Raw genomic sequence first — 102,629 nt, forward strand, 5'->3', positions numbered from 1 at the left:
CAACTGATGTACTTGTTGCATCAAAGAGTACAGAACAGTACTCTACTCTCAGCCAGTCTTGTCTCATTGTTCCAAGGTTACCACAGCGAGCAGGATGCAGTTCATGGCCTGACCTGATGGTAGAGCGGAGAATGGGAAGTGGGGACCTGACAAGAGCTGAGATGATAGAGCTGGATAAAGAAGGACGCGGTCTCTTGACATGTCTTCACCACAAAATTTCAAATGCTATTAGATTATTAATGATAATCTTAAACTATAATTTATTTTATTATTAAGTTTATTTATTTTATTTAGCCTTGTTGTGCAAGTTCTCTGGAGCTTGTGCAGAGGCAGCAGCTTTTGCCAGAGGGGAACTGGAATCCCCTGGTTGGGCCTGGGTTCTCCTGAGGTTTTTTTTCTCGATTAGAGTTTTGGGTTCCTCGCCACCGTTTGCATACTGTTTTTGCACTATCTGCCTGACCGGGGGGGCTGCTTTAGAATCTTAAAGTTTTACTTAATTAATATTGCATATAGGAATTTATTATCTGTTATATTTGACCTGTGCTTCTCTCTCCTTTATCCTAAATGTGTGCTCTCACTGAGCGTGTGTGTGTGTGCGTACTTGTCTGTGTACGTACGTGTGTGTGTGTGTGTGTGTGTGTGTGTGTGTGTGTGTCTGTGTGTGTGTGTGTGTGTGTGTGTGTGTGTGTGTGGGTATTTTTCTATGTTCGTTCGTGTGTGTGTGTGTGTGTGTTGTGTGTGTGTGCGTGTGCGTGCGCATCCGTGTGTGTGTGTGTGTCTCTGTGTCTGTGTGTGTTGGTGCGTGTGCGTGTTGTGTGTGTGGAGTGTTTTGTGTGTGGGTATGTCTGTCTTCTGTGTTTTCAACCGTTTCTTGTTTTTGCAGGTACAACTTTGATTGTTTTGCTTGTAGTCAATGTGTCTCATGTGCAGCTGCTTTGTAACAATGAAAATTGTAAAAGCGCTATATAAATAAAGTTGAGTTGAGTTGAGTTGAGTTGAGTTGAGTTGAGTTGAGTTGAGTTGAGTTGGTTTACTGTTTATTCACCACAAAGTGTGTAACTTGCTTATATAGATGTGCTCAAATTTGTTGGTACCCTTACAGCTCATTGAAATAATGCTTCATTCCTCCTGAAGAGTGATGAAATTAAAAGCTATTGTATCATGTATACTTGCATGCCTTTGGTATGTCATAGAATAAAGCAAAGAAGCTGTGGAAAGAGATGGATTATTGCTTATTCTACAAAGATATTCTAAAATGGCCTGGACACATTTGTTGGTACCCCTTAGAAAAGATAATACATAACTGGATTATAGTGATATTTCAAACTAATTAGTTTCTTTAATTAGTATCACACATGTATCCAATCTTGTGATCAGCCTATTTAAATGGAGAAAAGTAGTCACTGTGGTGTTTGGTATCATTGTGTGCACCACACTGAACATGGACCAGAGAACGCAAAGGATAGAGTTGTCTGAGGAGCTCAAAAAGAAAATAATAGACAAGCATGGTAAAGGTAAAGGCTACAAGACCATCTCCAAGCAGCTCGATGTTCCTGTGACAACAGTTGCAAATATTATTAAGAAGTTTAAGGTCCATGGAATTGTAGCCAACCTCCCTGGGCGCGGCCGCAAGAGGAAAATCGACCCCAGATTGAACAGAAGGATAGTGCGAATGGTAGAAAAAGAACCAAGGATAACTGCCAAAGAGATACAAGCTGAACTCCAAGGTGAAGGTACGTCAGTTTCTGATCGCACCATCCGTCGCTTTTTGAGCAAAAGTGGGCTCCATGGAAGAAGACCCAGGAGGACTCCACTTTTGAAAGAGAAACATAAAAAAGCCAGACTTTAGAATTTTCTAAAATTCATATTGACAAGCCACAATCCTTCTGGGAGAATGTCTTTTGGACAGATGAGTCAAAACTGGAGATTTTTGGCAAGTCACATCAGCTTTATGTTCACAGACGAAAAAAATCAAGCTTTCAAAGAAGTGAACACCATACCTACAGTGAAACATGGAGGAGGCTCGGTTATGTTTTGGGGGTGCTCTGCTGCATCTGGCACAGGGTGCCTTGAATCTGTGCAGGGCACAACGAAATCTCAAGACTATCAAGGCATTCTGGAGCGAAACGTACTGCCCAGTGTCAGAAAGCTCTGTCTCAGTCGCAGGTCATGGGTCCTCCAACAGGATTATGACCCAAAACACACTAAAATCACCCATGAATGGATAAGAACAAAACATTGGACTATTCTGAAGTGGCTTTCTATGAGTCCTGATCTGAATCCTATCGAACATCTATGGAAAGAGCTGAAACTTGTAGTCTGAAGAAGGCACCCATCAAACCTGAGACAGCTGGAGCAGTTTGCTCAGGAAGAGTGGGCCAAACTACCTGTTAACTGGTGCAGAAGTCTCATTGAGAGCTATGAAAACGTTTGCTTGCAGTGATTGCCTCTAAAGGTTGTGCAACAAAATATTAGCTTAGGGGTCCCATCATTTTTGTCCATTACATTTTCATTTGTTTTATTATTTACAATATTATGTTGAATAAAAAATCAAAAGCAAAGTCTGATTTCTATTAAACATTGAACAAACAATGGTGGATGCCAATTACTTTTGTCAGTTTCAAGTTATTTCAGAGAAAATTGTCCATTCTTCGTTTTTTGTGGAGTACGTCTGTATAATGTGTTGTATCAACCACAAACAGTATTAATGTTTTTATTTCAAAGTAATACACATAATCCACAAAATCACTTATGTGGTAAAGCCCATACTGATATAAGTTATATTTTTCAATTTAAATTGGTCACAAATAAAGAAAATAAAAAGTAACAAGTAAATATGCACTTACATTCGCACAATAAAACCGTAAATTAAAAACAAGATAATTAAGTAATGATCAACGAAATGCTTTATTTAATATAAAGTTATCTGCAGACATGAAATTTAACAATAGGTAGTTTCCCCAATAGATTTTTATTATTTTTGTTAGAAGTTATAGTGGTAACACAATTTTTACTAAAAAAAAAAAACACGAGGGCTGTCACATTTATCAGATTTTATGACAATATTATCTCTATCTATTAAAAGGTTTTATTCAAATAAATAAAAACCGCTATCTGTCAACCGCTATCCTTCATCTTTAATTTTGTTTGTTTTTTATATTTTTTATGCACTATTATGGAAGGGAACTCATTTCAGTAATTATACGCAATACCCACAAGTATTTGTTAACAAGTAACCGGAAAAGCTACATAATAAATAAAATGGCAAACCAAACGATAAAAAAATATCTCTGCTATCCCGGTCTGTTGTGATGTGCAGCTCTGCACTGCAGTTTAATAGTTTCATCAACACCAACTGCAAGTAAGAGGAAAATGATGTCAGTAAAATAAGTTGCATGTCAGCAGCACCCACACTTGTAATACACACGCTGGACCTTCTGTTCTGTAACTACAGACATTATGTAAACATGCGACAAAAACCTGAATTTTCCAGCTGAATCGGACTCTACAGCTCCTGGACATAGTGAGAATACCGATGCATTACGTATGTGGTGAATTTTGTTAATTTGTAGCCCCAAAATCTTCTGTACACTGTCAAAAACAAAGATTCCTTAAAATGTTTATTCTCGAGCTTTAGGGTTCTATAAAGTAAAGTTCTTCAAACAACAAAAGTGTAAGAAAGAAATGGTTAACCCTTGTGTGGTGTTTGGGTCTATGGGAACATGGGTCCCATAGTCCCAAACACCACACCCAAATTGAGTGAATATAAATTCATTTTTCAATATAAAATGAATATTTGTTTTGGGGTGAACTATTCCTTTATATACATGAGAGGCTGTTTGATAAGCGTTTGAACGCTCCACCTAACATTGCCTTTTTAAGTTTGGGCATAAACATTCATTGCTTTGTGCTCTTCCCATCTCCTTTGTGTAAATGCAGGCTTTTGTGTACATTCCCTACTAATAAAAGTTTGTTTTCAAGAGGCTGAGTGAGGTTTAAAGAGAGAGAGAGAGATTGTGCTCTGAAGAGAGTCATTGGGAGATCTCAGGGAGCTGTTCTGCTTAACTTCCCCTGGTCAAAAGCGCCTCAGTGTGGGTATCCAGACCGGCAAATCAGCCTGTGCCCACTGTTTACTGTGCCGGTCAAAAGGGCCACCGGAGCTTGAACAAAGGGGGGTCTGTTCCTATTGTCCTACTCCAGAATGACAGCCCTCTGTTGGTCCAAAAAGAGAACTGGGCTCTGGCTCCCACATATAGGGACAATTTTAACCGAAACCACGTCTGTCTTTTAGAGTCCCCAAATCAGATGCTGCCTCAGTGTAAACACACACAGCCATTCAGTGATTCTATCTGAGGAAGCGGAAAGCACTGTTTACATGGTACGGGCTTTTAACACTGATCGAGTCATAAACGGATACTCGGAGCAGGCCAACATACTGCGGACCGGATGGATTAACCAAAGTTTATTGTCACTGCAAATCAAAGGGGGCGAGGACATTCCCAAATGAGAAATGAACGCAATATGACGCTAGGAACGGCTTTCTCTCCATCCATCTTTCCCAAAACCAAAAGCAGCTGGAACTTGAGGGCTGCTGTTTCACATCTGGGACTGCGCCGTTCCCCCTGCGCCGAATCCACTTTAATGAGTACCTGACACCTGCGCTCCAGGCAAAGCTGTTTACGGAAATGATATCTCTGTTCTGCGGATACGCTGTGTTTTTGGCACATGGCTATTAACTGTACAGCGCATCTGGAGGTTAGCTGTGACAGGGTGCGCGAATAAAGAGCTCAGGTGATCTTCAGAAGCGCCACATTAAACTGGAGTGTTTAAGAGGTGCTGAGCCATAAGGGGCAGGTGGGATTGGCCTCACACGACAGCTGTCTGCCATCTGAGTCCAAACATCTGGTAATTTATTTGCATAGCCATAGGAAAGCTAAATCGCAAATGGAATTCAGCGCAGTCGCTCAGTTGTTTCTGTTGGACGCAAACTAAACAATTAGATCGAATAGAAAGCAAATGGAGACTTCGTAAATCTCATGTTCTGATTTTTCTTCTTAGAAGAAACCAAGTCATCTTGGTTATTAAAACAATAAGGCAACCTATAATCACAAGCCCTTTTTAGAGTTGCCCGTCTTTTTACAGTGTATCAGTGTCTCCATTGTCTGGTTTTGATACCAAAGTCATGCAATTAAAAGTCTGTTTATTCTATTTACTTTGCATTTGTTAATCTTGCTGTATGTAAAAACTGTATCATTTGATCTATTTTGTTCTCCCAAGGATTTTTTAAGAGAAACATCTGACACGAAGATAGTAACATTACTCAATACTTTAGGTATTCTGAGCTATAAAAGCAACCTGTGTACACAGAATCACCTCTGTGTTACAGGAGCTTACATCTGTAGAGTAACATCAAACTGCTTTCCAGAGGTTCCGATCTTTATCTAAACCCTCAGGCAAGATCTCCAGCACTACAGTTAATAACAACAGTAGCCTATAATTAACTCTCACTGACATATTGCAATATCGTTCATACATACACTGAAAGAGAGAGAGAGAGAGAGCGAGAGAGACGCGCGTCAGAACAACATGTTGTCTCTGCCGCAGGTGCATTTCTGAAAACGGGCATCCGCGAAACGCATTGGACAGAGACGGAGATAACCCGACGCCTTTCCCGTTATCAGTCCGTTCGTGCGCTTTGTTCGCGGGTTTACGCATTTGCCCCTTTGCTCCTCCCTGCGCGCGGCGCCTCCTCAAGTTTGCTATCCAAACTGGAAACACGCATCAGACTCCGTGCGTCTCTGCAGGTTGAGCGCTCCAGAAAAACGCTCCAGAAACGCACAGGTTACAAGTGCGTTTATGAATGCGCTCGTCTCTTTTAAAGAGAGGTAAAATGAGGTAACCAAATAACTCATACCGACTGTAACCGTTTGAATCAACGCATCATCAATTTGGATTGACTCCCTTATTTTTGTGAACGTTTAACGCTGAACAAAAGTCATGGTTTCGTTACTGGATTTAAGCGGTCTCGTGCTGTTGCTGGTGTGGGGATACTGCGTCCTGGCTGAAACGGTCTTCACAAACTTTACTTTGGATAACGAGGTGCACTCGAGTTTCATCCACCGGCGCTTGAAGAGCCAGGAGCGCCGGGAGATGCAGCGCGAGATCCTGTCAATCCTCGGGTTACCGCACCGGCCGCGGCCGCACCTCCACGGCAAGCACAACGCCGCGCCGATGTTCATGCTGGATCTGTACAATGCCATGTCCACTGAGGGAGACGAGGAGGGCTATTCGTACCCGTACAAGCCCGTTTTCACCACTCAGGGACCGCCAATCGCCACCCTACAGGATAACAACTTCCTAAACGACGCGGACATGGTGATGAGTTTTGTTAATCTAGGTAAGACGGTTACTGATAGGATGCCAATCTTTGGTGTGTGTCAAAAAAAATTCAACGCAGTCAAAACATGTTGACCAGTAACATACCCAGCCTTTTCATGTCGTGGCATTGACAGGAAAGATCTGACACAGAAATGAGATAATAACAGGGTTGAGTGACTAATAACAGGCCAAAGAATGGAGATATTCCCCACTCGAGTCCTAGATATTTTATTTGTTCCTGAGCCAAATAACATGCATAGTTGTCCGCTCCGTTGTTTGTTTGATTTTCGTAGGCCACTTATCTGCCCAAGCCGTAACCTTGGAGAGGTTTCAAGCTCTTAATGCTGATGAACACAAACCTACATTTGCATTGTGTGTTTTTGGCCCAGTGATAATAAGCGCTGTTACATTCCCAAGCGTCTGCTGTCTCAGGGCCAGGTGTGTCCTCCACTGATGTTCAGGTGTTCAGGGTTGGCTGTCTGTGAGCTCAACAGGCTCTTTATCTTCAGTTTCTTTCCTTGGCAGTAATGATATAAGCTGACAGAGGCAGAAGTGTTTTGCTAAGTGCAAAGTACGTCTCATGACGTTTGCTCAACTGCTGCGCAAGGATTGTCTCACACAAAATGCATTTTTGCATTTATTTTAAAGCATTTGAAAAATTGCAAGGTATAGCCAAAATAACAGCTATTTGTTATCCACCTCCAACATTTTCCCCACCCATCTGTAGGGTCATCTTCGTGACTGGTTTCTTGGTGTAGCTGGATGTTTTATAAGCACCTGGCACCAGTCTTATCAAAGATTAGTTTTCCATTAAAAAGTCATCAACTGCGCATAAGCACAATATTGCCTTGAAATTTGTGATTTACGCCGTGATAAAGAGCAATCATGTTGTTAAGGGTGTGATTTGTGTCACTGTTTATTGGCAAAATGGGTCTATGGGTAGATGTGATAGTTCAGCTATGATCTGAATTCTTTAAGGTACAAAAGCCATGTTAGATAAGAGAGATGTCATTGGACAGAGTATACACGCTAGTTATAGCTTATTGGTTGATTTATGCATGAATGTAAACAGATATTATATGTTGGGGGCTTCCAAATGTAAAATGTAAGATTGTGTAATGGTGATTGATTATTTATGTGTAAGTTGAGGGGATATGTTTCCCTTATTGTCTATGGTGGGTACAGCCATATGGTAATTTTTATGGACGTCAAGGCAACAGTATACTAGGGTGTAAAGGTGACCAAAGGACAACTTGGATAGAAAAAATGGTCAAACTTGCATCGTAAGGATTTGAAATTAAAGTGATAGTTCACCCAAAAATGAAAATTCTGTCATCATTTACACACCTTCTTGTCATTTCAAACCTGTATGACTTACTTTCATCCGCAGAACACAAAAGAAGATATTTTGAAGAATGTTGTTAACCAGCACCCATTCACTTGCATTGGTTTTGTGTCCATACAATAGAAGTGAATGGGGGCCAGCGCTGTTCGGTTACCAACTTTCTTCAAAATATCTTATGTGTTCTGAAGAAGAAACAAAGTCATACAGGTTTAAAATAAGTGAGTAAATCAAAACCAAATTGTCACTATCCCTTTAAGAAAGAAGGCGTTTGGTTAAAGGGTTAATTCATGCATAAATAAAATTCTGTCACCATTTACTCACTCTCATGTCATTCCAAACCTGTATGACTTTCTTTCTTCTGCATAACACGAAAGAAGATATTTTTGATGTTTGTAACCAAACAACGTTGACCCCCATTGTCTTCCATTGTATATGAACACAAAAACAGTGAGACATTTCTCTATATATCTTTTGTTTTCCACAGAAGAAAGTTACAATAAAGGCGAATAAATAATGCCTTTTTTTGTTTTTGGATAAACTACAATAAAATACATTAAAAAAAACCTAAGCTACAGATCCACAGAGGTGCTTTTACATGGCTGAAACGGCAGGTGCCGACTGAAAACGCAGGTTGCGGGTGCTTGAACAGCGAAAGGCACGTTGGTTACTATGATACGCTGAGCGTAAAAAAAACGCTGAGCACTGGCGCAAAGCCTGCGGAAAAGAACGCCAGCTGCTGGTGTTTTAAAAAAAACGTGGCTCGGTGGACACAGCCCCTTACAATTCACTATTAATTCTTAAAACTAATGTTTATGTGTGTGTTTTGTGCAGTGTTGTGTGTAACTACTTACTAAGCAATTAGTTACTGTAATTTAATTACTTCTCGAGTAAAATAAGGGATTCATGTATCTTTCTTACATTTATATACTTTTGTCAGTTAATAAGAATAATTTATGTAGTTATTTATTATTTATTTGAATGAATTAAATAAGCCGTTTCATGTCTATCCTTGAATCAATTCAAATCTATGTTGATGTACATTTACATTTATGCATTTGGCAGACGCTTTATCCAAAGCGACTTACTTTGCATTATCCTATACATTTGTTTCTAAGTATGTGCAATCCCCTGGGATCAAACCCACGACCTTGGCTACAGGAAAGCTGTAGGTGTAGGATATAGAAAGTAATTAGTAATAAGTAATTAAATACTTTTTGTAGAGAGTAATTTGTACAGTAATCTAATTACACTATTGAATATACAATTAGTAACTAGTAATTAATTAATTTTTCAGAGTAACTTACCCAACACTGGTTGTTTGTGTATGACAACCTCAAGGGAAGTGACAGTGTTTCTTATTCTGAAATGTGTAATTATCCAGAGGACTGCTGCATTGTGCCTATTTTGAACAAGCTCGCAAACAGACTTGCAAAATCTCTCTCTCTCTCTCTCTCTCTCTCTCTCTCTCTCTCTCTCTCTCTCTCTCTCTCTCTCTCTCTCCTCTCTCTCTCTCTCTCTCTCTCTCTCTCTCTCTCTCTCTCTCTCTCTCTCTCTCTCTCTCTCTCTCTCTCTCTCTCTCTCTCTGCTTAGCTTTCTTTCTTACCTGAGGAGAGACACAAGCTTTCAATCAAACAACCTGCCATCGCCTGCTCTATTTAACCAAACCCAAACATCTGCTTTGACTGCGACAGCACACCTTTTATATTAAACACAATGTTAACAGAGACTTTCCCTGCGGCGTTTTACAGAAGGAATGTGCAGATATGTGTTCACCTCATTTTCACAAAGGCAGTTTATATTGAATTAAGAGGAATATTCGCTTTTTTTCCTGAATCTGTGATCCATAAACCTGGCAGTCAATTATAACAAATATGTTTCACATAAGCAAGAGGGAAAACATGGGAAAACAAAAGAATTCATAGAAATTCTCTCAATGTTTACTGATACTGATAAGTTTTTTTTCCATACAATTTCTTAAAATTTTAAATTATTTTCTTAATGGTTACTTAAAGAAATGCATTATTTAAAAGTAACTCTAAGGGCCCTATTTTAACGATCTAAGTGCATGGTCTAAAGCGAAAGGGGCAAGTGCACATAGGGCGTGTCCGAATCCACTTTTACTGGTTTAACGACAGGATAAATGGTCTGCGCGCCAGGCGCATGGTCTAAAAGGGTAGTCCCTATTCTCTTAATGAGTCATGGGTGTGTTTTGGGCAAAACATGCAGTAAACCAATCAGAGTCTTATCTTATTCCCTCTAAGAGCCAGTTGTGCTCGCGCCATGGTGGATTCACTATTTACACAGCAGAATTCGGAAGAGCAAAGACTGGACACTTCTCCAGAAAGGAAACGTCTGCTCATGTGAGAGGTATTTTTATGTCCACAATAATAATCTTTTACATTGTAATCCATTTATTTTCTAATATTTGGCATTATTTTGTGCTGCTGCACATCATTCTGTGTGTAAAGCCTGATTTTTACTTCTGCGTTGGACCTACGCCGTAATCTACGCAGAGACCGCAAGCACTGTGATTGGTCTGCTTTACTTTGCCGCTATCACTGCTAAATGCTTGACACACAACGAACCGCTTCTTCTTCGGCTCTAGCCTTAGTTACACAAGCAACACGCCTGTGCGCTGATAGCACACATACATCTGGTTTACGTCTATTTGATGTCTGCATTTACATCTGCAAGACATCTACAATACATCATTTGCTCATCTGCAATACGTCTCGGAGATGTCTGCTGTCAGACGTCATATAGACATCTAGAAGATGTCTGTAAGATGTTTATGATTTAGAATGGATGTACAACAGCTCTTTCTAAGATGTTTAGCAGATGCTTTTAAGCAGCAGATCTCCAGATCTTTAGCAGACGTATTACAGACATTGAGACGTCTCCGAGACGTATTGCAGATGAGCAAACTATGTATTTAAGATGTCTTGCAGATGTAAATGCAGACGTCAAATAGACGTAAACCAGATGGATTGTGCTATCTGGGTGGAGACTGACGCCTAGTGGCCATTGCCTGTCGACACGGACAATGACGCACAAGTATAAATGAAAACCGGCGGGCTGCTTATGGTGTAGACTGTAGAGGCTACGGCGTAGGTCCGATGCAGAAGTAAAAAAAACAGGCTTAATAAGTAGAGTGTACGCGTGCTGTGCACCCGCCTATAGGCGCATAATATTATTAACGCGCTCTTTAAATAGCTAAAAGATATTGCTCCGTTGACTTTAGACCAGGTTTCAGTCAGTCAATCAGAATAGCAATGCCCTAACGATGCACTTGAACATACCTCGTTTTCAGACTTGCAAGCCCATGGGCGCACAAATGGCCGCACATATGGCCGCACAAATGGCCGCAAATGCATTTGCTATTTAAACAACGTGGCGCAGGACGTGAAAATGAAAACTGCGTTGGGCTGAAACTAGAAAAAAACACTTGCGTCGCTCCTGGCGCTGCATTACGCAGAGTGTATGATAGGGCCCTAAATCTCGCTAACTTAAAGGAATTTTCTTCAATTTAGGAAAAAAGGGCGCAAGCTGTTTGGATGCATCTCGCTCATGAGTTTATATCAGATTATCCATGTCATAGCTTGGCTAAAACAAATGCTTGGCTGAGGGATGATCAATGTGGGAGAATTGAAGCTTTGTGAGTTCAATGCAATAACTTGTGATGCTGTCAGCTTTATTGAATCTTTGGTTGAATTTAATTATTCATCCGGTGCCATTTTGGAAAAAAGAGTCAGAATTGTAAACAGATGCGACTTGTCCCGCACATTCTTGAAGAGCAGGAGGTGTCAATGACTGTGCCTGAAAGATATAAGCAAGTAAATATTTAGCCGTTAGCATGATTTAGCATAACTTTTTCACCCTCATGTCATTTCAAACCTGTATGACTTTCTTTCTTCTGCAGAACACAAAATAAGATATTTTGAAGAATGTTGGTGACCAAACCACATTGACCCCCATTGACTTCCACTTTATGGGCACAAAACCACCGAAACATTTCTCAAAATATCTTCTTTTGTGCTCCACAGAAGAAAGAGTCATATACAGATTTTAAATGACATAAGGGTGAATAAATAATGACAGAATATTTGTTTTTGGGTGAACACAGTCTGTCTTAAGCAGCTCGCAAATGATGGAGAGAAAGTGCTCTTGCACCCTCCATCTAATGTTCATTAGTTCCCTTTCTTTCTCAATGAAGCTGGGTGGCATTCGCTCCTTCTAAAATATTATGACAACAGTCATGGGTCTGATTACACAGATACGTCTTGAAAGCGCAGTGGGGAGGTCTGGTGAAGAACGGGCTCTAAAGAAGCTTTGTTTGGCACGGTTGGACCCTCTCAGTTGCTACAAATGTTTCATAAGCATGAAACACAATTTACGACCGAAATGTGGGTTTCCCGCTGCTTTAACACTAGAACTCCCGGAAATCTATCACTACGAGAATGGCCATAGCGGTCATTTTGACTGCTCATATTAGACTGTACTGAATGTCATTTTTGCCATGCAATATTTACATTCAAAGCTTCTATTGAGATTATAGAATGAAGCTTTGAATGTCTGTTGTCATATATTATAATGTTATCACACTAAAAAACGTCAAAATCCTCAACCACATCCCCAAGTGCCTAGTGAACTCAGACGGGCAAACATAATATGATTGTTTAAAATAAAATAAACAATTGATATGTTTCATTTTTGTATATAATTTTGCCAAAGCTAAGAGACCGCACCCGAAGGTGTGTGTCTCGCTTTGTGTCCGGTGTTCTGTTTTAGGACACCGGCAAGCAGAAGAGCAAAGTTTTTTCACTGCAATGAAAATGTTGTTTTTGAAAGTCTAAACGGCAACAAATATGGATTGATGCAGAATACTTTGTTAGATAAAATCATGTTGTGAATTTTAGAAATTATAATATCTAACCTTTTTTTCTCTATATTTGGATCACACCAATCGCACCCACCACTGGAATCAAAATGTATGAATAAATTGATGTGTTTTGTTAGGATAGGTAATAATAAACATCATTCTTACGAATGTAAAAATGTATTATTTCATCGTCAATCACAGAACTTATTAGGTAGCCTGCTAATTACAGATATTCGAAGTAGATACATTTTAGAATATAATAAGTAATAAAATATTACAATATGCATTTCATCGCATTGTAAATACCTTCATAGACATGTATGGACATATGACAAACTTAGCAAGATCAAAAACTGTTATAAAGAATATTCGCTAACCTGCGGGAAAACAAACTGATTCAGAAAGCTGTATTTCATTTTTGCTGACATTTTGAGGGTAAGCTACATTTTAGCTTAGCAATAACATAAAAAATTGCCAGATAATAAGTTGCTAGGCAACAGTGGCCAATCTTCAATGGCGGGAAAGAGCGCTGAAATTATACAATGTCTGTAATGCATAGTCAATTTGACCGCCATGGCAGTTCGAGGTAGAAATACTCAGAACTCTTTTGTGGTTAGTAATTTAATAAAGCAACAATGTAAGAACAAAATATAGGCCCACATATATTTAAGAAAAGTCAGGGTACTGTAGTTATATGTGTTTTATTTCAACAAAGTTGTTACATTGCAAATTTTAAAAACAGTCAAAATGACTCCCTTGGTAGTTCTAGTGTTAAGAGTATGGATCTTTTCCCGTGTTGAATTTAATTGGATTTCAGGTCCAGCAGAGGTGTGACTCACCCAAACTTTGTTTGAACAATTAAGGCAAATGCTTTGTACTTGGGTAGTTTTATAGAGACAGCTGTGTCTGAGGTATGCAACTTAAACGTTTCAGAGTAATGTTTTCGTCCAGCGTTGTGTCAGTTGAATGTTTATAAGAGTGTCTGCACTTTGTTAGGTCTATTGTTAACAGAGATGTTTCCAAGCAGTGTAGAGTAAGTGGGTGCGTCTCTGATTTCTTTGGACCCCAGGGCATGGGACATTTTGTCTCTGAGTCACCCAAGTTAAAAGCCCAGCTGTGTAAATGGCTTACGGCATGTATGTAAAATGTACATGTAACACGGAGCACGCAACATGAGTCAGTGTGGCGGAGGGTGTGTGAACCCTCCAGGGACATAGAACATGCGTGTGTGAAATATTGAGATAGGGCTGTTTCAGACTTTCATCTACTATCAGCTCGGTTAGAAGCCTCTTACCATATTTGGAACATCAGGTTCCTCTTCAATTGTACTGACAGGTACGCCCACCTTACTTGCGTATACATTTGGGCGGTCTTAGTCAAATCATACCATGAACTGACGTGGATTTGTGGGGGTGTGGTTACACGATGCGTTTCAGGCAGGTCTGGGTGAGCATTCTCTTTTAGATAGAATGCATCTTTTGTTCCCACACTTTCATTTTTGCAATTGTTCGTGTCCAATACATGCATGGTCAACTTATAACACACCAAAGAAACAGAAAAACACGTATTTGCGTTATATGACCCCTTTAAAAAAAGTGATTTAGAATTAGCTAGGGTTTTGTATGATGGCTATTCCACATCTTGTGATCACATACAATCATTAAATGCAGGTTAGATCTTTAACTGAGCCCATCAGACTACTCATTCCTTTAAATCACAGTTACATTTCTGAGTGATGTGTCCACATCGAAACATGTCAGGACACATGCAGGCATGTCTGATAGGGAGAACTATAATTCTGGTCACTGCAACATTCTCTCTTTTACCTCCAAGGTTTCCTTTTCTCTTTTCACCTTATGTTAAAGCTGGGTAGCACTATTGAGAGGTAATGATGACATCATCACAGGCAATAGTAGTGCAGGTGAGAGAGGATTTGAGGTGTTGACAGGGCTGTGATTGAAATATAGGAGAGAGCGAAAAATAGACCTGCTCATTTTATTATGTTTTGATCTACTTCACTCTGTACTAGTGATGCACTGAAATGCAAATTGTGGGCTGAAACCGATACCAAAAATTTAGGATGCACACGGCCAAAAACCGATACCGAAAGCTAAAATTACTTTAAAAAACTTTTTGAAGTAGTTTTTATTTAATTGTATTATTACACACACTAAAACCACAAAAATGAAGGAGAACATAATATAAAACAATACAAAATATCTTGTTTTCCTTGGTCATTGCAACACAATCAAATTTAACATTGTTATCAATCATCTAAACATTGTAGTTGTAGAATTATTCTAGAATTATTATATGCATAACAGTAGTCAAGTTATAGTCAAACTCAGCAGCTCTTGCTAATACAAGAAGTTTATATATGATGCACAGAGGGGCAGTGAGTCTGTTCATGTAAACAGGCTTAAAATGAGCTTCAGTGATATCAGCACCTGCCGGATGATGGTCCACGTGAGCTACATCCTCAGTTACTGACAGATCGTTCCACTGATCATTCACGTATGAAGAGTTTGTTGCGTTTAAACACGCACGAGTCAATGCTCGTGATCTCCGACAATAAAGAAACAAAGCCAGTCACGCGGTGTCGCTCATCACATGTCATTTTCTGTCCACTGGTTTTGAGCTGTTCTTGTTATATTTATGAGTTATTATTAGAGTGAGCGCGAGCACTGAAGGGAGAGACACGGGCACCGGATATTTCTCTATGTACTCTATTCTACTCTACTCCATTCGATTCTACTCTACTCTATAGTACTCTATTCTACTCTGTTCTATTCCACTCTGCTCAACTCTGCTGTACTATATTATACTGTGTTCTTTTGTACCCTTTTCTATTCCACTCTATTTTGTTTTGTTCTGCTGTACTCTATTAGACTCCATTTTATTCTACTATATTCTATTCTACTCTACTACTCTATTCTAATCTAATCTATTCCACTCTATTATACTGTACGCTGCTCTACTCTATTATATTCTACTTTGTTCTATTTCACTAACAACTTTATTCTACTGTTCTATTAGATTAAGTTTTAGTCTGTTCTTATTGTATTTCATTCTATTCTATTTTTCTCTATTCTGTTGTATTATAGTCTACTCTGTTTGACTATTCTCTTCCATTTTATTCTACTCTTTTTCACTTTATTGTACTTTATTCTGCTCTATTCTATTCTGCTTTATTCTACTCTACTCTACTGTACTCTATTCTATTGTATTTTACTGTGTTCTGTTCTATTCTGCTGTATTATGTTCTACTCTATTCTGTTCCATTCTACTGTACTCTATTCTATTGTATTTTACTGTGTTCTGTTCTATTCTGCTGTATTATGTTCTACTCTATTCTGTTCCATTCTACTGTACTCTATTCTATTGTATTTTACTGTATTCTGTTCTATTCTGCTGTATTATGTTCTACTCTATTCTGTTCCATTCTACTGTACTCTATTCTATTGTATTTTACTGTATTCTGTTCTATTCTGCTGTATTATGTTCTACTCTATTCTGTTCCATTCTACTGTACTCTATTCTATTGTATTTTACTGTATTCTGTTCTATTCTGCTGTATTATGTTCTACTCTATTCTGTTCCATTCTACTGTACTCTATTCTATTGTATTTTACTGTGTTCTGTTCTATTCTGCTGTATTATGTTCTACTCTATTCTGTTCCATTCTACTGTACTCTATTCTATTGTATTTTACTGTGTTCTGTTCTATTCTGCTGTATTATGTTCTACTCTATTCTGTTCCATTCTACTGTACTCTATTCTATTGTATTTTACTGTGTTCTGTTCTATTCTGCTGTATTATGTTCTACTCTATTCTGTTCCATTCTACTGTACTCTATTCTATTGTATTTTACTGTGTTCTGTTCTATTCTGCTGTATTATGTTCTACTCTATTCTGTTCCATTCTACTGTACTCTATTCTATTGTATTTTACTGTGTTCTGTTCTATTCTGCTGTATTATGTTCTACTCTATTCTGTTCCATTCTACTGTACTCTATTCTATTGTATTTTACTGTGTTCTGTTCTATTCTGCTGTATTATGTTCTACTCTATTCTGTTCCATTCTACTGTACTCTATTCTATTGTATTTTACTGTATTCTGTTCTATTCTGCTGTATTATGTTCTACTCTATTCTGTTCCATTCTACTGTACTCTATTCTATTGTATTTTACTGTATTCTGTTCTATTCTGCTGTATTATGTTCTACTCTATTCTGTTCCATTCTACTGTACTCTATTCTATTGTATTTTACTGTATTCTGTTCTATTCTGCTGTATTATGTTCTACTCTATTCTGTTCCATTCTACTGTACTCTATTCTATTGTATTTTACTGTATTCTGTTCTATTCTGCTGTATTATGTTCTACTCTATTCTGTTCCATTCTACTGTACTCTATTCTATTGTATTTTACTGTATTCTGTTCTATTCTGCTGTATTATGTTCTACTCTATTCTGTTCCATTCTACTGTACTCTATTCTATTGTATTTTACTGTATTCTGTTCTATTCTGCTGTATTATGTTCTACTCTATTCTGTTCCATTCTACTGTACTCTATTCTATTGTATTTTACTGTATTCTGTTCTATTCTGCTGTATTATGTTCTACTCTATTCTGTTCCATTCTATTGTACTCTATTCTATTGTATTTTACTGCATTCTGTTCTATTCTGCTGTATTATGTTCTACTCTATTCTGTTCCATTCTACTGTACTCTATTCTATTGTATTTTACTGTATTCTGTTCTATTCTGCTGTATTATGTTCTACTCTATTCTGTTCCATTCTACTGTACTCTATACTATTGTATTTTACTGTGTTTTGTTCTATTCTGCTGTATTATGTTCTACTCTATTCTGTTCCATTCTACTGTACTCTGTTCTATTCTATTTTACTGTTTTCTGTTCTATTCTGCTGGACTATGTTCTACTCTATTCTTGTCATGAATGGTGAGGGAACAAGGACACAGTACAGAGGACCCAGACGCAGACAGCGGATAAGGGGTTAACAAGACATTTAATAAAATATAAATACAAAACAAAGACCCACGTGGGGGTAACAAAACAAAACAGGGGAATCTCCAACAGGACAGGACTAAGACTAAATACACCTAACAAGACTAAGATAAACATAACATGACATGACATGAACTACAAATGACTACACTAGACTAGACTAACACAGAACAGGCACTCACCAGACAAACGACAATGAACCAGCACGAGACAGAAGACACAAGGGCATAATAAAGGGGAAAAATCAAGAGGGGACAGGTGCAGGACATGAACTAATTAACAAACAATAACGAGACGAAAGGGCGGGAACAGAGACGCCACACCGGAGAGTGGAAGACCATGAGGGACAAAACGTCACTCTCCACATAAAACAAGAGGTTCTATCATGGTTCTGCCACTAGGTCAAGAGAAGCAAGACAAGGTGGGGCAGAACCATGACAATTCTACTCTGTTACAAAATATTGTATTAGAAATATTGTATTTGTACAAAATACAAAATGTTGCTCTTATATTTATTCCAGTTTATACTCTACTTCATTTCATTCTACTCTATTCTATTCTACTCTACTCTACTGCAGACGCTTTTTGCCCAGGAGACTTACAAATGAGCCAAACAAAGGAAGCAATCAGTGCAACAGAAGGGCAATAATGCATAAGTGGTATAAAACTGGTCTCGGTTAGCGTAACACAGTACGCAAAGCTATATAAATACACACATGCATTTATTTTAATTCTGTGTTGTTTTACTCTACTCTGTTCTTTATTCCACTGTACTCCACCTACTCTATTGTATTTTACACAACTTTTACTTTGTTAGTTTACTTAATACTCCAGGGTAAATGCCACACAAATACAGAATTGTTGTGACAGCCAAGGGTGCTCCTAGGGTGAGTGGATATCCGGTGCTTAGCGCAGAGACATCCACATATGTGTTCGAATATACATTTCGTGTCTAAAACGTGTGGAACATGTGAGCCATGCAACTTTCTCTTTTTCCAAAGTGCCTAGGAGCTTGGGCTGTCGCGGTGTCTGCCGTTGCTAAGCAACCATGAGTCGCGCTCGCCGTGAAGACGGGAAGGTTTCGACAAAGGATAAATGGATTTTCAGCAGCTCCACGCCTGGAAATGTATGTGTTATGGCCATGCTTGTGTGCACCTGCCGTGCATCTACATTTAAAATAACGAACGTTTGCGCTCAAAAGACACGTAATGTAAAGGACCCCTTAGTGATTCGTACATGCCATTGGCAATAAAACATTCAGGGCTTCAGCGCCCATAGCCCAACCCTGGTGACAGCTCATATTCGGGACTTGATTTGTTGCTACATACAAGTGCATTAGACTCTTCCTTATTACGTACATCTACGGGAGCATCATAACAAAAACGGGACCTTATAATGGTTCCTGTTGTTCAATTGGTTGCGTTAAAAGTGCAAAGGTTATAGATTCAAATCCTAGGGAACACATGGTAAAATGTACTTTAAATACATTTAAAATGACTTTGGATAAGGACATCTGCCACAAGCATACAAGTAAATAGAAATAGAGCTTCTCACATGAAGCGTGCTAGACTTGACTCATAATTGATTTTAGTAGAATTTGATGTGGGTAAAACAGTCCATATTTTATAAAGCTCAAGTTTGTATTAGTTCTTACTAGCCCATTCCTGATAACCTTTTCATGGTTTATGTCTGTAATCAAAGGGAGCACTTGGGTATTGATGTACTGTACTTATGTAAGCAAACAATGTAAATAATGATTTGACTTTGGTATGATATGTCTTGAAATCCATTCTAGGTAGGTAGCACATTGGGATTTGAAAATAGCTAGACCCAGGGCTGTACGTTAACTTTTTTTTGCATATATTACTGGTGCTACAGAGGTTTAAAGTTTTGTAGCACAGGCCAAACAGTTGTACCACAAGTATAAGTAAAAACACAAGTGCAGGTCATCACATAAATGGACAGGTAACTGAAAAAGGACATTATCGTTATACAAACGGATAAATTAGGGCCATATCATTTTTGGTTTTTCCCTTTTAAATTTTTCGGAGTTCTGTATTTTCAATGCTTTACTATACAGTAGTTAATACATTTGTCCATAAAAATACTGAAGTATACTATAGTATTTACTACATTAAACTACAGTCAAATTATTGTGTACTGTAGTATATTTGAACCTTACTGTAGTAAATATTAATGTGTACTATAGTGTTTACTACAGTTTATGAACTTACTACAAGTAAATATTTTTTCATCTGGTTGAAATTAAGCTGACTTTTATTTTGACGGGTTGTCGCGAGGACGCTTGAGTTCAGTGTGTTTGACGGTAGCTTTACTCAAACAGTGAAACACTCGTAAAAAAACTTGGAACAGCTCTGTGGATGAAGTTCACGTGTTCATGTCGTTGTATAGTGAGACGCAGCCAAATCCAAGAGTTTCACGCTTGTAACATGTTAAAAGTGTGCAACTCATTCACTCATAGACACGCAGAACAAGCAAAGGACATATTTAAATAGTAGAATTCCGCTTTCGTGATTCCTTCCATGTTTTCCCACATCGCACAGATCATAGGGCTCTAGATTAATGGACTTGATGCAGCCGGAAATCAAGTTTTAATTGCAAAAACTAAATAAAAACGAAAATAAATACTGGTGCGCCATCAGTTAACCTCACACACGAACAAGCACAAGTAATGTCTAATGTCTGCCAAACCGTATCGCACGCGTGCTACACTATTAAATTTATTCTCAGCACAGACCGATTTTTTTCGTAGCATGTGTGACATACAGTATATGTCGCACTGTACAGCCCTGGCTAGACCTGAGTTTGTTTTGCCTCCAAAGTAGAGCATTTTAACAATTTTAAAACAAGCATTTAGGTAGTTGTCTTGATAGTCTAATGGGAATCTATAACAAATTAGTTTACCACCAGTCTAAGAATAAGATGGAATAGGGTGAAATGAGTTTGACCTGACCCGACCCGTGCCGTTAGTTCACCCAACCGCGCTCTGGGTGCCAAGAGCCTCGCGGAGCGAGGAAATGACCTGTCTGCTACATGCCACGAAAAAGAAACTTCATTACCCCATCAATTTTTTATGGGTCTGTTTTGCGTCTCTCAGGCTCACTAATGCGTTATCGAGAGCATTAGTCACAGCTGGCTCTCATGCGATCCTCTGGCTGGCATGCGAGTGGAATCTGTGATAGATAGATAAAGGGAGATGTAAGAAAGACACGTTTTAGATCTTAAGCTTCTAATGGATCCCTGCTCTTGTAATAAGTCACATTTACATCTGTAAGAATGGGGTCTTAAAATAAAACAGCTCCTGGCATCAGAAGCCACACATCTGAACATGGAAAATTAAGGTGAATGTTTAATACTTAGCAGATGCTTAGAGGAAAAGGATAGATGAGGCTATGAGAAAAAAACACACGCATTTAAAGGAATTCCCAAATATGAAAATGGTCATCTTTGTTTTTTTTCGTTCTGGCAAATCACACAATGTAGTCAACTATCACACAAAACCGGGCAGAAAGACCTTTGGTTTGTCGTTATTTGCTGAAAGTCTGGTCTTTCTTTAATTTTGTTGAGTTGAATGCCAATCACTATCCACAATGTATTGAGCAGCCTGGAGATTTTGCAAGATAACAGTTTACTTTTATTTGGATGCACTGTCCCTTTAACCTTTTGTTTTGAGTCTGCAAGTACTGCCTCCTGAGGTTTGGTGAATCAGAAGTGTGACTGTGTGTGTTTGGATGTGTCCTTATTTCTGTGAGCCCCTCATCTGAGCATTAAACTCTCATGAGTCGCACTACAACAATAGGTAATCCTCATGGAAGTTACCTTTTACTACACACACACACGCACACAAGTCTCTGGAGAGATCATTTCTGGCAGTCAGGTTGTAATGTTTTATAGTGCAAGTTAGGTCAGGTATTAAGTGGCTTTGTGGGAGAACTATGGCGCAATAGGTCAATTTGTTAAGATTAGCAATGTTTTGTTATGAAATGCCGTGTGACACAACTTTTGATTGAGAATCACAAGCAGATACCCCTTACTGTGTTTTGCAGTGTTTGATAGATATATCCTGGATAAATAAAAATAAATTGGAAATGTACTGTTAATTATTTAACATCTATGACCTGCAAAAAAATGGTGGGTATTACTTTTTCTGCAGAACACAAACAATATTTTGAAGAACATTGATAACCAAAACAATTGGCCCCCCATTAACTTCCATGGTTTGTCATATCCACTGTATATGACTCTTTCTTCTGTGGAACACAAAAGAAGATATTTTGAGAAATGTTTTAGTGGTTTTGTGTCAATGCAGTGGAACTAAGTGGGGGTTTGGTGACCAACATTCCTCAAATGTCTTCTTTTGTGTTCTGCAGTAGAAAGTCATACACGTTTGGACTGACATGAGAATGTGTAAATTATGAAGCAAATTCAATTTTATGTAACTATCCCTTTATGGCCCTGTTTGGACTTGGTTGTTGTTTAGTTGTTGAATCATTTATTGTTTGTGAGAGATGTGGGTGTGGGCATAAGTGGTTCGCAGGTTTAAGTGCACCACACAGTCAATGTTCAGGGTGGAGGAGTTAAGTATTTAAAAGGCTTAGTTTATCCATCAAATTAAAAATCAGCATCATTTACTCACACTTATCATTCATAACAGCGGGTTAAAAACAGGGAAATAGTTATGAAAAACAAATCAATTTGAATATTTTACTGACAACCGAACCTGTTATTAATTTAATTAGCAAAGTCTCAATTTTACTCTGAAAGGACCATTGTGTGATTTTTAGCAGCATCTAGCGGTGAGATTGTGAATTGCAATCAACGGCTCACTTCACCCCTCCCTTTCGAAGCACTATGGCGGCTGACACAGAACTAAGATGTCGTCACATTTTCGCTTCTTTGCCGAAGGAGATAACGTATTTACAAAACACGCTCTGTAGAGCAGTTTGTCCATTTAGGGCTACTGTAGAAACAACATGGTGAATTACATGTAAGGTGACCCGCTGTGTATGTAGATAGAAATAGCTCCTTCTAAGGTAATAAAAACATAACGCTTCATTATGTAAGGTCTTTATACCCCTCTGAACTCATGCATATTATATTGCATTTCTGTCAATAGATCCTCCAAAAAAGTACACACGGCATCTTTAATGTTGCTCTTCAAAAGCTAATGGTAGGTAAAATTGTGGGACATGTTTTGTGTTTTATGCCTGTAAATGCCTTAATGATGTAACTGCTGTTGTTAAATGGTAAAACATTAAGAAGGGTTTCTAAACAGATACTTCCTGACCCTTTCTTTTGCTTTCAGCATGTTTATCCCTTTCTTCTTTTGCCTATTTTTTCTTCATCCCTGCTTTCGTCTCTGGCTCTGTGGAAGGGCCTTTCTAACATTCTTGCTCTCAGCAGGCTGCCCCTGGGACGCTGCCAGAGGTTAATACAGATGTTTCTGCGCATCTGCAGGCCAAAGCAGCTGTGTGAGGAACTTTATCTGCTCAAAATCCAAACACACACACACGCATACCCCCCACATCTTTCAGTCTGAACAAAACACACACATACACAGGTTAGTTTCACTATATAATAAGGACATCTCATAGTTTTGAAACTGCTGGTCTATAGTCTACACAAGTCAGTTCTATTGGAAGGAGAACTTGTATTTACTGGTTATTGATGTGACTGATGAAGTCTTGCTAATAAACAATAGCAAGTGAATGGAAAAAGATTACCTTATATTAGAGAGAACAAAACGTCCCCGTCGGCATGCTTGGCACAGAATGAAAAAGACTTGAATTTGTATCCTCTTGTTGAGTTTGTAGTTTCTTTGCCTTGACATGTTGTCTTGTGAAACTGTAACTTGTCTGCCTACCTGTTGGAGATCACGATTACTAAAGCTAGTCCCAAGATTGAGCTTGCTTGCTTTCTTTCTGATAAAAAGACATTTTTAAGGAGGTCTTAACCCGCTTGTTCTCTCACTCACCCCTGTGCCGCTCCAGAGCATTGACATTGTGTAACACATTGTTACAGAGCAGCAGTCCACAGGTCTCACTGTGTGCTGGGAAATATCAGACAAAGTGCAACAGTTGTTTTCTTTAGTCCAATCAACACAATAAACCGCAGGAGGAAGAGAGAAGAATGTGAAGGACAACAGAGAGGAATACGATTGGATCCATCTCAGTTGTGAGCACTTTTGTTAATTCTGTAAATAGCTTCAGTGTGGTTAAGCAAATACAGAGATTTCGGTCGAGTCAGAGCTAGTGCAGGTACACTAGGAAACAAAATATAGTGCACTAAAATACACTTTATAGTGTAGGGATAGTTCACACAAAAATGAAAAATTTGTCATCATTTACTTCTGCAGAGCACAAAAGAAGATGTTTTAATGAATATTAGTAACCGAACAACAGCGGTTTTGAATGGGTGAATGGGTACCGTTATTTGGTTACCAACGTTCTTCAAAATATCTTCTTTTGCATTCTGAAGAAGAAAGTCGTACAGGTTAGGGCTGTCACGATTAATTAATAATCGTCTCATCGCGATTGTTTGACCTCATCGAGATGGTTTCAGATCATCGCAATTATCGCACATCTCTATAGAAGACACTAGGGGGAGCTGTAGTGCATCTGCATATTTTATTGTACATATTGTAACTAAAGCATGGTAATACTTGTAAAATGTACCACCACAACACAATCACTTAAAAAAAACTAAAGCGTATACCATCAAAATAACCTGTAGTACAATTTAATATTATTTCAGTGTGAAAACCAGTCTAGCAAAATCTCATTAACATAGAAGTAAACTTTTATTGCAGTCTTGCGAGTGAGAAAAAAACAGACTAGAAGCTTTTCTATGACTGATAACATTTTAATGACGGCTTCAATTCACTCCTGATCAATTTACTTCATTTACAAGTATTTGGTGGTTGTATTATTGACAGGCAAAGGCCTACACCTTAAGTATGATGACCAAATTCTTTAAAGAACATAGTCTTTATATTCAGAACAATATGGTCGTTTCAAAGCTGAATAAAAAATGTATGAGAATTAAAAGTCAAAGCTCTAAAACAGACAATTAATCGTCATAATCGCAATGATTTATTAGACAATTAATCGTCAGCCAAATTTCATAATCGTGACAGCCCTAGAACAGGTTTAAAATGACAGTTAAGTAAAGATTTTCTGAAGTTTACTAAGATTGCATTTTTATATATCAAGTACAAAATTAGTGTCTACTTTTACGTGTATTTTAGTGCACTCTTTTACCTCGGAAGAAACAGGAAACATTTAGAGAGGAGAATAATCTTGTAATTGATGCACTTAGTTTACATTTACTTGCATGAGGTGAGAATCAATATGACAGAAAACAGAAACTGTGAGTCTTTAAAGGATTAAAAGATTTAAAAGATTAGAAGGGGGTGGGATAAGTTGTGCCACGTGTTGTCTTCTATGCAAGACTTTATTGTGGAACACTGGAAACGAAACAAAAATCAGTTAAAGGTGTACTCTGTCATTTTACTGAGATAGAATGAGTAGAATTCGATAGGTCTTAAAGGGACAGTTCACCCAAAAATCTAAATTGTGTCATCATTTACTCACCCTCAGGTTGTTTCGAACCTGTATAAATTACTTTGTTCTGATGAACACAAAGAAAAATATTCGTTAGAATGTTAGCAATTTTCAGTTCTGGGACATCATCCGCTACCATAGTAGAATTTTTAAAAAATATTTATTTTGTTCTGTTAAACACAAAATGAGATATTTTAAAGAATTTAGGAAAACAGTTCTGGGGCACCTTTGACTACCATTAAATTTTTGTAGTCAAAGATGGTAGTCAATGATTTCCCAGAACTGAAAATTGCTAACATTCCAAATATCTTTCTCTGTGTTCATCAGAACAAAGTAATTTATACAGGTATGAAATTACATGAGGGTGAGTAAATGATGACACAATTTTCATTTTTGGGTGAACTATCCCTTTAACTCTCATCCCCTCATGAGCCAACACGCTCACATGTCTAGATGATTTTAAAGACAGTTTATAATTACTATTTCTGTCTATGAGTAATTTTCAAATATTTTAAATATTCGTCTTTTAATGGTTAAAAAATTACAGAGCGCACCCCTAAAAACGGCATAATTGTCTTTTGGATTCAATTCAATTCTCAAGTATTAGTTCACTATAAAATGAAAAATTGCTGTTATTTACTCACCCTCAAGCCATCCAAGATTTATTTGATCAGTAAAGACGATTTGTAGCTAAAAACTGTAGTTCCTTTTTGATTCATAAAATGCAAGTGCTCATGTTCTGCTCATTTTAAGTAACAAAATCTTTTACAGCATTATAACCGGTATAATATATCCTTATAATCATAGATAAACAATCTATAATATCTATATCTGTATAGATATCATAGATAAGTTTGCCATATTTGGAGTCTGAATCCATATATTTGTGCGTATTTATATTGTATTATACTTTGTATACAGAAACGCATCGCAGGCCTTGAGCCAAATGAAAACCCATTAGAGCCGAGCAATAACTGCAAACAGGCTTCGTTTATGAGGACCTGAAACGTGTGTCAAATTAGCATGGAAAATGAATATGGCCAATATTACATCAGTTTATTTAGGAAACGCTTAAACCACAGGCTGGCTTCAAGCTAAACAGAATTGTTTCATTAATTCACTAAGAGTTTCTGGATTTAATTTAACAAAATAAACAACAGCGCAACACTACAATTGAAACAGAGCTCTTGCCCAAGTGGATGGCTTCTATGATGCCGTGGAGTATTCTGGATGAATGTGTGCGTGAGAGGGGTTTTTGAGTGCCGTATGTTGCCACACAAATCGTTGCTTATTTGTTTTGTGTGTGTGGATGACCAACAAAAGAGTTGGGGCTACTTTGGTACCATAACCATATCCTACTATAGCAGTCAATGGGGGGCAAAATCTGTCTGGTTATAAGCATTCTTCCAAATATCTTTCTCTGTGTTCATCAGAACAAGAAATTTATACAGATTTGGAACAACCCGAAGGTGAGTAAATGATGACAGAATTTAGATTTTTGGGTGAAGTATCCCCTTAAAAGGTGATAAGAATGCTATGTGAACAATAAGGTATATTTCCAAAATGAACGGTTGCAAGAGGGAAAAACATAAATGCGACCAAAGATAGTGTCTAGTGTCAAGGGCGTGATGGCCGTGAGTAAAAAGACAATAACGGAGAGAAGCTGAGATAGAGATGAAAAGAAAGATTTCGGGTGTCCTGCTGTGCAGAGGAAGAACACAGGTTGGGGTGGCAGGTGTGAAGGCAGCAGACAGACAAGCGTGCTAATCTGCCGTGTCACTGCGGCCTTTCCTCTCATGCCACCTCAGAGGTGTTAACCTACTGATACATGTCATGTTGACAAGCCCCAGTTCTGCCCTGCCTGCTCCATATCCCACAATGCATTGTTACAAGTAAACAAAGCCTTTATCAAAAATCCCTCAATTCTCACTATTATGTAAATACTTCTGTGTACAATGATTTTTGGATACCAGTACACACTTGAAACCCCCACCTGCTTCATATTTCAAAATACTTTGTTACAAGCAAGCTAGATTTGAGATATCAGATATCATGGGTGGTCAGGAGGATGTTGGCGAGCCGTTCATGTGGAGTTTGTAAGCAATGAGGAGTGACCTCATCTCTGCAGTTCTTCAGTGTGTGTAACAAAAGCAGCTGCGTAATTTAAACGTGAGCACTCTGCTCGTAATCCCACATTTAAACAGTGTGTGTGTGTGTGTGTGTGTGTGTGTGTGTGTGTGTGTGTGTGTGTGTGTGTGTCTGTGTGTCGAGGAAGTGCTCGGCTTCAGTGCTTTTTTTTAACTAAGGCCAACACATGTGTGACATCGAAATCTGCTGCCAAATAGCGGTTTGGTTATGTGCCCTTTAAAACATCTTATTATGGATTAAAAGGCTTGGACAGGAAATGTATCTCATACTTTTTAGAGAAAAAACAATGTAGTGACAGTAATTCTAATCATAACAATAAGGTGAATGCGAGTGTATTCATAAAATATAAAGATGAGGCGTAAATAATGTGTGTTTTCATTTGTCTGTGTGTTGGTGGTGTGTTTCCTATTAGAGGTCACATTGATCTCATAACGGCTTTGTGTACACGTCACGCGCACACACGCACGCACGCACATGCACACACACACGCTGAACTGGTGGGTTTTGGTCTTGCTGTTTTGATGTGGTACAGCGGAGGAAGTAGATGTTGATTTCTGTAGTAATGAAGTGCAGCACATTACAAGAAAATTTAATTTGTGACTTGAAATGAAAGTTTAGTCATTATTTGCTTACTCTTGTGTTGTTAAAACCCCTCATGGCTTTCTGTTCGACAGAACCAAAATGGAGATTTTAAAAAATAGTGTTGTTTTGGCTTTTCTGGCTACAATGGAAGTGGATTTTGACCCTCTTTTCAAGCTTCAAAAGGCTTAAGTGTTATAAAATAACTTGACGCAACTCATGCAGTATATTCCAAGTGTCCTAAAAGTATACAAATGGGTATAAAACAAATTAGGGCTGTTAAACGATTAATCATGATTAATCGCATCCGGAATAAAAGTTTGTGTTTACATAATATATGTCTGTGTAGTGTGCATATTCATTTTTCATTCATAAAAATGTACACATGGATGTATATATAAAAATATGTATATCAAATTAATTGCATTTCATTTAATTATATAAATATGTACATATTTCCTAAATACATGTGTGTGTATGCTTTTGTATATACAAAATTAAAGCCACAATATGGAATATTTGGACCGCTAGATGGTGCACTTTCGAAACAACAACAAAAGGCGACGCTAAATGACGTTATGTAGGAGAGTGGAATTATGGGACATGTCATTTTCACCATCCAGAGGCGTGTGAAGATCGCCCATCATGTTCACGGACGAGGTAATGAATTAATTTTATTTTATGTCATTGTAATGAATTAGCTTGCAAGAAACGTGGAATGTAATGCTACGTTAGCCCGCAACTGATATTGGACTTTGTCCATTGATTTGGTAGCGTAATGCTACACAGTTTTGCCTGTTTAAAACAGTCATACAGTCGTCGTTTAAAAAATAAATTTGAACGAACCCACAGCATTTACAAGTAACGTTATTGGCTACATATTTTTGTGCGACATGTACTGTATTTCATAGGGTAACTGCATTCATAACTATTCAAATAATCTGTACATGAGTATTTCGTGTACAATAACATTTTCTTAACATTTTCTCTCTGTCGAGTCCAAGTTGGTCGCGAAGCTCTCTCCATTTAGAAAACGCCACGCCAATATTAATCCTTGTTTTATTTCTTCATTTGTCCATAAGCCTGCTTGCCTCGTTTGGCCTACGTTTACACTTTTTTGGGTTTCCTTTACTCGCCAAAGAGTAATCATGATCCATAATAACAGAACAACAGATGCTGCGTCCCAGATGCTGTGTAACCACTTCCGCATTTGCGTGTTGCCGTAGTTTCTTCAACCGGAAACTGAGGGTAGTGCAGAGCACCGGATATTAAGTCACTGATATGCAACAAATACAAGGGAGACAAGGGACGGACCATTATTTTAATTAGGAATTTCTCTGGATTTGCACATTCTTGGGAACATTTAGGATAATGTAAGTACACAACTCCATGAAATATATCACACTGTGCAAGTGATGTCACGAAACGGGGTGTGACACAGGGATACAAAGAACGGAGGACCCAGGCGCAGACAGCGGGTAAGGGGTTAACAAGATTTAATAAATAATAACAGAGACAAAACAAAAACCCACGATGGGGTAAAACAAGAACAAGGGTATTCACAAAACCAGGTAAGGGGAAACACGAAATACCTGGACACCCTACAAAGTTACATATAACATTTACATTGGGATACGAATAACTAACTAGACTAACAGAGACTAAAGACACGAACTCACCACACAGTCACAGACAAACGACAATGATCCAATACAAGACAGAGAACACAGGGGCATTAAATAAGGGGACAAATCAAGAGGGAACAGGTGTGGGGCATTAAATCATTACAAGCAATGAGGCAACGAAAGGGCGGGAACAGAGACAGGACCGGAGAGAGTATGGCAAGCCAAAAGGGCCAAAACGCCTCTCTCCACATGAAACAAGAGGTTCTGCCATGGCTCTGCCACAAGATCAAGAAATGCAAGACAAGAAAGGGCAGAACCATGACAAGTAATTTTTGGATATTTCATAACAAAATTCTTCCATATTGTGGCTTTAATATGCACAGCACACTGACATACACTGAACAAAATTATAAACACAACACTTTTGTATTTGCCCCCATTTTTCATGAGCTGAACTCAAAGATCTAAGACTTTTTCTATGTACACAAAAGGCCTATTTCTCTGAAATATTGTTCACAAATCTGTCTAAATCTGTGTTAGTGAGCACTTCTCCTTTGCCGAGATAATCCATCCACCTCACAGGTCACCTTTTCGGTAGCATAGCAACGCAGTTTAAACTAATTGCTGAATGCGCTTGCCAGCAGTGTGTCTGCAGCACCTGGCTGCTTTAAAGCTAAACATCGACCTCCTTACCTTAGTTTTCACAATTTCCTGACACAAAATTATTTAAGGAAAGCATGGGTGAGACTGATACAGTGAGATGAAGTGCATTCTTTTAAAATAACATGCGGGAGTACTTTTGTGTGCAGTATACGTTTGAAACGGAGGCTGTTTATCTCTTCAACTTGCTGAAATGTTCATATAAATACATTTCCCATCCAAATCCACATTCTGAATAATAAATACATGTATTTCCCAACCTACCACAGTCTTGTTTTCTCTTACTGGTCATATTTCATAAAATTACCTGTTGATTTTACATTTTAAAGGAGTATGAGTCATATGCAATCTTTATGGAAATTAAACATCAATGGTTTTATTATAGTGCTGATGGAGTATACGGTTATAGCCTATTTGTAGTAAAGCCATGGTTATTTTTTGTGTGAGTAGTATTGCTTATGTGCGTTGTTATTCCAGTCCTTAAAATAGCTGCTGCATGATAACTGCCGAAAAGAAATGTAATGATATTAAACAATCTTAGGAGAGTAATGCGACGACAGCTTGACTACATTAAATATCAATGAATTTTAGGCGTATTTGTGAATTACATGCATTAACTTAAAGAGTATGAAAAATTACACACAACAGTGATACAAATATTGAATAGAAATAAAACAAATGCTCATTCTCACACTGCAGCATTGTGATCCCTAATTTAGAGCACTGACTGACACAGTGTGGTGAAATAATCACGTATGTTTACCTGCCACTGTTTTCTCAGATTGGCTTTATTGCATTAAAACTTAAAATTCGTTTGTAAAAATCTGTTCACAGTAATCATCAGAATATCTCTTCTCCTGTTTCTGAACATGTCTGGGTTTTGAAATCATTCAAAATCTCATTATAAGATGCATTTAGTCAATTAGGCGATTGCAGCCTATTGAAATAAACGTAACCGGAAGAATCGACACACTGCTTCGACGGGCACTTCCTGTGTTCAATTCCGATGTGATAAAGGTCCCTTGTTTAACAGCCCTAAAACAAAGAGGCGGTCACTATCCGCTGCCATAGTAAAAAAACACACGCACAAAACAATACTTCAGAAGAACAGAAATAGCCTAAAGGTGTTTGAACAATAAGAGGGTGAGTAAATAATAATTCATCTTTCATCTTTGAGTGCACTAACCTAAAAAAAAGCATCAATCTTTTTAATATTATCGTACATAGTGTTTGTTATACAGTTGCCGCAAAACACTTTGTCATGTGATAAACTACACCTGCATTTAATCTGTTGGGAACGTTTGTAAACCTGAAGGTTAATTTGCCTTTTACATTTTAACATACATACTGTAATCTAATCTTAAAACAAGATCAATTGATTTAAAAATAAAATTGGTACGATTTTAATATTACTTTTTTCTTTTCTTGCATCATTGGTTTCTGTCTTAGACATAAGTCTCACAAAAAGTTGTATATCACTGCTTAAAACATGTAAGCTTTAATGTTGGCTAAAATGTAAGCAGGCTTTAAAAATGAAAATGAAATTCATTGATGATTTCAATTAAAACGCTAGTAACAGTTCTGCAACAAGGCAGAGGTCCAGGTTATTTGTGTACAGACGTCACTTACTTTTATGTTTTGGAGTTATGTTTTCTATAAAAATAACATTTTGTGAACTATTAAATGATGTCATCAGGTCTCGTGTATATTTGGCATCGATTTTGCCATTTGACAACTTTGACATTGCGACTTCAATATTACTGACATTATACAAAGACTAATGAAATTATTTATAAATGTTTGCTGTGTTAAACTCAACTTAATGTTATAAGTATGCAGCATATGTGTTCAATCCACAGGTTCTGTGGCGTATAAATCATTGCCTCCAACATAAAGAGCATTTGGGCTCGGAGTGTGTTTCTGAAATACTGCAGGGTGAAACAAGGCATGTGTGGATTGGGCTACAGCGGTAAAGCAGTGAACAGTAAATACAGGTGGGGAGTTGGACAGGTCTGAGCCCATATAAATGCCCTCTTACTGTCTCTTTATCTTCATCTGTAATGTTTATTTAACACAGGTAGGGCAACCACGCCGCCCGCCGCTTAATTGTTTCCTCCCAGAGGAAGTCATAAATGTGCCCGCTTAGGTTAAACTACACCAAGCCCTGCAGCTAATCACTGCCATATACTGTATATGAACTGAGAGTCAAAGAGAGAAAGAGAGAGTGAGGAAGAAAGAGAAGATGGAAATAAGCTAATGATAAGACACCGTAGGTGACTATTCACAGAGAAGTGAGGAGATTGTTCAGACTCTTCTGGTCCCCATCCAGAAACAACATTAGGAAGTTTCAAAGACGTTTCATATCCAGATGTCTTGTCTAGGGAAATATGAACCTGTTTTGTCCAACCCACAAAAATAGACATAGAAATCAGTTTATCCCAGACTGAAGAGAATGTAAGCTAGATGATACTTCACCCAAACATGACATTTTCATAAATTATTCACCTTCATGCAACCTGTGTGCAGTCAAAACCTTTTGTAACAAAAATATATGGGAATATACTGGAAAACAATGCAATATATTAAAGGGGTGATATGGCACGGCTAAAATGAATTTTATCGTTTGTTTTAGATGTGATGCAATGTGTGTACACCATTTAAGGTTTAAAAACGCTGTATTTTCCACATAACGTGCATGTTTGTATCTCCTCTTTGCCCCGCCTCTCTGAAACGCACAGATTTTTTACAAAGCTCATCGCTGTGAAAAGCGAGGTGTGCTATGATTGGCCAGTTAACCAGTGTGTAGTGATTGGTCGAATACTGCAAGTGTGTGACGGAAATGTAACGCCTCTTACCATATTTGGAACATCAGGTTCCTCTTCAATTGTACTGACAGGTACGCCCACCTTACTTGCGTATACATTTGGGCGGTCTTAGTCCAATCATACCACGAACTGCCGTAGATTTGTGGGGGTGTGGTTACACGAGGTGTTTCAGGCAGGTCTGGGTGAGCATTCGCTTTTAGATAGAATGCATCTTTTGTTCCCACACTTTCATTTTGCAATTTTACGTGTCTAATACATGCATGGGCAACTTATAACACACCAAAGACACAGAAAAACACGTACAGTATTAGCGTCATATGACCCCTTTAAATACATTCCATATGTTCCATGTAACCAAGTGCTTATATTTTTCAATATATGTAAAGCGCAATAAAACCTTGAAGGCAGTTTAGCTGGGATATGACACCAACTAAAACATATCAACTGTTTTTTAAGGCAGAGATCTTTTTTGCACAAACTGATGCACTACAAAAAGGGAGACATATATGAAAGAACATAAGGAGGACTAATAAGAAGCTGCCTCACAGCTGCACAACACAGTCGATAAAGTTCCCTTTAATGTGGAAGTCATGACGGACAGGCCAAGCTCAGAGAGGGAGGGAGGGAGGGGACGTCTGCCCTCATCTGTGTCCCCAGTGAAAGTGCACCTGCACTGGGCCACGGGCTCCGAGTTCACCAGTGATTTGGGGTTTCAAGGAGTTTATGGATGACCGACACACGCTTAATTGTGTCATCACTTCTGGCTGCTATGAGCATTGAGATCTTATTTATTGGTAACAGGGTGGAACAGAACAACTGCTGCGATTATCCAGTGCGTGCGTGTCCAAGCTTGCAGATGTTTCCTAGAGTAGATTTGTCATGATGTATCATATCTGTAGCCACGTGCGCTGTGTTTGTGGACATGTGTGTGTGTGTGATCTCATTTATAATGAGGAAAAAATGGCTTGACACACAATGATACTCCTCTGGTCTTGCTCGACTGATGCTATTGATGAGCAGGTGGCTGTTTTTCGAAAAAGATCACCAACACTGTTAAAAACGGTAATATTCCAGCAGCTGGGCCGGCAGAAAAATACCATAAAATACATTTTATAAAAAGTGAAATTACATGTTTTTTACATATTTGTAAAACTTGTAGTTATGTAATTTCACATTGTTTTGACGTATATCAAAAATATGTGAACATTTTGTTAAATAAAACAAAATTACAGTAAAATTACAGTTTTTACAGTGTAGATCCATGTTCATATGGGTTCTCTTCCAGTTTTATGCAGCTCAGCCACTAGATATCGATGTCCCATACTGTTTCTATAAATGTGACAAAACTACAGGACGCATTCAACATATTGTTTATTTAATAAAATGAACGCACAACAAAATTAATCAAATCGTTTATTTAATACAATTATTATACTATAATGTAATCAAATAAATTAATATTAACACACATAGTTATATTATTAGACACTAGCCTGACCGATAAACAAACATAGACCGGCAGTCCAATGAAACGGTCTATACCGCCATCTCTGTTTGTAAAGTTGTACTTTACGTACTTATCTTCATGCGAAATGACGTCAGACTGATATTTCTCGTAAGGCTGACCAAACTTAATCTGACCTGATTTATAAATTGTTATTATAAGTGTACCCTTGAGAATCAGGGTAAGGAAAGGTGACAGTTTTTAACACTGATCTTTTATGTACTTTTTTATATTTGTATTTATGATTTTTGTTTATTTTAATGTCACAGATTGCAGCTTTCAAAACGAATAACAAAATCATTGACCACACATTTTTTGGATGCTTTCCATTCTCAGAAATGTACAAACAGCATTGCGTTACATATGAAATATCAAACCAGTTGTTTACAAAATTATGGAATATTTTTCTTGAGCTATGTGGATATATAAATGTATAAAATGTATGAATACATTTTTACCCTAAAATTGAAAAAAAGGGTAACCACAGATGTCGTGGTGACAACCATGACAACAACAGATGACAACCATTAGACAACCACAAAGTGGCCAAATATTTTTGTGACGTTTTACTTAAAAATCTTTCTTAAAAATCCATTAAATTAAATTAAAAAAAATCTAACACCGACTTGAAAAATGTGGCCTAATATAAGTTTGCCCTGGTTGATGGTCACTGTACTGTATGTGTGCGTGCAGCAGTGGTTTTCACCGTGTTCTGGTGTATATTATCATGAGTGAACCAGTGCGTGTGTGTGTGTGTTTGCCTTGCAGTGTCTTTTTAAGCACATTCCTGGAGGTATGTTTTAATGGTGTAAGGGTGAGGCAATGACAGCTTGGTGCACGTCATCCATTAAAATCTGCACAGAAATGGAAAAGCACTTAGAGCGGATTGTTTGATCTTCCCCTGGCGGAGAGACACAGACCGTCTTAAGGACAGAGAGAGAGAGAGAGAGAGAGAGAGAGAGAGAGAGAAACAGGAAGAGTGAGACCGTGTATGAAAAAGAAGAGAGTGAGTTGTAAAAGTCGAGCTTTGATTCAGAATTGAAAGTATGTGGTCAATGGAGGCCAATGTTGTTGGCTTACCAACATTCTCCAAAATGTCTTCTTTTGTGTTCTGCAGAAGAAAGAAAGCCATACATGTTTGAAATGACAAGAGAGTGAGTAAATGATGACAGAATTTTCATTTTAACCATCGTTGCAATTGTTGATCTGGGGGTTTCTGTTAGAGCTGTCGCTCTGTGCCAAGCGGGCACAGGTGGCCATGGTGGTACGTCTGACCTGCGAGGGGGCACCCAGGGGGTTCAATGCAAGGGCAGCTCTGAATGAGAACGGTGTGTAAACAATTCCTCCTCTGAGAAGAGCGGGACAATGAGACACGGAATGCCCCTGCTAATCGTCACTGCTGGGTAACCGGATCTGTGCGCGTTTTCTCTCTCTCTCTCTCTCTCTCTACATCTCTCTCTTTCACCTTACTGCACACTGGAGTCTTTGTGCTGCCATTCTAAGAGAGGTATGAAAGGAGGATGAGGAGAGATGGTGGCAGATGGAGAGACAGGGCAGAGGGTACAGAGGGAAAACAAAATGATGAAGGGGTCAGATGGAGGGAGAGAGAAGGATGAGAGGATGGAGTGAGAAGAAAGGTCTCATAGAGTGACTGACAGAAGTAATATGCCAAATACGAATTATATATAATGCAACTAATGAAATAAATAGGATTATCAAATTTTAAAGAATTAGTTCAGCCAATAATTCATTTTAATCCATGATTTACTTACCCTAATGTCATCCTACACTATGTGTATATTACTTTCTTTCTTCAGATGGATATAGGTTGAGTAATTTTGAAAGAAGTCCTGGCTCTTTCTGGCTTGGTAATGGCATTGGAGAGTGCCCGAACAATATTGTGAACGTATTTATCGTATTCTATGGATCACGTTAGACATAGAATATCTATGAAAACTACACGCGTAATAGCGACACACAGGTATCTCAACTGATTCTGAGATGAGATCCACCCGTCATTATAGGTGTAGTTTTCTCATCTATACATGTTCAGAGCCTCGACCTATCTTGGTATATATGCTTACAACATTAATCGTGTTTACTCAAAAAATGTCAGAAAACAGGGAAAGCCGACATCCTTCAAAATTACTCAAACACCTAGGTTGACATGAAGGTGAGTAAATTATGAATTATTTTGGGTGAAGTATTCCTTTAAAAGGGTAAGATAATATATGTCATGGCATAAAACGAACATAAAATATATATAAAGATGGGTCATATGTCATGTTAAAGATTTCGATTTGTGCATATGCTGTAAAATTATTATGTTTTGCTTTGGCAAAATTATGTTTGGGCAAAATATCAGTTGGTGTTTAAAAGGTAACTAGAACATCCATAAAAACAACAATCGTAATGGTTTATCTTAAATGTTATCTTCAAATGTAAATACAGTTATAATACTGTATACAATGGTAAAAGTCCTAGCAATCATTATGATGTAAAAAATTAATATCGCCACTTTTAATAGGAATCCACCTTAAAGCAATACATTTAAAAAACATTCCTCAAGTATAGTTTCCATATATTTTCTGACATATCGCTTAAGACTTACTGATATAAAATTATAATTAAACTTTACTTGGAGTTGTACACAATTGTACTTGTACACAATGCACTTTTCTTAATATTAAGCCTAAAATGTGTTTTAATGTCACTTTTATAAAGGATTGCATTTTTTTTTTAAAGAGCAGGTTTAAAGGTTTTTGTAAGTGTCCTAATGTTGTATTAGAGTCCCCAACGACATGTTCAAATGTATCAAAGGTAAAAAAACGGTGCTATTTTCTTAAAATATGCATTTAGTATCTATCCATTTCTCAAAGATCCCTAAACGATTCCTCCGAAGCTGTTCAAATTTTCCGCTTCTCTAAGCTCCTCCCTACCGCGAGTCCAGTATGCTCCGATTGGCCAACTGGCCCAATCAGTTGTGATTGGTCTTTCTTCATACACTGCGTGTCAGAAACAAAACGCCCATTACCACAGTTCTTATCTCAGGAAGGTAACAAAGACGCTGTAAGTGTATAAAAATGGCATCAGTATTACCATATCACAAGTACTCCATCTATCTTCATAAACCATTCAGACTATTGTTTCCTATTGATCTTTATTCGTCATAGCTGTGGGAGAACAACAACGGCTCTATCCAAAAGTTGATCATTACTTTGATTATACAGAGAGGAGTAACTGAGCAAGTTAGCGAGAGCTTCCAAAGATAATGCACACACCTTTACATAATAAAATGATATAGTGCGGCAGTCCGTTTTTAAAATAATGACAAGCAAACCGTTTTGTTTGAAGGGGATCGTGACCACAGCTAAACTTTGCACACTTGACAAAACCATAATGTGAGACACGTTAGCAAAGTGCTACCGTGACTAAATGATAAAATGATACAGTTTGTACAATACTACGACATGTAGAACGACAACAGTCTACAATAACCGCCACATTATTAGGTAAGAGTTGGATTATTAAAACTGTAACACTGTTATACGTTGTTTACCTGGAAACCTACAGCTGTACTACATATACAACACGGATTAGCACAATTACTTTATATTGTAAACCCTCAATTTAACATGTACACATAACGTATTTATCATACTTACAGGTTGTGGTTCTGAGACGCTTGTTGGTCCAAATAAAGTTGGTATTGACTTATCTTTCAGGGTCAAGCAGCTGGCAAATCCTGCGTTGAACTCACCAAAATTTGAGAAGCAGTCGTCGGTAAAATGACGAGCACATAACACAAGGTTGGAATTGTACTGCAGTGGTATCGTGGAAAAAAAATTAGCCACTGATCCTTCACATCGTCATCCTTTGGCAGCGAAAACAAAGTACATTTTCACTCACAGCACAAAACACAGCGTCCTCTCGACATGTTGTATACGCAATACTACCTGAAGTGCTAGTGGGCAGGTCAGAGTGTTCCTGTTTCGCGGGAAGGCGGGGATTGTGCTGATGCGTTACACTGTGACGTATCGATGTTACACTCAAAAGATTTGAAAGCCTAACGATTTGTTTGGGCGGTTCGGAGTGGACTCCTTACTTTGGAAGCCAATATCTTAATTTATCATGGTCTTTTTGGATTAACGACTTTGCAGATCGTTAAAATTGAAGGAAAACTACGTTACACACTGCAATGCCGGCACTTTTATGAGATTCATGAAACCTGCTCTTTAATAATATCCGTCTTCAAATTCAAGATATTCAAAGTGTACTTGAAGTAAACTTGCAATAGTTTAGCACAATCAAATGTACTTAAGTGTATCTTCAGTTGGACCTCAGCACATCGTCTGCACAATTAAAGTGCATAACGTACCAAATCAATTGCTCCAATTTAGCAGACTTGCTAAGTGTACAAATGTAGTATACCAAAAGTACAATCGCAGGATATTTTTATTAAGTACATGAATATGTAAATGGGTTTACAGTATACATGAAAAAATATATATTTTAAATACATTTTAGTACATTTATTTTTCACCATAGGTCATGTTAGTTATTTTACATGAAATATCTTTCACCTTCTTGTCATTTCAGTGCTTCTATGCTATTATTTTGAACATCATTCAGAAATTGGTGACTATATGAGAAGCTTAGAAAGCATCTATAAATGTAATGTTATAGACTAATATAAGTCATTTGATTTGAGAGCATAGAAATAAACCATCTTTAGTGTTGTTTTTATTGATGTTCTAGTTACCTTTAAACACAAACTGACATTTTGCTTTTACTATGAGCTGTCATTGTAGGACCAAATATAAGGTATGTGAAGTGTTCTACTAAATAAACAGCATATCCTTTTGTTTGGGTGAACTGCCTTTTAGGACATTTGTCTTTACTTTTGTCTGATAATTCAGTTGTGTTGAGTTGCCACTCGATTTCAATGTAATATTGGAAGTTATTTTGACAGTTGAGTCCTTTATTAACAGATGCCAGAACAGGTATGAGGATTACAGCTGCTCTCTCTGGCTCTGATGTACAGACTGAAGAGTCAACAAGGCCTGTATTGTCTGTGTGTCTGTGTAGCACTGTCACGCTGTGATAAAAGACCCAACAAGAGCCAAAACAAAGTAAGGAGAGAGAGAGAGAATCTCAGTCCTCGACTAGGCTTATCTATCTTTGAAAAGTGAAAGACAGATCACAACATATGCCTGCCGACAACCTCACCTTCCAGTTTAAAACTGATCAGGGATTACTGTTTCATTTTGTCTTCTCTTAATTTGATGAAACTAATGACATCATCACGCACAACCTCTAAAAACAGCTCTGAATCTAAATAATAAAATCAAAAACTATTCACGATATGTAGAATAAAAAGCCTGCAGCGGATGAAATGTATACATTGAATGCATTGTAATTCATTTAGGAAAAAATGTAAAAAGATGAAACCCAAAGTAAGAAAGGCGAAATTCACCTTCAACATAAAGATTCTGTCATTATTTACTCACCCTGTTCTCATTTTAAACCTGTGTGATTTTCTTTCTTCTGCAAAACACAAAAGAAGATATTTTGGAAAATGTTGGTCACCAAAAACCGTTGGTCCCCATTGACTTCAGTCGTATGGACACAAAACCAATGCAAATCAATGGGGACCAACAGTTTTCTGTTGCCAACATTTTTCAAAATATCTTCTTTTGTGTAGAAGAAAGAAAGAAAGAAAGTCATACATGTTTGAAATGACACGAGGGTGTGTAAATAATGACAGAATTGGCATTTTGAATGTGAACTATCCCTTTAAAGCTTGACAGAGGTTAGTATGATTTCATCCGGCATGTGCATTCTACAAAATCTATATGTCTGTGTTCCACAAAAGGAAATACAGTAAATAATTTCCTGGAATGGCATTAGCTGACCGATCTTTCATTGTGCAATGAACTATTTCAAATGTTTCCTGGCTACTAAAAATACTCCAGGTTCAATGTCAGAATGTGTCTCGTTGTTCATGCTGATAGAATGTAAACAGGATTTGATGGGACACAGGCAGTGAGCGTTACCTTCTGCCTCACAGACTCCATACCACAGCAGTGGAGGGAAAGATAGTGGAAAAGAAAATAAGAACGAGGGAATAGCTTGAGAAAAATGGCCACATAAAGCTGTCTGCGGCGCTGTGTCTCAATCGGAGGCTCTTGAGAGATTAAACATCTGTGTAGACCTGTGCTCTGTGTTCACGCATGGCTATTCTTAGCGCACATGAAGGTGATGTTTAAATTAACTTGTTAAATGTTAAATGCAATTAAATGTTACATGTCACAATCTTTCCTTGCTTTGCTGTGGAAATATTTGGTAAACTCTGATATGAAACACTGCTCTCCCACAGTTGAACACGATAAGGAGTTTTTGCCTGTGCGTCGCCATCACAGAGAATTCCGATTTGACCTCTCCAAGATTCCGGAGGGCGAGGCGGTGACGGCTGCGGAGTTCAGGATCTACAAAGATTTCATTGCAGAACGCTTCGACAACGAGACTTTCCGCATAAGCGTCTATCAGGTGTTGGAAGAACATTCAGACAGGTACACCTGCTCTTAAATCAGTGCCTAAAGTCACCATGAAATAAAATAAAATATTGTTTTTTATGGAATATTGCAGTTTTATTATAAAGGATTTTTGGCGCAAGAATGAGATTGGCCAGGCTTCAACGTCATCCTCATGTCATTCCAAACCTGTGTATGATTTTCTTTCTTCTGTCATTCATTCTTTAAATGATTTTAACACAAAAGAAGATATTTTGAAGAATGTTGGTAACCGAACAACATTGACCCCCATTATATGGACACAAAACATTTCTCAACATTTCTTCTTTTGTGTTCCACAGAAGTAAGAGTCATATACAGGTTATGTACAACATCATGGTGAATAAATGACATATATTTTGTATATTTAGCTGAATAACTTTAATTGAAAAATATTCACATTATCAGTTTATAAAGGAATACAATCTGTGCTGCAGAATTCAACAGAAAACTGTTTTCTTATTATTCATATAATTAGCTTTAACATAGAGTTTCATCAATATTTATTTGTATAGGAAATGTTTATATTGACCAAAAGTTTTTGCCTGGCTGATATTGGACTATCATGGTCCAATCGGCTTTTTCCAACAGGAGTGCCCTCAACTCCATGTGCTTCAAAATCAGGGCAGGAAATGTGGAAAATCCTCATATTCTGTGTTGGCCTGTACCATAGCTCACTATTTTTTAAGGGGGCTGTTTAGGGAAACATGACTTCCTTGCCTGAGGTTGGATCCTCAAGGAAAATCCTGTCCTCTTGAGGGTTGTAATGCTCTCAAACCCTCGCTTTGTAAACGCTGAACACTTTTGATTTGTGTTTCCTTTCCCTCACACACACAGTGCTCACTCTATCCGACGGTCCCAATGCAAACTTTGCTGTACTCTGTGGTTTCCATCTGAAAGAATCGGTTGTGAATCCGCTGGGTTCCCTTCACCAACCTTCGGAACCTTCTAGAATATCAGCCTGACCCCAGCTGTGAATTGGGTTCAGGAACATCTAGCTTATGTGATGCACGACCTCACCTGAAGACCTTGTGCTTCCAGAGACAAACAGACAAAAATAAAGGAATAAATGGAATGGCTGGTATGAGCAGAACAGGTGTTTTAATGACAATTATTTCACTGGTATTAGTCAATACAAATACCAGTGAAATTTCTTGTTAAAGGAATGGTTCACACAAAAATGAGAATTCTTGCATCATTTATTTACCATCATGTCAATTCAAACCTGTATGACTTTCTTTCTTCTGCAGAAAACAAAAGAAGATATTTTGAAGAATGCTGGTAAACAAACAATATTGACCCCCGTTGACTTTCATTGTATGGACACAAAACAGATTTCTCAAACTATCTTCTTTTGTGTTCTGAAGAAGAACATATCGCTGCTGTCCTTCTAAAATCATGTATCATTTTGTTATTTTTATCATGAATCATTATTATGAGTCACTTTGACTTTTGTCTCGCTTGTTTACCTATAGACAAATTCAGTCTGTTTACGTTAATTCCTCATTTTGTGAAAATCAGGTGTGAGCCCTTATTAAAACAGCATTCACAAAAGTGGTTAAACCGCCAGTCAAACAGCACATGTTAAATAGAATTATTCACATTTTCTAACTTTTGGTATCAAATTATTAGTATTTTGACATGCCTAGGTGAGATAAACACACATGACCTCTTGTGAAACCCCATGTGCTCCAATGGTTTCGGTCAATTTACACTCCCTCTCTCTCTCTCTCTCCCTACAGTGCGTTTTGTTAAATTCTGTCTTTCATTGACTTTTTTTTAACACTCTCTTCCGATCTTGCTGCACATTCCTCAGTTTGATTTAGTGCAGGGCAGCAGCACAGTGAGATCAACAGCCGTTTATAAAGCCATTATTGTCAATTAGAGAAATGAACTGCTCCCCGGGGCCTCACCATCTGGAGCGAGCGCTCTTTCTTTTCTCTCCCATTTCTCAGCTTATTTCATTCACTCTTTTTCTTTCTGTCCTTATCTATTAGCTTCTCTGTCTTTCATTTCAAGCGTGTGGGTTGTGTATTTTTTGCATCCGTATTACGCATAAATTTGTGTGTTTACTGTCATTTTTTTGCTGGGGTGAAATAATAAGGTTTTGAATTTTTAGTCAAATGCGCTTTTGAAAGTTGTAAAAAATTGAACGGATCCAAGAAAGTCTTTCAACCCAAAAACCTGATAGGGAGTTGGGACACTATCGTCCTATGCTTGTGACCAACATCTCCTTTCTCTCCATCAGGGACTCCGATCTGTTCCTGCTGGACTCGCGGGTGATCTGGGCGGCAGAAGAGGGTTGGCTGGTTTTTGACATTACAGCCACCAGTAACCACTGGGTTCTGAATCCAGGCAGAAATCTTGGCCTTCAGCTAGCTCTAGAATGTTTGGACGGTAAGTGGATGAACACTGCAGATCAGAAAACACACACCATGTTGCATCACAGACTGTAAGCGACTGTGAGTCCACATCGTTCTGTTCAGTAAATGTTTGCAGTCTATCTGAAGGGTGATTTATTTCGGTACATATGAAAAGCCGTTTATAGAAAAACATACAGTCCAAATTTCTTATTAGGATTTTTTTCGTCCCGAATCATATCATCTGCATAACTTTCTTGATTTTCTTGTAATATTTCATATCTTTTTTCTCATTTCTAACATGGGCTATGTTAACATATTTACAATATGGTTGTATTTGTTTACATTATAGTTAATGCATTAGCTAACATGAACAAAACTTCAGCATTTATTCATCTTAGTTTCACTCATTTTAGCATTTACTAATACATTTTAAAATCAAAAGTTGTATCTGTCACGGTCCTGCCCTCTTGTTTCTGAATTTCTAGTCGTGTGGCAGGATCGGGACAGAGCCCTTAGGTTTTATGTGAGAAAGCCATGAGTTGTTTATGTTTTTACATCTCATGTGCTTTCTCGTGTCTTGTCATTGGCCCCGCCCCTCTCGTTTCATGTATTGCTTCCCTGCCGTGTCTTATGTTCTCACCTGCCCCTCGTTAATTATCCTTTGTTTGTTTCTCCATAAAAGATCCTCATGTTTCATTGTCCTGTGCTCGTGGATTGTATGTATGCGTTTGATGTGCTGTGCTTCGTGTTCTTGTTTCCCGAGTTCCTGCCTTGTCTTGCTTTGTCTTGCCCGTGTTTTGTTTTCAGTTTTTTCATATATATTAGTCGCGTCCTCGTTACCCCCTTGTGGGTGTTTTGTTTCTGTTTTTTGTTTAAATAAAATCTTGTGTTAACCCCTTCAATCCCGCCTGCCTGCAATTGGGTTCTTCTCCGCCACGCAAACCGTGACAGTATCTGTTAACAGTAGGCAATGCAATTGAATTGACATTAACAAAGAATAATAAAAGCTACAAACCTATATTGCTCATTGTTAGTTCGTGTTAGCTAATGCACTTAGGTTAACAAATCCAATCTTATTGTGAAGTGTTGCAACTAAAACATTAAAAATATATTTAATCAATAAAAATAATATGGCTTTACCCTAAAAGTATAGTAAAACAAAAAATATGATAATTTAAAATAATATATTTAATTATAACCTCATATTTTTTCACATTTATTTCAGAACTGGTAGTGTTTTGTACTGTAGTACGCACACAGGTAGGTGTGTGTGCAGGACGTAACAGGTTTTCGTGTTAGTATGAAAACAGATGCAGTGTATTATGGGCTATTATAAACAGTTGCACACTTGTCGAGACACGCTTGCTGGATGCTTGCCTTGTCGCCGTAGGCAACCGACTTTACATTAGCTCAAAGACAGTGATAGCATTCCTCCCTCTTTGTAAAGAACACACTTACACAAACACATAAAAGCTGTCTCAGCCTGTGTGTGTAGGCGAAAATACTCCAGAATTACACAAAGAAAGAAGCAGATGTGAGTGAAGGAATGAAGGAAGTTCTGAAATGTGTTCCTGAGATGACAGAAACATAAACTTGCTAAACATACAATGGCGATTGTGCTCTGACAAAAGAAATATTACTCTGCTAAACAGTCCTGTTGAATTATATTTAGGAGTGTTTTGACAATCTCTTAAAAGACTTGATTTGATGAAACACAAATAATCTGCCTTGTGGTACAAAGGGGAGAAATGTTTTTCAGGGGACCCATAAAACTTCCATAAAGCACTTTGACTCTCTTCCTCTTGTGGGATTGGGCAGCGGTTCCACAAACAATTTCAATGTTTTCCTTAACGTTCAGCTGTATGAAAGAAAAGAAATTGTTTAATTTTTGAAAGTTTGTGGCATAAATAATTGCAAATGTCGTTTGTGTTTAACATTGTTCCTTGACGCAAACATCTCTCTGTCTCCCCCTGCAGGCCAAAGCGTGAATCCATGGGTGGCTGGACTGGTGGGTCGTAGCGGCCCCCAGAGCAAACAACCCTTCATGGTGGCCTTCTTCAAAGCGACGGAGGTCCACATCCGCAGCATCCGCTCCGCGCAGGGCGGCAACAAGCAGCGCAATCCTAACCGCTCTAAAACCGCCAAAGGCCAAGAGGCACTACGTGTAGCCAACATCGCAGGTGTGTGCGTGTGCTTTGTGTTATTAATGTTCTGATGTCATAGGCGGTAAAGACAAAAGGAGAAAGACACAAAATTAACAGAAATAAAATTGAGATTTGAAATAAAAAAATACGGTACCAAAGCATGGTACAACCATCTCCAAAACTCAATATCATTTTCATCGGTATCAATATCATCAGTATTTTCATTAGTGATGTTATCAGATTGCCTTTTTGAATATTATCAGATAGCCCTGTTTTGTATTTTGAATAACATAACTATACATGAATTTTCATTGAATGTTCCTTTAAGACAGTGGAGTTGCCATTACTTGGATGAAATGTGTGCGAGTCATTGTGTGTCTGTTCATGTGTTTTCTATTACTGCCTAATTCACTGCAGGTTCATTTGGAAAGGAAAAGCATTACAGTGTTAAATGGATATTAAATCAGTCTGGTTTTATGCATCGCATTGGTATGAAGGTCACAGGGACACCCGGCGGGTTCAGTGACCTATTCCTTGTGTTTCTCTTGCTGCTCGGCATTATACAACAATCCTCTCTCTCTCTCTCTCTCTCTCTCTCTCTCTCTCTCTCTCCAGAGAACAGCAGTGCCGATCAGAAGCAGGCCTGTAAGAAACACGAGCTGTATGTTAGCTTTCGGGACCTTGGATGGCAGGTGTGATGTTCCTTATCCCTTAACCTTCGGTTCTCTCTGTAGATGCTGTGTCAGTTCTCTTAAATATGAAAATTCTGCCATTATTTACTTGCCCTTTTGTCATTTCAAACCTGTATGACTTTCTTTCTCCTGCAGAACACAGAAGCTATTTTGAAGACTGTTCAAAAACTGTTGGTACCCATTGGCTTTGTGTCCATACAATAGAAGTGAATGGGTACCAGAGGTTCTTGGTTACCAGTATTCTTGAAAATATCTTCTTTTGTGCTCTGCAGAAGCCAGAAAGTCATACAGATTTGAAATAACATGAGGATGATGATAAAATAATTTTTATTTTTGGGTTAACTATCCCTTTAAAACAATGTAAACCAAACTTGATGGCTGGCATGTGCAATAGGCAGTGTACTCATGCCTCGGGTTACGTCAAGCAGATCAAGATTTCTAGAATAAACAAAATATATTTAATATTACTCATTTGCTTTTATTGCTTATTGCCTTGTGGTAGACCATCTGGGTCAAGTTGGAAGATCAGTGACCGCAATGTTCCACAACATCAGGAACACAGTTTGACCACCTTAAAGGGATATTTCAGAGGCAAAACAAAATGTCCCCATGTTTTACTCACCCTCAAGGCATCCTTACTGAATATGACATTCTTCTTGAAGAATAATGCAGTCGGAGTTATAATACCACGTATCATTTTACTTCCAAGCGATAGAATGGGAGTGAATGGGCGTCGACTTTTTGAAGCTCCAAAAAGTGCATCCATCGATCAAAGAACGGCTGTTTTTCCGGCATATGACGGTGACGAAAGCTCCCGCACAGAGGAGACGGTATCCTGTTTTAACAAAACAAAAAAGGCCGCGTTCGTCACCGGAACTTACGGTGCATCATTTGCCGGAAAAACAAGCCCCAGGTTCACACGCAGCAGAGGGATAACGGAAGCTAGACATTAACGTTAATAGCGCTCTCAATATGGATATTTCTCTTAAACAAACGCATCGATTCGCTTCAGAAGACCTGTGTTAAGACCATGGAGCCGTGTCGAGCAGTTCTTTGATCGATTGATGCACTTTTTAGAGCTTCAAAAAATTTCCCCCCATTCACGTCCATTTTACCGCTTGGAAGTAAAATGATACGTGGTATTATAACTCCGACTGCATTATTCTTCAAGAAGAAAGTCATATTCAGTCAGGATGCTTGAGGGTGAGTAAAACATGGGGACATTTTTTATTTTGCCTCTGAAATATACCTTTTAAATGCTATGAGCTGTTTTTCCAGTCGCATTCTTAAACCTTCTCCTCCACTTCCCTCCCAGCAGTCTACTTCATCCCCCTCTCAGTGTTTACAGCTCAAACTCTTTTACGAAGCTCCGGCTTGGCTTCGGTAAACTCGGCTGCATTACCTCAGAGCGTGAGCAGAGATAGGAGAGCGTAGTTTCTGTTTACACATCCATAGTCTTGCCACCTGCAGCATATCTGTGTCTCCTACTGGATCACAGCACATAAACACTCGCTCAGAACAGCTGCCGAGGTCTCCGAGACCCTGGCCGTACCACAAAGGTTTATATTCGACCCCGATTCCCTTTTGAATCATAACTTTTTACACATACTTGAACAGGATCACGTTTTTTCGTGATCTTCGCGCACGGTCGGAGTGATCTGCGAGATGGGTCAAACGTGCAGAGCGCATCATGAAAATGAAAACCATCTGGTTGGGCTAGTGACAATGGATGTCGATTTCCAGCTGTATTGTTTTGACAAGCTAACAGATTTTCGCTGTGTCTCTCTCTCACAGGATTGGATTATAGCTCCTGAAGGTTACGCCGCATATTACTGTATGGGTGAATGTGCCTTTCCACTTAACTCCTACATGAATGCCACGAATCACGCTATTGTACAGACGCTGGTAAGCCTGCCAACACAGCATGACATTTATACTATACATTTGTCCAAAGTTATTACTTTGGTTGATTGCATCACCTCTCACATGAACCTATTTAGTGGCGAAAGTTAAATATTGTGCCTTTAAATAAAACATGACGTGCATAAAATAATTGAGTTATAAGACATTTTTGTGACTTTCAACTCTTATGATCGCATTTTCACAGGTTCATTTCATCAACCCTGAGACAGTTCCAAAACCCTGCTGTGCTCCCACACAACTCCACGCCATCTCCGTCCTGTATTTTGATGACAGCTCCAACGTCATCCTGAAGAAATACCGCAACATGGTGGTCAGAGCGTGCGGCTGCCACTAGAGTCCTGTCATGCACACAACACACAGACATACTCGGTTTCTCCCCCAAACAACAAATACATGACAAACACTGTCCCACATCTGACTGCTCCTCAAAGCATTCGATCTCAGGCAACGGGCCAATTCCAGGACTCTTTACAATGGACAATAGTTTTGGCTCTTTGAAATGTGCAAAATTGTGTAATTTGTTAATAATAGTTCATAATTGATCGTTACAAAACATGGATGAATATGACAGACAAGATTGAATAAACACAATCTTGTAATAGATCAAGAAATCAACGTTAGCAATACAAATATGCAATGTAATAAATAACTTGTTTTGCGGCATTTACGATTTAAATACTTTTGTCATAGTCACCTATTATTACATGATTTATTTGTGGAAGAATTTATTTAATTGTCTGTTACATTCATCCATGGCTAAATAATAATAATAGTAGTAATCTCTCTTTTACACACACATGCATACACAAATGTATGCACACATATACATGCTCACATGTACACACGTTTATATGATACTTGTGCTTCCTACTGTGTAAATAGTTTTTCAATGAAAGAAACAAAAAAAAGTGTATTTATTTTTTTCTGGTTTTCCAACATGGAGTCAAAAAAAACAATCGTCTTTGTGGCTTTCTGTTTAATGTGTCTGGTTCTTTCTTTGTTGACAGCGTGCGTGTGTGTGTGTATAGACCACTTTGCAAGATGTAAACACTGGTCCAGAAGCACTTCTGTTTTTTAGTTATTTTATTTTTAAATCGTACATATGTAAATATATGTGTATTACAGTGGTATACATTATAAACCCATCCCTACATTCCATCTAAAAAAAACTGGCTGGTCAGTCAATGTGCAAAGTGAACCAGACTTTATGCCGATGCCGAGATGAAAGTTCAGAATGAACAACTTTGGTGTTTGAAAATAATAGGTAAAGATTGGTCGAGGCCTCTTCTATCTTTCTCATCTTTCCTGGTTCCTTTCTTGCAAAGTTCTTATTTTTTTTTGTTGAAGGCACACAAAGGCATTTGTTAAGAGCATGTTTGGTGGAGGTAATAATTCCAAACTCTGATAATGTGCTTCTGCAGGCCATCCAAGAGGAATGCTAATAAAATTTCTGCCATAAAAACGTATCCAGTCAAGTAAGATCCTGTAACATTAACTAACTGAATAATAGAAAACAGGAATTTTCCTTCATCCAATGGGACTTTTATTTAAAGAACAATATATAATCTCATCAGGATAAAAGGATTATTTGAGAATATATTATTTCTAAACAGGAATTCGATTATCATTCCTTTTTGACACGGACTGTGATTATGGTCCTCGTCTTTTTCCTTCCCGCTCTCTCAAGTCAACTAGCAGGTGGTGTACAAATGCTTGGAAAAAATCAAGTGATAAAATAACAAACAAAACTATAATGGTTAGTCTCTGAACACTTAACATAATTTATAAGTAAACAGGGAGGAAGTGAGAACTTAAGTGTGGCATTTGCGTGCAGGATGTTTTTGTGCTGATCACAAATGTCTGTCTGTAGGCAGCTCATCTGGCCTCAGTTTGTGTCTCTCACTGATCAACACACGCTTGTGTACCAGACAACAGACCGTTCACATGTGTTCTGTAAAACAGAAAAAAAAATGCTACAGTAAAAACCTGATAGCTGGTTCATATAGCCTATCAGACATATGGCGAAACTATATAAATCAATATATGTTAGAATATAATATTAATTTTACATTAAAATATATAGCTCATTTTTATTGCAAGTAAAACACTAGTATTTTCAATAAAACTGTAAATGATGTAATATTATAATGTATTTTATTATATATTCTACAACTTTATCAGACTTTCGGGCAAGATTTCATCAAGCAAACATCAAAGTCGGCTTTTCTAACAGTTGTTTACCTGTATTTTGTAACTTTATATTTTGTTTAGTTCATGTTGTCTATTGCTTTGCATTACCCTCATTCATTAAGGGCCTGCCAGTGTTGGGTAAGTTACTCTGAATAAGTAATTAATTACTAGTTACTAATTATATATTCAATAGTGTAATTAGATTACTGCACAAATTCCTCTCTCCAAAAAGTATTTACTTACTTCTTACTTTCTATATTGTCACGGTTGAGGAGTGGAAGAATCCAAGTGCAGGCAACAGCGGTGAAGGGGTTAACACAATAATCTATTTATTAAAATGCAAAGCAAAAACCCACGATGGGGGAAAAAGATTGGAATGTAATAAAATATAAACATGAAACAAAAGACTTCCCGCGATGGGGCAAAACAAGAAAAGAGAATAACTAGACTTGTTACTCAAAAGATAAAGACAAGACTAAACTATGACACGACATCCAAACCTGGCAAAAATCCAACAAGGTATGTAACTTACACAAGACAGGGTAGCAGGTAAACAAGACACGTGCTTGAATGCAAGCAATAGCACAGGAATCACAAGTAGCACAGGAATCACAAGTAGCACAGGAATCGCAAGAAGTACAGGAATCGCAAGAAGCACAGGAATCGCAAGAAGCACAGGAATCACAAGAAGCACAGGAATCGCAAGAAGTACAGGAATCGCAAGAAGCACAGGAATCGCAAGAAGCACAGGAATCACAAGAAGCACAGGAATCACAAGAAGCACAGGAATCACAAGAAGCACAGGAATCACAAGAAGCACAAGAAGCACAGGTACAGGGTACACAGTACATACAACGCAAGAGCACAGGACAATGAAACACGAGGGCATTTTAAAGGGTGACAAACAAGGGGAGATAAGGAGGGGCAGGTGAAGAACATAAGACACGGCAGGGAAGCAATACAGGAAACGAGAGGGGTGGGGCCAATGACAAGACACGAGAAAACACATGGAGTGTCAAAAGATAAACACCCCATGGCTTTCTCACACTAAACCAAAGGCTTTATCACGACTCTGCCACAAGACCAAGAAAACCATGACAAGATAAAGCAGAGTCGTGACATATATCCTACATCAACCTTGATTAGTTGGGTGCTTCAATGTCGGACATGAAACGGCTTATTTAATTCATTCAAATAAATAATAAATAACTACATAAATTATTCTTATTAACTGCAAATTATTACAAAGTATTACAAATGTGAGAAGGATATATTAAAGCATACATTTTTTATTTCGACTTATCATGTTCATGTAATTTCCACTGTATATATACTGAATATATTACACAGTATTTAGTTCAATTACATCAGAAGTAACTGTACTTAAATTACAGAAAAAACAAGAGTAATTCCTTACTTTACTTTTTCAAGGGGAAAGTAACTAATTACTTAGTAAAGTTACAGCCAACACTGGTGCCTGCCCTCACAAAACATGAGAACACTTGTAGTTCATTTTATTAAGTATGCAGTAAGTACTAATACTTGTAAGTGTAATACTTAGGATTAAACTGGCCCACTTTTATTTTTTAAAAAGTGTACTTTTAAGTATATTTTAATTTAACCATAGTAAACTTTGAGTACAGATCTAGTTAACAACTACATTTTATTTGTACTGCAACTACCTATACTACAAATAAACCTATAGGTATACAGATCAAGTTCAATATCAACACATTTTTTTTGTTTGTCAAAGTGCATTTTCAGTAAACTACCAGTTTAGTAGCTTTTACTCTTAAGCATACTTGTTTTCTTCAACTGAATTTAATATATAATTCGTATGGTTAACTGTTTAATGTTGTTTAATTTATGTATATTAAATTGTTACTATAAAAACTTGAACATGTAAGTTTATAAGACAGTATGTAATAGTGACTAAAAAGTATGTATCACGATTCACACTAATTATACATGTCTAAATCGATTCTGAAATCGCAAAGGTTTCGATTCTGTGTTTTATGCACAGCTCTTCCGTGAACTATACGGCTCTTTAATATCTTTAGTTGTGTCCCAAATGACATACTGTACACTATGCACTCAACCATGTAGTGTATGAATTTTAAATGTGTAGTATCGTCCCATATGGAATACTAAACGGTATATCGGTTTCCCAAACGAGCGCAAATGACATCAATCTCAATGCATAATGCGTGTGAATAAAAATTAATTTGTACTTTGTACATTTAATGTACTGTAGTTTTCATGTGTTTTGCCCAGCATTACTTTAGTCATCATCAGATGGGCATTCTAAGCCATTTTGTAGTATAGTGTGAGTAGTCGTTCACATTGAAAATTCTCAAAAAAGAAGTGAGCGAACAGGAGTGAAATCTGAACGGCTCAATTTCTCACATGCTTGCAGGGAAAGGCTCATCAAAATAAACTTACTGGGTTCTTATTTTTCACGTTTTCTGGGTTGCTAGATGCACTGGGGGCCTGATTATAGCAGTTAAACACAGAAAAATTCGGATTTTCATCCGATGACTCCTTTAAGGCTAAAATACACTACAAGACTTTTGCTCAGATTTTGCCCAGATTATCAATCTTTTGCAGAAAGTCTGTGCCAGTCTGTAGATTTGATCAATTGCTCAGATCACAGGATTCTCAGCCAGATTTTCCCCTCCTGAGAATCTTTAAAAAATCTTATCCATGGCTTCGATCAGGTCCGAAGTTCGGTCCAGATTATCACGTAATGTGAGGCATTCACAGATCAAATCCCGACCAGCTCCGAGAACATTCGGGGCTGCCCCGATCGTATCAAACATGTTTGATATTTAGGATTTCAAATCGGGGTGATGACGTTGGTACTTTTACAACAACCAATGAGAGACAAGACTGCAAGATGACGGCGTGACTGACAGAACTGACAGAACAGCTTGTTGAAATGTGGCAACATAACAAATACCTGTATAATGTGTCCTTAAAGTTGTCGCTTCGCAATGTCCATTGTGTTCTGTATTTTACATAGTTAACAGGAGCTGATGCTTCCTCACACAACTTTATTTAACCAGAAACAAAACATCCCTGCATGACCACCAGTTGACATAACGCCATATACCACTAGATGTACCCATGTCATCACATTATTTACATTTGCTTTCTGGTGAAATCACGTGATACGCGCATCCTCTGGTATTATAATCTTAAAATGATCTTGTAGTGTGTGATGTGATAGAAATGTCAAATATTTTGTTCGAGCATGGTTAAGATTTTAAATAAGAGAATCTGCAAAAAGTCTGCAAGTGTGTGATGTCTAGTTTTTAAAAAATCTGTTCAGATTTTAAAAGTTTTGTAGTGTATTCCAGCCATTATGTGTAACTCGTTCTTTTTCTGTATCCCATAACAGGAGTTTCTGCCCAAGAGCGCCCTCCGGCGTTCAGAATGTTGCGGCATTTAACCGTAATTCATTGAGAAACTGAGCATTAGAATTGCACCATATATTGTCCCAACCCTACTTAAAAGTCAACCTAACTACAAGCCAAGTACCCTTAGAACATGTCCTTATACTTTTAAGAGTATCTTGGTCAAAAGATCGCGTACAAGGATAGGCAAAATATACTTAAATCCTTCTGTCAGGATAAGACAAGTATACTTAAGTGTCATTTTAAGTAGGCTATATGAAGTACATTATAAGTAAACTGAAAGTATATTTTCTTTTTTTGTTGTTTAAAATAAGTAGGCTTTCCTAAAAGTACACTTGAATAATGTTTTGTAGGGGTACTATTGTATCACCTAGTATTATGGTGGTTATCATTATTTTAAAGTACAAAACCTTGTAGTCTGGTAAATAAACAATACAAAAAATATATTTTACACTATGGCAATAATAAATAAAGCATTATGAGAGAGAGAGGGGAGGAGAGAGAGCAGCAGAATGTATGATTAAGATAAAGACATACATACACAATGATGGTGTGATCTTAATTAAGACAACCTCTTTCTCCCTCTCACGGTCTCTCATCAAACATCCTGTTTATTGCATAAACTGTTCTAGATTAGCACTAGCTCTATGCCACCCGCAGACCTCCAAATGCAGACCATGTGTATGCGTGCGCAGGGTCATAGGGCGCGCACCCCACTTTTCTCTCTTTCAGAGGCCAAGGGCGCAGGCTTGGCTCTGAACCCCTGCCCTTGAGGATTCTTCTTTCACTGCCATCTCTCTTCACATAGTTTTCCAGTCACAAGCCCCCTGGTTCCTCTTCTGCTCTCTGCAACATGGGTCAGAGGTTAATGGGGTGGTAATGTGGGACTAAAGGGGGAAACTTCTATGCCGTCACCCCACCCTTTGTCAACTCTTAAAACCCTGCAGACCCTCAAATGCTGTCATCTTTCACAGAGCCTAACATGGACTTCCGCTTGCTGTAATTTTGTTTTATGACCTCTTCTTCTACAAAGCCATGGGTCTCCTGTGCTTTCACAAAACTGATGAGGAGAACAAGAAATGGTGAGTATTTACTTTCACCTAGCTCCAACAGTAATCCTTGACCTTGGCTAGACCTGAGAAAGATGTCTCACACACTTACTCATGTGGCCAAACCTGATTCAAGAAAAGATAACAGTACATACTGTTTGTATCAGTTATTGCCTATGTAAAACCTGCTGCCACATTGCTACTCTGGCTGTTTAGTGTATGTTCTGGGCAACTGCCTAGGTGTCAGGGTTGCCAGATATGCATAACCAAACACACCTATAACTAGCCTAATAACCTCAGCCCAAATTTCAAAGTATATATTAATTGTACTTGAATTCACTCCGTTTTCTTTAATAACAGATATTAAACAAAATCTATCAACTTTTAACCCGCTGAACAAAAAACTGCCACGGTAAAACCGAGGACCTGGCAACCCTGTTTTCTAACTGCCTCAAAAAAACAACATTACGTATTTATTGGCATGTCATTCATAAAAAGTGTCATTAACACATTTCATTTGCTTTATCATCCAGATGAGGTAAAATATCACTTAAAAAAAACGTCCTGTACTCAAGAAGGCATGCGATTTTAGGTTGCATTCATGTTTGTTGCAAAACATTAATTTGTTCTAATCCCTAACTCACACATACAAAACACTCTAAAACTAGGTGCTGCCTTCTAAACATCCAACAAGTGGACTAAAAGCACTCAAAGTTTTTCCCCTTTTAACAAGACCCACTTCTCAGATTTTGGACAGAATAATGATGCTCTCTACTGGTCAACATGGCTCACTTCATGCAGTTTTACATGTCCATGTTCTTGCACGTAACTTGAAATTGAAAATTCTGTCATCATTTACTAACTGAAAACTTCTATTGTATGGAGCTCCTGCAGTCACGTGACCTATTCTGTGTACACCGCCATCCTGGCAGGCAAAGACAGCCGGGAGCGAATATGAAATGAATGGCACCAGCATGAGTTTCAAGGCAACAGAGTTCACTTGGGTGCACTTTAATTCAAAAGACATAGACCTGTAGCAAAACTTGTTCCTTCACAGCGTCATCAAGCAACGCCATTGTTGTTGTTTTGATTGTGCGCCCTCTAGCGGCGGTTTTTACAAACTGTAGCTTTAACCTGCTTTGTCGTAATTGGAAGGGTAAGTCAACTGTGTTGTTAGCTAACGTAATCGACCCTAGCTGTCCTTGTTTGTAGGTAGCCAGCATAGCTATATCACTGATCTTGGGTAAACATTCCCAAAAAAACTAAATAACCCTCCATTGAAGCCATGGGTGTTGGTCAGACACGATGGGGTTGTGTTAGGAGCCCACTGCGATTGCACAGCTGGACTAGGCGAGTGCTGCTCTCATGTGTCTTGTTTAGGATTTGGCAGCATAACGACAGGAAGAGGTGATAGCGGTGACGTGTTGGTTAGCACGTTTTCATGCAGTTAACCATTTAATCGTCTATCGGGGATTCAGGATCCATAGGAATATGATCAAATGATTTTCCCTTTGCTTTCCCCGGCCTGTTCCAGCATCCTGGCGCACAGCAACTGTCCACCATGTTAAAATAGTATGATTTGTAAAGTCTATACAGCCTGCTTTTAAATTATTGTTTGACCACTGAAAAGTTACCAATGCTACAGCTGCTCTAGCGCTCTCCTGAATGCCCAAAACACTCAAAAAATCCAAAATATTTTCTTGATCTGCCATTGTGGGTGTCGCCCATTTGAAATTTTGTCATAAAATGCAGTATTTTACACATGCAATGGCGAATCGCTGCGAAACTTGGAATGGTTCAACAATGTCATGTTCTGAGAGGACCTGTAAAGTTATAGGCCAGCGCAAGTGATGTTGCCTTTAACCAACAGGACAAGAATCATTTTTATATATCTGTGATTACATCATTAAGTTGAAGTACCTAATTATTTAATTTCCAATATGATGATTTTCTATTTAAATTTGCTGAAGATTTAAGGGGATTATGTATAAAAAGAGCTTAATGGTCCAAAAATGGAGAGGGCATTATATCAGTGACATACCAGTATCAGTATTTTCTAAATCCTTAGAGCAAAGCCAATAATCAATCTCAGATTGGCTCGATAAAGAACTCTTAGTCTCCATGTAAGATATTTGTAATGGAAAAGTTTAGAGGCTTGTGCAACTAGTCAGTATTATTCCTCTGGGTGTGTTGCTCCCTGGTTTATTATGACCAAGTCTGTGCCACATTCACAACACCATGTATTTTATATTTATATTGTGGCAAAATACCATATTGTGCATAATAACCTCACAATGAACATCCTCTGTTCTGCACCAGTCGAGAGAGATATGAAATATGAGAGAATTCTACAGTGTAAAGCGTGTGTCTTTGATTTTTCATATCTTTGATGTGTATTCATTTTTTACAAATTAATAATTATTTTTAATATTTATTATTAATTAACAGACTTATATTAAAGCCAAAGAAGGTCTCTTCAGCATTATGTTTACAGCAATTAGAGTAATTAGAGTTAACACCTTGCCAAAATCACAGCATTAATTAGTGGTATTCTCCACCCGAGATAAAATCTGAATGCTAAATGTAATAGGCGAACAGCTTAAAGGTCTCCTCAGACGAGCACTTTCAACAAGTTGGTATGATTTATTAGGGTCTTCATGAAATGTCTGGAACATATTTTGCTTAAAAACGCTCAACGGCTGTGTAAACAAAACCCTTCTTGCCTCGTCAAAAACAGCTATGCTCACAGCAACCCGTTTTGGTGCATGTCTCTTTAACTGATAATGAGTTACAGCAAACCCCACCCCCCTTCTGTCCGGCGTGTCAACACAACACACGTGTAGTACTGCCATGGCAATGGTTTAGCTAAATGATATTTCCTGAATTCCTCTGCGGTTAGTTTCGTCTTAAACGTCTCAAATCATTCGTTCGGAGACCAAAACATAAGTCACAGCAAACAGCTTATGCGCTTACGTTGTGCGTGTATGCTTACTTAACATCCACGGAATCCACTGCAGATCTCAGCGGAATTACATGGATTTTAGCGCTTGTCATTGACAAGTTATAACGTGAGAGCTAGTTTGCTGTGACAGATTTTTCAGCCTAAGCACGAATGATTTGAGACGTTTAAAACGAAACTAACCGCAGTGTTCGCCCCTGTTCTTTAGCAAAACAAACAGCTTGCCGCAGCTAAACATATTAACGCACATAATGTATTAACATTCATACAGCTAAACTCCAAGTGTCCATCTGCACTTATATACAGTAAGTTTAACACTGGCTTTGAATGTTCTATTTAGCCCGTGACTGACTTAGCTCCCTTCGCTATCGTATGCTAACGTTATCCTCCTATATATACGGTACATGTACGTCAATTCAGACTGTTGATAAATATGACTTACATCGGCAGCTTTGTCTCGTTCAGTTGGTCTCGATCCCTCTTGAGGAACAACTTTGAAGCTAATCCTGCTTGTACTGTCCCAGATTGAAAAAGCACTCTGGTTTGAAGTGATTCGCGCAAACAAGCAGGTTTTTACTTATGGTTTCTGATGGATATCCACTAAAAATAAAATAAATCCACTCCTGTCTCTTCCTAGGTTTGGACTCTGTGCAGCAACTACATTGCATGTTGTCCACGAACTTTAGCCATGGCGTCACGTACACCGCTGTCGCTTGTGAAAACAACAATGGCGGAGCGCGGTGCGTGGAATTGTGTAGATTAAGGGGCGGTAATATTATAATAAAATCCGCTTTGGACGTCACAATCGGAGCTATATCCGAACGGCTCGATTTCTCACATGCTTGCAGGGAAAGGCACACCAAAACAAACTTACTGGGTTCTTATTTTTCGCGTTTTCTGGGTTGCTAGATGCAAGAGTAGGAGACTTTTATAAACAAGCTAAAAGCAACTTTCATTAAAGTTTAAAGACTGATTCTTAAGTTCTGAGCTAAGTGTTGTGAATTAAGGACTACAATGATTTAAAGCATCGTGACACACCCTTTTTCAGCTACAGTCTACCTCACTGTCGTTTTTAATAATGCAATTTAAATGGGCGTGAATGCTGTGAGAAGAAGAGTGGGGGAGTGGGCGGGGCACAAGAGAAAGCGATCTGATTCCATATCTTAAAATATATATGTGACCCTGGATCACAAAACCAGTCTTAAGTAGCACGGGAACATTTTTAGTAAAAGACAAAAATACATTGTGTGGGTCAAAATTATTGATTTTTCTTTTATGCCAAAAATCATTAGGATATTAAGTAAAGATCATGTTCCATGAAGATATTTTGTAAATTTCCTACCTTAAATATATAAAAACTTTATTTTTGTGAGTGGATGGTATGCCACAGTGCCCCTGATTAACAACTTCAAAGGCAATTTTCTCAATATTTTGATTTTTTTGCGCTCTCAGATTCCAGAGTTTTAAACGGTTGTATCTCAGCCAGATATTGTCCTATTCTAACAACTCATATATCTATAGAAAGTTTATTTACTCAGCTTTCAGATTATGTAAAAATCTCAATATCGAAAAATTGACCCATAAGACTGGTTTTGTTGTCCAGGGTCACATATTAGTCATCATTACACGAATTACATTTACATTTAGAACGAATCATACGTTCAAGCCACAGCGGTATTACAGAAACCACTGAATGTAATATAATGAGTATTTATTTTTAACAAAATGCAAGTATAACTGTTCTAGTTCAAATATGACAGTTACCCGCATTTGAAGAGATGGAAAAGCACTCCTGACGCAGACTGACTTCATGAGCATGTCCAAAAGTCCACTTGTCTCCATTTCTAAAAGCTTTCCAGAGTTTGCTACTGTTCAGGTGTTCTGCCAATTTATGATACCCTGTCAAATTTTGCAACCTCCATATAAAACCGGACTAACCCCTCCCCCAACCCAACCCTTACACCCAAGTTACCCCTCCCCCAATCCAATCACAACACGAGGGTAGCAAAATTCTATGGGTAGCATAAAATAGGCCCTTTTCACAATGACGTCACTTAACTTCCGCCTTTTCGCAAAGCAGTGTATCATAACATCTGTCTTGCAGCAAGAAGAAGAAGAAGAATAAGAACTTCCGTTTTGCCGTCGCGCTGGAATTTAACAACAGTGAGAAAAAAAACTAGTAAGTACTTATCCTAGCACCTTCGCTAACACAAAAAGAAAACAAAACACTTACCTTCATAATCAAACAGGTACTGTTCAATGAAGAATTTGTATCCTTTCTCTAGCTTTGATCTTGTCGTTAGCGAAAATTTGTCTGCAAGACGTTGTACATCATCTAGACGTATTTGTGGCAGATGTGCAAGCCACTTGGTAAACTCCATTCTGAGGCGCTAGCGGAAGTAACTTCTTCTTCTTGAGTTTTACTGGCGGTTGGCAAACCAGCTTATAGGTGCATCACCGCCACCTTATGAACTGGAGTGCTAGCGGAAGTAACGATACACTGCTTCGCGGCAGAACGGAAGATGCGTGACGTCATGTGAAAAGGGCGTATTGACAGAACACCGGCATTAAAACCACAATATGGAATATTTAGACTGCTAGATGGCGCACTTTCGAAACAACAACAAAAGGCGACGCTAAATGACGTTATATAGGAGAGTGGAATTATGGGACATGTCGTTTTCACCATCCAGAGGCGATCGGAGATCGCCCATCATGTTCACGGACGGGGTAATGAATGAATTTTATTTTATGTCATCGTAATGAATTCGCTTGCAAGAAACGTGGAATGTAATGCTACGTTAGCCCGCGACTGATGTTGGACTTTGTCAATTGATTTGGTAGCATAATGCTACTACTTATGTCTTACAAGTAAGGCTACTGGCTACATATTTTGTGCGACATATACTGTATTTCATATAGGGTAACTGCATTCATAACTATTCAAATAATCTGTGTATGAGTATTTCGTGTACAATAAAAAAATTGCTTACCTGTCAATTAAAACACATGCGAGAGCGGAGTCTCTGTCAAGTCCAAGTCGGTCGCGAGGCTCTCTCCATTTAGAAAACGCCACGCCGATATTAATCCTTGTTTTATTTCTTCGTTTGGCCTACGTTTACACTTTTTTGGGTTTCCTTTACTCGCCAAAGAGTAACGTTAATCGTGATCCATAATAACAGAACAACAGATGCTGCATCCCAGATGCTGTATAACCACTTCCGCACGGAAACTGAGGGTAGTGCGGAACACCGGATATTAAGTCACTTATATATTTTAAATAGGAATTTCTCTGGATTTGTACATTCTTGGGAACATTTGGGATAATGAAAGTACACAACTGCATGAAATATATCACACTGTGCAAGTGATTTTTGGATATTTCATAACAAAATTATTCCATATTGTGGATTTAAGCCGAGCAGACACTACGGGACTGTGAGACAACATGAATTGCTATGGCGCTTACACTACACAACAAAGTTCCTTCTCATCTGTCGTCGTCTTGTCATAATTGCGCGCATACTACACAACACACCGCTGACGAGGTGCACACACCACAAAACATTCGGTGAAGAGGCGGTCCCAACCATCAGCGAAAATACGTTTCTAAGATTGTAATGGAGACATGTGTTGCACTGCATCAAGCCATGAAAGAAAAGTATTTAACGGTAGGCTGTGCTGAACACAGCACATTTTTAAAAAACAAGTGAAAATGTACACAATTAAAAAAAAATATATATACTAATACTGATAGTTCTACATTTAGAAGTGGTTTACTATGTAAAACATTACTGTGTAAAAAGTATAGTTGTACAATAAAAGACTGTAACGATTTTTATTACCCTGCTGTTTGTGTCTACATAATCGTAACCCTTGCCTTTAAATAGTGCTCTCTCTCTCTTTGTTAGACGCCAAAAACTGAAGCTGAATGGCAGCAAATTGCCAGAGATTTTGAAGAGAGGTGGCAGTTTCCACACTGCATTGGCGCGCTAGATGGTAAACATATTCAAATCCAGCCTCCTGCAAAGAGTGGTAGTCTCTTCCACAACTACAAAGGAAGGTCCTCTGTAGTGATGATGGCAGTTGTGGATGCCAACTACTAATTTATTTACGCAAATGTTGGTGCCCAGGGCAGGGTGTCTGATGCTGGCCTGTTTGCGCACTCTGACCTTTGTAAAGTGATGGACGAGGGTCTTCTACAGTTACCTCCTCTGATGCCTTGTATGAATGTAGGGGATGAGGCATATCCACTAAGAACTGACCTAATGAAACCATTTCCATATAGAGACTTGGATCATGATCAGAACTTGTTTTTTCAGAATTGCGAGATTTAAACTTTTTTTTATTTAGTGATGGAAACAAGTTTCCATGAAACACAATGCATTCAGTGAAAATGTTTAAACGGGATGATTTGTTAAGATTTTTTATTTTGTTTATAGATATTTTTTTCATTTAGTACTGCCCTTCACATTAAGCATGTATAACCACATGTTTCCCCGAAGACAAAATATGTACATTTTGCCTCCAATTCAAATAAGTTTACACACCCCAGCTCTTAATGCATTGTGCTGCCCTTTTGAGCATCAGCATTTTTCTTTTTTCTAAGATTCTCTGCTTTTTTGCTTTAAGATATATTGTGGAAAACTGATGTTGTTTAAAATAATATGCAGAGGAAAACCAAGTCCAAGATTTAAACAAAAAAACTTATGAAATTAGAATTGCATGAAAAACTAACAATTGCGAGCTTTCGCAATTTTTACATTTTTATAGTGAGTTTATTTTTATGCAATTCTGACTTTATAACAATTCAGATTTTTTTTTCTCAAGCTCACAATTCTGAGAAAAAAAGTCAGTGTTTTTTCTCTCATTGGACTGACAGATGCAGTTGTAAGTGTATATCTCTCACAATTCTAAGAAAATAAATCAGATTTGTGAGTTATAAACTCGCAATTGTGAGAAAAAGTCAGAACTGTGAGATAAAAGAACTAAAAAGGTTGCAATTACCTAAACAAATAACATAAACAAGGGACTCGCAAAACATGAAAACAGTCGTTAATCATTCAGGTAACCACAGACATTAAAGATTCAAGGGTATGTACATTTTTTTATGTGGCAATTTGTATAAATTCGCTCAGTTTGTGTTATGGAGTATATGTAAACTTCTATTGCGTGAAATAGCTTATTCAGAACAGTACTAAATCAAATTAATATGCAATTTCTATGAACCCAGATCCCTCTTATTTTGTTAAAATTATTCAAATTTTGCATATTCTGCAAGGGGCATGAAAACGAGCAGAACTGTAGTTTGGCATGCTTTTGCAGAGTGTCAGAGTCAGAGAATCACCGATTGCTGTTTACATTAAAGGGGTCATATGGCCCCTGCATGTATTGGACACGTACATTTGCAAAAATGAAAGTGTGGGAACAAAATATGCATTCTATCTAAAAGCGAATGCTCACCCAGACCTGCCTGAAACGCCTCGTGTAACCACACCCCCACAAATCTACGTCAGACCGCCCAAATGTATACGCAAGTAAGGTGGGTGTACCCGTCAGTACAATTGCTTTGCAACCTGATGTTCCAAATATGGTAAGAGGCGTTACATTTTTGTCACACGCTTGCAGTATTCAACCAATCACTACGCACTAGTTAACTGGCCAATCATAGCACACCTCGCTTTTCAGAGCAATGAGCTTTGTAAAAAATCCGCGCGTTTCAGAGAGGCGGGGCAAAGTGGAGATACAAACATGCACGGTATGTGGAAAATACAGCATTTTTTAACCTTAAATCATGTATACACATTACATCACATCTAAAACAAAAGATAATATTAGTTTTAGTCATGTCATATGACCCCTTTAATTGCCCGTTACAGTTAATATAAAGTTTAAATGAAATAAATGGCATTAAAATTCCAAGTAATCACTTTGGTAATCTAAAATACTTTTCGGATGGAACTGTAATTTGATTACCACCATTTAAAAAGTAACTATAATGAAATACAGTTACTCAAATTTTGATTTAAATATGTAACTAAGTTACATGTATTTCGTTACTCCCCAGCCCTGGTTATACAGTATCTAAGATGGCATGAAGGCAAGTAAATTGTGGGTTAATTTTCATTCTGAGATGAAATTTTCTTACATATTTAAATATTTGCATCCACTAACCTGACACAATTCGGCAAATCTTCAAGTCGCTTATTGTGTGATGACAGGTTTGATTCTAGACCTATGACTGTGAATACCATTAGCTGTTTTATGTTCAAAAGGCTTTATCCATCCATAAAAACAGACATTTTAATTTACAAGATGGTCTCAAACCACTTATTCATTGGCCTGTAGTTACCCAGCACTTAAAAAAATTCAAACAGCACTGGTCTGTAATATACCAAAGAAATTAATTCAGATTGTTGATAAAATATTAATATTGCTAAACTAACATTCCAGATTTATTTGGAGTTATTACAATGACCATCTCTGAATTTGTTTCGTCAAACAATGACAAACTTAATCACTGCTAGACCAGTATTAGCAAATGGCTGAAGAAGATCGCAGGGATCTTCTGGTCTGAACAGTTTCTTGAGGATGAATTTCGATCTCTTTACGACACTTCTTCCTGTGAGTAACAAGACATCCTGAGGGGTGAAGTTTCTCTCCTGTATGAAATCTGTGATGCTGTTTTAATTGGCTAGCTGTAGTAAAGGCTTTTCCACACTCAAAACACATATGAGATGTCACACCTGTGTGTGTTTTCTTGTGTTCTTTAGAGGAGGAGAGTGCATTAGTTATACCTGCATGAGTTTTCATGTGCTTCTTCAGGTAACGTACAGAAATGAATGTTTTACTGCACTGTTCACACTGAAATGGTCTCAGTCCAGAATGACACAGAAGATGAGATTTCAGATTATCTGCCCACACAAAACTCTTTCCACACTGATCACATCTGTAAGGCCTTTCTCCAGTGTGAATTCTCATGTGCTTAGTAAGGAGACATTTACGTGCAAAGCTCTTTTCACACTGATCACATTTGTAAGGCTTTTCTCCAGTGTGACTTCTCATGTGATCGTTCAAGTGGGATTTCTGTGAAAAGGCCTTTTCACACTGGTCACATCTGTAAGGCTTTACTCCAGTGTGACATCTCATGTGCACATCAAGAGTGGATTTCAGTGTAAAGGTCTTTCCACACTGGTCACACCTGTACGGCTTTTCTCCGGTGTGAATTCTCATGTGCTCGTCCAAGTGGGATTTCTGTCCAAAACTCTTTCCACACTGATCACATCTGTAAGGCTGTTCTCCAGTGTGACTTCTCATGTGCTTACTGAGGAGACATTTACGTGCAAAGCTCTTTTCACACTGATCACATCTGTAAGGCTGTTCTCCAGTGTGACTTCTCATGTGCTTGGTAACATGCCATTTACGTGTAAAGGTCTTTCCACACTGGTCACATTTGTAAGGCTTTTCTCCAGTGTGACTTCTCATGTGATCTTTCAAGTGGGATTTCTGTGAAAAGGCCTTTTCACACTGGTCACATCTGTAAGGCTTTACTCCAGTGTGACATCTCATGTGCACATCAAGAGTGGATTTCAGTGTAAAGGTCTTTTCACACTGGTCACATCTGTACGGCTTTTCTCCGGTGTGAATTCTCATGTGCTCGTCCAAGTGGGATTTACAATTGAAGGTCTTTCCACACTGGTCACATCTGTAAGGCTTTACCCCAGTGTGACTTCTCATATGCGCTTTAAGAATGTTTTTACATAAAAAGGTCTTTCCACATGGAGTACAAACGTACGGCTTTCCTTCTGTGTGACGTCTGATGTGCTTGTTTAAATTATATTTACGAGTGAAGATATCTCCGCACTGAGGGCATGTAAGGGAATCTTTGGCTGTTTCTCTTTGAGATTGTTTTAATGAGAAATCATTCTCCGTCTTCAAGCAGCTTTGAGATTCTTCTTCAGTTATAAAATGATGAGGTTTCTCCTCCATGTCATTCGGTTCTGTAATTTCCACTTTCACCTTCATCAGGTCTAAAATGAACAGAAAAAAATCATTATGATTAATATGACATAGTAAAAATGAAGGACTTCTAAATAGGAACACTAGGAAATAAAAACTTGAATATTCGTTGAATTTAACAAAAATGTAAACAAATGCAAAACCCGTGCATTTGGAATTTTAGGTGCATCAAGAAACGCGTAAGACATGATGATGACGTAACTGAAGTGGTTTGTTAGTTAGCCGATCCTTTAATAATAATAATAATAATAATTCATTACATTTATATATAGCGCTTTCCTGCCTGGGCACTCAAAGCGCTTTACATGGAAGGGGGAATTCTCCTCAACCACCACCAATGTGCAACATCCACCTGGATGATGCGACGGCAGCCATATTGTGCCAGAACGCCCACCACACACCAGCTTATTGGTGGAGAAGAGACAGTTTTTTAACCAAGCCAATTGGTATACATGGGGATGATTAGGAGGCCATGATGTTTAGAGGCAAATGGGCAAATTTGGCCAGGATACCGGGATTACACCCCTACTCTTAATCGAAGGACATCCTGGGATTTTTAATGACCACAGAGAGTCAGGACCTCGGTTTAACGTCTCATCCGAAGGACAGACACACTGGTCTCTGTCCAAAGCTGTCACGTCACGTGACAAAAGAACGAACGACTCAAACCCGAAGACTCGGAAGGTGAACTAATCAATTCTCTTTCCGGCTCTGACTGCATTGGTAAAGCGTACAGGTCTGTCACGTGATGAACGAACGACTCAAACCTGAAGACTCGGAAGGTGAACTAATCAATTCTCTTTCCGGCTCTGATTGCATTGGTAAAGCGTACAGGGCTGTCACGTGATGAACGAACGACTCAAACCCGAAGACTCGGAAGGTGAACTAATCAATTCTCTTTCCGGCTCTGACTGCATTGGTTTAGCTTACGAAGCTGTCACGTCGTGAACGAACGAGTCAAACCCGAGGACTTGTCAGACAAGAGGTGTGGTGAGCTAATCATAGACTAAAGACCCAGGTAAACAATGAATTAATCTTTTCTGTTTCTTATAGCATTATAGTTTTGTGTTGTTTGTAATGTGATCAACGTTTGCATAAGTAGTAGATGTGTTAGGAAAGTAACATGTAACATTTTAATTATATTTTGCTAAAATGAACGAAATGAACGATATGACTCGAAAAAAGATTTGTTCATTTTGCTGAACGAGACTCAAAGGTCCGAGTCAGTAAAATGATCCGAACTTCCCATCACTAGTTAGTAGCATGTAGCTTAACAATAAAACAGTCTTGAAAACATGAAAAGGTCCACACGACAAACTTGGGAAGCTCAATATGGCTAAATATGAATAAAATATATAGTAATTTAAATGTATTATTAGTACTCAACATACAATATTTGTATCTCATCCACCTCACATTACCCATTTTACTGTGGGCCTTTTACTATGTGTCAAATACTCGATTTACATCCGAGTGCTAGTATCCGAATCCTAGTGCACTGATAACAGAACTTTTTAGAACTAAAGCACAAACACGTCACTCGCTGCCTTGGAAAGACTGAGGTATGACTTGCTATGAAAAACTTTTTTGTTACTCTTGGTACCCTCCAGCTCCAGCTGTTAACCATCTAAATTAAAGCCAGAGGTTACATGCTATTTCATGCATTCTGACTTCTTTACACTGTTAAACGTGCTGGCTTCTCAAGCTTAACATGAATTGAACGTTTGACGTAGTATTTCTGTGCTCGATTCACTCGGCCAGGGTTCGTACAGATTTAGGAAAAAACATTTCAAACATGGATTCCCATTTCGTAACAAGGGTTCTTAGTACCTTATTGGACAATTTTCCCAGAAAAGCACGCCCACGCGTCATCCAGCGAGCAAATGAGCTTGTGATGAATTTTATATAAACGGTGGATATACACTGGATTTGGAGATCATTGAAACTGATAGATGGCGCGGCCCAGCGTTAAAAGATGCCGGACATGAACCACACTAAGTCAAACTAAGTCATATGTCTGTGTTTTGTTGGCAATCAGCGTGTACGTGCCAGAGCATGTGAGCGGAGAGAATGAAATATAATCGGAGTGTGGAGTGGGTTTTTATCATTTTTTTATTCCGCTCCGATACCGCTCACACCACGAGTCTAGGGCATGCACAAATCCATCCAGAATTCACCTGTGCCTTCAACAATTAACAAAACTGTCAGAGCCGTAACGTGCTGCAGATGCTTGTGGTGTAAACGAGGGGTAAGGCTTCGGTTGAAAACTGCAGGTGTTAGGCATGCAGAGGAATTTTTAATTTGAGCGAGCGTGGAGCGATTTCATCGGAGCGGGATGAAATTGTAGGTGAGCGGGGAGTGGAGCGGTCTGGTGCGGTGGAAGCAAACACCCACATGAGCGGGGAGCGGAAATTCTCACTGCTCAGTTCTGCTCACATGCTCTGGTACGTGCATAATACACAACCTTATATATACCTCAATCAACAATTATGCAGGGGTAATGCGACGATGTATTGTGTGCTCGTGCTGTAGTTCCACCCCCCTGCATGCCTCCAAGAGCTCAACTTTTTCCAGAAATAATCGTAAACCTATATCTGTCTTTTATAAATTTGATCAAACTAAATACAGACGTGCTCAAATTTGTTGGTACCCCTCCACAAAAAACTAGGAATGCACAATTTTCTCTGAAATAACTTGAAACTGACAGAAGTAACTGGCATCCACCATTGTTTATTCCATATTTAATAGAAATCAGACTTTGCTTTTGATTTTTTATTCAACATAATATTGTAAATAATAAAACAAATGAACATGTCATGGACAAAAATGATGGGATCCCTAACCTAATATTTTGTTGCACAACCTTTAGAGGCAATCACACATTCTGTAGTGCTCAATGAGACTTCTGCACCAGTTAACAGGTAGTTTGGCCCACTCTTCCTGAGCAAACTGTTCCAGCTGTCTCAGGTTTGATGGGTGCCTTCAGAATACAAGTTTCAGCTCTTTCCATAGATGTTCGATAGGATTCAGATCAGGACTCATAGAAGGCCACTTCAGAATAGTCCAATGTTTTGTTCTTATCCATTCATGGGTGATTTTAGTGTGTTTTGGGTCATTATCCTGTTGGAGGACCCAGGACCTGCGACTGAGACAGAGCTTTCTGACACTGCAGTGTTTCCCATTCATTGACGAGACTATGGCGGCCCACTATAATCTACTTTGTTCCGCCACAGTCTTAAAATGAGCTGAATTTTTTTTCTTATAACATAAATATTTCTTTGAATTTCATTGAATTCTGCACCGTTGATTCATTGCTGTGCCATTGTTCACAGCTAGACGAAATGCTTTCTACACAACGGAGCTGTACGAATCACACGCACCCATGACATTTATAATGAAGATCTCTCGGCGTTATATCCTCCAATATCCTTTTTTAGCACCAAAAGCACTCCGTTAAACCCTTTCCACATCGCTCCGATCGTGCTTCAAGCTAGAGACGCTCAGGCCCTAGCCCGGCCCATGTCTGACAGCTTATCAGGATTCTCAACCCGAGTCCAACTAAAGCTTGTCGTGTTTTTTGTACCTCCACATTACACAGGCTGTTTGCAGCAATTAAAATAGTTCAGTTTTGTTTTTAATGGCAAATTATTCAAATTTCGTTTCGTTTCTTTATTAAGTTAATTTAGAAAAATGTTTGGAGTATTTTTATTTGTGGCTCAGCCAGGTGCAGAACACATTGTCTGATAGCTATCTGTGCTGGAGCGCGGATTTGAATTAATGATGTGAATTATACTGTTGAAACTGCTGCAACCATTAAAATAGTTTAGTTTTGTTTTTAATGGCAAATTATTTATATTTCGTTTCATTTCGTTATTAAGTTAATTTAGAAGAATGTTTGGGGTGTTTTTATGTGGCTCAAGTGCAGAACACATAGTTTGATTGCCAACTTCGCTGGAGCACGAATTTGAATTAATAATGTGAATGACACCGTTTAAATTGTTAAAATAGTTTAGAATAAATAAATAGTTAAAAAGTATTAAAATAGTTTAATTTTTAATGGTAAATTATATTTCGTTTCTTTATTAGGTTTGTTTAGAAAAATGTTTTGGTATTTTGTTTGTTGCTCAGGCACAGAACTAGGGTTGGGAATCGTTTCAATTTTATCGATTCCAATTCTGATTCTGCTTATCGATTTCGATTCTTATCGATTCCCAGTTTCGATTCCACAGTTGAAGTAAAACATTCAGATTTCAACCTTAATAAAGTCACTTAATTTTGCTCTTAAAATGCGACTGAATAATAACTGGCTAAATACCCTGATTTTGGGGTTTATTTAGTTCAGAGGTGGGAAGTAACAAAGTACATTTACTTGAGAACTGTACTTAAGTACACTTTTTGAGTATTTGCACTTAAGTATTATTTTTTCTGTTTAATTTTTACTGTACTTCACTACATTTGAATGACAAATATCTCACTTTTCATGGCACAAAAAAATTTCCCCTCATAAATAGTCAATGCAAAGCACCTCATAAATACTGATTTGTATATTAATCAGACTGACATCCAATCCGCTTGTTAAGCCTGACCTCACACACCATAATGGACGTATACCATTTCCGGGTCCAACCTCTATCAGATGCCATACATTTTTTTTTACAAAAAATTATGTAAAACTGACGAAAACCCCCGATCCCATCCTTTATCTCCGCAACGAAATCACAAATGGCCACACATGAGATTCACTACGATTTACAAATTAATAATTGTTATAATTATTATTAATAATAATTAGGCTATTATAAATAGATTAAAGCCAAAGAAGGTCTCTGCAGCATTTAAATGTTTACAGCATTTAGACTGATCACCTCATTAAAATCACATCATTAATTAGTGGTGTCCTTCACCTGATATAAAGTTTGAAGACATAATTGTAAAAGACGAATGTTTCTTCATTCCGGTTTTGTTCCGGTTTATTTACACTGTGTTCGGCAGTTATCGTATTTGATGCTGTCCCTATTCAGTCAGATCATCTCCTCCTCATGCACTCATATTGTGATGGTGAGACAGCGCTGATTAAATATTTAGATTGAATTTTTTTCTCAGATTTGAGTTGATTTTACGAGGCGGCGCATGAAACAATTATCACTCAAAACAAGCGCAAATAACTCTGCAGATTTAATCTTCGTGATAATGTGGATCTAATGGATATGAGGTCAAATTAAATGTGTGTGAGGCATTAATGCTTATAATCATTTTTTATCAATCTTAGTTTCTGCAATCTAAGTTCACTAACTCACCATTTGTGTCACCCCTTGTCTCCAGAATGTGCGTAAGCATGGGTCCGAGTTTGCGTGCAGGTGCGCAAATTTTTCAGGCAAGTTAGTTTTTATAAATCCCATCTTTTGCGTGGGAAGTGGCGTACGCCTCTTTCAGGGCATGTTTTGTGCGTACGCGACGGTTATAAATGAGACCCCAGGTGTGTTAATTATGGAGACAGTCACAACATTTTGGGAGATGGCTAATGAGTTCAGTTGTGTATACTTGTGTATACCCATATCTGAATTAGTTATTATAAGCAAAAGATGTAATAACATTTTTATCCGATTAATCAAAAAAATAATTGTCCAACTAATCGATTATCAAAATAATCGTTAGTTGCAGCCCTATATATTTGTAATATTTTTGCGCATATATACTGTATACTTCTATATATAGAAGTGGTGTTCTACTGTATTTGAATGTTATAACGAAATGTTAACTTATGAAAATATAATTTCAGATACGGTGGAACAGCAGTTCTATATACTACTGCTGCGTGCCACAATTTACAGCATCTGCTAAATTTAACTATTTTCTCATTTTTCCATTTCTCTCTGCTTTAGGTCTCCCCAACCGTAAACTGCCTAGGATTCTTCCTCTGAAATGCCGAAGTCACGCACGCATATATAGCCCACTGAACCGTGCCGAGCCAGGCGCACGTGGAAACAAAACTGTAACCATTCCAGACTGTGCTTAGAACAGTTCAGCCCAATGGTGGAAAAGCGCTCGTAAAGCTTGTTTTAGAATTTAAATATTATTGTTATTTAAGTATGAACTGTGAATGCAGCTTTACAGCAGATTTAATAGCCCTAGTTCCGAATCTATTATTATAATGTCATTACTGGTTCAACAATAATTGAAGTAGGGCTGCACGATTATGACAAAAATCATAATTGTCGATTATTCCCCTGCAACTGTCTGGTTGTTGTTAAGGCCACGCCTACATATTCATGATAGGCTGCTGATTTGCTACTGCTTCTAATGTGCAACAAACCTGCTGACATGCACAGAAAATAAGCATGAATGGACAGTTGTAATCGCGGCTTTTAACGATTACATAATCGTTGGACCTGTAATCGTAATCTCGACTAGTTTTTCGATTAATTGTGCAGCCCTAAATTGAAGTTACCTGGATTTATTAAATCAGCTTCATCTGTCTGTTCTTCTGTTTCAGTGATTTCTGTTTTCAGCTCCATTTTGCAGTCCAGCAGATTCACTGATGGTTTCTCCTCTTCATTACAGACAGAAACCAGAAGCTCTGGAGATGTTTCATCAGTGATGACACAGAGAGAGAAAACAGATACATCCTGGAAATAACGTCACAACAAGCAAAGAATTAAATTCATGCGTATATACATTTAAACTAGTATGAAGGCAAATGTTACATTCACATGTATCATAATGTGTGATAAATATTCTAGAACATAATTTTCTCTTGTGTAGTTTCCGATAACAAAGTTGAAACGAGTTGAATGTTGGTTGAACTCCTTCATAGAAAAACACTTGCAAACACCCTCAAACACACTTATTCCATCCACAGTATGACAACGTCTGATCTTTACTATCTACCGCAACAAAAAATGTATATCACATATGACGATCATGAAATGAAAGTTTAACCTGTACAAACCTTTCTGTTCAGTTCGTCTCTCTCGCTGAGCTTTGCCTCCAATAACGCCACCTCTTTCTTCAGCTGAGAGATTTCTGTCATTAAATCATCAATATCCAGCATGGACAGATCCGTTCCTACTGATTTACAGCACATCACATCTACCTGTGTCCTCATGACGGACATCTGAACACAAAATAAACAATAAACTAAATATTATGATTTAACACGAGAGAAGCTTCGTTAAACCAAGAAAAAGGTGACCATAGAATAAATATTTATTATATAATTATATAATAATTATATAATAAATAGAGAACTTAATGCGTCAAGTAAAAACTCTGCAAGATATAGCAAGCAAGAAAGCAAAACACAAACATTAATAAAAAAGATTATTAAAACTACATCTTCGTAAACGACACAAAACTGCAATAGGTGCTGGCTACTGTCGAAGGGGCGACTCAAAAGCGGAAATACGTCACCTTCACGCGAAGCCCGAGCGGATATACGTCACCTAATTCTGACCTCAACCCGGAAGTAATTTATGAAACGGCGCTGTTTTAATGTATATAAATACTTGTAATGTTTTAATGCTACAAAATTATTGTTTAAATGTTATTAAATACCTTTAATGTTACTAAATCCAGACATTGCTTCCAGGTTTGTATTTAGAAAGTAAACATTATACTAGTTAGCAGTGAACAATAAATGAAACATCAAATAAATTCATTTTTATAAAAATGTGAACACAAATAATTTATGAATTTTATATTTAAAGCAAAATAACATAGAAAACAACCACAGTAAAATGTTGAATAATTTCCACAAATTAAGTTTTACTTGTTTTGAGTAAAATACACAAACTATATTTACAAAACACATCAACTGCAAGTAACAGTAAATAACAATCAACGAACGTTCTTCTCATTCTTCTTCCTTTAATGGCGGGTCGCAACCAACATGTTTAGGTGTATATCGCCACCTACGGTACCGGGGTGTGTAACATCGGGGTTTTCAGTACTTCAGTGGATTATATAAAAAAATCGGATTTTCTAAACCTGTATTTTAAAGAAATTCATCTAAGATCAGCTAACATTGGCGAGACATCAATATTGATCGTCAAAAATATATAAATCCATCGTGTTTATTCATCCTTTTTTGCGTAATTTCACGGAAGCCATACCCTGATAGCACACATACATCTGGTTTACGTCTATTTGACGTCTGCATTTACATCTGAAAGACATCTACAATACATAGTTTGCTCATCTGCAAGTCTCAGAGATATCTGCTGTACGTCATATAGACATCTAGAATATGTCTGTAATGACCGAGGGAGAGAAGACAATAACGTTAGGCTACTAAAAAGTCAAAATCTGGATAAAATGCATTGTATAATGGCTAAAATATCGTGTATATGATGAATTCGAAATTATTTTGGTTATTAATATGCATGTTTGTGTTGTTTCTGACAAACAATATTAAAATGTAGGAAAATACACCAAATAGCGTCTTTATATTCTTTCTTTCTTTCTTCTTTAAGCATTATATAAAAGGAGGAGCGACAACAGTAAAGGATGAGAGAGAACCAGGCTTGGACTTTACGTTATGTTTTATTATGTGTGACCGGCAGTCGACCGTGAGGGAGCTGCCGGCATTTTACTTTCGTTTTGTTGTTTGTTTATTTTATTAAAGTTTTGTTGTTCGACGATCGCCGGTTCCCTCCTCCTTCTTCCTTGCTGTGAACATTGTTACACACTAGTGTTGTCAAAAATATCGATATTTCGATAAGTATCGATACTGAAGAATCTGAAACGGTTCCAATACCCATGTCCCACGTATCGATATCAGCCGCGCGTTCCCGCTCTCTTTCTCTTTCCCGACAGTGAGTTAACACACACTGCACGTGAACGCATAACAACAGAGCCCCGCCTCCTCTCACAGACTTGACTCGTTTGCGGCAGTTAAATAGTGTTAATGTTAGAAAAGATGGCCAGTCTCAGTAACACATCTGGCGTGGTGCACGCTCGTTACGCTTCCCGTGTTTACCATAGCGATCCATGTATGTGCGCTGATCAATAATTTTATCCACTCGTTTCATTCGCCCTGGTTATATGTTGTTTATGTTAGTACAGAGTCTCCGCAACAGTTCTCATGTTTAATGCACGTGTTTCTGTCTTTATGTGCGCTCATCAATGATTTCATCCACTCGTCTCGTTCGTCCGGTTAATTTGATGTTTGAATAATGCTGGTGCGAGTAAAGTCTCCGCAACAGTTCTCGCGTGTGATACACGTTTGCACTCCAGTGTTTACCATAGCGCTCTATGTTGTGCGCTGTTCAATGATTTCATCCACTCGTCTCTTGTTCGATCCGGTTAATTTGATGTTTGAAATAATGCTGGTGCGAGTAAAGTCTCCGCAACAGTTCTCGCGTGTGATACACGTTTGCACTCCAGTGTTTACCATAGCGCTCTATGTTGTGCGCTGTTCAATGATTCATCCACTCGTCTCATTCGCTCCGTTAAAAGTTGTTAATGTTAGAAAGATGCGGAGTCTCTGCAACAGTTCTGCGTTTAAGTTTGCGTTTCTGTCTATATGTGCGCTGATCAATGATTAGGCTACAGTATGGGCCTATGTGAATAAAAGCCAATTTAGCCAAATAAAAATGTAGGTATTAACTAACATTAACGAACAATGAATGAGCAATACATTTGTTAAGTATTTATTATCTCTTTTAAATGTTAGTTAAAAAATACAACTATTTATGTAAGCTCCCCTGTTGAAAAATCCAGTATATGCTGGGTAAGGTATGTTTTGATCGATGCTGGTTTGATCTTAAACCAGCTAAGAACCATCTTAAATACGCATCCAGATAGCACAATCCATCTGGTTTACGTCTATTTGACGTCTGCATTTACATCTGCAAGACATCTTAAATACATAGTTTGCTCATCTGCAATACGTCTCGGAGACGTCTGAACGTCTGTAATACGTCTGCTAAAGATCTGGAGATCTGCTGCTTAAAAGCATCTGCTAAACATCTTAGAAAGAGCTGTTGTACATCCATTCTAAATCATAAACATCTTACAGACATCTTCTAGATGTCTATATGACGTCTGACAGCAGACATCTCCGAGACGTATTGCAGATGAGCAAACAATGTATTGTAGATGTCTTGCAGATGTAAATGCAGACGTCAAATAGACGTAAACCAGATGTATGTGTGCTATCAGGGATATGACCATCTTAAACCAGCACATGGACAGTTTAAACCAGCACAAACCAGCATCAAAACATACCAAACCAGCATAGGCTAGTTTTTTCAACAGGGTCTGGTCCATTAATACTGACAAATACAACTTTGATTTTAAATAGTAAATGTATTCGTAAAATTATTTATTAATTGTTAATCTAATGTTAATGTAAAAATATATACCTCATTGTCTAGTCTTGTTCAATTTAACTTCAAATAAAATTTAAAAAGGCCTATATTGCTATTGCTTATTAGGGCCTTATTGCTATGGCAGTTTATTCCCCGTGGTATCGAAAATGGTATCGAATATCGATATTTTTTTAGGTATTGAATCGAAGTTAGAAATTCCAGTATCGTGACAACACTACTACACACAACACACGCACGCACGCACGCACGCACGCACGCACGCACGCACGCACGCACGCACGCACGCACGCACGCACACACACACACACACACACACACGCACACACACACACACACACACACATATATATATTATCCTACAGAACCTTATATTTACTGAAGAACTGATTAGTGTGTCCGTGCTTAGTTTGGCTGCCTAGCTGTGCGTGAGACCAGTTTACGTCATCGAAAAAGAACATGGCGGCCTCCTTAGGTTAAAATGAGTATTACATTTAGGGTTTTTTTAAGAACTGAAAATATTTTATGTTTCTAACGACAAATGCTAGTAGTGTAAGGCTATTACAACGCATTAAGCCATACATCTCTCTATACACCGGGTTCCCTTTAAGCTACTTCATAACATTTACCCTACCAAAACTTTTCTAAAGAAAAAATGTGGATCTGACTTTGACACCAAATGCATTTTTTGTCAGAATGACACTGAATCATTTATTCACTTGCTTTGGTCATGCAAATGTTTTCAGCAACTTTGGAAATATGTCGGTTCGTTTATTTCAAATACTATTTTGAATGGTTTTTTATGATCCCAAAAACTGTTATTTTTGGATTTTTCGAAGGTGACCAAAAATGCTTGTTTTATAATCAACCTAATTCTTTCTCTATGTAAATTTGATATACATACATTTTCTAATTGCAAACCTATTTTTGTAGTCTTTCTACAAGAGATAAAACGGCATTTAAAAACAATGTTTTCTTCTATTATGAAAGCACAAAGAACTTGTAAAATTAGCTTATAAGCTTTTCAACCCATTTAATTTGTTTTTTTTATTGTTTTTTGTGCGATTCCCTCTCCTGTTTTTTTTGTCTTGTGTGTTTCGAGCCATGGTAATGTTTCATTTTCTCTCTTTTCATTAATCTAAGTGTTTATTAATGTTATGTTATGTTTATGTTGTAACATTGTTTTGTTATAACAAAATGTTCAATAAAGCATTAAATTAAAAAATAAGTTCCTTAAGAGCAACACCCGCAAATGACCACTGGGTGTCACCGTGGAGACGGGTGTCGGAATGTTTCGAAGCCTCGACAGGATACGGCACATTTGATTCAACTGTTTCATTGTTTCACGAAGCCTCGCTCTGCCCATCACTACAGTCTGCAAGTAGTGTAGGGATGCTGAGATAAAATTACCCGAGTTAAACCTCGAACTTCGGAGACCTTAGCGACGCCATTTTAATCCCCTTCTTTATTATTGAGTGGAGGTGACGTATTTCCTGTTCGAGAGTGGTACAGCTTCTTTCTTCACGTGGTTTATCTGACACGTGGTGCGTTTGCGACACCTGCTGGACTGGAGAGTGACGAAGCAGGTGTTTGACTACATTCATTCGCCACAGTTAACCACTCAAAATCATACAGCATTTGCGATAATATGCATTTTATTCAAACATACAAAAAATTAAAACACAGAAAAAAATCTCGTGGCAAACAAAGAAAACACTGACTACATTTTTACTACAAATAACTATATCAGTTATTAATATTTGTTGATCCTTTCACATAAAAAAACCCATTTTGAAACCATGTTCCTGGCCGTTGTAACAGTAAGCTTTGTACACATTATTTTGAAATTTTTATTTTCTTAATACATCTTTAATATATCTGAACAAAAAAGAAGACATTCATTTTCCAAAGTTGCCTTGAGAGTTCATAGTGTTTTAATGCACGGAAATATGAACAATAATGAATAATGAATGAACAATAACTCTTTTTCTCACTGGTTTTGACAGATGTGTGAGGCAACAATTGACATAATCGATGTTATTGTAACTCCGTGTTCGGCTGAAGAAAAAGTGACTGTGAATCCCCATTAGCTGTTCAAAAGGCTTTGGCCATCAGTCAACACAGACAACATTTTACAAGATGTACAAAACCACTCATTCACTGGCCCGTAGTTACCCAGCACCCAGCAAAATAATGTAAGCAGTAATCTACCGCAGAAAATCATTCAGATTGTTGATCAAATATTAACATTGCTGAACTAACATTCCAAAAAGTTTTGCGGTTATTACAATGACCACCTCTGAATTTGTCTCGTCAAACAATGACAAACTTAATCACTGCTAGACCAGTATTAGAAAATGACTGCAGAAGATCTTAGGGATCTTCTGGTCGGTGCGTTTCCCAAAAAACGACATAACTCGCTGGTTAACTACCATAGCACAATGCATCGTTTGAGAAACTAACTGGCTTGAGATTGATGAACGATGGTTTCGGGAAACACTTGAATCGTTGAACTATGCTGAACGACGGAACTTGTGACCATTGTTGACTAACGATGCTTTTGGGAAACGCACCTCTGAACAGTTTCTTGAGGATGAGTTTTGATCTCTTTGCAACAATTCTTCCACAAGAAGGGGTGACGTTTCGCTCCTGTATGAAATCTGTGATGCTGTTTTAATTGGCTAGCTGTAGTAAAGGCTTTTCCACACTCAAAGCACATGTGATACGTCACACCTGTGTGTGTTTTCTTGTGCTTCTCTGAAGAGTGCATCAGTCACACCTGCATGAGTCTTCTCAAAGTGTCTCCTCAGGTACCATACAGCTATGAATGTTTTACTGCAGTGTTCACACTGAAACGGTCTCACTTCAGAATGATACAAAAGATGCTCTTTCAGACCAGCTGCCCACGCAAAACTCTTTCCACACTGAGGACATCTGTGAGGCTTTTCTCCAGTGTGAACTCGCATGTGCTTACTAAGGTTGCTTCTACGTGAAAAGACTTTTCCACACTGGTCACATTTGTGTGGCTTTTCTCCAGTGTGACATCTCATGTGATCTTTCAAATTGGATTTACAAGTATAGGTCTTTCCACATTGGTCGCATTTGTAAGGCTTTAATCCAGTGTGACCTCTCGTGTGCACATTAAGAGTGGATTTCTGTGCAAAGGTCTTTCCACACTTGTCACATCTGTAAGGCTTTACTCCAGTGTGACATCTCATGTGCACATTAAGAGTGGATTTCAGTGCAAAGGTCTTTCCACACTGGTCACATCTGTACGGCTTTTCTCCGGTGTGAATTCTCATGTGCTCGTTCAAGGGGAATTTACAATTGAAGGTCTTTCCACACTGGTCACATTTGTAGGGCTTTTCTCCGGTGTGAATTCTCATGTGATCTTTCAAGTGGGATTTACAATTGAAGGTCTTTCCACACTGGTCACATCTGTAAGGCTTTACTCCAGTGTGACTTCTCATGTGCGCTTTAAGCATGTTTTTACATAAAAAGGTCTTTCCACATGGAGTACAAACGTACGACTTTCCTTCTGTGTGACGTCTGATGTGCCTGTTTAAATTATATTTACGAGTGAAGATATCTCCGCACTGAGGGCATGTAAGGGAATCTTTGGCTGTTTCTCTTTGAGATTGTTTTAATGAGAAATCGTTCTCCGTCTTCAAGCAGCTTTGAGATTCTTCTCCAGTTAATAAATGATGAGGTTTTTCCTCCATGTCATTCGGTTCTGTAATTTCCACTTTCACCTTCATCAGGTCTAAACCGAACAGAGAAAATCATTATGATTAATATACATTGTAAAAATCCTTGAGGAACTTCTGAATAGGACCACTAGAAAATTAAAATATCAATATTCGTCGAATACAAACATTAGGCCTGCCCCTGACTAGAGATTTTTGTAGTCAACTAGTAGTCTTTCGTTTAAGCCAGTGGTTCTCAAACAGTGGTACTTGAAGAGACCCCTAGTGGTATGTGACATGACAGGGAATTAAAAACTCTATACATTCATTTTGTGTTTTAAATACAATTTCAAATGTTATACATGATTGATAAATACAGAATACATCTCATATAGCCTATGTGCAATTTTAATATAGTTGTATGAATTGTTTATTTATCGTTGGTCGATGACGTAAATCAGGCGTGCGAGAGGCAGCTCAATCACAGAGTTGGAGCAGGTAGACGCTTTGACAAGAGCCAATGCTGTAAAGTGTGAGTGTAAGAAAGTAAAACGAGACAGACTTTCTTAAAACACACCCTATAATCACCACCTTATACCACACCTGTCCCATTTATAATCTGATCTCTAGATATCTGTTTGTTATATACTGTAATTTTCAGTTCCGGGACATCATTGACTACCATAGAACGGTGCCGGAGAACTCTCCGTTTTCCTAAATTCTTCAAAATATCTCAATATGTGTTCAACAGAACAAAAACAAATACAATATTTATTTTCCTACTATGGTAGTGGATGGTGTCCCAGAACTGAAAATTGCTAACATTCTTCCAAAAATCTTTCTCTGTGTTCATTGGAACAAAGACATTTACAGTATACAGGTTTGAAACAACCTGAGGGTGAGTAAATGATGACAGAATTTTCATTTTTGGGTGAACTATCCCTTTAATATTTGCAGATTTTGCACATTGTGCTGCGAACTCTAGTGGGCTTAGGAGAAAAGGCTTGTCTTTAGAATTCTAATGTAATTTACACCAGTTTTGACAGCCCTACATCTGAAACTATACTTAAAATGTCTTTATGTCATTACTGGTTCAACAATAATTGAAGTTACCTGGATAGATTAAATCAGCTTCATCTGTCTGTTCTTCTGTTTCAGTGATTTCTGTTTTCAGCTCCATTTTGCAGTCCAGCAGATTCACTGATGGTTTCTCCTCTTCATTACAGACAGAAACCAGAAGCTCTGGAGATGTTTCATCAGTGATGACACAGAGAGAGACACCAGATACATCCTGGAAATAACATCACAACAAGCTGAGAATACAATGCAGAGCTTATATATACATTTAAACTAGTTTGAAGGCAAATGTTACATTCACATGTATCAGATCAGATGTGTTATAAATATTCTTGAACACAATATTCTCTTGTGTGGTTTCCCATAACAGAAAGTTGTAGATGTGTGAAACAAAGAAAAGGATGGTGGGACACGTTCTAGCACACTACGCAATAGAAAAAGGCTGAATAAAATGAAAGTTTAACCTGTACAAACCTTTCTGTTCAGTTCGTCTCTCTCGCTGAGCTTTGCCTCCAATAACGCCACCTCTTTCTTCAGCTGAGAGATTTCTGTCATTAAATCATCAATATCCAGCATGGACAGATCCGTTCCTACTGATTTACAGCACATCACGTCTACCTGTGTCCTCATGACGGACATCTGAACACAAAATAAACAATTAACCAACTGTTATTGTTGCGAAGCTGTGTTTAATTTATAAGAGCTCTCAATACAGCAACAACTCTCAGTGAATCCTGTCAAGAGTTTAATGCGTCCGGTAAAAAGTGCAGGTTATAGTAAGCAAGAAAACAAAACCCACATATTATCACGCAAATGATAAAGCACTCAACTCAAGCTGCACCTTCTTTCCTTTTTAAGGGCGAGTTGCAACCAACTTGTTTAGGTGCATATCGCCACCTACTGTAGTAAGTAAGGAACTGAGCTGCTCTTTCTTCGCGTGCTGTATATCCGACACGTGGTTCTTTTGCGACACCTGCTGGACTGGAGTGCCGAGTGCGACGCGTCAGCTTATGCTCGACAACAACCGTTTGCATACAGTTACCCCTCAAAAACACAGCAAAATGACGAGATAATATGGGTTTTATTCAAATATATTCCAACAGAAAAACAAAAAGCTCAGAGGAAACAAAGTAAACATTTAATACATTTTTACTAGATTTTTTAGTTATTAATATTTGTTGATTCATTTTGTAGCCTTTTTACAGGGTAACAGAAAACACAAAGTAACTCAGTGCCAAAACGACACGGAAATGGTTATGTTCAATGCAGTTGTTTTGATAGATGATAAAAATATGCACTTCTAGTTTCAACATTATTTGTTTCCAAGACATTCCTCTTTAAAAGAAATGAAGTACCAGATTTTTACAAAATGACTCGCATTTGGTTTTTGATGACTGAAAATGCGTACATTTTAACAGCTTATCTCTAGGACTAAACCACAGTGTCTCATAAATGTAGTTCCAAAAAGAAAAGAACCTAAAAGGACATTAAGGTATCTCTTACATTTCTTGAATTACATACATGCAAAAAACATACACACACAAAAAGATTTTTCCTCATTGTTAACTGTAACCATTGGCATAAAATGAATAAAGGATTGCTAAAGTTAACAGTTTGAACATATACAACTCTCTGTGGAAAAATAAAATTATGATGCTGGCATATTTCTCATGTCATTTTTTGCCTATGACATCGGGCCCTAAAGTTTGACCCGGTGACCTCTGGTTGAATTGACACGGAATGACCCAACAAAGAAATTCATTCAGACTGTTGATAAAATATTAACATTGCTAAACTAACATTCTAATTTTTTGCAGTTATTACAATGACAAACTTAATTACTACTAGACAAGTATTAGCAGACCACAGCAGAAGCGCTTAGGGATCCTGTGGTCTGAACAGTTTCTTGAAGATTTTTGTTGTCTTTGCAACACTTCTTCCTGTGAGTCACAAGACATCTTTCTCTGAAAATCTGTCCACATGAGGAGCAGGGGTAACGTTTATGTCCCGTAGGAAATCTGTGATACTGTTTTAATTGGCTAGCTGTAGTAAAGGCTTTTCCACACTCAAAACACATATGAGATGTCACACCTGTGTGTGTTTTCTTGTGTTTAGTCATTAGTCACACCTGCATGTGTCCTCATATGCTTCTTCAGGTAACGTACAGAAAGGAATGTTCTACTGCACTGTTCACACTGAAATGGTCTCACTGCAGAATGACACAGAAGATGAGTTCTCAGATTATCTGCCCAAGCAAAACTCTTTCCACACTGAAGACATACGTAAGGCTTTTCTCCGGTATGAATTCTCATGTGCTTACTAAGGTGACATTTACGTGAAAAGACCTTTCCACATTGATCACACCTGTAAGGCTTTTCTCCGGTATGACTTCTCATGTGCTCGTTCATGTGGGATTTTCGAGTGAAGGTCTTTTCACACTGGTCACATTTGTGAGGCCTTTCTCTAGCGTGACTTCTCATGTGCTCATCATGAATGTATTTATGAATGGTCTTTCCACATTGGTCACATTCATAAACCTTTACTCCAGTGTGACGTCTCATGTGATCATTAAAGTGTAATTTACAAATGAAGGACTTTCCACACTCATCACATCTGTAAGACTTTTTTCCATTGTGAACTTTCCTGTGGCTGGTAAGGTGGGATTTAAAAACGAAAGTCTTTCCACACTGGTCACAACTGTAAGACTTTTCTCTGATGTGAAGTCTGGTGTGCCTGTTTAAACTGTATTCACAAGTGAAGATATCTCCGCACTGAGAGCATGTAAGAGAATCTTCGGTTGTTTCATTTTGAGATTGTTTTGGTGAAAAACTCTCCTCAGTCTTTAAGAAGCTCTGCGATTCTTCTCCAGTTAAAAAAAATTGAGTTTTTTCCTCCATTTCATTCGGTTCTGTAATTTCCTCCTTCACCTTCATCAGGTCTAAAATGAACAGAGAAAATCACTGTGATTATTATGATATAATAAAAATGCACGAAGGACTTCTCAAACTATAATTATATTGTCTTTTTACTCTCATTACTGGTTCAACAATAATTGAAGTAACCTGGATATATTAAATCAGCTTCATCTGTCTGTTCTTCTGTTTCAGTGATTTCTGTTTTCAGCTCCATTTTGCAGTCCAGCAGATTCACTGATGGTTTCTCCTCTTCATTACAGACAGAAACCAGAAGCTCTGGAGATGTTACAGACACACCAGATACATCCTGGAAATAACATCACAACAAGCTGAGAATAAAATTCAGAGCTTATATATACATTTAAACTAGTGAGAAGGCAAATGTTACATTCACATGTATCATAATGTGTGATAAATTTTCTTGAACACAATATTCTCTTTGTGTGGTTTCCAATTAACAGAAAGTTGTACACGTGTAACAAGGAAAATGGTGATGACACGAGATGGTTTGGTTGAACTACTCAATAAAAAAAGACCTACATCTAACCTTTACTATCTAACGTTACCACACAACAACAATATTGGCTTCATCTTCACATTTGACAAACAGACACAGCGGATCATGAAATGAAAGTTTAACCTGTACAAACCTTTCTGTTCAGTTCGTCTCTCTCGCTGAGCTTCGCCTCCAATAACGCCACCTCTTTCTTCAGCTGAGAGATTTCTGTCATTAAATCATCAATATCCAGCATGGACAGATCCGTTCCTACTGATTTACAGCACATCACGTCTACCTGAGACCTCATGATGGACAACTGAACACAAAATAAACAATTAACCAACTGTTATTGTGGCGAAGCTGTGTTAAATTTATAAGAGCTCTCAATACAGCAACAACTCTCAGTGAATCAAGAGTTTAATGCGTCCGGTAAAAACTATAAAGTTATAGTAAGAGAGGAAAACACAACACGCACATTATCACTTCCTACGCCTGCCTGAGCTGCTTTCTTCGCGTGCTGTATATCCGACACGTGGTACGTTTGCGACACCTGCTGGACTGGAAGGTGACGCGTCAGCTTGTGCTCGACAACAATCGTTTGCCTTCAGTTACCCCCTCACAGCAAAATGAAGAGATAATATGGGTTTTATTCAAATATACAAGAAAACACAGAAAAATACAAAAAAAAATCTTTTAGAATTGTATTAGTTATGAATATTTGTTGATCCATTTTGTAGCTTGTTCCAGGGTAACAGAAAACACAAAGTAACTCAGTGCCAAAACAACACTCAAATGGTTATGTTCAATGCAGTTGTTTTGATAGATGAAAAAAATATGCATTTCTAGTTTAAACATTATTTGTTTCGAAGACATTCCTCTTTAAAAGAAATTAAGTTTGTGATGCTGTTTTAATTGACAAGATGTAGTAGACTTTTCCACACTCAAAACACATGCGAGGTGTCACACCTGTGGGTGTGTTCTTGTGTTCTTTAGAGGAGGAGAGTGCATTAGTCATGAGTCTTCATATGCCTCTTCAGGTAATGCACAGAAAGGAATGTTCTACTGCACTGTTCACACTGAAATGGTCTCAGTCCAGAATGACACAGAAAATGAGATTTCAGATTATCTGCCCGAGCAAAACGCCTTCCACACTGGTCACATCTGTAAGGCTTTTCTCCGGTATGAATTCTCATGTGCTTACTAAGGAGACATTTACGTGCAAAGCTCTTTTCACACTGATCACATCTGTAAGGCTTTTCTCCAGTGTGACTTCTCATGTGATCGTTCATGTGGGATTTACGAGTGAAGGTCTTTTCACACAGATCACAACTGAATGGCCTTTCTCTAGCGTGACTTCTCATGTGCTCATCATGAATGTATTTATGAATGGTCTTTCCACATTGGTCACATTCATAAACCTTTACTCCAGTGTGACGTCTCATGTGATCATTAAAGTGTAATTTACAAATGAAGGTCTTTCCACTCTCATTACATCTGTAAGACTTTTTTCCATTGTGAACTTTCCTGTGTTTGGTAAGGTGGGATTTAAAAATGAAAGTCTTTCCACACTGGTCACAACTGTAAGACTTTTCTCTGATGTGAAGTCTGGTGTGCCTGTTTAAACTGTATTCACAAGTGAAGATATCTCCGCACTGAGAGCATGTAAGGGAATCTTTGGCTGTTTCTCCCTGAAATTGTTTTGGTGAAAAATTCTCCTCAGTCTTTAAACAGCTCTGCGATTCTTCTTCAGTTATAAAATGATGAGGTTTCTCCTCCATTTCATTCGGTTCTGTAATTTCCTCCTTCACCTTCATCAGGTCTAAAATGAACAGAGATAAATCACTAGGATTATTATGATATAATAAAAATGAACAGAGGACATCTCAAACTATTATTATAATGTTTAACCAGTAATGTCAATGATATTAAAGTAACCTGGATAGATTAAATCATCTTCATCTGTCTGTTCTTCTGTTTCAGTGATTTCTGTTTTCAGCTCCATTTTGCAGTCCAGCAGATTCACTGATGGTTTCTCCTCTTCATTACAGACAGAAACCAGAAGCTCTGGAGATGTTTCATCAGTGATGACACAGAGAGAGACACCAGATACATCCTGGAAATAACATCACAACAAGCTGAGAATACAATGCAGAGCTTATATATACATTTAAACTAGTGTGAAGACAAATGTTCTCACATTTGATAGATAGACAGACACATTAATTCATGTAAAGGATCATGACATGAAAGTTTAACCTGTACAAACCTTTCTGTTCAGTTCGTCTCTCTCGCTGAGCTTTGCCTCCAATAACGCCACCTCTTTCTTCAGCTGAGAGATTTCTGTCATTAAATCATCAATATCCAGCATGGACAGATCCGTTCCTACTGATTTACAGCACATCACATCTACCTGTGTCCTCATGACGGACATCTGAACTTTGTAAAACCAAGAAAAAAATCGTGAATACTAAAATAAATCAAGAATTGAATGCACCCGGTAACAAAAAACCAGCAACGTATATATTAAGCGAGAAAAAAACATAAACATTAATCACATAAATGATGAAGAGAATATAAATGATTAACAACAACACAAAACCTGCTGTTTAAACCGTGAGCTTCTTTCTTCACGTGCTGTTTATGTGACACGTGGTGTGTTTGCGACACCTGCTGGACTGGAGTGTAACTCAGCAGCTGCTTGACAACATTCATTCACTGCAGTTACCTACTCAAACTGCAGCATATGCGATAATGTGAACTGTATTCAAATTTACAAAAAATAAAAACACAGAAAAACAATCTCGCAGGAAACAAAGAAAGTTACTTCGTTTTTACTCAAATGTTATTAGTTATTATACGCTGATTCTTTAACATAGAAACATTTTGTAGCCATTTTCTTGGCCCTTAGTCAAGTCGAGTTTTATTGTCTTTTCACTACATGTGGGGACATACAGTGGCACGAAATGTCGTGGTGTTGCATAGAGTTCCCGTACCAGACAGTGATGCAGCTGGTCAGCACACTCTCAATGGTGCCCCTGTAGAATGTAAGCTTTGTTCATGTTGTTTTTTAAGGTGTCACATCTTAAGCAACATGAATAGGCTATAAAGTTTTTAATATATCTTATATTTGATATATCTTTGAATAAAAAACAAAGTTTTTTTGGTAACGCTTTAGATTACGGGCGCAATGTACTGAATAATTAAACAGGATTTACAGCGTAACTGTAACAATAATGTACTTCTACGGTACATATCTGTAGATAAAGGGGAACAATATGCAACGTTTGGGGAATAAAGGGGTAAGAGCGAGGAAAATTAAAAAAATATTTATGAGGGAACTGCATGCCATATAAACATCCAAAACACATAATTTCCCCTTATTTCATGTTTGCTATAATAATAAAATAAGAACCCCATACTTAATTAACACCCACAGTAGCTTATTTATATGTATAAATGTATGTATGTATATGTATGTGTACGTTCACGCTAAGATTGTTGTATAGCATACTGCAGGTCATGCATACCAAATAATATGAAAATAGTTACCCCTTAGTTTTAAAATACTTACAGTATACAATTGTTTTGAATTTCCTGACTTCTTTATTCCCCAAACTTTGCATATTGTTCCACTTTACCTACAGATATGTACTGTAGAGGTACATTATTGTTAAATTTAATTATGCAGTACATTGCGGACCGTAATCTAAAGCGTTACCGATGACACTTTTGGCCACGACGTGTCTTGAGACTCCAAAGTGTTTTGATGAACAGGAATACGAACAAATACTGCAACTACTTTCTCTTTCTCACTGGTTTTGACAGACATGTAAGGCAACAATTGTCATAATTGCTGTTTTTGTAACTCATAGTCATACTGTACCTAGGATGGCATGAAGGCGAGTAAATTACGGGGTCACTTGTATTCTGTAACGAAATATTCTTTTATATTTAAATATTTGCATCCACTAACCTGACACAATTCGGCAAATCTTCAAGTCGCTCATTGTGTGATGACAGGTTTGATTCTAGACGGCAGATTGTGAATCCCATCAGCTGTTTCTGTTCAAAAGGATTTGGCCATCAAGATGATCGCAGCACACAAACCACTTATTCATTGGCCCGTAGTTACCCAGAAATTTTTAAAAAATTATGCAAGCAGAACTGGTCTGTAATCTACCAAAGAAATTCAGATTGCTGATAAAATATAAAATTCCAAAACTTTTTTGCAGAGTTAATACAACGACCATCTAGATTATTAGCAGAGGACAGCAGATTTTAGGGATCTTCAGGTCTGAACAGTTTCTTAAAGATGATTTTTGTTTTCTTTGCAACACTTCTTATGAGTCACGAGACGTCTTGACTCTCTGAAACTCCATCCACAAGAGGAGCAGGGGTAACGTCTGTGATGCTGTGTTAATTGCAAGATGTAGTAAAGGCTTTTCCACACTCAAAACATAACTGAGATGTCACACCGTGAGTTTTCTTGTGTTCTTTAGAGGAGGAGAGTGCATCAGTCACACATGTGTATGAGTTTCCCAGTGCTTCTTCAGGTAACGTACAGAAATGAATGTTCTACTACTGCACTGTTCACACTGAAATGGTCTCACTCCAGAATGACACAGAAGATGAGTTCTCAGAAGGGTTAAAAAGTAACCCAATTCCACGGGAAAACCACAGACTTAGCAAAATTGGCAACACAGACCGGCTTGCACAGTTCCAATATGGCGGATGACCTATAGCGGCCAATAGAAACACCTGCTACTGTGGCATCTAGTTATTTATATCTATGGAGGCAAAGGTAATGATTTGGACAGTTGAATCAAAAGCTGCTTTATTCACATGTATGTGCTTTTCCTTAAATCATTTCTTCATAATGAAGCATGTTAAAGGTCTGGAGTTGATTCTGTGTGGTGTTTACAAATGGAAGCTGTTGCTGTGAACCCACATCATGGGGTTCAGGGAGATCTCCATGCAAGTGAAACAGACCATAGTTGGATTTCAAAAACACATCAAATCCATCAGAAAGATGCCAGGAACATTAAGAGCGGCCAAATCAACAATTTGGTACATTCTGAGAAAAAAACAACACACCGCTGAGCTCAGCAATAAAATAATCCCGGTCGTCCATATAAAAGTGGTGGATGATGACATTATCCTCTCCATTATAAAGAAAAACACCTTAAGAACGGTCTACAGGTGTGGTTCTTTAGTAATAATAAAAATAATGCAGGTTTGTGCCAAAGAACACATCGGTCTTTGTAGGCCTATGTGTTCATACAATGATGCACCTGTGATTTTAAGACAGGGCAGATTTGACAAAGGCCTCACCTCAAAGTCAAAGTCAAGTTTATTTATATAGTACGGTGGCCCACTAGTGCAAATGACAACGAAATTTAAAAAGCAAATATAAGTTCACAACACAACGCAATCAAGCCACAACACAACGGAATCGAGTCACAACACAACAGAATCGAGTCACAACACAACGGAATAGAGCCACAACACAACGGAATCGAGTCACAACACAACGGAATCAAGTCAAAACACAACGGAATCGAGTCGAAACACAACGGAATAGAGCCACAACACAACGGAATAGAGCCACAACACAACGGAATCGAGTCACAACACAACGGAAATGCTCCCGACCACTAGGGGGCACTTTCGGCATGATAAATTAGGTCATGCCGGGTAGGAGGTGCGCGTTTTGCTGGGGGTTGTTTTAGTGGTTTTGGTAGCCTGTTTTGCTTGTGTAAAGCATTTAAAAGGAAAGTGTGGTCTATTGTGGAACAACTGAATGTCAATGGCAAACAATCTCATATGAACAAATTTGCACAGCGCTTTTGAATGCTTGATTTGGCTAGTCATGACATTCTAATGTATGTTATGGCCCTTTCACCAGATTTGGCAGTTGGACAGAATTGCTGCGTTGCTGCTGTCTCTCATAGTGAAAATGTCTCTGGGCTGACGTTCAAGGTCACTAACCAGCCTGAAGTTGATGTATATTAATTTTTGCGGTAATGACTAATACTAATGACGCTCATTTTAGGCACAGTTTACTATGACATTTTGCGCGTATAGTGTATTTTAACTTGCAAATCAACCCACTCTGTATTCTTTATTTAAATCTCTGTATTTGTCTTCTTTTTGTTAGGTCATATAACTTTGGGAATTCCATTATTAAAACTATGTTCTCCGTGTTTTGAGCTCACTAAAATGTTGATAGGTTAAAGCCAGCGTGGATGCCGTTCACAAAAAGAGCGCTTGCGAAGAGTCGTGCCAGTGGAAGGATTTTGGGCACCGCTTGCGCACCACCTCCGTGCCGCCAACGAAACCCTCACGTTTTGCAGCTTACCGCATGTCTCCCACTGAAAATGAGCTATAGACATTCACGACTGCCGCTCAAAACTAATAACAGAGGATAATCCCGGTGCTTCGAATCACCTTTACACAAACATCATATATACTGTAAATACACCATAAGATTATATTTGCATTGCATTGTCGCCTATTTGCATTGACATTCTGCCTTAACAACCAGCATATGAGTTAACCTCCGCTGCTTCAATATAGCTAGCCTACATAATTTGGATTGAAAGAATGAATTCCAAAACCTCCACCGACATATCGTAGACTCGTAGAGTTTTTTTTTAACTGTGCATATGTGTTTAAATGATTTTAAATGCTAGAAACTGTATTGTGAGCTATACATTGGTCGTATTTACAATAGGCTAAGCGTGTGTATGAAATGATTTCTTTAACGTTGAAATTAAAGAATTAAATGAAAATATGTTTTTCATGCTTTGCTTCTATTGTGTGTATATGAATTGAAATAATCAAGACTTTAAATGACTACGGCCAAAAACGATTTAATCAAAAATTAAACGATGAGCATTGAAAGGAAAATATTTAGTTTTTTTATTTTATTGTATTACTTATTTTCTTTGGTAAATGCAGAACAACAAACAGCAATGATGTGCATTAAAAACAAATTCCTTGATTACACCATCTTTAGCTAAATATTGTCAAACGGAATACGGAAATAAATGGCTGTGTCCACATTTATTTATGATTGTATGCATTATTTAACCTTTGGTTAAATAATTTATATTTACCATGCCATTTATATTTGCCTTAATTTATATTTACCATGGCCACCTGCCACTGACATTATGAATGCACTTGAAACGATGAGGAACAAGACAGGAAAAATTTGAGAAAATCTGACAAAATACAACTGAATAAGCTATTATTGGGATATTATTATATAGATGTTTTTAAATGACAAACACGGCTGTTTTCAAGGAAAATACACGTTTTATTATTTACAAATGCAAATTATTTACAAAAAACACACAGCAGCAGGTGCAATTACAACGAAACGTTTTCCTTCATGAAAAAGGATAGCCATCTTAAGCTAAATATTGTCAATCGAAAATAAAAGCTATAGTTTACGCTGTCTGTGTGTGTGTGTGTGTGTGTGTGTGTGTGTGTGTAAGGGTACAGAAGAACATACAGTCTTGTTTTAAACATGGCTAAGCAATCAAATTTCGATCCAGCGATCAAAACACGTTGTATTTTTTATTATTATTTTGATTAAAGTACTTTTCAACTTTAAAGGTTTTTTAACGGACGCAAATTTCGGACTCAATGTGCAATGGGCTTAAGTCTGCATTTAGATCCAGACAATGCCACAGTCTCCTATCTCAGTTTCAGTGAGCAAGCTCTGGACTTAAGTCTGCATTCGTTTTTTTACTGTTACGAATAATTGATTACTCTATTAAATATTGTTTTCATTACCAATTTATTTAACCTTTATTATGCATGCATAACCTCTAAAACAATTAACGCATAACCAAGTGTAAATAAACGTGAGCATTGCGGTTTTATGACTAACGAAACGGGAATATAATGCAAGCTTGCTCATCTATATCAGTAAATAGATCAATAGATTTGTTGGTTTAGCAGAAAGTCCAGTCGTCATCAGTAATTTAATGTGTTAATGTGTATAGTGGTCTTAAGCAGTCGTGTGCTGTTTTCTGACTAGAATCCGCTCCAGTTGAAAGAAAAAGTCTTAGAATGTTTGTCCTCGGCTTTAATAATCAGCGTGAAAATCCTTAATGCTCTCCCGGATCTCTCTCCCGCTGCTGTCTGCACTGAACCAAGCACGGAAGTGATGAATGTGCCCATAAAAATATAGCATAATAAGAACTTTGGTGCCCCCTAGTGGTCGGGAGCATTTCCGTTGTGTTGTGGCTTTATTCCGTTGTGTTGTGACTCGATTCCGTTGTGTTGTGGCTTTATTCCGTTGTGTTGTAGCTTGATTGCGTTGTGTTGTGAACTTATATTTGCTTTTTAAATTTCGTTGTCATGTGCACTAGTAGGCCACCGTAATATAGCACTTTAAAAGCAACTTGTGCCGACCAAAGTGCTGCACAATCAAAGACTAAAAATACATCCCAAAAACACATTAATAACACAAATAAAAACATTATTATAAACTTAAAAAACAAAAAGTATTTAAGGCCTTTGCACATACAGTCCGAAATTTCCGTATGCGTTTTTTGTATTTGGCACTCGTTTGTACGGTGTCTCTGAATTGCTAAAAAAGGCCTCTCAAAACGCTTGCTACGGATGCGAAAAACGCAGAAAATCGAACCCAGTCCGAATTTTTTATGACGGACGAAAATATCGGAGGCAGTGTGTAAATGTGATTGACACATCGTGAGGTCGTATTTATTTTTTAACGCGCGGAAATTTCGGACGCAAATTTCGGACTCAATGTGCAATGGGCTTTACAAGTTAAGGAAAAGCCTGAGAGAAAACAAGTTTTGATAAAGGTGGATAGTGTAGGGCAGGGCTAGTCAACTGGCGGCCCTCCAATCATCTTTACCTGGCCAGCCTTAACATTTCAAATAAGTGGAGTGACTTTAAAGAGTACATAACTAGGGATTTTTAAGGTCCTACTTTGGTTTATGGAGTGTCCAACAACAAGTTTATGTACATAGAAGGTGTAAAAACACTATTATTTCGTAACAATAGGTAGTTATTCTTACCTTACTTCTTGACTGACTCTCAAATGGTTCGTTCTGCGATTCATCCATCTAATCCCCTCCTTTCCACTAGCCTAGTCTGATGTGATTGGTCAGATGGTCTAGTCTGCTGTGATTGGTCTACTGCGAATGAGGTCACAAGCTAGTGTTTGGGGGAGAAGAGTGAAGTTTTCGTGAGCAGTCCTAGCAAAACGTAGGCGGGGACTATATGTAGTGATGTAAATCCGCGGCGGTATGCAACTCGGACTAGGGACGACTCGTTTGCGTGATTCAGAGTCGACTCCCTTTTTTCCAAGCCAATAACATTGTTATTCATTCACCTTCGGATTTACAACTTGGCAGACTGCTTACTTTCAAACATGGCAACATTACACACTGCATGAAATGTAATTTTCATGATCTCATGTTATGTACTCTTTAAGAATGGTATGCTTTAAGAAATGCACGTCCTGAGATGCCACATCTTTGATAGTCCAAACCACTGCTACATTCAATTCGAAAGTAATTCTAATAACGATTGACGTCTATTAAAGCGATTTGATCGGTCTGTCCAAGAAACTTAATGTTATTTACAACGTTATAATTGGCAATCCACAGCCACAGGCAGTCGGTTTGCGCACACGATAGGTCGGGCACCACGTACTGTTATCTAAGATAAGAGGAAAAACTAGGTCACACTTTAGAATAGGGACCCATTCTCACTATTAACTAACTATTAACTACGACTTTTGCCTCAATAACTCCTAATTACTGCTTATAAGGTAGTTTTTAGGTTTATGTATTGGGTAGGATTAAAGGGGTGGTGCAACGGTGTGTCATGCATTCTGACTTCTTTACCATGTTAAACGTGCCGTCTTCTCATGCTTAACATGGTCAACTTGTCAAGTTGGGTGTATTACGTAGTATTTCTGTGCTCGATACACTCCCCCAGCGATCGGAAAGTTTTTTTCGAACATATAAAACTGTTTCGTAACTATTTTTCTTATTCCCTTATTGGACAATTCTCCCGGAAAAGCACGCGGCAGCAAGGAGAGCACCCGTGTGTGTTTTGTTGGCAAAGGATGAAAAAATCGTACAGCTGTATCTATCTTTTATAAATGTGATCAAACTAAATACTCTTCGAAGATACGAAGTATGCAATACTACTCTATAGGTACTCAAGATTAATATGAGATTGGCAGAAACCGCGTGTGTTAGGGCCGCTTTGAGGGATGTAGAATAAGGCAATGCTGAATAAGGCATTAATATCTGCTTTAAACATACTAATATACAACCAATAAGCATGTAAATAAGCAAGTAGTTAATGACGAATTTGTGTACCTTAATATAAAGTGTAACCAAACGATGTAGTTTTTATTACTGCATTCATTATGTATGATTTAAACATCTATATTTACGAAAACAGCTGTTCATCTCCCTCCAGAACTTGCATTTCAAAGGATCTGCCCTTCTAGGTATGTAGGACACATGAATGCGATTGGAATTCACCCGAAAATGCGATAATATCTATGATAATAGCGTTCAGTTTCTTGCACAGAGCAATTGATTCGCTTTATTAGATGCCAGTTTAACGTCAAGGGGCAGGGATTATTTTGTGTTGCATTTATTAGCGGTTTTTACTTTTATTAATTTGACTTTCATTAATTCAACCATCTTCATAAATCTTGAAAAATCAATGCCAACCACATCTTGGCAGTAGGCTACTGGGGGTGAGTAAATTAACAGCAATTAAATGTTTTGGTAAACTAATGCATTAAGGAATGTAAAATACAATTAAAAAGACAATATCCCTTTTAATTAAATATAATGAAAAGGCAGAAATACTGGATGCAATATTTGTGTGCATGTTTTAATATATGACCTAAGTATACAGCAACAAAAACTGTATAAAACGAACAACATGCCATAAATAACACAACAGAAATACGAAATAACAGAAGAAATGATGATATGGTAAAAAACTGTCCCGCATCCTATACTTTTGGAATCTGGCCCGCAAAGAAAAGTAGTTGAAGACCCCTGGTGTAGGGGCAGATCTAATGGGCAAAGGTAATGAATTCCAGAGCTTAGGACCAAGAACTGAAAAAGCCCTATTGCCTTTAGAGTTTAACTGAGTTTTTGGAACAGACAACAACAGCTGGGAGGAGAATCTAAGCGCTTTTGCAGGAGAGTAAGGGTGGGTCAGATCTGAAATATACAATGGGGAAAGACCATGAAGTGCTTTAAAAACAAAGCCTAAAATCTTGAAATCAACTCTGAATTTGGCTAATACAGGGGTAATATGCTTCCTCTTTTTGGTCCCTGTCAGAAAACGTGCTGTGGCATTCTGCACCAGTTGTAACCGTGAGAGTGAGGTCTGGTTAATTCCAGCATAAAGTAATACAGTACAGTAATCCAACCTTAATAAAAGCATGAATAACAGTCTCAAGATCATTAAAACTAAGAAAGTTTTTAAACTTGCGAAGACCCTTGAGCTGCAGAAAACTGGCTCTAACTACGGAGTTAATTTGTTGATCAAATTTTAGATCAAGAATAACTCCCCGATTTTTTACTTTATCTCAGATGTTCTCTTTGAGAAGATCCAAAGTAGGACTGAAATCATTTAAAAGATGAGGAGGGCCAAACAAAGTAGCTTCAGTCTTTTTCTGATTTAACTGAAGGAAATTATTGTCCATCCAAACCGTGGTGTCCTCTAAACAAGCCAGCAAAAAGGACACTGCATTAGAACCTGATGTTAGCGGGAGGTGAGTGTCATCTGCATAAATATGTTATGACACTTTATGAAACTCAAATATAGAACGAAGAGGGATTAGATACAAAGAAAATAACATTGGACCCAGAATGGAGCCCTGGGGTACAACAAAAATAATATAGGCTGTACACCTGATGAGAATTCACTTATTTCCACTGAAAAAGATATGAAGCAAACCAATCTAATGCAGTATCACAGATGCCAACCTCAAGATTTAAACTTTTAAATATGATGCTGTGATCCACTATTTCGAAAGCCACGCTTAAATCCAATAATAGGAGAATAGAACAATTTCCAGAGTCTGCAGATAAAAGGAGATCATTTACTACCCGTAAGAAAGCAGACTCTGTACTATGTTTTGCTCTAAAGCCCAACTGAAAAGGATCAAGGATATTATTAAAATCTAAATGATCAGTAATCTGGGTGAGTGCCATCTCTTCAATAACAATTTTGAAATAGGCCTATAATTATTAAAATCAGCGGGATCAAGATTTGGGGGGGGGTTTGAGTAGAGGCTGGACCACAGCATGTTTAAAACAAGATGGAACGGTGCCAGTGTGTTGATACCCATTGATAATAGAGAGCAAACTAAATGAAACAGAAGGTAGCAAATCCATAAGCAGCGTAGTAGGAACAGACATCGAGAGCACAGGTGGTTGGTTTCATCTTTAAAATAATGTCTGACAGATCATCAAATGAAATAGCTAGAAATTTAGAAAATGCAGAGGGGATGACATTAGTAGTATGAACACTCTGGGTTAAATCGCTGGAAATCTTCTCCCTGATCAAAGCAATCTTCTTAATAAAGAATTCACAAAACTTCTCACATAGCTCTAAGCTAGGTTCTGGACCAACTGGTGCGGCAGGATTTAACACAGAGTTTAACGTAGTAAACAAAATCTTTGGACAATAAGAATTTTAAAAAATTAGATTAGAAAGGTATTAAGCCCGTTAGAGTGTTTTGCAAAAGTTGATATGAAATTTGTAATTTATCCTTCCTCCACTTTCTTTCTGCTCTTCTGCAATCTTTTCTTACAGCTTTAATGCTGTCATTGAACCAAGGCTGAATTTTTTTTTTTTTCGGTTTGAGAGGGGCAACTACATTTAGAATTGGTAAACAAGAGGAATTAAACAATTTGCCAACTCATCCCCATTTCGTGCTTGTGGTGACTGGGGACACATAAGCGCTGGGATAGCTACAAACGCCTCCCTAAATTGTACAGCTGTGGAGGGGTTGATAAACCTAGAGAGATAGGAAGAAGGCTGGTTAACAGGTCTAGCACAAGCAAACAAACTGTCAAACAAAACTGGCCAATGATCAGATAAACCAGCATCAGTAACATACATTTTTGACAGAAAACCCTGATGATAACACAAGATCAAGAGTATACACCTAATTGATGTATTGTTCCTAAATGTTTGTTTTCTGTGAATTGAAGCTCTTACTTATTTGCCTTATTTAGTTTTCTATATTTTGTATAAACAGCATAACAAAATCTTTTATTGGCTTTTTATGGTTTGACCCTCACTCTTGACCTCTTAACTATGTCATTTTGTAGAGTTAAAAATAAACTTGTTTCAATTTCATTTGTGTGTTCATCATTTTCGCATTTGGATCTTAAATCAGTCATTTAAATTCCAGGCACAGGCATTCCTCACTTTAATAATGACACTTCTCACATTTAGGGGCGGTTTCCCAGACAGGGATTAAGACTAGTCCTAGACCAAAATAAATGTTAGAGTTGTCCAAACTGAAAACAACTTGCACTGACACATCTTAAAAAACATTAGTGCCATAGTGTGTTGTCTCAAAATGCACACCAGTAATATTTTTTGTAAAGCATATGAAACTTACATTTCATAATTTAACATGGCCTTAGTGCTGCCTTAAAATAACCCCTGTCTGGGAAACTGCCCCTTAAAGTACTTCATACTTGAAATAGGTTCAATGCTGCTATCGTCTGATTACAGAGGGATATAGCATTCACAAAGCTGACGAATCAAGATAACCATATGGCCTTGTCCAACATTAGGATCACTTTACTGGAGCCCATTCTTGCTATAGCTTTGCCATAATCTATTCTGTTCTGTTCTACTCTTGTGTTTAATACTGGCTATATTGTAGTTTAAAGGCCTATTGCATTATGTTACGTGTGAATGGTTGGGAGAAAAATCTGACAGACTAGGCCTTTAATGATGAAAATGAACTGGGAACCCAAAGAAATGTTTATTCTAGATTATAAATGATTGACATTCTTTACATTACATCGATGATAATAAATTATTCAGTTAAATTTTAGGTTGGTCACTTTTTTTGTTCTAACACAGTACATTGGCAATAACAAGTTAAAGGCATCCAAAAGCACACTTTGTAATACTGTAGAAAACTCACTCTAGAGAGACAATGACAATATTCCTTTATATACTGTGAAACACAGGGTATGTCAAGAAGCTTGAAAGTCGCCTCCTTGCCCACCCGTCTTGCTGAGCAGCTTAATGTCAGTTATAACGATGTCACGACTGACAGACTTGCACATGTCATACAGCGCCAGTGTGGCCACAGTAACAGCGGTCAAAGCCTCCATCTCCACTCCTGTACGGCCCATGGTTTGGCAGGTTGCCTTGACAACGGCAGTGTGTCTTTTCTCCAGCAACTCTATGGTAACGGAGGTGTGGTCAAGAGGAAGCGCATGGCAAAGAGGAATGAGAGATGAAGTCTGTTTTGCACCCATGATGCCAGCAAGCTGTGCTACTGCAAGGGCATCACCCTTGGCAAGTTGGTTGGCACGTACCAGATTAAAAGCTTTTGGGCCCAGGATGACCTTTCCACAAGCTGTGGCTGTGCGACACGTTACTGCTTTACTGCCGACATTGACCATGGAGGCTTTACCCTGTGTGTCTGTGTGAGTCAGTCGATCGGAGGTTCCATCAAGGCTGGACATCTGTGATCCTGAAAATGGTACCTTCGAATCAGGACCACATTTATAGGTTTCATGGTGAAACTGCCGTACGCTGTGCGGAACTGAGCCAATGAGTTTGGAATTACATAATGCACTATTACCTAAAGACTGAGTTGTAGCTGAGGCTGCTGAATCAATGTGGTGGATTAGAGGTACAGTCTGCCTTGGATTGCCTCTAAACGCTTGCAGAAGCCAGTTACCTTTACCTGTAGAAACAAAATGAAAACGTTTCAAAGGGTCATGAATTAGTTTGAGTTTCAAAACTCTTCAAAACACCCTTGTTAGTCCAAAAACGGCTTTTATTGTAACCAAGCTGCCAAAATGATTCATGGGAGACTTGCACTTCAGAGGATCTGCCCTTCTAAGTGCGTCGGGCACAAGAATGCGATTGGATATCGCTTTATAAGACGCTAGTTTAACGTCACAAGGGGCAGGGATTACTTTTGTGCTGAATGTATTGCCATTTTTACTTTTATTGATTTGAAAAAACAATGCCACCCACATCATGGATGTACTAGGGGACTGGGGGTGACTAAATTAACAGCAATTTCATTTTTGGGTAAACTAAGGAATATAAAATACATATATATGTATACATTAATACATTAAAGAATATAAAATACAATTAAAAAGACAGTATCCCTTTTAATTACATATCATGAAAAGGCAGAAATACTGGATGCAATATTTGTGTGCATGTTTTAATATATGACCTATAAGTATCGGCAACAAAAACAGTATTTGGTGAACAAAATGCAACAAATAACAGAAATACAAAATAACAGAAGAAATGAGGATATGGTAAAAAACTGGCCTGCATCCTATTTATACTTTTGGAATCTGTAGTTGAAGACCCCTGTCCTAAAAGAATTCTGAGATTTTTTATCAGAATTGGTAGTTACGGTAGATAGAGCATCAATCGTAGGTGACTTTAATATCCACATTGATAATCAAAATATACTTTAGGACTAGATTTTATAGATATTATGAACTCTGCAGGTGTTAAACAAAATGTGATTTGACCTACACACAACCGTGATCATACTTGAGACATAATTCTGTCATATGGACTCGATGTTGATAACATAGAAATCCAGCCCCAGAGCGATGATATCTCGGACCACTAAGCGGGTTTCCATCACTCTGGTTTTATTCGCGTTTTGAAGTTTCGCATCAGAAACGAGTGATGGAAACGCCAAAGTTCGAATTAAAAACCCTTAATTCGCAAAACGTTTTTACGCTCGCTTGAGGTGGTTTTTCATCTTTGCGAAAAAGGGTTAATGCGAATAATGGGAGATGGAAACGCATTTGCCGAATAAATTCCTCCACAAAGCCACGTAACTGCACTATGAGACTCCTTCCCAGCGCAGCACCGCCTCTGTTCAGTGAGCGGCAGGGAGAAGCAGCACATTCAGTTCAGACCGCACTGACGCGTGAATGAGAGAGGCATGTACAAACAGTGTTTCCAAGAACTAATCACTTATTGACCTTGTTTGAGCATTTATGATTTAAAATGCGATGACTGTATGGACGCATGAACACAAACGGACTTTAGCTGTTCAACGAAAGTGACTGCTAGTTTTAAGTGGTTGAGTTCACTCACTATTACATAGTTTTTTGATGTCTGCCAACAGAAACAGAAAAATAAGTCATTAAGAGCCTATTTATTGTGCATTTGGGTGTATTGTTTTAATATAATACTGTATACAACCGCTCAGAGAGTAGAGATATGAAGCAGACCTGAAGCGCTTAGCTTGTCAGATACTACGTGATGACGTCACTGATATGCAAACTAGCGTGTGACGTCATCTGGCGACATTTAGCGACTTTTCGGGTAGACCTCACTAAATCCTTGGTGTTTCGAGTCTGACGTCATCACGCAACAGTGCGCAACAGTGTTTTTTAGGCGATTTTAACAATCAAATGTAGTTTAGATGGTTAGAGTAAGGCTAGGGTAAAGGTTTCGTAAGACTCGAAACACCAAGGATTTAGTCAAAACCAGCAAGCCACGCCCACGGATCTGATGACGTCAGACTCGAAACACCAAGGATTTAGGGAGAGCCAGGCTTTAGCTACTTTCCATTGAAAAGAGTTGGCAACACTGCGTAAAACATGAAGGAACAAGCTAACGGTAAGCAACTTATTTTTGAAGTAAATTATGGTTAGATTAGCCTGTTTGTAGCTAGCTTAAGTTCACTGGAGAGCTGGACGGAATGCATTTGTATTTGCTGTAAATTATGGTGTTCCAATTTAAATGGTGATTACCGCGTGAGGATGGGTTTATTTTATATATTTCTTTGGCGCGAGGCTGCTGTTATGATAGCTATGACGATTGTAAGTTATGTTATCGCTACAGTAGTTCGCTAACATTACCCTATGCAAAAATGCTTTTCAGTCTCGACCTTAACATTTGTCTCACATATCAGTAAGCTATTACTCTGACATGAAGTCGATTTGAGAACTGTTCGACCTAGAAGTAAAGCACAGCGTGTAATGTAGTGATGGGTCGTTCATGAACGATTCGTTCTTTCTGAACGAATCTTTAAAATGACTCGGGAGTAACGAGCGTCTCAGTGAGTGATTCGTTCATTTTGTGTTGACCACGCATGTGCAACATTGTACCAGAAACAGTAATGAAGTTCGTCTCTCGAGTCATCGGGTCCGAGCCCTTTTGTTCTTTTGTCAAATGGTAGCTCCGCAGGCAAACCTGCAGCCTTTAGCAGAGTCTTCGAGTCTGAGTCTTTAACGTTACGTGACCATTTCCCGGATCATCAGTCAAATGCATGATGTACGTGTTATATGTTGTATTATAGGAAGAAATATAAAATGATCAAAAGATATGTGCAATAAACATCTTCTCTAAAACGTACTGTTCTGTTCTTTTTTCTGTCAGTATATTCATAAATGTTTCTTGTGGATTTCTGCATGTGTTTTTAATTTATCTTAATAACTAACTATTTTGCATAAGAACTGTGCTGGCAAAATATAAACATAAGCAACACTAGTAAAGTCAGTGTTTATGTCTAATGCATATATTACACAAGTGCTCTCTTATTAAATAATTGCACATTTAAATGATTTCAATAGCCTATTATTATTTACTTTGCAAACTGCACGAGACTTTTTAGTAAAAAACAACAACCTGTAAACCTTATTGCATACCTGAGTGACCCAAAATTGTTAATGAATTATAAATACATAACTGTACAGAAATGCTGTCAGGAAATAATTAAATAACTGTTTCTAATAACTTGTCCCTAACTACAATATAAGTTATTTCTTATTATATATCTGATAAAAAACTAGCATAAATAAACGCTATGGGGTAATTTGGCTATTAACATGCAACATTAATTTAACTCTGCTCAGATGAACGAAATGAACGAAATGACTCGAAAAAAGATTCGTTCATTTTGCTGAACGAGATTCAAACATCCGAATCGCAAAAATGACTCGAACTTCCCATCACTA

General features: G+C 37.9%; 4 protein-coding genes across 10 annotated transcripts in view; 1 reads left to right on the forward strand and 3 right to left on the reverse strand.

Annotated features, from left to right (window-relative positions):
• Positions 1–5,558: 5,558 nt before the first annotated feature.
• On the forward strand, positions 5,559–49,365 carry bmp7b (bone morphogenetic protein 7b). Its single transcript, XM_057363160.1, has 7 exons — positions 5,559–6,397; positions 40,938–41,130; positions 43,379–43,527; positions 45,470–45,673; positions 46,253–46,329; positions 48,124–48,234; positions 48,437–49,365. The coding sequence occupies exons 1-7, from the start codon at positions 5,998–6,000 to the stop codon at positions 48,584–48,586; spliced, it is 1,284 nt and encodes a 427-aa protein (XP_057219143.1). The 5' UTR covers positions 5,559–5,997; the 3' UTR covers positions 48,587–49,365.
• Positions 49,366–61,324: 11,959 nt separating this feature from the next.
• Positions 61,325–81,848, reverse strand: LOC130545353 (zinc finger protein 160-like). Its single transcript, XM_057319796.1, has 7 exons — positions 81,451–81,848; positions 81,013–81,190; positions 78,924–79,976; positions 73,219–73,295; positions 72,835–72,999; positions 72,334–72,511; positions 61,325–65,896 (listed from the first exon to the last, which is right to left on the reverse strand). Exons 1-7 carry the CDS (start codon positions 81,613–81,615, stop codon positions 64,401–64,403), a joined length of 3,312 nt encoding a protein of 1,103 aa, XP_057175779.1. The 5' UTR covers positions 81,616–81,848; the 3' UTR covers positions 61,325–64,400.
• Positions 81,849–82,045: 197 nt separating this feature from the next.
• LOC130571877 (zinc finger protein 501-like) lies at positions 82,046–87,019 on the reverse strand. Of its 4 annotated transcripts, none has more exons than XM_057363170.1 (6): positions 86,657–87,015; positions 86,326–86,503; positions 84,866–86,209; positions 84,542–84,706; positions 84,039–84,198; positions 82,046–83,914 (listed from the first exon to the last, which is right to left on the reverse strand). In XM_057363170.1, the coding sequence occupies exons 1-3, from the start codon at positions 86,819–86,821 to the stop codon at positions 85,398–85,400; spliced, it is 1,155 nt and encodes a 384-aa protein (XP_057219153.1). In that variant the 5' UTR covers positions 86,822–87,015; the 3' UTR covers positions 82,046–83,914; positions 84,039–84,198; positions 84,542–84,706; positions 84,866–85,397. The 4 variants fall into 3 exon arrangements, with proteins under 4 accessions (XP_057219152.1, XP_057219153.1, XP_057219154.1 ...); XM_057363169.1 differs by having other exon boundaries at positions 84,542–86,209; positions 86,657–86,821; positions 86,990–87,019; XM_057363168.1 differs by having other exon boundaries at positions 84,542–86,209.
• An 11,349-nt stretch (positions 87,020–98,368) lies between these two features.
• The window catches only part of mocs1 (molybdenum cofactor synthesis 1), a 34,683-nt gene continuing 30,422 nt past the window's right edge, over positions 98,369–102,629 (reverse strand). Inside the window, exons 11-12 of one of the 4 annotated variants that reach the window (XM_057363145.1) lie at positions 99,260–99,364; positions 98,369–99,148 (exon numbers count right to left, since the gene is read on the reverse strand). In XM_057363145.1, coding sequence (XP_057219128.1) covers positions 98,643–99,148; positions 99,260–99,364 — 611 coding nt within the window. In that variant the 3' untranslated portion in view covers positions 98,369–98,642. Of the gene's footprint in view, positions 99,365–102,629 lie in introns of all 4 variants that reach the window. The other 3 variants (XM_057363146.1, XM_057363144.1, XM_057363148.1) reach the window with 3 other exon arrangements.

Source organism: Triplophysa rosa, linkage group LG21 (assembly GCF_024868665.1).
Source record: "Triplophysa rosa linkage group LG21, Trosa_1v2, whole genome shotgun sequence".
Lineage (NCBI taxonomy): Eukaryota > Metazoa > Chordata > Actinopteri > Cypriniformes > Nemacheilidae > Triplophysa > Triplophysa rosa.

What these genes read in the sequence shown, in the direction of transcription:
- LOC130545353 (XM_057319796.1), bottom strand. Translation starts at nt 81,615, where the DNA reads ATGTCCGTCATGAGGACACAGGTAGACGTGATGTGCTGTAAATCAGTA. An exon ending in AGCTGATTTAATCTATCCAG is followed by an intron (nt 79,977 to 81,012) that starts GTAACTTCAATT and finishes TGTTCGGTTTAG; the next exon opens with ACCTGATGAAGGTGAAAGTG. An exon ending in TGACGTATCACATGTGCTTT is followed by an intron (nt 73,296 to 78,923) that starts GAGTGTGGAAAA and finishes CTTCGCGTGAAG; the next exon opens with GTGACGTATTTCCGCTTTTG.
- bmp7b (XM_057363160.1), top strand. Translation starts at nt 5,998, where the DNA reads ATGGTTTCGTTACTGGATTTAAGCGGTCTCGTGCTGTTGCTGGTGTGG. An exon ending in GATGAGTTTTGTTAATCTAG is followed by an intron (nt 6,398 to 40,937) that starts GTAAGACGGTTA and finishes GCTCTCCCACAG; the next exon opens with TTGAACACGATAAGGAGTTT. An exon ending in AGCTCTAGAATGTTTGGACG is followed by an intron (nt 43,528 to 45,469) that starts GTAAGTGGATGA and finishes CTCCCCCTGCAG; the next exon opens with GCCAAAGCGTGAATCCATGG.
- LOC130571877 (XM_057363169.1), bottom strand. Translation starts at nt 86,821, where the DNA reads ATGTCCGTCATGAGGACACAGGTAGATGTGATGTGCTGTAAATCAGTA. An exon ending in GAGACGAACTGAACAGAAAG is followed by an intron (nt 86,504 to 86,656) that starts GTTTGTACAGGT and finishes TGTTATTTCCAG; the next exon opens with GATGTATCTGGTGTCTCTCT. An exon ending in AGATGATTTAATCTATCCAG is followed by an intron (nt 86,210 to 86,325) that starts GTTACTTTAATA and finishes TGTTCATTTTAG; the next exon opens with ACCTGATGAAGGTGAAGGAG.